The sequence below is a fragment of the Mustela putorius genome, unplaced genomic scaffold (assembly GCF_011764305.1).
Source record: "Mustela putorius furo isolate JIRA1106 unplaced genomic scaffold, ASM1176430v1.1 tig00003863_pilon_pilon_pilon, whole genome shotgun sequence".
In the NCBI taxonomy this organism is placed as follows: domain Eukaryota; kingdom Metazoa; phylum Chordata; class Mammalia; order Carnivora; family Mustelidae; genus Mustela; species Mustela putorius.
In genome coordinates, this window is record NW_025422015.1 from 30,436,574 (window position 1) to 30,580,752 (window position 144,179).

The window sequence follows — 144,179 nt, forward strand, 5'->3', positions numbered from 1 at the left end:
TGTAAATACTTATAACAGCATGCATATAGTACAAGTTTTGGATTATAACTGTTATTATTATTATTATTATTATTGATGGTGTTGATGATAATAAGAGTCATGTAGCAACGAGGCAATTATTTTTCCTATCCTGGAAATAAATGTGCCTTCAATTGAACATAAAACCAATGAACTAACTCGGCAAATGGATAAACGGTCAACTAAAATATTCTTGTTGACTTTTACTTTTTAAATGGAATATCATTCAAGAATGTCAGCTCTCTTAAATTGAAACTCATGTTTTAAAAGTAAATCTATATTATAAAAATATCAGAGTCAATGGAAAAAAATTGCTTCTGATAATTCAAACACTGCCTAGATAGATTATTAAAAAGAAAATAAATCCGGTAATAACTTAAAACCACAATTCATGTCAAAAATAAGATTTTTAAAGTGCATTTATTCTAGAGTACTCCATTACCTTGCCTTGGGCAGGACTAAACCTTGCTGCAGAGAAACGATATGCACAATCTCTTTTAAATCTCAGGCTATTTTGCACTCCATATATTTCTCCCCAGGACATAATCAATAATGTAATAAATAAGTCAGGATTCTTACTCTTAAACATTCTGACCCAAGTTGCAACTGTTTCAGTGTGTAGTTTTCAAGATAAAATGTAAACACCAATACAGAATAAAACTCCTATTTGGAAATGAAGTACTAATTTAAACATAAATATATACAGAATCAATAACCTATTTTTAGAAGAGATAGTCAGCTGTTCTGCTTCCTCAGACAAAACATTGGCTATATTTATATAAAAGCAACCATAGTTATTGGCTGGCATAAATGATGCCCACACAGATCTCTCAAGCATTACAAAGCCTGCTGTTTATGACGCCGACATGCTGGCTTTACATACAGACGGAAGGTCAAGCTGTGAAAGTCAAAAGAATTTATGACATTGTTCCACTACTAGAGCCTACAGAAGAGGGTATTACTGAAGAAGCACTAAAGAGCTCTTAAAGAATCAAAAATGAATCCATTTGCAGCTAGCTGTTGGCTGCAGACATTTATGGAAGAGGGAGTAAATGCACTAGAAAAATCTTATTTTTACTTGTAAGTAAATACCAAATTATACGTCCTCTGGGAGTTTGGGGAACAACAAATGACAAATTTTTTAAAATGACAAATAAGATGTGCCTGTAATGATGGAATTATTTGCAAGCACACTACAGGTGAGATGTTTTATTTTTTATTCACTTACAAGATATTCACATTCAAGCTTTATCCTTTCAGTTTAAGATTTTATTTATTTATTTGTCACAAAGAGAGAGAGAGAGCACAAGTAGGCAGAGTGGCAGGCAGAAGCAGAGAGAGAAGCCGGCTCCCTACTGAGGAAGGAGCCCAATGCAGAACTCCATCCTAGGATCCTGGGATCATAATCTGAGCCAAAGGCAGCGACCTAACCAACTGAGCCACCCAGGCATCCCTATCCTTTCAGTTTAATTTGTTTTTCTATTTCTTTCCTCAGTGACTGAAAACATTTCATGGATTTTGTTGTTAAAAGCAATCATATTTTCTGTAAGACTTGCTTCCTTCCCTGCATCTTTTTAATTCCAATTCTCCATGTCAGGACTGATACCATCTGGAAAAGAGGATGAATTGAATGCCATGAACCTTTAAATTTGCATGATATTTCTAAAAACTAAGAGGAAAAGTTTTTAAATTCTTCAAGATTTCAAGGTCTTTCTTCCTTTCTTTCTTTCTTCCTTCCTTTCTTTTTTTTTTTTTTTTTTTGGCAAGGTATTCCTGAACTAAAATTCATAGCATATCATATTTCTGGCTTTCTAAATCTTACAATTTGTAGCAACTTTTATTTCTGGCTTTCTAAATTAAATTCTAACCCAAGCCATCAATTCAAGTTTTGTTTCCAGGATAGTCACTTATCTATGCACTCATGTACAAAAGAGGTCAAATGTTTTCAATCTCATTCATTAGACAAGGAAATTTGAGATATTTCATTATAATATACCACCCTTATTTCTGTAACTGAGGAAGAGCAAAGTCAAAAACAAAATTTTGCTTTGTGAGCTAGAGGTCAGTTTAATATTGTTTTCCATTAAAAATCTTCTATTTACTGGAATTTGGAGGCGGGGATAAGAGATAAGAAGGAAACTCAAAGAGATTTTCTTGATAGTATCATAGATTGCTTTTCTCTAGATTTGCTAATGTTCTAAGATTTAGTAATTATTATTCATTTAGGACCATAAACATGCTTGCTTGTCTTCTTTCATAGAAAATAATAATCCATCTGGGAAAAATAAATATGATTACCAGATTATGATATCTTGGATTATTTTCAAGAAAATAATTTTGAAAAGTCTCAGAAAATTTGAGTCTCCTAAAGAAATACTTTCACAGCAGAATCAAAAACAGGTGAGATATGCCCGGGTGACTCAGTCAATGAAGCATCTGCCTTCAGCTCAGGTCATGAGCCATGGGGTCCTGGGATCGAATCCTGCATCAGGCTTCTTGCTCAGCCAGGAGTCTGTTTCTCCCTCTGTCTGCCACTCCCTCTGCTTTGGTATCTCTCTCTCTCTGACAAATAAATAAATAAAATCTCTAAAAAAAAAAAAATTAAAAAAAAAAAAAAAGGTGAGAAGGGACCTTAAGTAACTACTCACTGTCATCCAAATCCTTCTTCATTTATTTCCTCCTGCTATGAAATTTACCCTTAAGCTCATTGATTTATATTTAATATTTAACTAATTTTAATTAATTAATTAATTAATATTTACTGAATGTAGGCTATGTACAAAGACATGCCCAGTACCTTCAAAGCATATAAAATAATCTATGGCCTTATGGAATTTACACTATATGGGACATTCAAGGAGGGATGATTCACAGAAAGAAAACCAAAGGGAACTATCAAATTCATTTCACACCGGCAAAATTACATTCATTTAAAAATACATCCTATGTAAAAGGCATGTTCTCATTTTACAAATATAGCAAATTGTAGGGGTATCATGTGATTAAATTTTGAGTATAGTGTTTGAGGCATGATAAAGACCACATATATTTAAATGTGGTAGCAGTAAGGTGACCTTAAGGATACAAACCAGATTAGTCATTAAAATTTTCATGTAACTACTCTACAAATGTGTTATTTATTTTTCAATAATATTAAAATATTTTCTTAAAAGATTAGGTTATTTTCCACAGACAACAATCACAAAAAATTAAGGAAAATAAAAATTTATTAATCAAAAAATGACAAACTCTACAGTTATTGCCAAAATCAGAGCGCCTGTCCTAGTCCAAATAGCTCCTCTGAAGAAGGGCACATCCTAATTTCTAGAATCTGTGAATATATCACCTTATAAGGCAACGGGGACTTTGCAGGATAATTAAGATAAAGATATGGAGGTGGGAAATTAGCCTGGATTATCCAGCTGGGCTCAATGTAATTGAAAGGGTCCTTATAAAATAAAGAGGTAGGGCGCCTGGGTGGCTCAGTGGTTAAGCCGCTGCCTTCGGCTCAGGTCATGATCTCAGGGTCCTGGGATCGAGTCCCTCATCGGGCTCTCTGCTCAGCAGGGAGCCTGCTTCCCCCTCTCTCTCTCTGCCTGCCTCTCAGTCTACTTGTGGTCTCTCTCTGTCAAATAAATAAAAATAAAATCTTTAAAAAAAAAATAAATAAAAAAAATAAAAAATAAATAAAAAAAAAATAAAATAAAGAGGTAGGTAGAAAAATAAGAAAGAGATATGACAACACAAGCAGAGATCAACGTGATAAGCAGCTATAGGCCAAAGAATGTCAGTAGCCTCTAAAGCTAGAAAAAGCAAGGAAATGGATTCTCCCCAGAACGTCCAGAAAGAATGCACCTTAATTTTAGCTCAAAGAGACCTATTTTGGACTTTTGACCCACAAAACCAGAAGATAATAAATTCATGTTGTTTTAGGCCACTGGTTTGTGCTAATCTGCTATAGCAGCAACAGAAAAATAATTGTAGCACCTTTAGAGCATTTGCTCTGTGCAACTACACATTTAATGTATTTAATCATCCTAAGAGCCCTATAAAGTAGATACTGGAGTTACATCAACAAGGTGGTGTCATAGGTCAATTTCCTCAAAAGAATAATAACTATTCAAAAACAAGATACCGATGAGACAATCCTAGAACAGGAAAGTGAGACTCAAGCACCCCTTGCACCACAGAGACCAAGACAGACCGCTTTACAAGGGTAAGGGAAGCAGTTACATGTTGACCACACTGCCCCTACACTAGGCCAGTGCAGCACCACAAGAAAATGAAAAGTCTCTTTTGAGCTTCCAGTTCTTCCAGTGGGAAAAGAGAACACACAGGGGATAACCAGCTTTTCCCCAACGTTGTGTGTTGCTTTGTGGGAGCTTGTACTCTGATCTTGCCCCAGGGGGATTGCAGGGTAATTTGCCAGACTCAATCACTGTGAATTTGAATGACAGAGCAGGGAGGATGGGCCTGTAACAACCAGCATAGGGATGTTGGCAGACTGAGTTCTTACCTGCAGTGCACAAGTACTAATTCAAAAGGTAGTTTTGCTCATCTATAGAACCTAGTCGGGTATACACTCGGATCAGGGAACTCAGTACAGTGCATATATGCCTGGTTTGGATCCTCAAACATCTCTCTCTCTCTGTCAAATAAATAAGTAGAATGAGTAAAAATCTTAAAAAGGAAAAAAAAGCACACAGATTGAAAGTTGGGGATAGAAGGTCATTCCAAGCAAATGGTAACAACAACAAAACAGGGTTAGCTATACTTATATCAGAAAAATAGACTTTAAACTAAAATATGGTATAAAGAGACAAAGAAGGTCATTATATTATGATAAAGGGGTCAATAATAAGACATAACAATGGTAAAAATGTATGTTCCCAGTATTGGAGCACCTAAATATGTAAAGCAAAACTAACAGATCTAAAAGGAAAAATGAATGGTAATACAATAATAGTTGAGGATTTCAATAACCAACTCTCAACAGTAGATAGGTCATCCAGACAGAGAATTAATAAGGAAATAGATCAGAAAACACTATAGATCAAATGGAGCTAACAGACATATACAGAACATTCTATCCAATGACAACAGAATACATATTTTTTTCAAGAGCACATGGAACATTTTCTAGGAAAGACCATATGTTGGGCCACAAAACAGTCAAATTCAAGAAGACCGGAATCATACCAAGAATCCTATTTGACCACAATGGCATGAAACAAGAAATTAACAGCAAGAAAAAAACCAGATAATTCATAAATATAGATATTATGAATAACTAATGGATCAAAGAAGAAATTAAAGGGTTATAAAAAAAGGTGGAGACAAATAAAAATTGAAAACTAATATTTCATAACTTATGGGATGCAGCAAAAGCAGTTCTAGGAGGGAAGTTCATAGAAATAAGTGCCTACAACAGAAGTAAAAAAGGTCGGAAATAAGGCACTTAACTCTATGCTTTAAGGAGCTAGAAAAAGAACAATCTGAGTCCCAAGTTAGCAAAAGAAAGGAAATAATAAATATTAGAATGAAAATAAATTAAATAAAGAACAGAAAAACAACAGAAAAGATTAAACAAACTAAGGGTTATTTCTTTAAAGAGATAAACAAAATTGACAAACCCTTAGCTAGACTAACCGAGGGGGAAGAAAAGAAGGCACCTAAATCAGTAAACCTATAAATGAAAAAGAAGACATTACAACTGATATCACAGAAATACAAAGGATCATTAGAGGCTACTGTGAACAACTATATACCAATAAACTAGAAGTCTAAAAGAAATGGAAGGGTGCCTGGGTGGCTCAGTCAGTTAAGCATCTGACTCTTGATTTCTATTTAGGTCTTGATCTCAGGGTCAGGAGACTGAGCCCCAGCATGGGCTCCATGCTGGGCAAGGAACCTGCTTAATATTTACTCCCCCTCTCTTTACCTCTGCCCTACCCCACTCTCTCACCTCTCTCTAAAAAAGAAGGATGGATGGATGGATGGATGGATGGATGGAAGAAAGGAAGGAAGGAAGGAAGTCTAGCTTCCTTCCTTTAGTTCCTGCAATTTCTTGCATTAATAGAAAAGAGAAAAAAAATGGAAAAATGCTTAGAAACACATATTACTTACCAAGACTGAATCAGGAAGAAATAGAAAATCGGAATAGACCAATTGTATCATTTAATAAGAAATTAACACCAATCTTTTTCAAACTCTCCAAAACAACTGAAGAGAAACAACTCTCCAAAACAACCTCATTTTATGAGGTCAGCATTATAACGATTCTAAAACCAGAAAAGGATACTACTAGAAAATTATAGGCCAAGATACCTGAGAGATATAGATTCAAAAATTCTCAAAAAAAAAAAATTGCTAGCAAACTGAATACAGTAGCACACTGAAAAGATCATTTACCATGATCAGGTGGAATTTAACTCTGGGACACAAGGATGGTTCACCATATAAAAATCTATCAATGTGATATATCAATGTGATAGAATGAAAGAAAGAGCAAAAGAAAGAATTGATAGAAAGAAAAGAATGATATAATTATCACAATTGGTACCAAAAAAGCATTTGACAAAATTTAACATCCATTCATGATTAAAAAAGAAATAAAGAAAGAAAGAAAAAAAGAAAGAAAGAAAGAAAGAAGAAAGAGCTCTTCACAAATCAGAAATAGAAGGAACATATCTCAATAATGACTATATATGACAAGCCCATAGCTAAACTCATACTCAATAGTGAAAGGTTGAAAACTTCTAAGATCAGAAATAAGACAAAGGTGACCAATCTCACCACTCCTCTCAACATAGTATTAGAAGTCCTGGCTAGAACAATCAGGCATGGAAAAGAAAATGTATCAAAATTGAAAAGGAGAAGTAAAATTATCTCTATTTGCAGATGACATGATTTTACATATGGAAAACCTGAAGGCTCAACCAAAAACCTGTTAGATCTAATCAATGAATTAAGTAATGTTACAAGATACAAAATCAGCATACAAAATTCAGTAGAAGTTCTAAATTCTGACAACAAATTTTATGAAAAAGAAGTTAAGAAATGAATCCCACTTACATCAAAAACAATAAAATACTTAGAAATAAATTTACCCAGGGAAGTAAAAGATACCACTCTGAAAACTACAAGGGACATGCAAGAAATTGAAGAAGACACAAATAAATGGAAAGTTATCCCATGTTCATTAATATTGTTAAAATGTCAATTCTACCAAAAGCCATCTATAGATTCAATGTAGTAACTATTAAGATTCCAATGGCATTTAGAATTACAATTTACAGAATTAGAAAAGAACACTCTTTCAATTTCTATGGAACCACAAAAGATCCTGAATAGCCAAAGAAATCCTGAGAAAGAACAAAACAGAAGGCATCACACTTCCTAATTTCAAGCTATCCTATAAAGCTATAGAAATTAGGGGTGCCTGGGTGGCTCAGTGGGTTAAGCCTCTGCCTTTGGCTCAGGTCATGATCCCAGGGTCCTGGGATGGAGGCCACTTCAGGCTCTCCACTCAGTGGGTAGCCTGCTATCCCCTCCCCCACCTGCCTTTCTGCCTACTTGTGATTACTCTCTCTCTCTGTCAAATAAATAAATAAAATCTTAAAAAAAAAAGCTATAGAAATTAGAACATTATAGTTACATTGTAAAAACAGACAAATATGTCAGTGGAACAGAACTGAGAACTCAGAAATAAAACCCAAGTATATGTGGTCAACTAATATTTGACAAGGAAGCCAAGAATATTCGGAGAAAAGACAGTCTCTTCAATAAACTGTGCCAGGATAACTGGATATTCCATGTAAAACAATGAAACTGGATCTCATCTTACACCACTCACAAAAATTAACTTTAAATGGATTAAAGACTTAAATGTAAAACCTAAAACCATGAAACTACTAGAAGAAAACATAGGAATAAAACTTCTTGACATAGGTCTTGGTAATAATATTTTCCAAAACACAAGCAACAAAGCAAAAAAATTAACTACATCAAACTAAAAAGCTTTATACACCAAAATAAAACCATCAACAAAGTGTAAAGGCAGCCTATAGAATGGGAAAAAATATTTGCAAACCATATATCCAAAATATATAAACAACTCATATAACTAAGTAACAAACAAAAAAACAACAAAAAATAATCCAGTTAAAACATGGGCAAAAAACTGAGCAAACATTTATTCAAATAAGACATATGAAAGGCTAGCAGATACATTAAAAATTATCAATATCACTAATCATAAAGAAAATGCAAGCTAAAACCACAATGTGATATTACCTCATGCCTAGTAAATGGCCTGATATCATCAAAAGAACAAGGGATAACAAATGCTGGTGTGGAGGTGAAGAAACGGGAACCCTTGTCCAATGTTGCTGGGATTGAAAATTGGTACTATGTAAATAGCCACTATGTAAATAGCATGGAGGATCCTCAAAAAATTTAAAAAATGGGGATGCCTGGGTGGCTCAGTTGGTTAAGCATCTGCCTTCGGCTCAGGTCATGATCTCAGGGTCTTGAGATCAAGTTCCGCATCAGGGAGCCCAATTCTCCCTCTGCCTGCTGCTCCTTCTGCTTGTCCTCTCTCTCTCTCTATCTCTCTCTCTTTCCCTTTCTGTGTGTGTGTCAAATAAATAAATAAAATCTTTAAAAAAGAATTTAAAAAACAGAACTATGATCCAGCAATTCTACTTCTGGGAACATAGCAAAAGGAAATGAAAACACGAACTCAAAAGATATCTATATGCCCATGTTGGTTACAGCATTATTTACAATCACCAGGACATGGGAATAAACCAAGTGTCTACTGGTGGTGAATGGATAAGGAAGTTATGGTGTATGTACACGCACGCACGCACGCACACACACACACACACAGAGGCATATTACTGAGCCATAAAAAAATGAGAAAACCCTACCATTTGTAACAACATGTATGGACCTTGAAGGCATTATGCTAAAAGACATAAATCAGGCAAAGAAAAGACAAATACTATACATTTTTACTTATTATACATTCTTACTTACATAGAACCTAAACAAAGCAAAACAAAAAACCCACTGCCCCAAACTCATATGAGTTTCTATGAGATCAGACTTGCAGTTACCAGAGGCAAAGGGTTGGGGATGAAGAACTGAAAGAAGTTGGTCAAAAGGTATGGACTTCCAGTTATAAAATAAATCAGTAATAGGGATATAATGTACAACACGATGACTGTAGCTAACACCATGGTATAATATACAGGAAAGTTGTTAAGAGAGTAAGTCCAAGGAGTTCTCATCAAAAGGAGAATTTTTTCTTTCTTTTGTTTCTTTCTTTTCTTTATATTGTACCTATATGAGATGATGAGTATTAGCTGAATCTATTAAGGTAACCTTTTCACAATACGTGTAAAACAAACCATCACGCTGTAGGCCTTAAACGTGTATAGTGACATATGTCAATTATTTCTCAATAAAACTAGAAAAAAGTAAGTATTATAATTATCCCAGTTTCCCAGAGGAGAGAACTAAGACAAACTGTTTAAGGAATTTGCCAAAGATGCTGAACTCTTAATCATCACTAGATTTCCTCCTGACTAAGCAAGATGATACATACACATGGATACCAAAGTACTAGCAATTGTACTATCGAAGTGTTCTACCAAAGTGTTCATAGTTTCCTTAAATTTTGTTTTATACTTTGATGGGAATTTTCTAAGTTTACAATATAACAGATTTGAATGAGTACTTGAATTTCATGATAAATGTAGTGACGTTTGTTTATTCTTGATGACTGTAAACCATTTCCAACATTTTCCATTTGTTTCACTTCTGGAAATTTGGTGAGCTCTCTGCCACTGTTTCTGTCTCCCTCTCAGTCTTGTACCAAGACTACCAACCCACACCATACATAAAAGATATTTGAACAACTTGAGGATAAGCAGTTTATTTAACCAAGGCTGCTTGAGGGATAGTAGAGCTGTCATTCTTTAAAAATAACAAGAAATTGTTGAAGCAGTTTAATAAAGGTATGGATTTTATGTCCCAGTTTAAGCTTTAACTCATTTCTTCATTGCAAACTTTTTCTAGAAATGAAAGAAAAATATTCTTTAGCATATATATAGGTATTCCTGTTTAGATTCCAGGTATATGTAATCAAACATAATATGAAACACCCACAGATATACCTTCTATTCAGCCATATGAAAATAGAGAAAGTATCTGTCAACATATTAGAAATTGTCTTTTATAAATATTTATCAGACTACGTAATTTTGATTATCCCTAACAATAAGAATGTATATAACTTATTTTATTATATCTTTTGTTTGGTTAAACAATAAAATGTGCTTCTTCATATTTACTCTTTATAGTAAATGGTCTAATAGTACTACCTTCTCTTCAAAACAAAAAAGAAAAAAATATTATATGATGCTCTTTTTCATGGGTCTGTCTTTATTTCCAAAATGTTTATAGAGTAATTAAAAAACCAAGTTCAATGTAGTTTTGCTTTTGCAAAAATGAGAAAGACATATGTTAGTTTTATATTGCTAAATGTCAGAGATATATTTCTCAAGGAGTTAAAAGTGAATACTAAACCCTTAAACTTGACATTAAGGTATCTGGTGTTACTATATATAAGAAAGCAACTGATTTCTGTACATTGATTTTGTATCCTGCCACATTACTGAATTGCTGTATGAGTTCTAGTAGTTTAGGGGTGGAGTTTTTTAGGTTTTCCACATAAAGTATCATGTCATCTGTGAAGAGAGAGAGTTTGACTTCTTTGCCAATCTGAATACCTTTTATTTCTTTTTGTTGTCTGATTGCTGTTGCTAGGACTTCTAGTACTATGTTGAACAACGTAGTGACAGTGGACATCCTTGTCGTGTTCCTGATCTCAAAACGAAGGCTGTCAGCTTTTCCCCATTGAGTAAGATACTCACCATGGGTTTTTCATAGATAGATTTTATGAAGTTGAGGAATGTTCCCTCTATCCCTATACTTTGAGTCGTTTTAATCAGGAACAGATGCTGTATCTTGTCAAATGCTTTTTCTGCATCAGTTGAGAGGACCATGTGGTTCTTCTCTATTCTCTTATTGATTTGTTCTATCACATTGATTGATCAGTGAATGTTGAACCACTTTTGCATCCCATGGATTAACCCCACCTGGTCATGGTGATAATCTTTTTAATGTACTGTTGGATCCTATCAGCTAGGATCTTGTTGAGAATCTTGGCATCTGTATTCAGCAAGGATATTGGTCTGAAATTCTTTTGGTTGGGTCTTTGCCTGGTTTGGGGAATCAGGGTAATGCTGGCTTCATAAAAAGAGTCTGGAAGTTTTCCTTACGTTTCCATCTTTTGAAACAGCTTTAGGAGAATAGGTATTATTTCTTCTTTGAATGTTTGATAGAATTCTCCAGGGAATCTGTCAGTTCCTGGGCTCTTGTTTTTTGGGATGCATTTGATGACTACTTCAATCTCATGACTAGATATTGGTCTGTTCAGGTTGTCAATTTCTTCCTGATTCAGTTGTGGAAGTTTATAGGTTTCCAGGAATGCTTCCATTTCATCCAGATTGCTTAACTTATTTGGTATATAACTGTTGATAATAACTTCTGATGATTATTTCTATCTCCTTGGTGTTAGTCATGATCTCTCCCTTTTCATTCATAATTTTATTAATTTGGGTCCTCTCTCTTCTTTTGGATTAGTTTGGCCAATGGTTTATTGATCTTATTGATTCTTTCAAAAAACCAACTTCTGGTTTTATTGATGTGTTCTACTTTATCCCTAGTTTCTATCTCATTGATATCTGCTCTAATCTTGATTATTTCCCTTCTTGTGTGTGGGATTGGCTTAATTTGTTGTTGATTCTCCAGTTCTTTAAGGTGTGTATTCTGGATTTTTCAATTTTTTTGAGGGAGGCTTGGATGGCTATGTATTTCCCTCTTAGGACCACCTTTGCCGTAACCAAAACCCATAGGTTTTGGACCAAAGTGTCTTCATTCTCATTGGTTTCCATAAATTGCTTAAGTTCTTCTTTGATTTTCTGGTTAATCCAAACATTCCTAAGCTGGGTGGTCTTTAGCTTCCAAGTGTTTGAATTCCTTCCAAACTTTTTCTTGTGATTAAGTTCCAGTTTCAAAACATTGTAGTCTGAGAATATGCAGGAAGTAATCTCAATCTTTTTGTATCAGTTTAGCCCTGATTTGTGACCCAGTATGTGGTCTATTCTAGAGAAAGTTCCATGTGAACTTGAGAAGAATGAGTATTCTGTTGTTTTAGGGTGGAATGTTCTGTGTATGTCTATGAGGTCCATCTGGTCCAATGTGTCATTCAATGTTCTTGTTTCTTTATTGATTTTCTGCTTGGATGATCTGTCTGTTACTGAGAGTGACGTTTTAAGATCCCCTACTACTAATGTATTCATAGCAGTATGATTCTTCATCTTTATTAACAGTTGTCTTATGTAGTTGGCTGCTCCCATATTGGGGGCATAAATATTTACAATTGTCAGATCTTCTTGGTGGATAGACCCTTTAAGAGTGGTGTAGTGTCCTACTTTATCTCTGACTACTAACAATGAAAAAATAGAAATGGAAATTAGAGAATTGATTCCATTTACTATAGCACCAAGAACCATAAGATACCTAAGAATAAACCTAACTAAAGAGGTAAAGGATCTGTACTCGAAGAACTACAGAACACTCATGAAAGAAATTGAAGAAGGCACAAAAAGATGGAAGAGCACTCCATGCTCATGGATCAGAAAAATAAACACTGTCAATATGTCTATACTGCCTAGTGTCATCTATACTTCCAATGCTATCCCAATCAAAATTCCACTGGCATTGTTCAAAGAGCAGGAACAAACTATCCTAAAATGTGCCTGGAATCAAAAGAGACCCCAAATTGCTAAGGGAATGTTGAAAAAGAAAACCAAAACTGGGGGCATCACGTTGCCTGATTTCAAGCTTTACTACAAAGCTGTGATCACCCAAGACAACATGGTTCTGGCACAAAAACAGACACATAGACCAGGGGAACAGAGTAGAGAGCCCAGATATGGACCCTCAACTCTATGGTCAAATAATCTTTGACAAAGCAGGAAAAAATATACAGAGGGAAAAAGATAGTCTCTTCAATAAATGGTGCTGGGAAAATTGGACAGCTATGTGTAGAAGAATGAAACTTGACCGTTCTCTTATATCATGCATAAAGATAAACTTGAAATGGATAAAAGACCTCAATGTGAGACAGTAATCTATCAAAATCCTAGAGGAGAACATAGACAGTAACCTCTTCAACATCGACCACAGCAACTTCTTTCAAGATATGTCTCCAAAGGCGAAGGAAACAAAAGTGAAAATGAACTTTTGGGACTTCATCAAGATCAAAAGCTTCCGCACAGCAAAGGAAACAGTCAGCAAAATAAGGAGGGAGAAGATATTTGCAAATGACACTGCAGACAAAGGGCTGATATCCAAGATCTATAAAGAACTCCTCAAACTCAACACACACCAAACAGATAATCACGCCAAAAAATGGGCAGAAGACATAAACAGATACTTCTCCATAAAACAATTGGCTAACAGACACATGAAAAAAGTGTTCATCATCTTTAGCCATCAGAGAGATTCAAATCAAAACCACATTGAGATACCACCTTACACCAGTTAGAATGGCCAAAATTAACAAGAAAGTACACAACAAGTGTTGGAGAGGATGTGGAGAAAGGGGAAAACTTTTACACTGTTGGTGGGAATGCAAGTTGGTGCAGCCACTTTGGAAAACAGTGTGGAGATTCCTCAAAAAATTAAAAATAGAGCTACCCTATGACCCTGCAATTGCACTACTGGGTATTTAACCCAAAGATACAGATGTAGTGAAAAGAAGGACCATCTTTACCACAATGTTCATAGCAGCAATGGCCACAGTCTCCAAACTGTGGAAAGAACCAAGATAACCTTCAACAGACAAATTGATAAGGAAGATATGGCCCAGATATACAACGGAGTATTATGCCTCCATCAGAAAGGATGAATACCTAACTTTTGTATCAACATGGATGGGACTGGAAGAGATAATACTGAGTGGAATACATCAAGCAGAGAGAGTCAATTATCATATGGTTTCACTTACTTGTGGAGCATAAGGAATAAGAAGACATTGGGAGTTGGAGAAGAGAAGTGAGTTGGGGGAAATCAGAGGGGGGGAAGAACTATGAGAGACTGTGGTCTCTGAGAAACAAACTGAGGTTTTTGGAGGGGGATGGTGGGGGGGTGAGTCTGGTGGTGGGTATTATGGAGGGCACGTATTGCATGGAGCACTGGGTGTGGTGCATAAACAATGAATTTTGGAGCAATGAAAAAAAATTAAATTAAAAAATATATATATATATGATGTTAGATTACATGAAAGTATTACTTTTTATATTACTAAAAGGCTAACTTTTCCAGTTATATATTACAAAAAGAATAATACCATGTTTCTCTTACACTGCAGAATGAGAACTGTCAGCTACAATCCAATTGCAATAATTATTACTGATGAGGATACAAAAAACAGAAATAGCACTACTTACTGACAGATTGTAGGTGGATTGTGGGTTACCAGAAGCAATAAAAATTACATTTCCAGTTGAATAGCAAACTTGCTATGGAAATCTCTGAGAAATGAATAGGTTCACTCACTGTAATCTTAATCACACAAACCGATGTTGCTGCAGCTGAGTTGCTATTTTTTTAAAGTTATATCTACACATGTTATTATTTATAAATGTTTTAAAAACTAAATTCTAAATTAATGCATTCTTTTATGCTCAGGAATGTTATGATACTGGTCACATATTTTGAGAGTTGTCTCTCTAAATAATCTATTTATTCATTCAACTAGCTTGATTGTTTATCACAGGCCTTACGCTTTTTTTTAACCTGAGAATACAAAAATGCCTAAGACAGTCACTATTCTCAAGAATCCTAGTATGGTTGGGAGATAAAAGCACAACGAATAACAACAAGAGATGCCAGTAACAATATAATAAATGTAGGCATGCAAAACTGCTCAGGCCTCATCGAGAGTAGATAAATCATCATACTTAATGTTTGAGATTAGCCAAAAAAAAGGAGAAGCTGTCAGGAGATTTCTTGCAGGAGCTGCAACTGAGTATTAGCTGATGAATTGGTATCAGCTATAAAAAAGCATTTATGAGAAATGGTGCTGGTAGAAATACATACAGAAGCAAAGACAGGAAGATTAAAAAGTCCATGGCATGTTGGGTAAACTCCAAGCAATGTGGAGTGACTTAAGCATAAAATAAAATGCAAGTCACAAGAGTAGATTTCCAGTTTCAAGGTGGAAGTGAGATGTGGCATTTTGCTTAGTCTATTTCTGGAAGTCATCCAAATTGAATGAGGAGAAAGAAAAACAAAAATATGATCTCATTTTCAAAGTAAAATCAAGGGTAGCTAAATTCCCAGTGAAATTGAAGAAAAGGATGACAAAAATTACTGGAGAAGAGAAGGGGATACATTCAAGAGGAAGCAAAGGGAGGATGCCTTGGCTATAGATCCCCGAAAGAACCAGCAAAATCCACTTATCAATGGAAAAGGGCACACTTTGACGTGAAAAAATACATTCTTTATTTGCAATAATGAAAACCAATTGTAGACAATGGTTCTAATGTTTCTCTGGACCTAGTTTGGGTATGAAAAGCAGAGGCAGGGTTATCTGAGGATCATGAAAATAAGCTCAGAAGAAAAACAAAAGAGAAACTTTTGGGGGGTGGTAGGGGATAAAAACAATTTGCCCTAAGGAGAAATAAAATATAAATAACACCCCTCATAATCTCCCCCATCAAAAAAAAAAAAAAAAAAAAAAAAACAGGTCAAAAAATTTCAGATAGGGTGGAAAGTGGTGCTGGCCATTTCTCCATATAAATTTCCTTTAATTACTAAGTCCAGGACCAAATTCACCATTTAAGATGAGAAATTTAAATATTATAAGCACAGGAATGATGAAAAGAGGAAGAAGAAAAACAAATAGCAGATGATGCTCATAAACCAGAGGAACCATAACCTTAAAGAAGCAAACTGACTTCTATGAAGCAATAGATCAAAGCAAAGACTAAAAGAACTCAGTGAAGAAATGAGGAAATAACAGGAAGAGAGAAATGTTAATAGCAGATGTGAGGCACTAAGTGGTAGAAGGTGAACAACATAAGACAAATAAAGAGTTTAAAATGGTTAGGGAGAAGAGTTTGTATGGGAGGCAGGTAAGAGAGCCAACATTAAACAGTTGGTTCTTATAGAAGAAAAATAAAATAATGGAAATAAGCAAATAACTTACATTTATAATTCAAGATAACTTTCTTGAGAAAAAAAAAAATCTGTACTTTCCTTTAATGGTTTCCCCATACTCCAGAGAAACCGGATTCGGAATGTTCAATACCAAGATATATCCTAATGAAGTTACTGGACTTGGAATTAATAAAATAACACTTTGGAGATGAAGGTTAAAAAAATTAGATTGCATATAAAAGGGAAAAAAATTAGACTGAGCTCAGACTTCTCCTCAGAAACATTTAATTTAAATAAAAAAGACAATTGATATACATCTAAAAAAAAAAAAAACTTACAAAAAGAGAAGGTGATCCAGTAATTTTATTTCTAGGCTAACTACTATACAAATACAAAGGCAAAAACAATCTAAAACAAGGAATAACTAAAGGAATCTTGTTTTCATCAGTCCTTTCTTGGAGAATCCACAGAGAAGAACTTCACTAATCAAAAGATGATTTAAGAAACTACAGCAAAATACTGGAAGTGAACACTGACTATATTTTACTATAGAACAAATATTAAAATAAACATAGAACTGAGGTGGTCAGAAGAGAACTTAAATGTTATAGGCCCTCATGCCTTAGAAATAACAAAATAACAAAAACTGAGGCAAGAGGATGAGGGAAGAAATGTAAGAATGCTGATTGCTTCAGTTAAAACAGCAAATGATATCATTTAAAGCAAATAAAAAGAAAGTAGGAATACTCATATAAACATCAGAGAAAGTGAACAGTAAGGTATGACACAGCAGAATGAAGAAGGATTCAGTGTAATAAAAGTTATAATTGAACAAGTTCATACAACCATAAACTTGAACATATCAAAGAAACGACTAACCACCAAGTAAATACTATGAGAAATTATAAGAAAAAAGTGATTTAAAAACTTAATAACAGTGGGAGATTCAGCAGACCCCACTTACAACTGGATTTATCTAGCAAATAAAAAATAAAGACAAAGGAACTAAATAATAGATGTAATAACCCTAATTTAATAGACTTGTGGATCTTTAAATTCCTTTAATAGACAATGTACTTTTTCCTTTTTATGTCAGTGTGATGTTTAGAAAAACTAATCAGATGCTTGGTCACACACTGAAAAACTAAACCAATAACATAAGTCAATAACATTAGAAAAGTTGTAAGCCAGTAACATTTAGAAAAGTCTTTTCTATTTGGAAATTGAGAAATATCATTACTGCTGATAACATTCATATCAAAAAGGGAATTTTAAAGGAAATCATAACCTTTATATAATGCAATGAAAGGGAGAACTTTTCATACTATAAGAAATGGAAAATATTATTCAGGGGAAAAATCTATTGCTTTAACTGTCTTCACTATTAAAATAGAATTATGAGTAATAAAAGACATATGCATTCATACTGAGAAATGTAAAATATTTGTAGAAAGAATAAATAATTGAAAAATGAAGAAATGGAGAGGAGACTGGAGACATAGGCAGATAAGCTACATGGCACCTTCAACTTTATTCTTTAGACCAGGAATAAAAATGCACATGACTTCAGAATAATATATATGCTTGAAGAAAATTCAACACCTAAGACATTGTGAACCACTGAGGGGAAATTAAATATCTTTACCTCACCCGAAGATATTTAATTATTTTTTTCTAGTCATTTTGCAATTGTTTAAGTATTAGATCCATCCCAACACCATTGTCTCCATTGCTCTTGACTATAGAGTAGAGCTGCCAGGTCTAACTGTTCAGGACAGGTACCATACAGGGGGGTTCCTCATCTAAGTAAGCATGATTTACAGCATACAAATTTTTATTAATAGGAACACATTTAATTGTAGTATAAATATTACTGACTCTAGTGATGAGTAATTTGTACAATTATTTTCCACTATATTCTAATGAAGTATCTTATCTATTAACTCTGTTAAAACTAATTTCAAATTGATGAAAATAAATGTCTATCTTAACAGGGTTGATACATATTATGCTACTTGAATTTATGCAAGAGAAATATGCCAGTAGTTGAACATCCTTGGTGTGACTGCTCTTAAAATATTATATTATATTTAGCACTAATTCCAAATACTTTTACAGCTTTCAGAATTTTTATATTCTGTATATATTTTTATTTATGCAAATATACAAATATATTTATGCAATATTATTTGCCAGTGGAGGCTTCTCAAAATTAAAAATTATTAACGACTAGTTGAGGTGTACAATGTCACAGGAAAGACTTTCAGATCTAGCAATCATTTCTATAGAAAATGAGATTGAAGCACACAAGATTTGGCTTTCAAAAGAATTTTATTTCCCGGACCCCTAGGTAGCTCAGTTGGTTAAGCATCTGCGTTTGGCTCAGGTTATGATCCAAGAGTCCTGGGATTGAGTCCCACATTGAACTCCCTGTCAGAGGGAAGCCTGCTTCTCCCTGCTTCTGCGCTCGCTTGCTCTTTCTCTCACTCTCTCAAATAAATAAATAAAATCTATTTTTTAAAAAAGAATTTTATTTCCTAGAAAAGAAGATGGGTAGTTATTTTATAGAAAATTAGTGTTCTGGGGCACCTATGTGGCTCAGTCAGTTAAGCATCCAACTCTTGATTTCAACTTGTAAGGACCTATTTTATATTTTTATTTTGGCCAGAGGCTTCCATTGAGGTTAAACAATAACTTTATTGTTTAACCCTTAAACTGTCCCTGCTCCCCTTCCCCCAGGGGACTTAAAAACAAGTCCCAGAAAACCAGCTCCAGGTGTGAAGGCCAAGAAAAACAAGGCTGTACCCACCTCGAGTCTAGCCCTGACTTAAGTACAGCCATCTTGGCAAAGCAAAAGCCGGCACCTTGCACTGTAAGAGTGGGTTAGCATAAGAATGGCCATCCTGAAGGCCGGGAAGCCATTTTACTGAGCGTCCCTAACCAGCCGCCAGGCGCACATAACTTGAGATAAGAGAAAGTAGCTAAAACCTAAGAAACAACTTAATCATATACCACCAGGGTGGTTAGGCGGTGGCGCCACAGGGACCGGATATTAAAGAAAAACAAATAGTTAACTTGCAGAGATCACAATCCTGCAAGACAGGAGTCTCCCTTGGTTTGCAAATGTCCTGGTGATTTACAACAAAAAGGCCATCTCTTCAATGGCCCAATTTCCAGAGACAAATGGCTCAGTTCCTCAAGGCCTAAGGTCGCGCTCCCCACCGTAATACTGAAGGAGGCTGAGGCAGAAGGAAATGTAAATAAAGTTAAATTTCTTCTAAACCTAAATCTCACTTAATTGCCAGGATGATGCCAGGGTGATGCTGTGGTGGCAAAAAGTTAAACAAAGTTAAACTGTCAAAGTGGGGCGCAAGATATGTATGTAGCCATGAAAAAGTGCCTTGAAAATGCTATATAAAATCCTTGGCTTTGAGTGTTCAGGGTCCCTGTTGAAACCCGCTGCGCCGGGCGGATACTTGGACCCTAGCTAGCTGGAAATAAACCTCGCTGTGTGATTTGCATTATTGAGAGTGTTTTCTGTCTAATTGAGGGGTGGTCGACTCCGTACCCTAACAATCTCAGGTCATGATCTCAGGGTCCTAGGATCAAGCCCTGCACTGGGCTCATGCTCAGCACAATCTGTGTGAGATTCTCTTTCTCCCTCCCTCCCCGCTGCTCTCTCTAAATAATAAATAAATATATGAAAAAATCCTTTTTTTAAAAGAAATTTAGTATCCTACTGATTTAAGTTCCTAATTATTGTGAATAAAAATTTACATTTTCTATTTACTTATGAAAACGGTATTTTAATTCTAATTTTTATTATTGAGAAGTTATATACTGAATTTTAAAACATTTGCTTGAGAATGAAGCAGCTTCTAGACTGGAGGTGGCTTGGTAATTGAACTTCAGTTTTGTTCAGGTTGGATCCAAGACTGCGTTCTTCAGGGCTTTATGGTGGGAATACTGATGAGTAAATCTATCATGGTATCTCAACTCCTTTTCTCGAGAATTGTTTAAAGCAGATACATATAACACAGTTCTGATCTTGAGACTGAAGAAGAATCTGATAACAGGTGGTCAGGGCTTTTGGAAAATACTTTCCTTCCTTGAGGAAAAGAGATGTTTGGTAAGGTGTAAGGAGGGTACAAAGAATTTCTCTCTTTTTCAAAATTATCAGGCTTAAGTGCGTAATTTAGCCAATCCTAGAACTGTTCTGCCTCCAGGATAGATTCTAAATGGCTCCATTCTCACCTCCTCCTGAAATGGGGTTTTTAGTAAGATTTTAAAAAGAAAAAATTCTCTTAACAAAACAATGTATGGCAATTGTACTTTGATAAATTGTGTGAAAATTTAAAAACAGCAACAAGAGGGGCGCCTGGGTGGCTCAGTGGGTTGATCCTCTGCCTTGGGCTCAGGTCATGATCTCAGGGTCCTGGGATCGAGTCCCACATCAGGCTCTCTGCTCGGCGGGGGGCCTGCTTCCTCCTCTCTGCCTGTGTCTCTGCCTACTTCTGATCTCTGTCTGTCAAATAAATAAATAAAATCTTTAAAAAAAAAAAAACAGCAACAAGAAAAAACCTCGTTTAGATGAAGACCGGAGGCCAGCAGGGGGAGCTCTTACATGTAGCACCAGTTACCAATTGCACACCCAACAGAAGAAAGGGACCTTACAAGTCCCTATCAGAGAAAGGAAGATTTCTTCTTGGCCTGGCAACAGCCTAGCCAATGAAAAGCCTCTATACTTCAACCTCCCAATTTACTCCAATTGACTTTAGCCTTATAATAGTCCCTCCCAGCTACCTCTTTACAGAACACTCCTCTCCTTTGTTTCCCATACCTGCTTATGATTTTGCTGCAGCTTACTTGTCCTGGATGGCAGTTCTCGGCTATTCCTGAATAAACCCTTCTTTGGCTGACAAAATAACTGGCAGTTTTATTTTCAAGGTTAACAGTTAATACAAATTAAGGAAAAGGCCTGTTTTGTCTTGTAGTTACTTACTTAGCAGGACCTGAAGCCTATGCATACCATATTCTCCCTTCAGTTTTATTGCGGAGAAAATTAGATGGAAACATTTGACTTAGAGCCAGACACAGGGTTTCAAACATTAAGAAACTATGGGGGTGGGGGGAGATACTAAAGAAAAAGAAAACAGAAGAAAAGTCCCTGTTATCTAGGAGTAGCTAATATTTATTGAGTACCTACTGAAGCCTAACACCCTTCTGTGCACTTTGCTTGTTTCATTTAATCCACACAGCAACATTGTGAAGAAGGTACTGTTACTCTCCCATCTTAAAGTTGACGAATCTGAAGCAAAAAAAATGAAATTTGCCCAAGATTACACAGCTAATTTGAGGTGGGGATAGCATTTAAGCACAGGCATCCTTACTTCAGATTTAAGCATGTCTCTAAACACTTCCTCAACTGACATTTAATCCAAGGTTGTGTCTATATGGAGATTCAATGGGAAAAGTCCATCTTCTGGACTCTGTTTGCATGAGAGAACTCCTTTTTTAAAGCACAATTTTCATGTATTACTATATTAGCCAACTCTTTTGTTTTTCTCTCTTACTGAAGACTAACATTTGGTATTGCTGAACTATGGTGCAGTGTCTAACCATGCCTGAATCAAAGTATTAGCCTAAATTATAAGAACTTAACATTTACTCTTCCTACAGTCTCTCAGATTTGATTTTATGCAAAAATAAATTAGATGAAACCAATTCAATGTCTGAAGTAAATTAGCAGGCTCAAAGCCACTTTACTCTGAAATATCTATGATTTATACAAAGAAAATTGTGTTTATTTATTTAGTTTGTACTGGGTTCTTTGGATAATTGCTAATAGATAATTGCTTCGTTCCCCCCACTTAGATATACATTGTACAATGTGGGGTCTATCAAACTCTTGTAATGTGGCGGGTCTGAACTGAGATGTGCTATAAATGTATAATATAAACTAGATTTAGAAAACTTAACAAGAGGCATTCCTGGGTGGCTCAGTCTGTTAAGTGGCTGCCTTCTGCTCAGGTCATGATCCCAGGACCCTGGGATCCAGTACTGCATTGGGCATTGGGCTCCCTGCTTAGGGGGACTCTGTTTCCTCTCCCTCTGCCCCTGCCCCTACCCCTGCTCTGCTCTCTTGTTCATTCTCTCTCAAATAAATAAAATCTTAAAAAAAAAAAAAGGAAAACATGAAAAATAATGTAAAACATCTCATTAGTAATTTTTATATTAATGTCATGTTGAAATTATATTGGGTTAAATTAGATGTATCATTAAAATTTTATTAAAATTAATTTAATCTGTTCCTTTTTCTTTTTAATGTGGCTACTAGAAAATTTTGAATTATAAAAGTGGCTCATATTATATTTCTACTGGAAAGTGATGATTTAAACATTGCCCTAATAACGTATTTAGTAAGAATTCAAAAATCTGATAAATGCATAAATAGAAATAGTTGGCTCCTTTCTACAGCCTAATAACATTTTTTTGGTGAATTAATGCTTGATTTTAATAGTTCTTCAAAATATGATAACATTAAATTTTATCAGCTCCTATGTGAGGACAATAAATCCTTAACATTATTTTAGCTAATTGCCCTTGAGAAGCAAAATGTTTTATAAATGCCATTAGCATTTCTTCAAGTATTCATTCTAAATGATTATAAAATAGCATTTAAACCCTAGAAACATTTGAATTCTCTATCACTTCATTATTTACATTGTGAATATTTGCCTTTTTCCCTAAATTTATATATGTTCTACCTGAAATAAATATTATACTTTTGTCCTCATCTACGTATAGACATATCTGGTTGTCATGGGAATTACTGGCTTACATTGGGCTGGGGGAGGGAAAAAAAACCTGTGTGGAAATAAAATTGTTCATAGGCTATCTTAATATTAAGGTAATAAATTAGGAGGGTGTTTTACCTTTATTATGTCTTGATTTTTAATTAAAAAATCAAAATATGTCTTCACTAACAAAAGCATGTCTTTAATCAGGATACAGCCTCTTGCAATTCTAAGTTTATACTGACCCCTATAGGTTATTTTGTCCTAATCTACTCCTAGTTTATTCTTATTGAACATATGTTAAAATATTTAAACATGTTTACATTTAGAATTTAATTATTTTAGGATTAAAGTCATAACACATTTTTCATAGATCCTTTCTCTCCTTGTATTGTACAATATAAACTATGCATAAATTTTATTCATCCTTTAAGACAATTTATTTTGAGGGAAACTAGCTTGTATTTATGGTCTACAATAGGCTTACACTGTGCTTTAATTTTAAGACCACGTGATTATTATTTAATCCCCTCAACTCTTTAAGGTTGATATATTACTAACAAAAATTCTGAGATTCTGAGAAGTCAAGTACCTTACTAACACTATTTTTACAATGTATATTGAAAGCAGAATTTAAAACTCAGAAGAACTTGAAAGGAGAAAGGAGAAAGAAAAGAACTTGAAAGGAGAAAGACTATTGAAAGGAGGGGTGTGTAAATGACATTAACCACAGTGAGAAGTTAAAAACTAAGTCAATAGCTTCTCCCCACTTGGTAATTTTTCCAGTGGTAAATTTTTTGGATTCATATTAAGGACTCCTGTAACTCTACAACATTTCTCTTTGGATATCTACCTCAATCCTCTATCTTTTTAAAAATGACTTAAGTAGAGCCATTTTAAAAGGGAGCCAGAACAGCCATTTCAGGACAACTGGTTTTCACAACCTGTTTCTTGAACCTTGAACTCGGCCAAACGGTCAACATTCAAGAAGTCAACAAGCAGGAGAAAATCCCTTTTGAAACGACTAATAAAAGTGAACTTTTGCCTAGGGATCACTTCACCTGACCAATCAATGAGTGCAAATCCAGCCCTACCTGTCAGCACCAATGAACTCTTCTTTAAAACTATTTACCCAATCTTCCTCCTTTTTTTCTTCATGAAAATCCTGTCAACCTCCTGAAATCTGGACACTATTTGGGATTCTACATAAATCTTTGTACCTTAATTGCAATTCTTTGATTCCAATTAAATGCTCTGCTTCTCGAACTGGCTTCTTGTTTTCAGGCTGACATCTTCAACTCTAAGGGCAATTTAAGTTACTTTAAATTTTGCATCTCATTACTCTTGGTTTTTAAGCTTGCATTTTCACGTGCTGAGGGATAGCATTTCTGAGACTTCAAGTTCAACATGCCCAAACTAAACCCATTGTCGTTTACCGAATTCCATTACTTCCTTTTTACTACTTATTTAATGGTCACAGTTCTAGAGTCCTAGGTGTTACTTCACCTTCACCCATCTAATTTTTGTAATCTTTATAAAACTGTCATTATTAATGACAAAGACTATTTCTATTTTATTTCTGTGCACCAAACTGTTCTCCCAGATTATCTTTTTATATCACTATAAAAAGAATTAGAACTTTGTGTACTCACTAGAGATGATCACTACCACTTAATTTGCAAGGATTCCAAATGTCCCCTGAACAGCTCATGACGTTCAATAACATCAATGCCATATTTAAGTCTTTATAATCAGTATGTCTTTTCACTTAATTAAAATTTTTGAACGGGCAAACTTCCTGTAACACCTTAATTGGACGAGAAATTAAAATGCGTGTCAACAACAAAAAGTGATACAAAGAACTGTTAGTACCCAAACGAATGGAAATACCCCAGTAGAACTTGTCCTAGGCAGTGGCCTGCAGGAATATCTGAGAATGTAAGTGGGGCAAAAAGACGCTAAAGTGTAAAAACGAGAAATAAGTGGACGAACGTATGAGCACCGAGAAGGCAATCCTTCAAAAGCGGTTAGAGGACAAAATCATCAAGCACCACCTCAGCCTCTACTGAACCCAAACTCAAATAAACATTACGCAAAGGCGAGTTTTTCTCACACCGTTTCCTTAATGTAGCAAACTACGACCACTGCATTAGCCAAAAACTTCCGCCAGCGGTGTTAAAAGAACCCTGCTCCGAAAGCAGCCCCAAATTCCAAGAATGCGCACGCACAATCTGATCACGACGCCCTCCTCCACCCCACCCAACTCAGGCCTGAAAGGAAGTGACGCAAAGCTGAGGGGCGGGGTGAGCTATGCGCCGGAAGTGGCTCGCAAATAGTAAATAAGGCCCGAAAGGGTGGAGAAGTACTGTCTCCATCTTGTTGCCTGTGGGTGCTCCTGCGACGTTGCGGAGATGGGGAACGTCTTGGGACTGTGCTCCATGGCTAGCTGGGTAAGGAGGTTTTTTGTGACATTCATGGTGCTAAGCGTAAGAGGCGAAGGCGACAGGAACCCGAGCCGGGTTGGATGGGTTGCAGAGGTAACGTGGTACCCCACCCAACAGGGAGTGCCTTCCGTCCCCATTTTCTCCCTGTATCCCGTGGTCACGCCGATTCAGCTTTAGGACCCCGAGTCTTGGGTAGAGCTGTCAGCAGTGGCCGTGAGGAGCAGTGAGATGGAAAGTTAAACCCCGATGGGAGAAGCAAAGACGAGACAGCTGTAGTTTCCCACCCCTAACTGTCTTTCGTGAGTAGCTTTCATGAAAGCTACTCCCCATTCTTCTAGGTGCCTTTTTGTTGCTCTTTTTCCTGTGGCTGCGTAGGCCGTCTGTACGTAGGTTTTAGGCCCATTCCGTGGAGTACCCTGTCTTTTCTCGTCCTGTTCCCAGCGACCTCAGACTGCAGCACTGTCATCCCTGGAGGCATGTCGGCCTCTTTGTTCTGTCGGGCGGACTCTGCAGTTAAACGCCCGCTATTTGGGACAGCTTGGTGGTAATATTTACTAGTACTGTTTAGTCTTAGCTCTGTGGCTGGGTCCTCGACCTTCATGCTAGGAAGAAATTACTGTATTTCTCAAGTAATAAATGTATGTATCTGTAAAAGCTGGTCAGTTCAGTGGTGTTACAAATCTTGTATCTTGACGTAAAGCATACTTCTGTAATCTGAAATTTCATGTTTAATTCGGTGTAGGTTGCATTTTAATTAGATAGCATCATTAGAGTGATACTATTTTTCATTATAGTGGTACAGTTTCTTTATTCAGGTGGTGCAAATAAACTTCAGTTTAAGATAATCATTCCATTCCCCCCCCCCGCACAGACTGCATATTAACATTAGAGTTACTAAAGTTATTTTTAATTTTGGGCGAGGTATTTGCGTTAAAATCATATTTCATTAATCCATGATTTCTAAATTCCACTTCTAACGCTTGTCGGATTTCCCAAATGATTCCCATTATATACACGAGTCCGAATTTTACATAAATTTTACATAAATCACTATTTTTTCATAAAGTTTTGATATTGCTTGAACTGTAAGTGTTGCATTTTAATAAAATAATACCTGGAGGTTGTTAATTCAACTGAGATCATTCTCTTGATTATATTTCTTGTAGTTGGGCATGGAAAACAGGTATTTTTAATCTCAGTAATAAACTGGAATATCTACTTGAGTCTGTTTAATACAAAAGAGGCATAGGGTAATAAATGTATTACAGAATAATAAATTTTAAAACACTACTTTTATTTTTTGGGGGTAGGAAGAATGTGTGATTTGTAAAGTCAGATTTTGGCCATTTATCAAGTAGGCATGTTCTTTGTGTATAGTAAAGACTTAAAAGGAGGGATTCATGTTTCCAGTTTTGTTCTCCTCTCCAGAACCATGATGAACACCTTTTTTTCCCCTTAAAAAACAATTATGGTTGGGGGAGGGGTGTGAAGGATTTTTTTTTTAATATATATTTTTTATGTTTATGTGTTTTAAATCAGAAAATCACTTTAGTGAACAATATGGAAAATTATATTCCTATTAAAATTTCTACAACTATTTCTTCACCTTTATTGACTAGGAAACTGATAAAATTGACACTGCATTTTAGTCACTGTTAATAAGTCACTATCTCTGGCAGGTAGGCTGGGTGGCCAAGGTTGATCTTAAGTATGCTAGATTATGGTGGCCAGCCTAGGAATTGACTCTGTAGTATGTAATTCTATGTAGTATATGATACTACCTCCTTTCATTCTTGGTGCTTTTGTCTCTGTTCATGAACTGTTCAGTTTTAGTGTAGTTTGTTAGCAACTGGAGGGGATTTTGTCTTGCATTAAGTCCGATTTTTCAACAGTCTTAATAGTCAATATGCTTATTTACTTAAAGGTTTTGACAAATTCAAAACTTAATCAAATTTTCAAAAGTACTCAAGTCATTAAATTAGAACAGTTAAACTGTATCTAAACAAGGCTTACTTTTTACTCAGATTTTTTGAGGCTTAATCTATTTTTTGTATGTTTTTTTTCTGATTTATTTATAAAACAGCTGTAGAAAATTTCTGAGCTATAAAAAAAGCACATAAAAGAAAAAATACATGTTCTACTATTGTGTATTGATTGGAGCTTTAATTTTTATTTTGAGCTTCTTTGGTAAGTGTCCTAGAATTAGATTGATCATAAATCTTGGTTCATGTGGCTGTCTTTTGGATCGGTGATTACATTAACCACTTAAATATCTGGATCTTTCACCTAATCCTGGAACTACATTACCAGCAATTTATGCCTACTTCAGTGCCTTTCTCCACCCCAATATCAACAATGATACTAAGGACTAGAATTGATTTTTTGAATGATTGGACTTCATTTTTTTTGTCCAAGTTACTTAGTATACTTAAGAAGAAAGAGCTAGTGATTACTGCCTACATATTTTGTGTCAGCTTTTGCTAGGTTTTTATTTTTTAGTACGATGACTTGTTTTTGCAGAAATGATTCATAGTCACTGAATAGTCAAGCAAAGCAGAGTACACAAAGTTAAAGTGTCACCAAAAAAAAAATGCCACTACCAATAATATTCCTTCTCTCTGTGTATATGTACATAGATGGGTCATGGCATGCTAAACATGTATTTTTAAACAAAGCATTAAATCTAATTCTTCTGGAATTGAATTTGGGCTGTGTGGTTCCCTTAACTTTCCACATAAATTTTTAAAGCAACTGATTTATTTCTACCAGCCTCCTGCTGGGATTGTGATTGGAATTTGGTTGTCTATAGGCAAGTTTGGAAAGAATTGACATCTTAAAATACTGAGTTTTCAATTCATGAGCCCAGAGTATCTTGCCGTTTATTTAAGTCTTTGTTTCATCATTGTTTTCTAATATTCATCATTTGGGATCTAGTATATATTTCATTAGATTTATACTTTAGTATTTCTTTTTGTTTAATTTCAGTTTTCAGTTGGTATGTTGGATTATAATTCATGTGTGTATAATGACCTTGTATCTTGGGACCTTGTTAAACTTCCTTGTACTTCTAGTAGCATTTTTAAGTTTTTTTGGATTTCCATGTAAACAGTTATTTGTGAATGGAAGAGTTTTAGTTTTCCCTTTCCTGTGTATATTCCTTTTTTTTTTTTAAAAGCTTTTTTTTTTTTTTTAAAGCTTTTTACTTATTTAGGGGCGCCTGGGTGGCTCAGTGGGTTAAGCCGCTGCCTTCGGCTCGGGTCATGATCTCAGGGTCCTGGGATCGAGCCCCGCATCGGGCTCTCTGCTCAGCAGGGAGCCTGCTTCCTCCTCTCTCTCTCTCTGCCTACTTGTGATCTCTCTCTGTCAAATAAATAAATAAAATCTTAAAAAAAAAAAAAAAAAGCTTTTTACTTATTTATCAGAGAGAGAGATGGGGAGAGAGCGAGCACAGGCAGACAGAATGGCAGGCAGAGGCAGAGGGAGAAGCAGGCTCCCTGTCGAGCAAGGAGCCCGATGTGGGACTCGATCCCAGGACGCTGGGATCATGACCTGAGCCGAAGGCAGCTGCTTAACCAACTGAGCCACCCAGGCGTCCCTGTATATTCCTTTTTTTTTTTTTTAATTGTCTTCTTTTATGGACTTGACCCTCTAGTGTGAAGTTAAATATCTGTGATGAGAGCAGATACCCTTGCCTCGTTTTGACTCTTAGGGGAAATAGACTTTCACCATGATGGCAGCTATAGATTTCTTGTAAATACACTTTATCAAGTTGAGGATATGGTGTTTTCTTTGCAGAAAGTTTTGTTCGATCTGTCATGTGTGGCTATTGAATTTTGTCAAGTGATTTTCCTCCATCAGTTGAGATGACCATAAATGGTTTTTCCTTATTATGTGAATATGATGAATTGCATTGGTTGATTTTCAGAAATTCAGTCAGCCTTAATTTTTCTCACTAAACCCTACCTGGTTACAATGTATTATCCTTTCTTTATTTTATTTATTTATTTATTTATTTATTTATTGAATTTTATTTAGCAGGGAGAGAGAGAGTGAGAGAGCAAGCATACAGGCAGGGGGAGCTGCAGGCAGAGGGAGAAGCAGGCTCCCTGCTGAGCAAGGACACCCCCCCCCCCCCGCCTGCCTTGGGGGGGCTCCATCCCCAGGACCCTAGAACAATGATCTGAGCCAGAAGCAGATGCTTAACCAACTGAGTCACCCAGGCATCCCATATAGCCTTTATTTTTTAAAGGTTTCTCTAGAGGCACCTGGGCTCAGTTTTGTGTCTGACTCTTAATTCCTGTTCAGGTCATGATCTCAGTGTCGTAAGATTGAACCCTGTGTTGGTCTCTGCAGTGAGCATGGAGTCTGCTTAAGATTCTCTCTCGCCCTTTCCCCCGTCCCTCCCCCCACCCACTTTTACACTCATGCTGTCCTTCTCACTTTAAAAAAAGGGGGGGTTCTTTAGAGCAGTCTTAGGTTCATAGAATAATTGAGAGAAAGATAACAAAGATTTCCCATATATCCCCTGAACTTACATCCCCCATCAGAGTGATACATTTATTAAAATTAATGAACCTATGAACCTACAGTGACACATAATCACCCAAAGTCTGTAGTTACAGTATGGTTCCCTCTTGGTGTTGGACACTCTGGGAGTTTGGGCAAATGTATAATGACATGTAGCCACCATTATAATAGTATACAGAATATTTTTACTACCCTTAAAATCCTCTATGCCTTGCCTATTCATTCCTGTACCTACTCCAGTCACTGATCTTACTGTCTCCACAGTTTTGCCTTTTCCAGAATTTCATACAGTCGAAGTCATACAAGTTGTAGTCTTTTCATATTGCCTTCTTTTAGTTAGTAATACCCATCTAAGGTTTCTTCATGTCTTTTTATGGCTTGAGAGCTCCTTTGTTTTCAGCACTGCATAATGTACAATTTTTTAGAGATACCATAGTTTATTAGTTCATTCACCTACGAAAGGACATTTTGATTGCTTCCAAGTTTGGGCATTTAGGAATAAAGCTACTATAAATATCCATTTATAGGCTTTTGTATGTACATGAGTTTTAATATGCATTTCCCATATGCATATGAAATATGTAGAAGTCCTTTTATATGCTTATTAGCCATCTATAATTTGGTGAGGTGTCCAGTGACCCTTTTTCTTTTTTTCTTTTTTTTTTTATTAACCTGTAATAATGTATTATTTGTTTCAGGGGTACAGGTCTGTGAATCATACGTCTTACACCATTCATAGCACTCACCATAGCGCATATCCTCTCCAATGTCCATAACCCAGCCAACCTATCTGCCCGCCCCCACGCCCACCAACCCCAGCAGCCCTCAGTTTGTTTCCTGAGATTAAGAGTCTTTTATGGTTTAGCTCCCTTCCCAGTTCCATCTTGTTTCATTTTTCCCTCCTTTCCCCCACAACCCCTGCCCTGCCTCTAAAATTCCTCATCAGAGAGATCATATGATCTCTTCTTTTTGATCATATGATCAATTCTTTTTCTCTGATTGACTTATTTCGCTTAGCCTAATATCCTCTAGTTCCATCCACATCATTGCAAATGGCAAGATTTTGTGTTTTTTTGATGAGCTGCGTAATATTCCATTGTATACCATACACACACACACACACACACACACACAAACACCACTTTTTCGTCATCCATTCATCTGTTGATGGACATCTAGGTTCTTTTCATAGTTTGGCTATTGTGGACATTGCTGCTATAAATATTCAGGTGCACATACTCCTTGTTTGTATCTTTAGGATAAATACTCAGTAGTGTGATTGCTAGGTCATAGGGTACTTCTGTTTTCAACTTTCTGAGGAAGCTCCATACTGTTTTCCAGAGTGGCTGAACCAGCTTGCATTCCCATCAACAGTGTAGGAGGGTTCCCCTTTCTCTGCATCCTTTCCAACATCTGTTGTTTCCTGACTGGTTAATTTTAGCCATTCTGACTGGTGTGAGGTGGTATCGATTTGTATTTCCCTGGTGCCAAGTGATGTTGAGCAGTTTTTCCTGTGTCTGATGGCCATTTGGATGTCTTTGCAGAAATGTCTATTCATGTCTCTTGCCCATTTCTTAATTGGATTATTTGTTCTTTGGGTATTGAGTTTGATTAGTTCTTTATAGGGGGTATCCAAAACCAGCCCTTTATTTGATAACTCATTTGCAAATATCTGTGGAAAAGCTTTTGATCTTGATGAAGTCCCAGTAGTTCATTTTTGCCCTTGCTTCCCTTGCCTTTAGCGATGTTTCTAGGAAGAAGTTGGTTGGTGTGGCTGAGATTGAAGGGGTAGCTGCCTGTGTTCTCCTCAAGGGTTTTGATGGATTCTTGTCTCACATTGAGGTCTTTCATCTATTTTGAGTCTATTTTTGTGTGTGGTGTAAGGAAATGGTTTCAATCCTCTGCATGTAGCTGTCCAATTTTCCCAACACCATTTGTTGAAGAGACTGTCTTTTTTCCATTGGACATTCTTTCTTGCTTTGTTGAAGATTAGTTGAACATTGAGTTGAGGGTCTATTTTTGGGCTCTCTATTCTGTTCCGTTGGTCTGTGTGTCTGTTTTTGTGCACTACTATACTGTCTTGATGATTACAACTTTGTAAAAGAGCTTGAAGTTTGGACTTGTGATGCCACCAACTTTGACTTTCCTTTTCAACATTCCTCTGGCTATTTAGGGTCCATATATATTTTAGGATTATTTGATTTGTTCCATGTCTTTTAAAAAAGTTGCTGGTGTTTTGATAGGGATTGCATTAAATGTGTAGATTGCTTTAGGTAGCATAGACATTTTCACAATATTTGTTCGTCTAATCCATGAGCATGGAACATTTTTCCGTTCTTTGTGTCTTGCTCAGTTTATTTCACGAGTACTTCGTAGTTTTCTGAGTACAGATTCTTTGCCTCTTTGGTAAGTTTATTCCTAGATACCTTAAGGTTTTGGGTACAGTTGTAAATGGGAGTGACTCCTTAATTTCTCTTTTTTCTGTTCTTGCTGTTGGGGTATAGAAATAAAACTGATTTCTGTGCATTGATTTTATATCTTGACACATTACTGAATTCTTGGATGAATTCTAGCAGTTTTGGAGTGGATTCTTTTGGGTTTTCCACATAAAGTATATCATTTGCAAAGAGTGAGCGTTTGACTCCTTTTTTGCCGATTTGGATGCCTTTAATTTCTTTCTGTTGTCTGATTGCTGAGGCTAGGACTTGTACTGTGTTGAATAGCAGTGGTGATCGTGGACATCCCTGATGTGTTCCTGACCTTAGGGGAAGAGCTGTTTTTCCCCATAGTGAATGATAATTTGCTGCGGGTTTTTCAGAGATGGCTTTGATAATATTGAGGTATGTACCGTCTATGCTTACATTGTGAAGTTTTGATCAAGAAAGGATGCTATATATTGTCACATGCTTTCTCAGCATCTATTGAGAGTATCATATGGTTCTTGTTCTTTATTAATATATTGTATCACATTGATTGATTTATGGATGTTGAACCAAACTTGCAGCCCAGGAATAAAGCCCACTTGGTTGTGGTGAATAATCCTTTTAATGTACTGTTGGAGCCTGTTGGCTAGTATTTTGGTGAGAATTTTCACATCCGTGTTATTCAAGGATATTGGTCTGTAATTCTCCCTTTTGATTGGGTCTTTGGTTTTGGGACCAAGATAATGCTGGCCTCAAAATGAGTTTGGAAGTTTCCTTCCTTTTCTGTTTTTTGGAACAGTTTCAAGAGAATACATGTTAATTCTTTAAATGTTTGGTAGAATTCCCCTGGCAAGCCGTCTGGCTCTGGGCTCTTGTTGGGAGATTTTTTATGGCACCTTCAGTCTCCTCACTGGTTATGGGTCTGTTCAGGTTTTCTGTTTCTTCCTGGTTCAGTTTTAGTAGTTTTTATGTCTCTAGGAATGGAACCATTTCTTCCAGATTGTCAAATTTGCTGGCGTATAGTTGCTCATAATATGTTCTTATAATTGTATTTTTTTTTTGGTGTTGGTTGTGATCTTTTCTCTCTCATTCATGATTTTATTAATTTGGATACTTTCTCTATTTTTTTTTTTTTTGATAAATCTGGCAAAGAGTTTATCAGTCTTACTAATTCTTCAAGGAGCCAGTTTTGTTCTACTGCTCTACTGTTCTTTTGGTTTCTGGTTCATTGATTTTTGCTCTTAATATTTCTCTTCTGCTGGGTTCTTTTCAGCTCCTTTAGGTATAGGGTTAGATAGTGTACTTGATACTGTTCTTGTTTCTTGAGAAAGGCTTGTATTGCTATATACTTTCCTCTTTTTTTTTTTTTTAAGATTTTATTTATTTGACAGAGATCACAAGTAGGCAGAGATGCAGGTAGAGAGAGAGGATGAAGCAGGCTCCCCACTGAGCAGAGAGCCTGATACGGGGCTCCATCCCAAGACCCTGGAATCATGACCTGAGCCGAAGGCAGAGGCTTAACCCACTGAGCCACCCAGGCTCCCCTATATACTTTCCTCTTAAGACCACCTTTGCTATTTCCCAAAGATTCTAAACTGTTATGTTTTCATTTTCATTTGTTTCTCAGAAGTTTTTAAAATTTTCTTTAATTTCCTGGTTAACCCATTCATTCTTTAGTAGGATGCTCTTTAGCCTCCATGTATTTGAGTTCTTTCCAACTTTTCTCTTTTGATTGAGTTCTAGCTTCAGAGCATTGTGGTCTGAAAATATGCAGGGATGATCCCAATCTTTTGGTACCGGTTGAGACCTGATTTGTGACCCAGGGTGTGATTTGTTCTGGAGAATGTTCCATGTGCACTAGAGAAGAATGCATATTCTGTTGCTTTGGGATAAAAGGTTCTAAATATATCTGTGAGGTCCATCTGGTCCAGTGTGTCATTTAAAACCTTTATTTCTTTGTTGATCTTTTGCTTTAGATGCTCTGTCCATTTCAGTAAGGGGGGTGTTAAAGTCCCATACTATTACAGTATTATTGTCAATGTGTTTCTTTGATTTTGTTATTAATTGGCTTATGTAGTTGCCTGCTCCCATGTTAGGGGCATAGATATTTAAAATTGTTATTTCTTCTTGTTGGATAGACCCTTTAAGTATGATAAAGTGTCCTTCTTCATCCCTTATTAATAGCCTTTGGCTTAAAATCTAATTATATGTTATAAGGATTGTCGCCCCAGCTTTCTTTTGATGTCCCTTAGCATGGTAAATTGTTTTCCACCTCCTCACTTTAAATCTGGAGCTGTCTTTGGGTCTAAAATGAGTTTCTTATACACAGCGTAGTGATGGGTCTTGTTTTTTTATCCATTCTTATAACCTGTGTCTTTTGATTGGGGGCATTTATTCTATTCACATTTAGGGTAACTATTGAGTGCTCGCTTCGGCAGCACATATACTAAAATAGGGTAACACTTTGAGATGAATGAAAAATGAAAGAATGAAGATCTGAATCGAGTGCCATTCTTTTGCTTGTAAGGTGACTATTACTGTATATTGTGTCTGTTCCTTTCTCATCTCTTTAAGGTCCTCTCTTAGAAGACTCCTTTCAGTATTTCCTGTAGGGCTGGTTTGGTATTTGCAAATTCTCTTAATTTTTGTTTGCCCTGGAAGCGTTTTATCTCCTTCTATTTTCAATGAGAGCCTGACTATATACAGTATTTGTGGCTTGCATTTTCAGGCTCAGCTGGCTCCTTAATAATTGTCATTCTGAACTCTAGTTCTGACATATTACAAATGTTTGTATTGATTAGGTCCCTAGCCATTGGTACTGCCTTTTGTTCTTTTCTTTTTGGTGAGTTTTTCTGCCTTGTCATTTTATCAGATAAGAATAGATGAATAGGAACAAAATACCAAAAGAGTAGCAACAACCTCAGAAAAATATACATTAACGAATCAGAAGAGACCTGAAACCAGGGGGAGAAGATGGGGAAAAAAAAGGAGGGGGATATACATACACACACACACACATATATATACACATATACAAATACATGTACATATACATATACATACACTAATTAGACTGGTGAAGAGAACAGAGCCACACGCTTGATTTTGGGTGTATTTTGGTCTGTTAGAAGAGACTACCTCCCAAAATTTTAAAGAAAGAAAACATCTATATACAAAAATAAGGGTAAACAATGTGGAGGGATAAAAATGACTGTAAAGATGAAATTTTTAAAGATTTTATTTATTTATTTGTCAGAGAGAGAGGGAGAGAGAGCGAGTACAGGCGGACAGAATGGCAGGCAGAGGCAGAGGGAGAAGCAGGCTCCCTGCCGAGCAAGGAGCCCGATGCGGGACTTGATCCCAGGATGCTGGGATCATGACCTGAGCCGAAGGCAGCTGCTTAACCAACTGAGCCACCCAGGCGTCCCTAAAGATGAAATTTTTAAAAGATTCTAAACAAGGAATTGATAAGTTGGTTGGGGGAAAAAAAAAAGGGAAAAAATGTGATCAGGCTGGAGATTAGAACATAGCCATGTACCAGATTTAGGGTATATTTTGATTAGAAGAAATTGTATCCCAAAATTTTAAAGAAAAATCTATATGTAAACAAAAAATAAGGTTAAATACAGTGAAGGGGTAAAATATGATTATAACAAAGAAAAGTAAAAAAAGATTTTTAAAAAGATATTGGTAAGATAAAATAGTTAAAAAGCCTTAAAAAAGTAAAGAGGAAAATTTTGAAAAATAGAATATGAAAAAGAATTTTAAAAATTTAACTTTGAAAGACTAAAGAAAGGATCATGGGATAGAAGCTGTGAACTCTTATTTGTTGCTTTTCCTAGCTCTGGAGTTCTGCAGTTCTCCTAGATCAGTGAACTTGGTTTTGGCTGGATGTTTTGGGGGATCTTCTGGGGGATGGGCCTGTTGCAGGGATTCTCAAATATCTTTGCCTGAGGCAAAATTGCACCGCCCTTGTCAGGGACCAGCTAAGTAATGTGCTTAGGCGAGCTTTTGATAGCTTTTGTTCCCTGAACACTTTCTGTACAGCTTTGGAGGAGGAGAATGAAAATGGCAACCTCCAATCTGTGGCCCTGGAGGAGGCAAGAGCTCGGGGCCCCACTCCTCAGTGCACTTCCAGTGAAAAACAATCACTCCCATCTCCCTGGTCTCCGGCTGTGCTCTGTGCACTCCTGGCCTGTGACCGAGCATTTTTATCTCTGGTGCACAGCACCATTTAGAGTCTCCAAACCCAGCAGATTCCTGCAGCGCTACTGCACTGCCTCTCCCGGAGGAAGAAGGAGAGAGTCTCCCCAGATCCGCCTCTTGTGTGGTCTCTGCTCAAAGAGTAGTGGTCCGACTGTGCCTCAGATCACAGTTTAAAATAACCCTGAGTTGAGAACCCCCTTCTTAGCTCCATCTCTGCAGCCAGCTTCCCTGCTTCAATACCTGGGAGCTCTGCCACACTCAGGCATCCCTGGTCTGTGACCCCATGGTTCCTGAGACCACACTGTCCCCATGAGGGTTCCACCCAGCCCACCCCCCAGGTAGCCTGTGGAGCAACATCACTCAGTGGAGCAGTCCTCTAAAAGTTCTGATTTTGTGCTCCCGTGCTTCACTGCTTGCAGGGAGCTGGCCCTTCCTGCTGTGTTATATCTTTGTGTGGCTTCAGATTCACTTCTCCCCAAGTCCTACCTTCCAGAAAGTGGTTGATTTTCTGTTCCTAGAATTGCTGTTCTCGTCTAGCTCTAGCTGTTGGGCTGGTAGGTGTTCAGAATGGTTTGATAACTATCTAGCTGAACTCCTTGGAACTGATGATATTTCTGTCTCTTACTTCTCCTCCATCTTGCTCCCTCCTCTGTTTGATTTTTTTTTTTTTTTAAGGTAGAAGCGCAGATTGTTCCATTGAAATCTTCATTTTGTCTAATGTAGTTATTTATTTAGTACTGTAAGTTTCACAAATGTAATGTGTTATTTTCATTTGTTGTAACTTCTTTTAGGTATTTTTTTTCCCCCTGTGGGTTAAATAGAAGTGTGTTACTTAGTTTCCATATATTTTTTCTGTTACTGATTTCTAACTTAATTCCATTGTTGGTCAAGAATACATGGTGGTGGTTTGATTTAAGACATTTTGCATCTTTATTGAAATTTGAGATTTGTTTTATGGCCAAAATGTGGTCTGTTTTGGTGCATTCTGGAAAACAATTTGTGCCCTACTTTGGTTGTATTGAGTATTCCCTAAATGTCAGGCACAATTAATTGGTAATGTACAAATTTTCTTTATCCTTACTGATTTTTGTTTGGCTTCTTAATGAGTGAGTATAAATGTGAATTTGTTATTCTTTTCAGTTTTATTGTTTTTCCCTAGCGTATTTTGAAGTTCTCTTATTAAATGTAGAAATATGTAGGATTAGTGGTCTCCTCCATGAATATACCCATGTATGTCTCCTTTTCATTATGAAGTGTCCCTCCTTAACGTTGGTAGGTTCTTTGCTCTGAAATCAATTTAGTCTGGTACTACTATAGCATGGTATTTATTTTTTCTTTCTTTCACTCTTAACCTATATGCATTTTTATATTTAAGTAAGATTCTTATAGAAGAGAGAATTGGATCTCAAGATTTTACCTAACATAGTCTCTGCCTTTTTGTTGGGAGTCTTTATGCCATTTACATTTAGTGTGATTATGTTTGGGCTTTAATCAACCATTTTTCTATTTTGTGTTTGTGTATTTGTTTTCTGTAGGTTTTTGTTTTGTTTTGTTTTGTTTTTTGCCTTACTTTACGTTAATTAGCCATTTTTAGTATTGTTTTATTTCCATCGCTTTACTAGTATACTTCTTTGCCTTGAGTTTCTCAGAAGTCACTCTAGGGTGTATATTATTCATTTTTAACTTTCTACAATCTGTTTTCATTCATTCATTCATTCATTCAGTCATGCCACTTACAATTTAATAATCGTGCAGTAGTATAAAGTTGAATGTCCTGAATGTCTCCTCTTGCATGCTATTTGCAGTCATCATATTATTTTTCTTCCACCTTTGTTATAACTACCCACAGTATTTTTGCTTTAGTTTTAATCGTTTTAATAGTTTTAAACACAACTAATGAATCATTGAACACTACATCAGAAACTAAGGATAGGTACTGTAAGTGGCTAACTGAACATAATAAAAGGATAATTATCCTTTAAAGGATTTCCTTGTATTTTGTCATTTGCATTGTTCTTAATTCCTTTTATATAGATCTGCTGTCTGGTCTGATCTTTCTTCTGCTTGAAGGATTTCCTTCAACATTTCTGGTAGTTCAGGTCTGCTAGTTTTGGATTCTTTTGTCCTTTGTCTGAAAGTGGTTTTATATTACATTCATTTTTGAAAGACTTTCCCTGAGCCTAAAATTTTATTGTTTGTGGGGATTTTATTTATTTATTTATTTAAAAAAGATTTTATTTATTTCTTTGACAGAGAGAGATCACAAGTAGGCAGAGAGGCAGGCAGAGAGAGAGAGAGAGAGAGAGAGAGGAGGAAGGCTCCCTGCCAAGCAGAGAGCCCGATGCGGGACTCGATCCCAGGACCTTGAGATCATGACCTGAGCTGAAGGCAGAGGCTTAACCCACTGAGCCACTCAGGCGCCCTGTTTGTGGTTTTTTTTAATGTTAGCCATTGTTTAATTAAATTTGACCCATTCCTTTGTTTTTATATATATAAAAACCTTAATTTTTTTGCCTGCTTTTTAAATATGTCTCTATTTAAGGTTGTTTTTAAGCTGTTTGTGGTATAAGTTGTTATGGTTTTCCTCATGCTTATTTTTCTAGAATTTCATTGAGCTTGGATCTGGGAATTTATAATCTTGATTAAATTGGGGAATATTTTGACAATTATTTCCTCAGTAGCACTCTTCTGGTCATCTCCCCTTTTGAGAACTCCAGTTTCACTTATATTAGGCAGCTTGAAGTTGTCAACGTTGCTCTTTTCATTTTTATCCTAGCATTTTTGTCTCACTTGTTTTGCTGTGTTTTGGGGTTCACTGATCTTTTTTTGCAGTATATTAGTATTTTTTGGTTTATTTTATTTTTCATTTCTACAGGTTCTGTGTAGATCTTTTATATTATCTTCTATGGCTCTCCTTAACATATTGATGGGGTTTTTAAAATCTTTCATATTCCTTGAGAGTATAAAGTACAGTTAAAATAGTAATGTTATGCCATTGTCTATAATTCAGTCATCTGTGTTTAATCAGATTTATTTTGACTGATTGATTTTTCTTATTAAAAGTTGTGTTTTCCTAGGGCGCCTGGGTGGCTCAGGGGGTTAAAGCCTCTGCCTTCGGCTCAGGTCATGATCCCAGGGTCCTGGGATCAGGCCCCACATCAGGCTCTCTGCTCAGCCGGGAGCCTGCTTTCCCCTTCTCTGTCTGCCTGCCTCTCTGCCTGCCTGCCTCTCTGCCTACTTGTGATCTCTCTTTGTCAAATAAGTAAATAAAACCTTTAAAAAAAAGTTGTATTTTCCTACTTTCTTGCATAACTGTCAAATTTTTATTAGATGTCAGGTATTGTAAATTTTATTTTCATGGAGTTGGATGTACTTGTATTTTAAAAAGAAAATATTGGAGGCTTTGTTCTTGGGCATAGGTGAGTTACTTAAAGAAAATTTGATGTTTTTGATGTTTCCTTTATGCTTTGTTAAGCGAGACTGGAGTAGCCTTTAATCTTATGCCTTACTTTTATTCTGAGTAATAGCCTATAACTCATTGCCTCTTGGATTACAAGGTTTTTACACTGGCTGGTGGGAATACCATCTCTTCCCCTCCTTGGGTATTTTATTCAGATGGTTGCAGTGAGAAGTGCTTTGCTGAAGATTCAAGTTAAAGCCTCTGCAGATTTCCAGAGCTCACTTTGTAGCTTTCTTTTCTCCAGGATTCTGCCCTGTAAACTCTAGCTGCCTTTACTTTTCTGAGTGACCTATTCTGTTCCAGCTCCCAGTTGTCTCCTTAATTCAGGTGGATTGCTGGCCCCTGCTTAGATTCTCCTCCCTGTTCTGGAAGCTTTCCCCAAGCAGAAAGATGGATCAGTTCAGTCATGGAGTTCACATTGTTTCCTTTCTCAGAAATTACTGTCGTGTATTGCCTATTATTAATTGTCTGAAAAACCATTTTTTTGTTTAACTTTTTCCATTGATTAAGGCAGTATAGTATGTCTGGTCACTATTAACTCCCATCATGACCTAAGTTTATAGTAATTATCTCAACCTTTTTTCTGTTTGTAATTTTATTTTCAGCTGTGTCTGTTTTGTTCCTTGATAGTATTCTTTGTTAGACTTTCTTTTTTCATTATCTTATTTTATTCTTTTCCCATTCCAGTTTTGAACTCTTACATTTGCTTTTTGTTATTTTTCTGTAGTTTAGGTAAAACGCTTGTACAGAATTTCCTTTTACTAAGTTTTGTTTTGTTTCAGGCAGGATTCTTCGAATGTTTCTCCCTCATCCTTTTTTCCACTTCCCTGAGGGTTGTGCTTATTTATTTATTTCTTTTGCTAGAGTATGTGTGCATAGTTGCTATGACTTTTATTTCTTTCTTTCTTAAGCTTGCTATAAACAGCTTTGTCTCTGCATTATATGGGTTGCTGTAGTGTGTAGGACTGCTGCCATACTCCCTTCCCTTGGTTTCTGAGACTTTTCCCCCCAGAGCTGCAGCTCTAAGTTTGGAATATACTAGTCTGTCCAACTTTCTGAAGTCTGGTAGTATGGGGAGCTCAACCAGGGTTATGGTGAATCCTTGTGAGAACACTTAATGCTTAACCTTTCTGAAATATTGGCAGATTCACTAATCAGTGTTCATCTCTCCTGGTGAGGGAATTACCCGGTTTCCCTGGTATATTCCAGTAGTTTACTGTGGAGTTCCAGGGGAGAAAGTTAGCTAGCCTCAGTTTTCACTGTTTTCACTACTACCATCTCAGAAGAGGAAAAGATAAGGATACCAATTCCCTTTTTTTTCTCTTCTGGGGTATTTGAGAATTCTCAGAATTTTGTGAATTCACCAGTATGATACCTGGGGGCTAGAGGACAGGAGCCAGAGATGGGCTTGTTATTATCCCAGGGTTGTTTGTTTTTGCTGAACTTTGCTGCGGTTTTTTTTTTTTCCCATTGTTTTAGCTGATTTGATTTATTTTAATTGATTTAGTGGTCAAACACTTTTATTTTTGACTTTGGCCCATCTTTACACAGAAAGTACATAGAAAGTTGTGGATAATTACATGTGAACCGAATACATTTTGTTCCTTGGTAATTACTTTAACATCAGTCTTTTTTTTTTTTTTTTTTTTTGAGTAGGTGAAACAAATTCTCAGTGTATCATTTTAAAACATACTAATTTTTAATACTCTTTTCCCCAGATACCATGTTTATGTGGCAGTGCCCCATGTTTGCTGTGTCGATGCTGTCCTAGTGGAAACAACTCTACTGTAACTAGATTGATCTATGCACTTTTCCTTCTTGTTGGAGTGTGTGTAGCTTGTGTAATGCTGATACCAGGAATGGAAGAACAACTCAATAAGGTTAGTTTTGTTTTTGTTTTTGTTTTGTTTTGTTTTAATTGATTAACTGAACCTGTAATGAGTATGCTTAAAACCAGTTGTTGGGTTTTGGAAATTGTAATGTACAAAGTAAGATAACTTATAATTCCAGTTTTAGTAATCCTAATAGTCTTTTAGGAAAGAAAGGCAATGTAAGACTAATATAAGCTTAACTTCTGTGATGGTTGTACAGAAAATGTGCTGTGGTAATAAGGAGAAATAAGTAATTCTAACCAGTTAAATATCAGAACTCTGGGTCTCATGGAAAAGGCAACATTCTAAGAATGAGAACTTTTATATGCAGAGATTGAAAATAGGAAGCAAAGTGAGGATAAAGAGCTTGTTGAGCAGAATATGTATGCTTTAGGAAGACTGGTCTAATAATTAGAAGTCAGGTAGTTAAATGTGGAGGCTCTTTTAGTCGTGTAATCAAGAATTGTATAGGGGGCCAGCAGTAGCTTTTCTGAATGTAGAATTAACTGAATCTGGATTTGAAAACTGGCAGTGATAGTCATACATAATACCCAGATTCTGATTCTGGACAACTAGCAGGAAACTTGGTGGGGAATGGGGGTGATGTGTTTTATTTTAAAAAAAAAAATTTATTTTCAGGGAGTCAGGTTATAAAAGGAAATGAGGAAAATACTCATTTAGTTTATAAAACGTTGACTTAGAAATATTGCACCACATAGGTGTTCAAGAAAGTGTGTGTGTGTATCTAACAGGAATTAGTATGTAACAAAAAAGTGTGTAACAAAAAAGAAATCCTAGCTGGAGGTGTTTTGGGAATGGAAATGAAAGTTGAAACCATGGCAGCATATGCTGAAGAAGACCATTCAAAGTGAGCAGACTGTAACTTTTACAAAAGCTGTTATTGAAAGGGGTTGGTAGAGAAAAGGGAGCTTTAGAAGGAACAATGAAAAGGGGTGAAACAGGTGAATGCCCTGTTGTGCAGACCTTAGGAAGAAAGTATTTGACAGCCAGTATATCATTAGTGTTTTGAGAAAGTGATTTCTTTAGAGTGCTGGGATTAGAAGTGGAAGGAGACCCAAATAGCTGTGAGGAACTGCTGATTCGAGGAGTTTTGTAACAAAGATGATGGTCTCAGAGGGCAGCTGAGTTAAGGATGAGATTTAGTCATTTATATTTTGATATGAGCTTTAATCTGTATGGGGGAGAGAGGGAGGAGGTGATCAAGAGAAGTTACAAAAGTTGGCTTTCCACCAAGACAAGACGAATGATAACAGAAAATTTGGGGTTGAGAAGGATAGTATGGCAGTTGACCTCCGTTTTAAAGCACAGTATCTGCTTGATGTTGGCTTTAGGATAAGGAAAGATGGTGAAAGTTTGGAAAATGAGATTATTACGATTTTAAAAGAGCTAGCATTGTACATAGTAAATGTGGATGACCAGCTAATGTCATCCTTGGCTATAAGCAAAAGACATAAGGTTTTGTCATGGATCCAGTTGACTGTGGTTTTAAATAGTTTAGATGGTAGATGTTAATTCTCATCACCAAATGTTTCTGCTTCTCTGCTTTCTGAAGGTCATCAATGATTTGCATTTCCTAGAGTGCCATGTCTTTAATACTTATTCATCAGTGAGTTGTGAGTTGAAGAAATACTTATCAGCTTCTACTTACTGATAGAAGATTTCCTTTTTTCAATTTGTCACAACATGTACATCATTTGAAATGGTGGCTTCTCCAACAGCCTGGACTCCTGAAGTGACTATCAGAACCAGTTATGTACATGCACAAGAGCAAGAACTATATATTTGCTGTTTTAAGCCACTGATACTTGGGGATTGTTACTGAACTAGCTTAACCTGACTGATCTTAACCTGACTAATTAGTGATGGGAATTTGCCAGGTAGTGTCCTGCTACCACACAAGGGAGTGGGATAATTAAGGATGTCTAGTTGTGTACGTGTTGCAAGTGAGTATGGGTAAGTATATACTGCCCTAGGGCTTACACTGGGTTGGAAAGGTGAGATTTAAGTGAGACCAGGAAAGGGTTTATAGACTGTGCAGGAGCTAGCAAAAGGAAGTAGTGCCTGTCCATTAGCTTAAACACAATTATAAGTTCTTGGTTTTAAAGGCACAAATTAACAGTCATATTTGGCATATCCATTTGCTTTAACATTTTCTAGAGGAAATTTGTTCTCATATGTAGTAGTAGTGTATGTGGTTCTGAGGATTGCTCCCATTTATTTCATTTAAGGTCCTTTTGTTTTGTTTTTTGTATGTGTGTGTTCAGATTCCAGTGTGACTTTCAGTAATGGCCATCCAGTTTTTTTCAGATTTCTAAGTTAAAATAAATCAGTGGCAGCTATTTTTTAATCCAGATCAATTCATTATCAAAAATAACACCTGTAGAATAAGAGAACAAAACTCAAAATGTATTTAGGTCACATTGGCTTCAAGAAGCTATCGTTGTTTTCCTTGGTATTTAGAAGCTGACTTAACTTTATAATTCCTTGAACTTTTATTGATTGTATTTCTTTCTTATACAGATATTTGAGATATCACAGGAGAATGCAAGTTTTAGGACATTTGGACTAAGTCTGCAAGTCAAAATAAACATCCAGTTTTGGATCAGTTTATAGTTTATCATGGGTTCAAAAAAGTGAAAAGAAAGTTAATTATCTAGCTGATGAAAATGTTCCAGACTTACCTTGCTTACATATTCAGCAGAAACTGTAAAGCATATTTCTGTTTTCTAAACCTGAAAACTATCTGATTACCTAGAACTTGTCTTTATTTGAAAAAATTCGACATCATAAACTCTTTGTTTTTTCTAGATTCCTGGATTTTGTGAAAATGAAAAAGGCATTGTTCCTTGTAATATTTTGGTTGGCTATAAAGCTGTGTACCGTTTGTGCTTTGGCTTGGCTATGTTCTATCTTCTCCTCTCTCTCCTAATGATCAAAGTGAAGAGTAGCAGTGATCCAAGAGCTGCAGTGCATAATGGGTATGTCTTTGAATAATACAAAAGTCTAGGTGGTGTTTTCTCAGTTATTTTAGTTTGTCTACAGAAACTATAAAATAAGTTATGCAATTTTCAGATTTGTTATTCATGAATGACCAGGTAAAAATATCTTTTTGTCTTTACTGAGAATATCAGATTTTAGAAATATAAATATTAAATAGTAACCTTGGGTCATTTATTGGTATAATCTCTGATGCATGATGTTTTATAGTTCATGATAAAAAGAGGATTTACTGGGGCACCTGGGTGCGGCAGTCAGTGAGCACCCGACTCTGGGTTTTGGCTCAGGTCATGATCTGAAGGTCATGAGATTTAGCCCGCCTCGGGCTCCACACTCAGTGTAGAGTCTACTGGCAATTCTCCCTCTCTCACTGTCCATCCTGCTTGTGCATTCTTTCCCTCTAAATAAATTTTAAAAGGTGGCAGGGAACTGCCATATCTGTTGCTAATAACAGGGAATTCATTCTTCCTTTTCCTTGTAGTTCTTGGTAGATCAGTGTTACTACTACATGAAACTGAACTTGGTTACTTAGAACTACAGTGCGACCAAAATGAAAAATTTTAATCCTCAGCAGGGTGATTTTCTAAATGGTTGGTTGTAGTAGACAATCTAGAAAAAAACTTTAGGGTCCTTTTTACTAATCTTCCTTAATGAAGAGCATCACTTCCGGTACTTAATTTGAATGTTTTGAATTTTATCTGTTCTTTTCTTCCCATAAATTAAAAAAAATTTTTTTTTGAATATTTGCTGTTGCTTATTTATTATTAAGACAGGAAGAATGAGCAAGTGAGAAATACAAATGGTAGTGAAAAATACATTGTGCCAGGTTGAATTTATTTTGTTTATTTTGTTCTTGTAGTCACTGGTATTTGTTTATTTGCACTTTTACAACTATAATTATTAAATGTGTTTTTAAACACTTTTCAGCGTGCATCACAGAACGGCTATTACAGCTATTCACTGAGATAACACTCTACTCAAAGTAGCATGCTTGTAGCACACTTAACCATTTTCCTTACATGTGTTTTCATTTTAATTGAGATATAATTAACATATAACATTGTAGATTTAGCACCTACAAAATGTTGATTTCATAGATTTGTATATTGCAGTGTTATTACCATTGTAGGGTTAGCTAACACCTCAGTCATGTCACTTAGTGATTACTTATTTCTTGGGGTAAGAACAGTTAGCAGCTTTGAGGTCTGTAATACAGTTTTGCTGCTTACAGTCACTAAGCTGTGCATTAGATCTCCAGGATTTATGTACTTATTGCAAGTTTGTTCCCCTTAATGACCTGTCCCAGTTTCGCCCCCCACATACCCCATACTCTGGTAACCATTCTACTCTCAATAGAGAATTCTTTTCTCAATGAACAAGCTTGGCTTTTCTAGGTTCCACCTATGAGTGATATCATGTGGTATTTGTTTTTCTTCAGCTTATCTCAGCACAATGTCTACAGTTAATATATGTCCTTGCAAATGGGAGGGTTTGCTTCTTCTTTGTGGCTGTATAACATTCCATTGTGTATCTGTCTATACCACAGTTTCTTTATTCATTGACAGACACTTGGGTTGTTTTCATATCTTGCCTATTGTGAATAATGCTGCCATAAACATGGGAGAGCAGGTATCTTTCTGGTATCTTGTTTGTACTTCCTTTGGATATGTGACTAGAAGTGGAATTGCTAGATCATATGGTAGTTTATATTAATTTTTTTTGAGGAAACTTTATACTGTTTTTCATCGTGGCTGACCTAGTTTATATTCCCACCAGCAGTGCGCAAGGGTTTCCTTTTCACCACATCCTTGTCAACACTTGTTACTTCTTGTCTTCTTAATGATAGCCATTTCAGTTTAACAAGTGTGAGATGATATTTCATAATGGCTTTGATTTACATTTCCCAGATGATTAGTGATACTAAGCACCTTTTTAAATACCTTTTGGCCATTTGTATGTCTTTGGAAAAATAGCTGAGTTCCTCTGCCCATCTTTTAATGGATTTTCTTTTTCTTGATTTAATCTTGATAGGTTGTATGTTTTTAAGAGTTTATCCGTGTCTTCTAGTTATGCAATTTGTTGACGTAAAATTCTTCAAGCAGTTTCTTATGAATGTATTTCCATAAAATCGGTTGTAATGTCTCCTGTTTTTGATTTTGAGTACTCGTTTTCTTAGTCTAGCTAAAGGTTTGTCACTTTTATCTTTTTGAAATACCAGCTCTGGTTTCATTGATCTTTTTTATTTTTTTTCTGTTCTGTATCACGTTTATTTCCACTCTGATCTTTGTTATTTCCCTGCTTCTGCTAACTTTGGCCTCGCTTTTTCTAGTCCTTGAGGTATATAGTTAAGGTTATTAGAGATCTGTTTTCTTTATATATGCATTTTTCACTATATACTTCCTCTCAGAACTTTTTTTTTTAATGCAGGTTTTATTTTCTTTATTTTTTTATCTTTTTACTAATTATTTTTATTGACCTATGTGTATTATTTGCCCCAGGGGTACAGGTATGTGAATTGTCCGGTTTACACATTTCACAGCACTCACCATATCCCATACCCTTCCTAATGTCCATAACCCAGCCACCCTCTCCATAACCCCCCTCCCCCCAGCAACCCTCAGTTTGTTTTATGAGATTAAGAGTCTGTTATGGTTTGTCTCCCTCCTGATCCCATCTTGTTTCATTTTCCCCCCAGAACCCCATCCTGTGTCTCAAATTATTATTATTATTATATATATATAATATATTATATATATATAATATATATTAAGATGATGTATATATACACATGTTTTTTATCAATTCATCTGTTGATGGACATCTAGGTTCTTTCCATAGTTTGGCTATTGTGAACACTGCTGCTCTAAATATTCAGGTGCAGTGCCCCTTCGGATCACAACATTTGCATCTTTAGGGTAAATACCCAGTGGTGCGATTGCTGGGTCATAGGGTAGCTCTATTTTCAACTTGTTGAGGAACCTTCATGCTGTCTTCCGGAGTGGCTGCACCAGCTTGCATTCCCACCAACAGTGTAGGATCGTTTCCCTTTCTCCGCATCCTCTCCAGTATCTATCATTTCCTGACTTGTTAATTTTAGCCATTTTGACTGGTGTGAGGTGGCATCTCATTGTGGTTTTGATTAGTATTTCCCTGGTGTCGGGTGATATTGAGCACTTTTTCATGTGTCTGTTGGCCATCTGGATGCCTTCTTTGCAGAAATGTCTGTTCACGTCCTCTACCCCTTTCTTGATTGGATTACTTGTTCTTTGGGTGTGGAGTTTGAAAAGCTCCTTATAGGTTTTGGATACTAGCCCTTATCTGATAAGTCATTTGCGAATATCTTCACCCATTCAGAACTGCTTTTGCAGTGTCCTGTATGTTTTATTTATTATGTTGTTTCTATTTTCATTTGTTTAGAGATAATTTCTCTTTTGATTTCTTCTTTGATCTCTTGATTTTGCAGGAGTGTGTTGTTTAGTTTCCATGTGCTTGGAAATTTTCCAGGTTTCCGTTCTAGTTTCATTCTGTTGTCATTGGGGAAAAAAAAAAAAGTTGGTATGATTTCAGTCTTTTTAAATTTAAAAAGACTTTCTGGGGTTCTATCATGTGATCTCTTCATGCTGGAGAATGCTCCGTATGCACTTGAGAAGCATGTGTATTCTGTTGCTGTTGGATGGATTGTTCTTTAAATGTGTTCATTCCATTTGGCCTAAACATATTGTTCAAATCCAGCATTTCCTTGTTGATTTTCTGTCTGGAGGATTTATCCATTGCTGAAAGTTTGGGGTATTGAGGTCTCTTACTGTTACTGTTACCCATTTCTCCCTTAAATTTTGTTAGTGTTTGCTTAATATACTCAAGTGTTCAAATGTTGGGTATATATATATTTATGATTGTATCTTCATGGAGAATTGAGTTGGCCCTTTTACTATTATTTAACAGCCTTCTTTGTCTTATTACCTTTTATTTATTTATTTCTTTAAAGATTTTATTTATTTGTCAGAGCACAAGCAGGGAGAGCGGCAGGCAGAGCAGGTGGAGGGAGAAGCAGGCTCCTGGCTGAGCAGGGAGCCCACCCGATGTGGGGCTTGATCCCAGGAATACTCGAGCCAAAGGTAGACAGACGCTTAACTGACTTGAGCCACCCAAGCATCCCTCCTGTTACCTTTTTTGTCTTAAAGTTTTCTTGTTTGATATAGGTATGCTAGCCCTACTTCTTTTGCTCTCCAATTGCATGGAATATCCTTTACTATCCCTTCACTTTGAGCCTGGGAGACTTCTTAAATCTGAAGTGAGTTTTCTATGCAGCATATAGTTGGGTCTTGGTTTTTTATCCATCTAACCACACCATGCCTTTTGATTGGTAAATTTAGTCATATACACATTTAGGGTAATAATTATTGATAATAATTATTGGTATGTAAGGCCTTAGTAATGTTACCTTACTTATTGCTTTTTGATTGTTTTGTATTTCCGTTGTTTCTTTTTCCTCCATTTCTGCTTGCTTTTGTAAATTGGTGTTCTTTGCTTCTTGTTTGCCTTTATCTTTTGTGAACCTACTGTAGGCTTTCCCTTTCTGGTTACTGTGGGGCTTATCTAAAACATCTTTTAGATAAAACAGGCCATTTTAAGCTGTTAGCATAGCAGCTTAACTCCAATTGTATACAAAAGCTCTATCCAATTAATCCTCCCCTTTTAGAGTTTTGATGTCAGTTTAATAATTTTTATATTATGTATTAACATAGTGTAGTTTTTTAATAGTTCTTACTAGCCTTTATAGTTAGATATTAACATTTCATATTATAGAATTAGTTTCCTAAATCTTACTGTTTATCTTCACCAGTCTGTTATATATGTTCATACACTTTCATATCACTAATTAGCATTTTTTCACTTAAGCTTGGACTGTCACCAATCTTTTTTTTTTTTTTTTTTTTTCCCAAGAACTCAGCACTCACCTTTTATTTATCTGGGAAAGTATTTCTCTTTCATATCTGAAGGATGACTGGTAGAAGGAATATTCTTGGCTGGCAGTTTTTTCTTTCAAAACTTAGAATGTGTCCTTGCCCTCCTTCCTGGCCTGGAGAATTTCTGCTGAGAAGTCGGCTGCTAGCTTAGTGGGAGATCATTTGTAGATTAAGATCCTTTTTTCTCTGGCTGCTTTTAGGATTCTTTTTCTTCCATCTTTTGACAGTTTGTGTTTTAGAGAGGGTCTTTTGCATTGAGATAATAGCAGTAATAAATTTATTAGATTTGTGAACTCAGGTGTATAATACTTCCCAAGCTTGGGAAATTTTCCATTACTTCTTTAAATAAACTTTCCCCCCTTCTTTCTTTCCTCTCCTCTGGAACACTAATTATTCTAATATTTAAATACCATAGATCAAATGGCTGGCTTCACTCTTTTTCATTCTTTTTTCCTCTGTTCACTCTTATGGGGGTATTTCAAAATTTGTGTTCTTTGGGTCGCTGATTCTGTTGGACATTGGATGTACCCTGCTGCAAGTGCTCTCTTGCATTTTTCATTTCTTTCATCATATTCTTCGGCTCCAGATGTTGGTTCTTTTTTTTACGGTTTCTGGCTTTGCTAAAGTTCTCGTTTTGTTCATGTATTTTTTTTTCCTGATTTTGTCTTTTTGTGTTTTCTGGTAGCTCATAGAGTTTCCTTAAAGCAGCTGCTATTCTTTATTCACTAGATTACAAGATACTGTGCCTTTGAGCTCAGTTGTTGGATTATTATCTTCTGTTGATGGGAGTGTTTTCTTGTTCCCTATAGTTTTGTGTTGTTGCTTGAGGTAGCAGATAACTCAAGTCTCTACTGTTTGTTTGCCTTCAGATGCGGTGTACTCTTGATCCCAAGAGTTCTCTGTGACCTTGTATTTATACACTGGCTGCATACTTCTTGCTCCCTTTTGTGGAAGAAGTCTTAAGCTTTTATGACTTCTCGGGTTCTTAAAAAAACTCACCTCACTGGCTACTGGAAGTCTTTTTTTGTTTGTTTTCCAGAAGGTGGCACTATGGCTGAAGTTTCTGGTTTCTCCCTTCCCTCCCTTCTCATTTCTGGATTGGCTCTTTCTGCCACACTTGGGAGCACACACAGAGAGCTGGCTGCAGAGTGGGTTTAGTACTCCAGGTGTTTAGAGTCCCACACAGCCAGCAGAAATATCCTTGGCTGAGGATCTCCCAGAGACTTGTGAACATATTTCCTGCTTAAATCCTGAATGTAATTGGCAGAAACTGTGTTCCTTTAATGCTTTTTGATGTTCTTTGCTGCTGCTTTCCCCATTTCCTGTTCCCCCTTAGTCATGGAGGTCCTGCCTCCATAATCTGGGTGCTTCTGGAGAGAAATGGGTTTCTTTAGAATTGTCCCACAGGGTTGGAGTAGCTGTCACTCAACAGTTCTCCTTTTGCCCCAGGGGAGTGGTTGCTGCCAGGTAGTGTCCATACTCTCTTGCCATCGTGTAGGGGTGGTACTGATAAAGTTTCTCTTCCCCTCTCTGTTGCACTGAAACTCATCTCCCTGACACACATACAGGCCATGCAGGAATCTTCCCTCAGGAGAGCTAGACTTTTATAAATTGTCTCTCATTCATGGGTATTTGCATACATCAGCAGTCTAGGTTTTCCCCAACTGGGAAAAGGTAGGAGGGGTTAGGGGTGTTTATTAGTTCTGCAGCCCATACCAGAGTCTGTCTGCCTATTACCAAATACACAGGTGCTGGAGATGATTTTCCTCTTAAATGTTTCTTGATCTCATATTCTGCTGCACAGAGACCCTTCTGTTAATGGTTGGAAGCCTAATTAGTTGTTAAGAACAGGGGAACCAAAAAATAGGCTCTTTGCCATCAAGATGCTGATGTCCTAAAAGCTAGTGTTTTTTTTTATTACCAGAGTTTTGGATGGAGCATTTATCATGTGTTTATAAAACCTGTTCATTTGTATAGTGCACCTTATTCTTTCACATATTATTTTTAATTTCTTATTCATGTAAAGTTAACATACAGTGTTAACGTTAGTTTCAGGTATACAATATAATAATTCAACAGTTCTATATATTTCTCAGCATTCATCAGGATAAGTGTACTCTTAATCCCTTTATCTATTTCACCCACCTTCCCTCTGGCATCCACTCGTTTGTTCTCTGTATATAAAGTCTGGGTTTTTTGGGTCTTTTTTATTTTGTTCATTTGTTTTCTTCCTTAAATTTCACTTACCCATTCATTATTTAAAGTAAACCTGTGAATATAGAATATTCTCATTTTCTCATAGTGAATTAATTATCTTTCTTTTTTAAAACAGTCCTAAACAGTCACATAAACTTTTTTTCACATGCTCTTAAAAGATTTCATATATGAAACTATTTATTGAGTGAATCTGTATTAGTAAACTATATTTCTATTTCTTTCAGATTTTGGTTCTTTAAATTTGCTGCAGCAATTGCGATTATTATTGGGGCTTTCTTCATTCCCGAAGGAACTTTTACAACTGGTAGTACATCTTTTCATAATTGTGTGATGTTTATATTTTATAAAGAAACTGAGATAACTGCTTCTTGGAACTGTAACACTACTTGTTTTGTTTTGTTTTGTTTTTTCCTCTTGTTGGCAAAATCAAGACATTTGTATAAAATATTTCCTTTTGTGTATTGTGATTACAAAGGTGAAATAATAAAAAGTGAACCAGCCAGTGATTTGTATTTTTTTTTTTTCTTTCAGTGTGGTTTTATGTAGGCATGGCAGGTGCCTTTTGCTTCATCCTCATACAGCTAGTCTTACTTATTGATTTTGCCCATTCATGGAATGAATCATGGGTTGAAAAAATGGAAGAAGGGAACTCAAGATGTTGGTATGCAGGTAAGCTTTTTCTTGGAGCATCTTCAAGACAGGTGAACTTGGAAGGTGAGAGCATATATGTAGACTAGGGAAATAAAGATTTTTATGATGTTTTTGTGAAGTGGTGTTTACTTCAAAAGTTTATAAGTGCCATCTTACCACATTGTGTGAACAGCTTTACTTGTTGAAATAGTTTTTAGGTAATCGATAAGAACATACCTAAGAGCCAGAAAATAATCCAGACATTGAACCTTGAATGGCTAAAATAGATGTTGCAAAGGCTGTGTTCTATGACTGACAGTATGTAGTTTTTACAGCATAATTTCCTATTTTACAGCAGGTTAAAAATACTAAAGGGACGAGGACTGCTAGAAATAAACAGTGGCATAATTCATAAACATCAGCATGCAGAAAAAATATAAAAAGCAACTCTAGAACATTTCTTTTTATATAAGTGGAAAGATGCCTTTTTGTGTCAGTAACACGTAATTGGGTTCTTAAAGTACTGTGACTGTTTTATTTGTAATGATGAGCTTGAGTCCAGTGGTTATACTGCAGAACAGGGATCAGAATTCATTTGCTTGCCCCAGGTGATGAAAAGGAGGGAAGAGACTCAGGTTAAAGTGCATAGGCAATCCTTGTGCAAACAGAACTGTGATGACTGTATTTTATTTAAGGTGCATAGCTGCCGCTCAGTTTCATACAGTAGTTGCCTTGTGGAAATGTGGGCTCAGTATTGCTTGAATTTTTTCTGATTCCTTTCAAAAGCAGCCATAAATATAAATTTTTATGTGAAATGATAAGAGTTTCCACTAAATATTTTAAATCAGATTGAAAGCTATATTCATTCTTATCTGCTAGCCTGATACTTCTCTCACAGCTAGTTTGTCTTATTTGATCTCAGTGGTTAAAATAGAGTTTAGTATCCAAAGAAATAAGCTTCAGTCATTTGGAAAATTCACTTTTATAGAACACGTCATTCTTTAATGCAAATCTAATGCAAGAGTTTGTTTTGTTTCCTGTTGTATCCCCAGTGCTTAGAACTTTGCAGGCATTCAGTAAATATTTGTTGGGTGGATCCCGGCAGGCATATCTGCATAAACACCTGTATATTAAGGATGCATTAGCACAAAAACACACTGTGTGTTTTAATTTACATACAAGAAACTTGGGTTGTCTTATTAAATAATAATGACTTATTGTTATGTATAAATTTTTTTTTAAGAGATAATTAGTTAAGGGGTGCCTGAGTGGCTCATTCAGTTATGCATTAGACTTGATCTCATCTCAGGTCTTGATCTCGGGGTTGTGAGTTCAAGTCCTGCATTGGGATCCACATTAGGCATGAAGACTACTTAAAAAATTTTTTTTTTAATAAAAAATAATTAGTTAATACAGGAAAGCGTTTTATGGACTTAACATTAAGTAATTTTCTATTTTTCTGTATTTTGAAAATTAAGGCCACTGTGTGTGAAAGTGTTTGTAATGGAGCTATTACTGTTAATGAAATTTTTTATGTTACCTTACTGTCCTTAAAAATACTATAGTGAGCTATGTGTAAGGAGTGTAAAATCACTGTGATAAAGTTCAGAAATACTCTTCTCTGCTCTTATAGCCTGCATAATGCAGACCGTGTTAGTTGCTTAAAATACGTTTTGAATGATTGTTTTTAAAATGAGCCCTATGCCTAACTCCTAATATTCGTGATACATTCTAATTGTCCAATTATATTTCTTTCACAGCATTGTTATCAGCTACAGCTCTGAATTATCTGCTGTCTTTAGTTGCTATCGTCCTATTCTTTGTTTATTATACTCATCCAGCCAGTTGTTCAGAAAATAAAGCATTCATCAGTGTCAACATGCTCCTCTGCCTTGGTGCTTCTGTAATGTCTATTCTGCCAAAAATCCAAGTATGATCTTTATATCATTAGTTTTTAATGAAGCTTCCATTTTTCTAAGTTTCCCCTAAATCTTGAATGATGTCAGAATATTTGTCTTAATTTTTCTTTGTAGGAATCACAACCAAGATCTGGTTTGTTACAGTCTTCAGTAATCACAGTCTACACAATGTATTTGACATGGTCTGCTATGACCAATGAACCGGGTATGTTTTGTTTGCTTGGGTTTCTTTCTTTTTTTTTTAAAGATTTTATATATTTATTTGCTAGAAATTACAGGTAGGCAGAGAGGCAGACACAGGGGTGTGGCGGGGTAGTAGGCTCTCTGCTGAGCAGAGAGCCCAATGCGTAACTTGATCCCAGGACCCTAGGATCATGACCTGAGCTGAAGGCAGAGGCTTTGACCCACTGAGCCACAGAGGCGCCCCAAGAGAAGTGTCTTTTTTTTTTTTTTAAAGATTGTATTTATTTGACAGAGAGGGAGAGTGAGTGTGAGTAGGCAGAGCGTCAGGCAGAGGGAGAGGGAGAAATAGGCTCTCCACCGAGCAGGAAGCCCGACGTGGGGCTTGATCCCAGGAACGTGGGGTCATGACCTGAGTCAAACAGCCACTTAACCGACTGTGCCACCCAGGCGCCCCTTATTTCTTTTTAATGAATTCTGCAACTTTTTTTTTTCATAGATGATTATTTTGTGAAAGTAAGCTATTTAAAAAATAAGCCTCTGGGGTGCCTAGGTGGCTTAGTGGGTTAAGCATCTGACTCTTGATTTTTGGCCCAGGTCCTTGATCTCATGCATCCTGAGATGGATCTCTGGGTCACTCAGGAGAGTGTCTTCTTGAGTCTTTTCTCTCCCTCAGACCCCCCTGCCACCCAACGCTCTCTTGCTCTTTCTCTCATTCTAAAATAAGTAAATAAATCTTTAAAAAAGAAAAATAAGCCTCTAGAAGAAAACAGTATGGAAATAATAGCATTTTCATATTTGATGTACTGCTATGTATTTTTTTCACTTTGCTTCTTTTAGTAACAAATTATAATCATATGAAAATTATAACAAATATACCTAATTTGAACAGTCATATTTATGGTAGTGTGTGTGTGTATATATATATATAGAGAGAGAGAGAGAGAGAGAGAGGGTGTGTGTGTGTGTGTATTAGAAAAGCTATTAAAATGCTCCTTGATTCATTGCTAAGCAGTATAGTTTTGCTTTTAACTAATTAAGATACTGTTTTTGTCTGTGAGTACCTTGCAAGTGAATATAATTAGGCTTTCTAATGAATCTCTTTATAGGCCAGTTATATTGCATTCCATGAGATTAAGAAGCCAATATAAATCATTTGGGGTGAAGCAGATGAGCAAGAAATTAGTTACTGATTTTGAAAAGGAAGAAGTGGTGCCTTTTACTTAAAATTACAAAATGTTATCTGAATCTGATTTCAAGTTTATAAACTCAGTAGATGCTTTATCAATAGTGGGATGAAGGCTGTTTTTTTTTTTTAATTAAAGATTTTATTTATTTATTTGACAGAGATCACAAGTAGGCAGAGAGGCAAGCAGAGAGAGAGGAGGAAGCAGGCTCCCTGCTGGACAGGGAGCAGGTCCTCGATCCCAGGACCCTGGGATCACGACCCAAACCGAAGGCAGAGGCTTTAACCCACTGAGTCACCCAGGTGTCCTGATGAAGGCTGTTTTTAGTATTACAGAAAAGAATTATTTTTGTTCAGGTATTAAGTCGTTAGAAATTTTTTTTATTAATTTGCTTTAGAGCTTACTCTTATCTGAATGGCTCTAAGAATCAATTTTGTCTTATTTTTCCCCCTAATTAATGATTGTTTTCATCATAAGATGATAGTTGATATACCTGACTTTGTGGAAGAGAGAAACATTTTGGATACTTTAGTGAATACAGACTTTTTCTTACAAAAGTTAACAGTATGGATTAGGTCATTATGACTTATTTGGACATTTCCACAAAACACTTGTTAAAATTCTAATTAACTAGTAATTTTATGTGTAAGCTCCCTTGTCTACATAGCAATGTACTTTGACCAAAGTTTATAAATTTCATAAAGTCAGTATTGTTCTCCTACAATATATAGTAGGAAAAGCCACTGAATCTTCATTTAGAACACCTGAATTTTATTCCTAACTGTACCAGGGTTTTATTATACTTATGAGAGCTCATCTCAATTTCACCTTTTTCTTGATCAGTTTAGAGCTTAATATCATCTCCGTTCTGGACATTTTTCTGGGCACTTCTATAAAGTTAGCACTGTAATATTTAAAAGGTATCATTATCAATAAATACAAGTTTTTCAGATTACGTTTTTCTTGTATTTGTGCCTTCTTCCAGGAAAATTTTTTGAATATGCAAGGGCATAAAATTAAAAATAAAAAAGAAAATAAAAACACTTTTAACTAGGTCCCCCAAAATAAATTACTTCTTATACTGTCTGGCATTTTAATTTGACCTTAATTTACATTACAGAAACAAACTGCAATCCAAGTCTACTAAGCATAATTGGGTACAATACAACAAACACTGTCCCAAAGGAGGGGCAGTCTGTCCAGTGGTGGCATGCTCAAGGAATTATAGGACTGATCCTCTTTTTATTATGTGTGTTTTATTCAAGGTAAGAAAAACTGTGGATTTTTAACAAGAAATCTAGCCATTCATTTAAAAATCAGTTTTTTAAATACCCCTTTTCCTTCTTTCCTGTCTTTTATGCAGCATCCGTACTTCAAACAACAGTCAGGTTAATAAATTGACTCTAACAAGTGATGAATCAACATTAATAGAAGATGGTGGAGCCAGAAGTGATGGATCACTGGAGGATGGAGACGATGTCCACCGAGCCGTAGATAATGAAAGGGATGGAGTTACTTACAGTTATTCCTTCTTTCATTTCATGCTTTTCTTGGCTTCACTTTATATCATGATGACCCTTACCAACTGGTACAGGTAAGTACATTTCATGAAAACTTTGCATGTGGAAATTTCAATGTTTTTCATCATTGTATTGTATGTAAAACGGGTATGAAGTACTTTTGATCCTCCAATGTATTTCAAAATTTACATATAAATGAATGAGATCAGTATAAGAAGTGCAGACTTTACTTCCTTGCTTTGGCATTAATATTGAAATACTTCCAAATCTTGAAGAGATTAAAATCAGAAGCTTCATGAAATTACACATTTTTTACAGAAATTACCATGTTAATAACAGATTATTCTTCATTTTAAGAGCAGACTTTACTGACATTTACTATTGAAAAATAAGCATTTTTTTAAAAAGTCCTACACTGCAGCATATTAAGTGATAAGAATCCATGTAGTAGTGTTCAGTAATTCACAGCTTTGGCTGTCAGATAACAAACATTAAGACCTTAGATTGGGGCACCCTGCTGGCTCCATTAGAGGAGCATGTGACTCTTGATCTCTGGGTTATGAGTTCGAGCCCCATGATGGGTGTAAAGATTACTTAGAAATAAAATCTTTAAAAAAAAAGAAACCGTTAGATAAAAAATATTTTTGGTATGTTTCATTTGTACAAAAACCAGCTAAATTTGGAATGTATTTCCTTCTGAATCTCTTAAATCTGAAAAGGCTGAAGGTGAGAGAGTGGTTCCAATATACGCTTGGAATAGATGACACTTTTTTTATACAGGATAGGATTGATATGTTAGTTAGTTAGTTATCAGGGAAAGAGAGAGCACAAGCCAAGGGGCAGGCTTGGCTTCCCTCTGAGCAAGGAGCCTGATGTGGGACTCGATCCCAGAACTCCAGGCTCATGACTGGAGCAGAAGGCAGATGCTTAACTGACTGAGCCATCCAGGTGGCCCTAGAATTGATAAATCTTTTATAACAATATCTTACTTATTAACCAGGCATCACAGTCCATTTCCCTGTTGTCTTATGACTGCTAAGCCAGAAGTACAGGATTCCCCCTACTTTTTACAGTTTGCATTATGCTACTTCATTTTTATTAAAGGCTTATGCTAGTACCTGCTTTTGCTGACTGAAAGAAACACAAAGAGAAATTTTGCTTTTAAGAAAAAAGCCATTTACTTTACTCATACAGGTTTTTTGTAAAAGCAAAGTGGCCTAACAAACGTACAGAAAGTGGGGACCTATATATAAAGAACCCGAGTATTAGTAAAAGAGCTACTTCAGAAGGCCAATGTCCTTTACTCCTTTAAAAGAAATTCTTAAGTTTTACCTTCACATTAGTTGCTAAAGTAGTATGACAAGCAGAGCAACAGATTAGCTCAACAATTGTGTATCTGTTACCACAAACTATACAAAGAATACCTCGAAGTAAAGTTAAGTAGCGTGATGGCTGAATCTCTCTTTCCCTTTTATTTTTTTCTTAAATTTTAGGTATGAGCCTTCTCGTGAGATGAAGAGTCAGTGGACAGCAGTATGGGTGAAAATCTCTTCTAGTTGGATTGGCATTGTGTTGTATGTTTGGACACTAGTGGCACCACTTGTTCTTACAAATCGTGATTTTGATTGAACAGGACTTCTGGCATGAAAGTCCCACTTTGGTCATTGCTTGTTTGAGATTAACAGTATTCCAAACTTTTGTAAAGTTGTGTATGTGTGTGCTTCCCATGTAACTTCTCCAGTGTTCTGGCATGAACTAGATTTTATTGCTTGTCATTTTATCATTGTATTTTTGCCATGCACATTGATAAGTGTGTTAGAATGAATTACAAAGGGAGAGAGATAGGAGTCTGGTGGTGAAAAGTGGACGTTGTTAGGTTTATCCTTAGTTTCTGTGCCTGTGAAATTAAGAGTAAAAACAAAACTGCTTCTTGACAGTATGATTTTTAAATTGTGCTAGTCCCTAAGCTGTTTTAGAAAGTATAAAAGGAAATGTATGGCTGCCTTTTGAAATATTTGATGCCTTGCTCTACAAGAGACTGCAAAGAAGGTGGCTATTGTAAAATTGTATAAATAAGTGACTTAAATGCTGGTTGTTTGAAAAATCTTTTCAGGTTTTTCCCCTGATGTGAAGATAAGGAACTTAAACAGGTAGGGAGTGTTTGATGGACAATAGTGTAAATTATGATGGAGATTAAGAGACAGAGGCTTCACAGAAAGATTGGGGATAGTGGGTTACTAATTTGAATACCCAGTTAGGTTGTAATCTTCCCTGGGTAGGGATGGCCTTTCATATCAACATACCAACTTTGTTTTAGTCATTATAACATAAGCAAAAGTATAGGTTCAATGGAGATGTTAGGTACTCTGAAGGATTTATACAAAGCTTTTGAAAAAGGTAATCGTGGGTTAGAAGGTGTACTTTGAAAGTTCATTAAAATCGAAGGTAGTAAACTTTTGACAGGACATTACTGTAGTATAGACTAAGCCTCAGGAGATAAATTAGATAAAATCTAGTCCAAGCCTTCGTTTTAGAAATGAAGAAAACTGAAGCTCAGATAACTGATCAGTGACCAGGCTAGGAAATCCCAAGTTTCCCAAAAACAGCTGGCATTTCTTTGGCATTGAAAAACAACTTCTATTCAAAATACATGCGTAATAGATTACACACCTCATTAGTGGTGGTGAATTTGTTATGTGATTTGCTGGTGTCCAGCTTGCCTTCTACCCATAAACCGAGGCCAGGAGAATGATGGAATGCTATAGAATATAAACTGCTTATAGTATACTATACCATAGGTTCAGAAGATGTTTAAAATGCTTTTGTATTTGCTGCCATTTAATTGAAATATATAGTTTATTATAGTCTTTCAACCTGAAAATCAAGCAGTATGACAGTTAACTTAGAAACTTAGTTACTTGTGTATGTTTAACTAGTGTCATAATCTTAAAATCTATATTTGCTTCTTTTAAGGTATTTATTAATGTAAATGAAAGATAACAATTCAACTTAATTCCCCAACTTTATTCTGTGTGTTGATATTGTGTTCCATCATTTTGAATGGCTGTGTTCTATCTCTAAATAAATGAATTCAGAGAAAGTGTGTGGTGTACTAATTCTTTAGCAACTCAAATTTAGGTCACTATATATACTCAGACCTACTTTTTCTCTTCTGTATAAAGGAACCCGAAACAGGGTTTACTGTCCATTGCATTTGCTGAAAACCTGTATTATTTTAAAGGTGATAGTTACACCGTTTTGGTCGTCTGTAAATAACCCATGAAATTGGATCTCAGGTAATTCAAGTCATGTTCTCCTAAAGAACCTTTAATAGATGGGCCAGTTTAGTTTGGAGAATAATTTTAACCTGTGTCCAAAGGCATTTTTTCCTAAGTTGTAAATGGATGCTTTCTGACACAAGAGGATATAAAAAAGTTCCTTAACAACAACAAACAGAAATGAAGTACTCTATTCCGTATGTTACTAAGGCTTGGTATATTTTATTCAGTAATTCATTTAAAATGGCATGATTTCTCCAATATTATAAGCAAGATAGTATCTATGAAGCCTTGGGCATTTTACTCAGAAAAATCTTAATGTTCACACAAAACCTATACAGGAATGTTTATTGCTTTATTTGCAGTAGCCCAAACTGGAAACAAACCAAAAAAGTCTTTCAACTGTGTTTAAATGAAATGTTTAAACACACAGTCCTACATCTATACCTTGAACCTACTAAACAATAAATAGAGGAATAAACTCTTGGTACACAAAACAACTTGACTGGATCTCCAAGGAAGTACGCTACTGTATTAAAAAGCCAATCCCAAAAGATTACATAGAGTATCATTTCATTTGTAATATTTTTTTTTAAGATTTTATTTATTTATTTGACAGATCACAAGTAGGCAGAGAGGCAGGCAGAGAGAGGTGGGGGGAAGCAGACTCCGCATTAAGCAGAGAGCCTGATGCGGGGCTCGATCCCAGGACTCTGGGATCATGACCTGAGCCAAAAGCAGAGGTTTTAACCCACTGAGCCACCCAGGCGCCCCTATACTACTCAGTGGTTCTTTGGAACCCGTAATTAGAAGAATCCTTGAGGGCAGGCTAAATGATTAGTTCTACAAGAAACTGCCATCTTCTGACATGTTCACACCATTGATAAATGAACCGTTCGGTTTCTTTGCATCCTTGCCCGCATTTGGTATCACTAATTTTAGCCATTCTGATAGAAATATTGTGTTATCTCATTGTAGTTTTAATTTGCCTTTCCCAAATTGCTAATGGTGTTGAGTATCTCTTCATATGCTTATTTGCCATCTGTAGGTCCTCAGTAAAATGTCTATTCATGCCTTTTGGCAATTTTGTAATTGGATGGTTTATTGTTACAATTTGTTGAATTTTGAGTTAAAATATTCTAGATATACATCCTGTATCAGATAGTACGTAGTTTACAAATATTTTCTCCTAGTCTGTATCTTTGTTCTTCCATCTGAACAGGGTCTTTTGCAGAGCAAAAGTGCTTAGTTTTGATTAGCTTCAATTTACCAATTTTTAAAAGACCTAACATGTTTTTCAACTTGTCACTACTTGGCCAGCCCAGAACACTTTTAGTACTGCCGTGTAACAGCTCTAAAAGCATCCCCATTTACTGGCAGATTCTCCATTCTTACACCCTTGATTTTCTATGTTCTAAGATGTAAGATAAAGAGAGCTTTTTGTTTCTTTTTTTTTTTTAAGTGTATTAGGGTTCTCCAGAGAAAAAAATAGTAAGATACTTTGATAAATGGTAAAAACGGCACTTCACCCCTGTGGTCTTTCTACCCCAAACCCATTAACTCCTATAATCATGGGAAAACAGTAAACCCAAATGAAGGTCACTCCACAAAATACCATGCCAGTACTCCTTGTAACTGTAATGGTCTGATTTATTTGTATTATAGTTAGTCTGTTTGATACCAATTCCATGAAATTTTCTGATTTGCTTTATGGCCTAATATGCAACCAATTCTCAAAAAATATTTCATGTGTGCTTGAAATGAACATTAGGCTCTAATTCTTAAATGTAACATGTTCATCACAACAAATATCATTTCATCATCTTCCCAGTCTGCAGACTATTGTCATTTTTAAGCCTCATCACTTGAGTATACCATCCCTATGAAAAACAAGGTGACACACTCAAAGAACATTCAGCTCTGTTCTACGTGATTTCTGATGCCGATACTTACAACCACCCCCCTTAAATGAAAGAAAGTTATAATGAGGATGAAGATAGGGGACACTCTTGAAATTAATGGTCTTCATACTGTGGTACTTGTTTTCCAGACAGTACAGAGACTTCCTCTGGTAAGCAAGAGGTATTAGAGATCAGTGTCCAGATCTTCAATTTCCTTATTACTCCTTCCTGAACTTGGATCTGCCTGAAAAGATGCCTTAAGAACATCAGGGCATCATCCCTCTCTTAACAATCACTTTCCACATTTAACAAAGATGTATCTCTTAGGCATTCTGAATCTAAGGCATTACTAAGGCACTGGATAAACTCTCAAACACCCAATAAAGACAAAATTTTAAATACTGGTGAGAAAGAATGACACTGGGGGCAGAATACTTTTGCAATTAAGGTAGTTTCTGGGTTTTTTTGCTGTTGATGAAATTGAAAGATGATCTAATTAAGTCACCAGTGGGTAACTAATTAAAAAATACAATAGTTCTAGCATATAGTTATGAAGGAGTTAAAAGGACTGATAGTGCTATACCAAATTCCTTCCATCATACACTTTTTTGTATTACAAAGTTTTTAAGAGTTGTACACTTACAAAAACAAAAAGGAATGAAACTGATGATGCTTACACTGATAATCTTCAGCTTCAGATACAAAAAAATTGGGGAAGTACTCCTTCCCCCCAATCAAGACCTGTTCAGGCCACTAAAAATGTTGTTTCTCATACAATTTTACTGTTTAATGTTTGCCAAAATTTGAGTATTAGTGAACACTAAGATCAATCCCCCCACCCCAAAAAAAACCCGAAGGCAGAACATAATAGTTTGTTCTCCACTCACCTGAAGTCTACAATAGGTGTCCAAGATTGATGGGTGCCTCTCTTCTAAGCAGTGATTCAGGAAGCCAAATTTCTTCCTTCTTGAATGTATACTCTGAAGCCATATACTCCTCTGCATCAGGCTAGTGGAGGAGTAAAAGAGCAAGGAGGATTGCAGAGGGGAGGTTTTCACAAACCAGACCTGGAAGTTCTGTACATCACTTCTGATTTATTTATCAGAATTCAGTTACACAGCCACCCTGTTTATGAAGTAGAAATAATCTAACTCCATGATAGAGAAAATGGTTTGGATAATCATACTGTTTTGATGAACTGTGTATAACTGGACACAAATTTCTTTATAATGCTTAGAATCTTAAGGTAATAGGAAACAATTTCAAATTTAGTTGCAGAGAAGTAGGACACTATCTTCAGTGTAGGACTTTCACACATAATAAAAGTAGGATAAAATTCTTTGGGAGAAGTGGAATGGATGATGATGGTTATCAAATCAGTACGGTATTTAGATTCCTTTAGATACATTTTAAAAAGCATGTAACTTTTTAAACTAAGTTATATTTTTAAGTGGTAGTATTATCAGTACCCTAAATTCCTTCCAACTAAAGGTGAAAAATTTTAATTTCAACTCAAAAAAGTACTGGAACATATTTTTCAAGATTTTTAGAATATTTCTAAAGCTCCAAAATGTCCCCAAGAGAAGAAACTTAATCATATTCCACACTGAAGAAGAGAAGGGAAAAAGAAAATTCTCTTAAGTTCTGTCTCTCAGGCTCTAAATTCTTGTTCTCACTTTAACAACCTCTAAGCCAGTGACCTCTACAGCTTATGCAGAAACTAACTTCTGGGGACTTGAATTAGTTCACCAGGATGCCATTGTCAGAGCCAAATGTTTAAAGATCTGCTAAGGAAGGGTTTCCTATCTCTCTGTGGTAGGCTTTATTTTGAATTTTTACATTATAGTAATAGAAATTCCAGGATATTGACAGAATATGGCCACAAGGAGGCCATATTTGTGATTCTTCATTAAATAGCCCTATAAAATATTCAGATATAAACTGCTCTGCTTCCAGGCTCTGCCTGAAGGTAGAATTCAACTTGATAAACGTAGTGCCCGCCTTGTATTAAGCTCTATAAGCCTGTTCCAAAGGGAGAAAGTGTTACTGTTCCATCTCTAGGGACAAAAATTACAGGCCTTGGGGCTCCTGGGTGTCTCAGTGGGTTAAAGCCTCTGCCTTCAGCTCAGGCCATGATCCCAGGGTCCTGGGATCCAGCCCCGTATCGGGCTCTCTGCTGAGCACGAAGCCTGCTTCCCTCTCTCTCTGCCTATCTCTCTGCCTACTTGTGATCTCTTGTCAAATAAATAAATAGAATCTTTAAAAAAAAAAAAAAATTACTGGCCTTTGGGTGGCATCCAGTGATCATGTTCTTACCTCATCTGGAACAATGAGAGGCATACTTCTCTTAGTTCTTTATTAGAAATATCGGCAGCAAGCCAGTATAATTTTTAACACAGAAGAACTTTAAAACACATTAAGTTTAGAGACCTTATATTCCTTCGTTGTTGTAATACACAGTCTAACTCTTGAGATGAGGCACAAAGATCTTGGTGTGAATCAAAAATGGACAACAGACAGTTTACAATTTAAATCTACTTCCTATAAAAAGGAAAAAATTTTACATGTGGGTGTCACCTCTAAAGAAGACACGTAACAGACATTAGTACGCAACATTCATTATATTTATTTTACTAAATAGTATGGTTCGAAAAAACACAAACAAATCAGAAAACTTTTACTTAAAACTAGTCCAACGAGATGGATGGGGTTGATGCCATCCCATCCCCCTTCTTTTTATATATATGGAGCTGGAGCCATTTCTGACAGCAAGCACTCATGTTTACTTTGCCTTTCCTTTGAACATGAATGAACTTCTCTGAACAAGAGAGACAAATGAAGTTTTACAAGATACAGGCACTTTATGTTCCCAGTTTTAAAAATAAGCCAAGTGAAAAATATTTAATAAAAGTAACTGGAACAGACAAAGGTTTAAGAGTTCTACCATTAGTTCTAGTGACTTACACTCAATGCAAACAGACAGCATCAAACAAGTAAAACAAACAAAAGTTTAACTGGGGTTAATGGGCATATACGTAAAAAAAGAAATCCAAGTTACTACAACTGGAGAAAAATGGCCATTTGAATCCAACTTAAAGATATGCCAACAATGTGCATTAAATCTTGTGTACCTATGTAGCTGAGTAACATCTGAAAGCTTTGCCAGAGTGTGTAAGTGAGAAAAGCAAAAGGTGCTTTTGATTCCACAGTATCTGATTAAACAAAACAAAGCAATTTACAAAAAAAAGTACCAAATGATACTTTAAAATAAATAGTTCATCATTTTGATGAATATATACATGTAGAGTCCACTTCCTGGGGATTTAGCTATCTAAAAGTGGCATATCACTATCCAGAGGTGCAGGAGCAAGTTCACATAAATAAAACAGTGTGGCTTCACTAGCTTCGGCTTCAGTCAATGGCTCCAGGCGAACAAGCTTACTCTGGGTTGGCTCTGGATCTAGGCTGCTATCCAGAAGCTCATCAACTTCTATGGGTTTATCTACTGAGGACATAACTTCTGATGATGCTGTACTCCCCTGTTCAACAGTAGAAGCAGGGTTCCCATCGAGGAATGCAAGAAGTGGAAAGGCAGTGTACTGGATAAGCTGCTTATCTATAATAAAGATTAGAAAAATGCTCTTTTATCACCAGCTTATACAGAGTTCAAGCTGAAGGTGGAAAAAATGGAAACAGCTGTGCATATATGCAATCACTACCCTTATACACCCAAATAAGAAATATGATATTTCGTGTCAGTAAATTTTAAAATGTACTAGTCAAAAAAGTCTTTCATTCAACAATTGAGAGTTCTTTCAGTTCTCCTACAGTTAAATTAAAAAAAAAAATGACTTAAAGAATTAGTACCTCACCAATTTAATTTTTTCCATAAGCTGAAACCTTGATACATTATGCATAGAACTGAGAACAGTACATTCTGTGTTCAACTGCTAAGTATGGCAAAGACTTTCCTTGGCTCACATTAGTTTCTATGTATGACTCTTAATTTTAAAAGTCTGTAAAAATTAATACCACATTTATACCTACCTGTTTTGGGTTTAGATTTTCTTCCCTCTTCTGAAACTGGCTGAACTACATTGTTCTTGGTAGTTTCTAATCCTTTATTCTCAGACTAAAAGAGAAAAAATAATATAAAAAATACTTGTTTCACATTTTATATATTCCTAAAAATAGCAAAAACATTTTAAAAAGCTGGTACGTTATGTGAATATTGGTGTATTATCTGAAATACAGGGGAAAAGGGAACACCGGGAAAGAAGAACTAGAGAGAGAAAGAGATCTGAATAGGTAAGACTGGTTAAGACCAGTTAAGAAAATTATTGCTGTCATCAAGTGGATGAAACAAAGAACCTGAACTAGGATGACAGTTAAGTATGAAAAGAGGGGACATTTCAAAAGAACAGACAGAATTTGTCAGAGGTAAAAGATGGGAACGAATCAAAGATGGCTGGTTTCAAACTAAGAGATAATTCTTTAGGACAATTAACTCAAACAGTTTTGATTAAAAATGTGTATCACTCATTTCACTCACAAACAGAATATTTAGCGTAAGTGAACATATTTAGAGTAGCTCAGGATGACATGGTGATATCCTTAAAACTATTATTTCTGTATTTGGAAGCCTCAAAGTTGAGGTGAAGTTTCTTCATTCTCCTTCTGAGATTCTTTCAGTTCTTTTCTGTCACTTAAATTGCTTCTTTCAACCACTGTCTTCTCTCCTCACATCTGACTGTAAAGGGGACTAAACCTTTAATGTTGTTTAGTTCTTCGGTGCTCTTTTCAATGATGTTCAAACTGAGGGGCTGAGGTTCACAATTTTTCCTAAATAGCTGTTAAGTCCCAGACACCTGCATGCTCACTAAGTATACAGGGTATAGAAAATATACTAATTCCTAAAATTGCCGATAATCATCATAAAATGATGCAGTACAAGTTTCCAGATTCAAAAATAATGACCTCAAGATATAATAAATTAAAACTTCCCAAAAATGTACATAAATATGTTTCGGATTTAGCAATTGCAATAAACAAACATTAAGGAAAGAATACCATCATTATCTTTTACTTTTTAAAATAGGTAGTTTCCAAGGATGCCAGTTATTCTAAAACATGTGAGAATCAGGATGACAAAAGGAATTCATCTCCCATGCAAATTCTTATTTGTTAGTAATGGCCACTTAGATGGCTCTACTGAAGCGTATAAGTGTCCTGATAATATTAGAAAAAGAGTGTTGTGATCTATGTTAATACAATACTCGTCATGAGCAAGGGAATGACAGCTGATGTGCCAGTTATTTGAAAACATTAATCTAGATTTTAGAACTATAATGAAAAGTCATTCTCTAATTTCTCTATAGCACTTTAGAACAATATGCAATTTGCTGTTTAACTGCTATTCCTGAGAACTGTAATTAAGATATTGGTTTTGCGATAAATAGGATAATCCAAGAATAAAGAATGACTCAATGTATAGCAATAAACAAACAGTTCAGCACATTGACTAAATAAATGCATGATATGGGTTCATTCACCTTAAGACCTAACATTTAATAATACCGTATTTACTAAAACCCAGGGTGTTGAGGTAATCCGCAGAAACTTAAAATATAAATCCAGGCAAGATTCAGCATGCTGCCTGTTTTGGTAAATAAAATTTTATGGAAGCACAGCCACACTCATTCTTTTATGTATTGTCTATGGCTGCTGTCACACTACAATTAGTGTTAAGTAGTTGTGACAGAGAACATATGGCCTACAAAAAAAAGTATCTACCAACTGGCCTTTTTATAAAAAGTATGCTAACCCCTGATAAAAATTATCCAAATATTCAATGTATAATCAACTTTTTAGTTCAAAAATTCACAAATTCTTTCAACTCTAAGTTACACAGCCTGTAACTTTGAGTATGTACAAGAACTGGTCATGACATTAGAAAAATTCTGCATTCTTACTCTAATTACTTATATCTAAGTGTTCATTTTTAGACAACAAAGAACAAAAAACAAGTAAAACTTTAAGTTCACTAATCTAGAACCTGTACAAATATCAGAGGACTTGATTTACACCTTTGCATTCGATAAAAAAATGGGACTGAATAGTATGGTATAAATGCAAGACAAATGGAGTATACACCTAATCTATTTTAAAAACATTTAAAAATCTGCCTATTGTATAAGCAATATACAAACTAACAGAATGACTCTGATCATTTGCTCTTAACAACTGCAAATTGTCCTTATTACTCATTAAAAACCAGTTCTAAAGAATTTCAACATTTGCTAATCCCAAATGGACTAACAAAATAACAAAACCATTACTTTAAAAAAAAGAAAAAAAACCTGTCCAAAATCCGTACTTCATTGTTTCAACCTGCTGTACCTACAGTTAGTAAAAACTTAGTTCAAATCCCTGAGCTTTTACTGCATGCTAATAAAATGAAGGAACTATTTAAGAATATGGGTACCAGTGGATTTTCAATAAAAAATGCTGAGACACTGTTCATAGAAAGAATATGAATGTAAACTGAAGCACATAAAACATGAAAAAATATTTTAATAATTTGTTTCAGTGATATACCTGATCATGCCAAGTTTAAGTCAGTTGATTTCCCAGCATTTGAGGGCTCATTTCATACTGTTAATCACATAGGAACCTCCAGAATTGGGCAATGACTCACCCCATAACCAAAAGCTTTTTTTTCAGCTAGAATTTTACTGTCTTGATCACACATATAAGGTAAAATACAAAATGTTTTTTGTAACTGGGAGTGATACTGCTCTCTACTTACTAGGGCTTTTTTTCAGATTCTTACAGCTATGGGTCCTGAGCAACATGAATTAAAACTTACTTTTGTATTATTGATGTAATCTGTGGGATTCATCTGCACAGAACTAGTGAAAAGCTGAAAGACCAAACAAGAAAGATGATAAGTTTAAAAAATATTAAAAAAGAATTAACTGCGTGTTCAAAATTTTTATACAGCCATGTTGGGTAAAGAGATGTAGCTCCTGCACTAGGAAGTTTTCATACAGTATAACAGTTTGAAAGAGGAAAGCAGAAAGAAAAACACAAAAGCAGAGCAAGCTAGCCCATGCATCAGATGTTTTAAGAATTTCTCCATAAAACAATGGGGTAAATCACTTAAGACAAATAGTGGTTTGCCCAACTTCTCATTTCCTTATTTTCTCTCTAAATGCCTTTGGTTTTAAGTGGCATCCGGGGCTGAGTTCCTTGCCCTGACAGTAAGCCTTCACTGACTACCTGCTAAATACGTGAGAAATTTACAGAACCTGCTCTGTGATGATGGCTCCTAAATTACACCTCAAACGAAGCCCTCTGACCAAATGGTATACCTTCTTGCTGCTTTTTTTCACCTCACCTAGCAACAGAAGACGTAAATGCTAAGACCACTGCTTACTGCATGCCTCTCAGTCCAGCCAGTTTACAGACATAACTTTTAAGTCATAAACTTCAGTTGTTCATTCCACAAGGATTTACTGAGCATCTAAAAAATAACTGACATCAACTGACATCATGAAGAATACAAGATGAAGACACTATTCCTGCTCTCTAGGAGCTTACAATCTGAAAGACAAGAACAAAATCAAATAGCAACATACAATCAGATACAATCCAATATTATAATACTAATGGATGGTGGAGATTAAAAGTACTGAGAGAAAGGAGAAAATCATGCATGTCTCTGTGTGTGTGTGTGTACACACACATGCACACAGGCACGTGCAAGATGAAACAAAGTCTTGATGAAGCTATCCAACACGTATCAGGCCCTGAAGAATGGTTAGGACTTGTAGAAAGTGGAGAGAAAAATAAATCATAACATTAACAATAATAAAGAAGGAATGGTTGGGAGTGAGGGTGGGTAAATTCTAGCAGTAGATAAGATGACCAGTCTAAATAACATAAAACTTTCTGAGTTGAATAGTAGGTTGTATGTGTAAAGTTCAAGAAGTAAAGCAAGGTCCGTCAGAGCATAAGGCCACATTCTTCAGCAGTAAGAGCCTTGGAAAAGGCCCGAGCAAGGAACTATAGTGATTAAAGCATTTTAAGAGAATGAACACACCAAATGGTTCACATGACAGAACGAAATGCAGATAGATCCCTCCTCCACAGTCTCTAGAGATTGATTCCTCTTCCTTAAAGTTCCATTTTCAAAAAAAAAAGTTCCACTTTCATGATAGCCTTAAAAATATCCCTAGTTCTTTCCTTCCTTTCATACTACCTACTGATCCATGTAAAGGAAGAGAATCAGATCCTTAAGAGTAGATACTTTACATGACCACCAATCTCTGCCAAGTTCAGCTTGTCACTGCCTCTGAGACCTGACCAGATTTTGTCCCTACTGAAAGTGGCATCTATAGAGTATAAGCTCCTCACTCTTTCTTTGCCCCACTCAATGCCACCCACCAAATCAGGGACACTTTCGTGTATTCCCAGCAGATGCTGAGTGTGAAGCAGAAAACAGTAGATTGTACATGAGGAGCTGACATAGTTGGTTGAATCCTACAGCCAAGCCTCTCCTGCTGACTCACAGTCACTAAGAACTGAACTCTGCATAGAACCCATGAACTCAGCACACCTATTCATGTCCTTACCATCTTTGCCATCTCAGAGAACAAGGCAACCAATGGGTAATTTTTACAGTCAGCATAATTCAAGGATGAAATAATGAAGATCTTAGATGAGAGAGGCATCAGAAAGTAGGGATTATCTGTGAGTGCTATTTTTGAAAATACACAGGACCTGAACAATGAGATAAAGATAAGGAAACCAAAATGACTCAGTGATTACTATTCTGGGTGAGTAAAGAGAAGTCTGATATCACTACAGAAAATAAAAGAAAGCTGAGAAACACAGCTCATTTAGAGAACAAAGAGAAGTTTGGCACTAAACACAAAAATCTAAGGCAAGATCTTAACTGATGATGGCATCAAAATTCAAGCAAAGTTTGCTTTAAAAAAAGATTAAGAGCTAGAGATATAAATTTGAGAGTAATCCTATAAGCCAAATACCTTCATAAAGGAAGGACAGAAAAAGAAAAGACCTAGAACAAATAAAGACAAAATAATGGGTACCTTGGGGATTACGCACAGGTAGAGAACAATAAGAAAAAGAAAGAGTAAACAAAGTAGAGTAAACAAAGAATAGTTAGGAAGACAGATAAACGAAGTCCAGTGACTCTAAAATCAAGAGAAGTCTCAGTGTCAAAAATAACCAGTATTAATATGAACAGCACTAATTATTTCTAATGCCCAAAAGAGCCCTTCAAGTTAGGCATCAGCCACAATTAACAAATGGGGAAACTGGGCAAAAGAGGTGAACTTTTCCAAGGTTAAATAGCTTGCCAGTAAGTGACATGAGCCAAATGAAACCCACCTACTAGCCCAATGGCCTGAATTAAAAACAAACAAACAAACAAACCTGGAGCCTACTCAGTATGGATAAACCAAGGCAGCACAGGCTTCAAGTGAATAAGCAAGATAATGCAGGGTTTCAAATAGAGTAAAAAAGAAGTAACAAATAAAGCCACTCATTTCTAATGTTTTGTAGTTAAAGAATTAGAGAGGCAAAACGGTAAATGAGCAGAGCCACACATCAAAATGTTTAAGAAGGAGATCTGTACCCACTGAAGCAAGATGGGAAAAATCAAGGACAGAGATAGAAAAACAGAGAGGCACAGGGCAGGTGTACAAATAAGCTTTAAAGAGAAAGCAAGCACTTCCTCTAAGAAAAGAAAAATGACATTTCCCAACTTATGAGAGAACAAGAACATTGTGATTATCCTCTGTGAGAACAGGGACGAGTTGGCGAGATGAAGTCTTGAAGACAGACAAGTATGATAAACATTCCAAGGTTAAATTAAAATAACCTAGAAGACTGCAAGGCTTTGTAGAAGGTCAGAATTACGGAATTTTGTTTCCTTCTTATAACCTAAGGGACAGATATTCTAAAAGGTCCCTGTATTCAGGATGGGGACAAAGACTGACAGAATCAAGAAGGGCTGACAAATTACTATTAACAAAGTAGGTCATTAATATGGATGCTGAATTCCCTTAAGATGATAACATAGGCCAGAAAGGAAATCTTCAAAGAAAGTGAAATTTATCCTGTGACATAATGATGATTTGGAAAGAACAATCAAATCATGGATATTGACAAAGACTAAGAAGCAGATTGCTAAGGTGGCAAATTAATAAGACTGAAGAGTAAGAAAGGACTAATTCCCTCTATCCTCACTGAGAAGTTCTTAAAAGGGCAAGACTACAGAATATTTTGATGTGACAGACTGTACTTTAAGGCAGAAATGCAAAAAAAAAAAAAAAAAAGGAGCAACAAACCTTTTCAGGATACAGAAACAGATTTACAACAGAAAATGGAAATCAGGGACAGAACAATATTCATCTAGATGGGACCATTCATCTGGATGGGACCAAGCCATAAGGGAGAGAGGAGTGGTAGGAGCAAGAGAGAAGACAGCAAGAAAGGTAGTTAGTGCCAGAAATGGTAGATAAGGATTCACAGTCCAGACAACATTGAAGTGATACTCATGTAGGTGGTGGTGGGGACTGGAACAAGATAACCTTAGGACTCAGGACATAAGCATTTTAAAAATATAGCAAATATATTAAAATATAATTCATGTGAGTGGAAAACATTAATACCCAAAGTATTAAAAAGTGTCTCCATGCAGTTTCCTAAGTAACTCTCTTACTAAATTTCCACCCATTTCTATTCAGTGACAATCTATTCTAGAGCAGAACAAATACGGCAACAAGTCCAGAGAAGAAGTAGAAGTACTGTTGAACAGAACTGGTATGTTGTTACAGGAGGATTAACTGAGCTGCTATTCAGAAAGGGGTAGTGATCACCCTCCTTCACTGTCCTGAACCCATCTGCTCATTGTTTCTGATAAACAAAATCATTCATTTAAAAAAAAGAAAATGCAAAAACAGTGAAAATACAAAAAAGGTGTACTGATTTATAAATAATATATGTGAATACACAAACTGCCAGTACAGCAAAGATTATTCAAAGTACCTACATCAACCAGGAGATCTGGATCTATGCTAAACTGTCTTCCTGACAGCATGGCTTGGAAGTCCTCTAAGCTGCAATCAATGCTGTCAAGATAATCCAACAGCTCAACCCTAAGGAAAAAAGATTTAAAAAAAATATCAAATATTAGGTTTCCTTGCATTTAAAACCACATTATAAAATTCTTAATCTTAAGAGATCCTATTCAGTACTTGAGATTCCTGAAAATGTAGTTAACTGAGAACTCACAGCCTTTACACACAAAACTTTATTATTTACAGAAAAGATTCTGCAACAATAGTCTGAATGTATCTTTTTTCCTCTACACTATAAATTATAAAATGTTTATTACTTATTAATGCTAATTTCTGCTTTTCTTATGCTATTAAGTACCTTAATAGAAATTGTGTTATTCCATAGTCCTAATAAAAACATAAATATGCATACACACACAATTTATGAACATTCAAAACAAGTATCTCATTAAAGAAATCTAAGGAATTGCCAAGAAAATCTCAAGACTCTCTCCGCATGATTAAATCCTTCTCAAAAAACATATGCAAAACTCAAAAAACAAAGAAAGATTACATGGATTCACAATCTGAAAGGAAGATCACTTGAAGAGAATAGAACATGTGAAGTAAACAAAGAAAGCAAATAAATTCAGATAACATCTATATGAACACTCACTTTCCCAGAAGATTGATGTTATCATTTAAAATGGAATCCATCATGGTGACAGGATCTTCTGTGGTCAGACTAGATGAGCCATTTAGCTGGACAGCACTAGACATGAGAGGACTGGTGCCATCACTGCCTGAACTTAGTGATTCTCTGGCTGGTTCATTCTGATCTCCACTCTGAATGACAGGTGCATACTCATCTTCATTGTCATCCTCAACAATGACAATATCAGGGTATTGGCTACAGCTAGATCAGCAATATGAGAAAGAACCAATTACATTTTCAAATGCATTCAATAAATTCATTCTGTCCATTCATTCCCATGGAAATTTTCTCCCCAAAGTTGGGGAGAAGCATAATCACAAATATTGATTCATCATATGATGTGAGATGACAAAGGATCAATTAAAGATGTTTAACTCCAAAATTTAAAAAAAATCCGAATTCTCATTACTTTTTGTTGGAAGTCTTTTTGCTGAGGGGAGAACATCTGGTTAAATAATTTGGCTGCTTCAGCTTAATAATCCAAATAGGAGTTTGGTAGTAGTTTATCAGAGTAAAGTTGTTTTGAATTAAGCTCTTTGATAACAAAAGTAACCAATATTTTCACAAATTTTACTTTGTAATTTCCTTACTTGGAAGGATCAGCTATAACATCCTCATTAGTTTCTGGAATAACTGGGATATTTTCTTCATCTGCATTATCATCAGTTACATCATAAATAATGATGTCATCTGAAATCCGCTCCCTTGCCTTTAAACCTTCAGTCCTACTGTGTGGAACCTAAAAAAATCAGGGAGAAAATAACAAACCTGTAATTATATTGACTACCGAACAATATACCATTTAAAAAGTGCTAACTGGGCACCCATTATTTACTAAATATTAAGTAATCAATTTAGCTATGTTCTCTGCCCTAATGGGACTTACACACTAATTGGTATTTGCACCAATTTGCAAAGGTAGGAGGTGTGTTACTTCATTCTATTTAACTATTTCTTTTACTGTAAGGAATCATGAAGGTGGCATGCCTCAGAATAAGTCTATGGAAAGATCTTCACATTTTAAAGTATTTTTATATCCAAACGGTTTTAAAAAAAAAAGTCTTAAAACTTCACCAGGAATTTCAAGCATAACTAGATGGCCACTGTGCTGATGAGGATTATTTTAACTCAAGCTACTCTATTTGACATATGTCTTATTCTTTCTTATTAAAATGCTTTAATAGGAAAAAAATTTTTTCAACTACTCCACAGTTAAATGTCAGCCTGAATTTTTAGCAATATTTTTTTTTTATTCAGCTACAGATCTATTCAGATCATAGGTACCTAAAAAAAAACCCATTCAATTCTCTAAAGCAAATTAAAGTCTCATTATTATAATGAATAAATCTATAAATCTCAACAGTAGATAAATCTGAGGTAAAAGATGTAAAAGACTTAAAAATAAATAATTCCAGTTAGATTAAGAAATCTTCATCCATTTACACTGAGTCTTCAATCCTAAAAAAATAATAGGTATGCTTACTTTGAAACAGTGGTAAGACGTGATGCTAACTCTGATTTGCTTAAGAAAAAAAATCTTGGTACTTCAGTAACAAATCTGAAGCAGTATTTAGAATTCTAAGATTTGAATGTAACCATGACAATCATCTATTAAAAGAAGTCTATACTCTGGACTGAACTGATTTGCCAGTGGGTTTAAGTTTGACAAATTATCCAGACAGCCCATGACAAAAATAAATGTAAACAAAAATGTTTTGCAATTGATAAAAAATCTAGTCTATGTAATTTATAATAAAAGTTGGAAACAACCTAAAATAACTAATAGATAAATGCATAATTACATTATCATAATATTCAACTGCTATCAGGTAGTAGTTGAGATGAACTAAATCTGTTTAATAAATCTCAAAAGCCAAAGTGAAAAAAGTCAAAATGTAAAATGATATGTGCAAAATAATATCATTCATATGAAGTTTAAATACATACAAAGTAATAGCAAATATTGTTCATGAATTCACGCATATAAAAAGGACCATGGGGATGATAAATACTAATTCAAGATTTATCTAGGAGAAACTGAAGAGGAGGCAAAAAACAAATCAGGGAACAGGTTTGTTCCCATATCATCATATAATAAATGGTATTTATAATGCTTTATTTCTTAAAATAATCTAAACCAAATAATAAAAAATGTCATGATTTGATAAAGCTGGAGGATGAGCACTTAGATTATTATTCACTGAACTTTGCAAATGTGAGTGCATGAAATACTGTTGTAATAAAATCTGGTTTGAGAATAAATATAAAACAGAATTTAAACAAAAAATTACTTTATGATGGTGATTATCGGCTGGTTCTTTGACTATATGCTGAAACAGATTCTTCTTTTGGGCTCCATTAGTGTTTAGAAGTAGAGGCCTGAAAATCAGCATATATACATTAAATTCAGTGAAGCAAACATACAAGAAATTTAAACTGATTGTAATATTTTACCCTCACATGAACATAAACACTTCAATAATAAAAGATTTCAGGTGGTGACACAAAATAAACTCTTAAAAATGGTCACATCTTAGGGAGAGAAACTAGAGGATGACTATGTCTAGGGCTTTGATTTCGTCATTCTTTTGTACTATTTTTGTTAAATACAATAAATAAATTATTCTCTCTGAATATATATCATTGCTGACCAAACCACATCACTCTTTATGAACTACAGTTAGTTACATAGTACAAAGTAAATAGATGATATCATAAGAATTAGTTTGTGGAAGCAGAGTTAAGGCCACAGCATAAAGTGTAACCATAACGAATCTTTGCTAAAATTTTAGTCTTACACGATAAATTTTTTCTCCTTCCAACTATTCTTTTGTCCACTACGCTTCTTAAGCTTTAATTATGACAATGGCAATTACTAAATTTTTCATTATCACAAGCCAATCAATATACAGGTTTTCAAATTCCTTACCAATGAGATCAAGTAGAAAATTTTTTATTTTTTTCAACAGACAACCTTTTAAGAGTTTCCCTCACTGAAGCCTACTAATGATACATTAAATTGCTAATGTGAATAAAAATGGATTTCTTATTAACTATGTATGTGTCTGTAAGGTGACCATTTAGGCTATCCTTGTCTCTGAAAAACATTAGCAGGCTGACCGCAGAAAAAAGTAACACTACTCATGAAATGCTGAGAGTATAATTTAACAAGCACTGTTCATCTGGGACAACAGACATATACTCAGGAAATGTAGGCCATTCATGGTTAAACACTAAAATGTTCAGTTTTTCATGAATAGGTCAAATGAACGGTTTTACAACAAAAACTTACCTTTTACGTTTTAAACTCACAAGTTGGTTATTCTGAACCAACGTAACAATAAACTGGACAATCTAAAAGAAAAATATAAATAAAAAATTTCCATCATAGACTCAATTCCTAAGTACATATTATAGGTCTTAGAAAATTAGATCAAATACTACATATTTGCTATTCTAAGTCATATAATTTCTTATATTTTAACATATTTGAAATCTCAGGTGCATCCTACAATTGATATCTAAAGAAATACCAGTTTCCAGGCAGAAGAATAACCTGTTATAAAATTAAAGTTGCAGATACCTAGGATACCAAGATGACTAAGACCTTCATCTATCCATCCATCCATCCATCCATCCACCCACCCATCCATTTATCTACCTAATACTCAGCCCAGTTATTTGCTTTGATGCTAAGAACCATGCATGCCTGGATACAGATCCTAAGTTTTTACTTAAAATTTTTTCAAGAAGATTATGCTGGGGGGGAAAAAAGTGACAAGCAACATTTTTCTTAAACTAAGTAATACAATTTGGGGCAAAAGAGACTGCTGGCTTTCAAAAGAGAGCATAAAATTTTCAAGGTAGAAAAAGCTTATTGGCTAATTCTAAAAAATTATGGCTTAATAAAAAATATTGTCATGGGATGCATCTGCGTGGCTCAGTTGGTTAAGCATCTGCCTTCAGCTCAGGTCTGGACCCCAGGGTCCTGGGGTGGAGTCCCACATCAAGCTCCTTGCTCAGCGGGGAGCCTGTTTTTCCCTCTACCTGCCAATTCCCCTGCTTGTGCTCTCTCCCCCTCTGACAAATAAATAAAATGTTTAAAAAATATGTAGTGTCATGAAGTATTTAATTATATACAAATAGAGATAAACCCCAAAATACAGTTAACTAGAGGTTATCCAAAAATAAATTCACAATATTGAAGCTGGAATACATAGAGTTTTTTCAAATAAACAATGAGCAGATTTTGGTTTGGATGGTTTTGCTCTTAAACATCCAAGATACCCATACTGCCAATCAGGAGAAGCTAGTTTAATTTTCAGAGCTAGATTAAATTTAAAAGGAAAAAACTACTAAGCAGATCAAGACATGCAAACAATCTTTCATGTTATGGCAATGTAGACCATGGACCTGCAGTATTAGCCCAAGAACCTATTAGACACACATTAGACATTCTCAACCCCACTCTAGAAAACTGCTGAAGCTGAAATTCTGAGGACAGGGTCCAGCAATGTATGTTTAGCAAGTACTCCAGGTGATACTGATGTGAATGTGAGAATCACTGGCTTAAGGTATTAAATTTATTGTCATCTTCTTAAAGAAAAAGGTGAGGATCATATGGTGAACTATGAAAAGCAGTGTATCACTGAGAGGCTATAAATAAAGGCCAAAAGTGTCTGAAGGACTATTTAGACTCTTTGCATAAAAGTTAAACAGCATTACAGTCTTGAAAAGGAAATTAGCCACTAAATTGTTTATTCAAAAGAAAATGTTGACTGATGGCTGATGAAAAGAAAATTTAAGCCTAAAAGTATCTCTGAAATAATTTGGCTTCAATTACTTTTGTTAATTTCTAAGTATTATAGAAAAATTCTAACATTAGTGGTTGAATGTATAAGAATATGCAGCATTGACTAAATTTCTCCTGACATTTGTTTTACATATTAGTTCTCTTACGACAATTCTGCATCAAGCTGTACAAAGCTTGCTCCCTGAAAGAGAAGAAAAGGCATCTAACCTTTATAGCATCTGACTTCTGGACCTGACAAGTTCTTTAACAGGTACTATTATACTACCCTGTAACAAGTATCCGTAACAGGTAACTCTATTCCATTTAATCCAAGGCCAAGGAGTATATAGCAGATGTATGAAGCAATTCCAGGAACAGAGAGAAGATTATCAGCTATCACTATGCATTATGAGAACTCCCTAGCTCCACAAAACCACATATATTCAAATTCAAATTTGACAGATAGAATGTTAGATTTCATGAAAAACTGAAATGTTATGTAAGTATTTCGCCAACTTTCTCTGCTCTTAGGAAAAAAAAAATAGCATTATAAGCCAGTATTTAACTATAAAACGTTGTTTTCTGGTAAAGATTAAAAGATTTTTAAAAAATAAAGTACAGGTTTAATACTGTATACACCTATTGTTTTAAATGAGGTATTCTTAACAGGGCTGTAGGCTGGATTCAGCTCTGGAAGTTCTGAAAATATATGCACTTGGACTAAATACTTAGAAGTGAATTCTATATTTAACCTTCACCTGCATACTGATTTGGAAAAAAACAAAAATAAACGAAAAAAACCCCAGTATTCTAACTACAGGCCAAAGGCTGCAACCATTCATCTATGTTCTAAGCTTGCTCCACTAGACCCAGATCTTTCCTGTCAGTCATAACCCTATTTTTAGCTAAAGGCATCTCAGCACAAACCAGCTGAAGTACTCCCACCCTTCCTCCCCCCAACAAAAACCTGTTGCTTAAATTTAAGAGTCTAGTTTACTCATGAGCAAAAAATAGCTCCCTTAATTACTTTTATGTTTCAAGTCTTATTAACATATGAAAGCTGATATGAAAAGACTAAATCAAAAGGACACAATGCAACTGAGAGATTGTCAGCTCCCCCAGTTATTTTCAGCTCAGATACTAAAATCCAGAATTTATTTTACAACAGATTACTTTAACTGCTTTTCCACAGAGACTAATAAGGGCATAAAATGATGACTAATTTTTTAGAACTCATAATTTGATCAACTGATTTGAAAATTTTATTCATCTGTCTTCAAAGACCATATTTATCCCCTTTCAAGTAGAATAACAGTAAAAACAATAACAACAAACCCACACAGTAAGGCTGCCATTCATACTAAAAAATGTAAAGAAACTGGTAGTATATTATGTTCCTAAAAATGAAGTATCTTTAAAGTTGTTCTATAAGGCCAAAGGTCACTTGCTAAAAACTAGTGAGACTTAATCTGAGAGTATGGAATAACCATATTTAGCTAATGAGAAATGTTTCTTATTAAAAAGAAAATTTAACAGTTGACCTAATTTGTTTGATTTCATAGTTTCACTACTATATGTGAACCCAATATGTAAGAACTAAGACCAAGGGTGCCTGGGAGGCTCAGTGAGTTAGGCCTCCGCCTTCAGCTCAGGTCATGATCTCAAGGTCCTGGAATGGAGTCCTGCCTGCATTGAGTGCTCTGCTCAGTGGGGAGACTGCTTCCCCTCCTCTCACTGCCTGCCTCTCTGCCTACTTGTGATCTCTGTCAAATAAATAAATAAAATCTTAAAAAAAAAAAAAAAAAAGAACTAAGACCAATCACTAACTATTCAATAGAGACTTTATGGTTATGGCCATGGAGGAGAACAGCTTACCTTTCGAATAACTTGTTGCTGTTGTGCATGTTTTGCTCGTAATTCTGACACCTCCTTCCAAAGGGACTCATTCTCACTATGTTATTATTAAAAAATAAAACAAAATTTAGTCAGAAAGCCAGATCTCAATATCTTTAATTAAAAAAAAAAAAAAAAAAACAGTGAACTTTGCTATATATATCTTCATGAAACTGGAAAAACTTTGATTACATAAAATGGCAACTACCTTGCTACAACTCCAGAATCATCCCTTCATAACTAGAGTACTTTCTACTCATGGCAATATAAACACAAAAATTTAAGACTCATGCCTATATCCACATAGTAGCAGGAAATTTACCTCCCTTACAATGTGGTTCATTACTTCTTGTTTAAAATAAACTAACCTTTCAATTTTGGTTACCAAGTGAATTGAGGACTTGTGCTTGGAAAAGAATCTTAAAGGAAGTGACAAGAATCTTAAAGGAAGCATAAGCACTACTTATGCTCTAGGGATTATGCTAAGCATTTTATATGTACTTCTTGTTTAAACTTCTATAAAGTCAGCCAAGAAAGGAATTATTAACTTCATTTTATAGAGGAGGACAATGAGACCCAAGAATTACGAGGACTTGCCTAAGATCCCAGAAATTATTCGTAGTTAAGTGTTGAGGTCAATCTAAAAGTCAATCAGGCCCTAAAACTGTCTATCTTAGGATCTGTTTCAAACATGAAAACACCAAAAAAAATTTTTCGAAGCATGTCTAAACATAAGACAAACCAGTAACTTGCCTGGTAGTAACAGTTTATTTTCCTTCACTAACTTTTATTGAAATTGCAGTTACTAAATGTCAGCAGCAATAACACTGAGAAGGCATGAAAGACAATCCATCTATTAAATACTTTAATTTTTGCTCTTATCAATTTCTATAATATCCATCTTCCTCAAGCTAAACTCTTACAAAACGAACTTCTGTATCTTACCTATAGAAGATACGAAAAATGAAACTTTAATACACTTACTGAGTAACTAGGGTATTTCCTCTGACTCAGATATTTAAAGATACTATCATCTGCCTACTAAACATAAGTTGAATGGTTACCTCTAAAACTTAGAGGATGAATCTGGGATCACATTCCTTAAGGGCCAAACCTGAGATTCAAGGAATTGGGTCAAAGGGCATCTCAGGAGACACAAGATATGTACAATAAACTGGCATAAGATATTGAATAAAATATTCAAAATTGGACAGCTTAAAATTAAGCCTTATTCAAAAAGGGAATGAAGTTCAAGGTTACTCTTTTAATGAATACACTTAAGACAGCTAAAATAAAGATAGCTAAGCTTTTAAGACAGCTTTCCCACGTTTGGAATAGGAGACAGAATACATAGAATAACTATTCTCAAGACCTCGGCCGCATTAGGATAAGAGAAAATGCCAACTACTTACTAAGATGAAGTACACATGTACTCTATATATAAGTTGTTACTGTGGCAAGTAATGGTGCCAAGGATTGCAATAAAACAAAAGCACGTTTCTGTAGATAAAAGTTTTGAATAATACTTCACTGTGTCTAGGTAAGATAAATACCAAGTAGGGCAAGTTTCTTTTCCCCCGTTTTTGTGTCCTATTTTTTCCTAAGAGATAGGCCAACATAGAAAAGTTTTATGAAACCACCATAAAGAAGATGTAAGTCATATATGCAGTGTTTTTTACAGCTTCTGTGCCCTCATGTGTGTGAACATCATATGAAAGCTAACCTAAGTAGAATTTATTTCTCTCCTACATTGATTTAAAGATCTACTGTTTCATCAGTGAGGTTCGTGCATCAAATTGTTTTAATTGCCCAGATTTATATATTCTTTTAGAATATATATTATATATTCTAATATTGAATTTTAAAGAAAATTCAATATTGAGGTATCATGGGCTACAAATCAAAACTAAAGGGAATAAATACTTACAGAAAAATGACCTTTTATCCTGGCTTCAACAATGTGAACTAAGTACTTAGTATATGTGCTGCCAAAAGCGAGCACTGAACTAAGTACTTAAAGCACTAACTTCCAATCCCCAACACACACATACCAACCTCTATATTAAGATTTGGAAATAATATTTTACCTTTTTAATTCAGAAAGCCTGGACTCAATAGTTTCTTGTTTTATTTGAACCTTCTGAGCACTACTTATAATTTTTGTTAAATCTTCCTGACGAATCTTATTTTCTTCTGGTTTTGAAGAAGAAACCTTTTGAAAGCAAATTTAAGGAAATAAAATATTAAACATCATGTTTGTAATTCAAAGTTTCCCTATTGTAAGTGTATTTTGTAGCCCATTTAAGAACTTAGATTTAGTTCCAAAAAGCCCAAAACAGGATTCTATAAAGGGAATAAACTTCATAGCTCAAAGACAGAGGGTGAAATATATATATATATATTTTTTAATGTGGAGAAGTTTCCACCAGCAGGAAAAATTTAGGCACTTTTTTTCATTCCCTTTCACCAAACTCACTGTAATTTCCCCAAGCCTCTTTATTATCACATTCCACATTTAATAAATTTATGCAGCAACAGCTGCACACTAGGCCATTTTCTTTCATGGTCCATTACTCTTTTATTCCCCTCTTTTGTGGATTTAGTAAAAATATTTTATTTCAGCAAAAGACACCATTGATCTAAAAATGTATTATTAAGTGCTTACTATATGCAAGGAACTTGTTCTCAGCATTGGATATTCAGCAGTGAACTACAGAAAAAGCCCTCCAGGGAGTCGACATTCTAAAAGCTTATATTTTTTAAGCTAAATTAGAAGGAGTGAGCCATCCCAATATGGATATTCCTCACCCTCAGTCAGAATGTAAACATTTTCCTTCCCTCTAGAACATATTTGAAGACAGAGCTTTCAGAACAGCTAACCGCAGAGAAAAAATATAAAACAGAAGGAAATAATTAAAGCTTTATTAGTCTGAGTCATCCCAACAAGGAATACCTGTGTATTTCTGTACAGTCTTAATTTTAACAGGTGAAACACTGTGCTGACCAAGTATGCTATATGGTAATGCCTCAAATAAATCACATTAAAAATAGCTCACCTTCCTTTTAATGTTCTCCAACAAGTCATCCTGGCCTTGTTTGAAGTAAGGATGCTGAAATTCAACAGGACCATCTCGTTCCTGCTTTACAATTCCAGAGTCAATATGCACAACCTTACGGAAACCATCTGAAAAACATTAAAAATTTAGGCAACTACGCTAGAAGTAAAAAATTTCCCTTTCCTTTATCAACCTAATGGGAAAAAATGGTTTAATCAGTGGCTGATGACGTACTCCAAATAAACTACAGCCCATACTCACACATATTCAGTTGCCTCACAAAGCTTGCCATATTATTGTGCTTGAAATATTTGGGAAGAATTTCTTTTGCAAATCTTTGTTCATCCAAAACCAGAAAACTCTGGCCATTCTGAAAAAGAAAGAAAAAGTTAATTTGCTGAAGTCCTCCCAGGTGATCCAATATGAACCCCAAAACTGGGCAGTCCTTTCATGATACTATTAACAGCAACAAGAAACAACCTGTAATTAACTGCCAAACTATAATGAAGCTTTTTGATGTCAACCTCAAAAGTTTAGGAGTATGTCTAAAACCAAAGCTGCATCATACACTAAGGTGAAGTATTAGAATTTTCATTAAATCAGAAGAAAAGAAATACTGTAAGTATGCAACATAACTATTTAACACTGTTTTAAAGCCAATGCAATTAGACAAAATCAGACAAAATTATAAGAGGAAGTCGTATTTTATCATTAATTGCAACAGACCTATCTTTGCACAATCAACTGAAAAACTATTTTAAAAATTCAGTAAACTATCAGATTAATAATATTTAAGGTCACTTGTCTTCTTCCATACAAAAAAATAATTTGAAACTTACTACAATACAGTATCAAAACAGCATGTTACTGGCATAAACACAGAGAGACAGATCAGTAGAACAGAAAAAGAACCACCAAATACACTCTTACTTATAAGGTCCAAAGATTTCTGACCAGAGTACTAATACCATTCTAAGGAGAAAAAATTTTCAACAAACAGTCCTGGGAAAGCTGGATACTGATGTGCAAAAGAACAAAATTTATCTTACACCATATACAAAAATTAACTCAAAATGGATCAAGGGCCTCAACGTAAATGCTAGAACTATAAAAATAGTAGAAGAGGCGGCACCTGGGTGGTTCAGTTGGTTAAGTCTGCCTTCGGATCAGGTCATGATCTCAGGGTCCTGGGATCCAGTCCAGATCAGGCTCCCTGCTCAGTGGGGAGTCTGCTTTTTCCTCTCCCTCTGTCCCCACCACCCCCCACCAGCTCGTGTTCTCTTTCCCTCTCAAATAAATAAAACCTTTGAAAAAAAAACAAAAGAAAAGAAAACTTAAGCGGGAAAGCTTCATGACACTGGATTTGGTAATGATTTCTTGGTTTGGTTAACGTGATTTCTTGGTTAACATCAAAAGCACATGCAACAAAAGCAAAAACAGACCAATGAAGCTATCTCAAATGTAAAAACCTTTATGCAAAGAACACTATCAACAGAGTGAAAAGGAAACCCACAAAATCAAATAAAATATACGCCAACTGTTTATCTGATAAGGGGTTAATATCCATAATAAAGAACTTCTACAATTCCAACAACAAAAAAGAAACAACCCAGTAAGAGATAGGCAAAGGACGAGAGCAAATATTTTTCCAAAGAACATATACAAATGGCTAACAAAATGTAAGCAAAGATGCCTAACATTACTAATCAGGGACATGATAACAAAAACCACAAACACCACTTCATACCCATTAGGATGGCAATTATTTTTAAAAACACCAAATAAACTGAAAATAAGTGTTGGAGGAGATGGAGAAATTAGAACTGTTCTCATTGTTGGTGGAAATGTAAAATAGTGCAGCTGCTATGGAAAACAGTATGGTAGTTCCTCCAAAAACTGAACACAGAATTACTATATAATCCTGCAATTCTTTATCTGTGTATATTCACAGAGAACTGGTCAGGTACTCAGAAAGGTATCTGTATACCTGCATTCATAATAGCATTACTGCAACAGTCAAAAAACGGAAGCAACCCAAATGTCCACTGACAGATGAACGGATAAACAAAATTTGGAATATACACACAATGAGTACTCAGCCTTAAAAAGGAAGGAAATTCTGTAAACTAGCTACGAAAGGACAAATGCTGTATTATTCTACTTATACGAGATATCTGGAATAGTCTAATTCATAGAGACAGAAACAGAATGGTTATTAGGGACAAGGAAAAAGGAAGACTTGGAAACTATTATCTAGTGAGCATAAGGTTTCAGTATGCAAAGTTGAAAACCATTCTGGAGATGGTAGCAATGGCTGCTTAATAATGTATATCTACCCAATGCCACTGAACCATGTAGCTAAAACTGGGTAAAATAGTTAATTTTATGTTAGGTGCATTTTACAGTAACAATTTAAAACCAAAGTAGAATAAAAGATTTCAATAATAGAAAAATTTTACATAGCTAAAGATAAATATACAGAACATTTAAGAGAATATTAAACTATAGTTTTCTCTATACAGTACTGTAGCGCTGTCAATTCTAATTAACCAATACATTTGCAATAAATTCTCAAAAATATTTTTTGAGAGTATGTGAGGAGATGCTAACACAACCAAATATTAGGTACTAGAATTCACTTGTAAAATAATTATGTAACAATAGGCAAGAAAACACACACAAAAAAAACAATGAAAAGAGGGGTGTTAACCTATCCTAAAAAAGTGACAGAATTTTAGTGTTTGTAAGAGTTTGGCACTAAAGAATAGATAGTAAAAAAATAAATAAATGGAGATATTAGAGAGAACAGAAGCAGAAACAAATCTACTTGAGAATTTAACAGATAATAAGTACCAGTAACATTCAAATTGGGGAAAAATCAGGAGAAAAAAAATTCATTCATGAACTCTGCATTTGGAAACCAAAAAGCAAAAGCTCAATGCCAACTCACTGCTCAATCATTCTTTATAACTGTGCTCTTGGAAGTTATAATGCAAACCTAGAAGTCATAATGTAAAAATTTATATTTTATTCATGGAAACTGCTAGCTGCCTACCCTATTTCCAAACTCTTCTACTTTATTTTTGTTATTTTAAAACTAAAATTGTATATTTTTAAGCTGTACAACATGATTTAATATATTTACATACATAAAGGACAACTACAGTGAAGCTAATTAATGTACCTTCTCCATCAAGCTAAAAAGCTTCTGCAGAGTAAAGAAAACAACAAAATAAAAAGAAAACCCAACAGAATAAGAGTATTTGCAAGCAATATATCTGATAAGGGGTTAATAATCTAAGTATGTAAGGAACACATACAACTCAAAAGCCAAAAAAAGGACACCAATTAAAAAAGAAAATGAAGCGACATTTTTCTAAGGATAAAGAAATGGCCAAGAAGTGTATGAAAAGGCATTCAATATCACTACTCATCAGGGAAATGCAAATCAAAGCCACAGTGAGGTACTACCACTTCATATCTGTTAGTTTGGCAATTATTAAAAAAATTAAAAATAACAAGTGTTGGTGAGGACGTGGGGAAAAGGGAAATTTCATATACTGTTTGTGGTAGCATAAATCAGTATAGCCATTATGGAAAACAGCATGAAGTTTCCTCAAAAAAACAAAAAATAGAACTACCACATGATCCAGCCACTCCTTTCCTGGGTATACACTCAAAGGGAATGAAATCAGTATCTCACAGAGTTATCTGTGCTCCCATATTCATTGCAGCATTATTCACAATAGCCAAGATATGAAAACAACCCAAGTGTCCCTCAATGGAAGAAAGGCTAAAGAAACTGTGATACACACACACACACACACACACTGGAACATCATTTAGCCGCCTTAAAATCAAAGAAATCCATTTGCAAAAACTTTCTTACTAACAGAACCACAATTCTGTTTGATGCTGCAACTACATTTCTCAGTCCCCCTAACAAACAGAGGCAGCTGAATGCATACCTGGCAATTAAGATATAAATAGAATGGACTGAGTAGGGCTACCAGAAAAGCTTCTAAAAGGGGAAAGATCCAAAGTGTCAAACCCCTATATCCCATATCCCTGCTTGGAACTTGAAGATAATGACTAAAGAAAGCTTCAACAACCACTGAGGTGGAGAAACTAAGTTTGGCTGAAAAGACCAGAAGGTAACCTCAGACTTAAAAAGAAAATATATCTCTATTCTGTTTAAACCACTGTTTGGATTTTTTTTTTTTTAAGATTTTATTTATTTATTTAACAGAGAAAAGAGAGAATAAGCAGGGGAGGTGGCAGGCAGAGGGAGAAGCAGACTCCCTGCTGAGCAGGGAGCCCCCGAGGCCATGTGTGACTTGATCCCAGGGTCCCCTGATCATAACCTGAGAGGAAGACAGATGATTCACGAAACTGATCCATCTGGGTCCCCCTATTGTTTGGAATTCTATTATTTGTGTCTGAAACTAAAACTAAGTCATAATAGAGTTATTGTGAAAATTCAATTAAGTCAATTAACATAAACATGTTTTAAATATTTATGACAGGTAACTGTATAATTAAAAATTTCTGACAAAACAGTAAGATGAAAAACCCAATGTAAGATTTAGAAGGGGCCCAATCTCATTATAACTGAATGTACAGAAAAATAAATAAATAAATAAATAAAATAATGATTTTCACTTATTAGACTGGCAAAATTTAAAAAGTTTGATGATAATCAGAGTTGGTTATTAGGCGATAGCTCTTTAAAATGCATGTTTTTTCCTATCTTAAAAAACTTCCTTTTACCTTACTTTCCTCTCAATCTACCCACCCCATTTGTCTTTTCCTTCACGGCAAAATTTAACAAACAATTTCAAAGCCTCCTTCCCTAATGTAGTACCATCTACATATTCTTGCTAAAAATTGGTTTTGTTTTCCCTTACTCTACTCAGACCGTTTTTCTCTAAAATCTCAAATTCAATGCCTTCCTTTCAGTCCTGATTTTTCCACACCTCTCTGTGGCATTTCATTTGGCACAACTGACAATCCTCTCCTTAAATACTCTACTCTTTTGGCTATGAAACTATATACTACTGGGTCTCCTATCTCATATTTTCTTTCAGTTGTATTCACCTATTAAGAGGTAGTGTTTTTCAGATTTCTATCCTTGATCATGATACCCTATACACTCTCTCCTTAGGCAATCTCATCCACTCCAGTGTATCTAACTACTGACTTTATTAAGTATGATGATTTATTAACTATAATCACATCTATTATCTCTGCCCCAACCATCTCAAATTTCACTCTTAAATTTTTGATCTGTTAACATTTTTTACATAATGCTCTTTAATTCACTATGTTCTCAACCTATTATCTATTTCAAATCCATCTTCCTACTCACCAAAGTCAACTTTTTTTCTGTAACCTCCCTCCTGGCATGCCCCCTCCCCTCTAGGATATCAACAGGGAAAAGATAAATTAAATTCTTAATTTGGGGGCACCTGGGTGGCTCAGTGGGTTAAAGCCTGTGCCTTCAGCTCAGGTCATGATTCCAAGGTCCTGGAATCAAGCCCTGCATCGGGCTCTCTGCTCAGCAGAGTCTGCTTCCCTTCCTCTCTCTCTGCCTACTTGTGATCTAAAATCTTTTAAAAAAAATTCTTAATTTTAATGGCTAATAACTTAAGGGGGAAATATGAAAAAACATTCCCTTTAAAAATAAGAAAAAGGGATCTCATGATCACTACTTCTCAGGTCTTAGCCACTGGGAAAAACACACACACACACACACACACACACACAACCAAACAAACAAAAAACCCAAAACTGTTTTTTAGGATATAAAGTTCTGAAAGAACAAAACTATCATTCACAAATGTATGGAAGTACACTTTAAGACCCCAAATCAGTAAAATGATTGGCTCACCAATTTATTATCAACATATGAATGTTATTCATATTTTTAACTACCAGCAACACCTAGAAATGTAATTTTAACTAATGAACACCACTTAAAACATCTTAGGATATCTAGGAAGAAAATCAAACAAACATGTTCAAGACATAATTACCAAAAAATATAAAACTTTATTAAACAAAATTAACTTAAAAATATGCCTTGTTTGTGGGCATATTCAAAATCATAAAGACATCCATTTTCCCTAATCTGATTTATAGTTTCAATGCAATCCCAATTAAAATCCCAGTAAGTTTTTTTTAATGGAACTTGATTTTAAAACATACAGAAGAGCAAAGACCAACAACAGTCAAGGTATTCCTGAAGGATAAGCTGCCCTCCCATAAATAACACACTATAAAGCTACAGTGATAAGAGACACGTGATAAGAGAAAAAACAACAACAAACAAAAACACAAAAAAACAAAAACCTGTTCAATGAGATGGAATAGAGAACCTAGAAGCAAAAATCACAGTATCTACCTGTAATTCTGCTGTATGTCAGAGGGAGCAATACACATCACCATGGAAAGGAGGAAACATTCAATGAAGGAGCTAGGACAATTGAAAATTTATATGGAAAACAATGAAAATGGATTTCTCGCACCACACACAAAAATCAATCCCAGATGAATTAAATGCTTACACATAAAATGCAAACTATTAAACTTCCAGAAAAAAAAAAAGAAGAAAAATAGAAAAGTATTTTTCTCTCCCTGGAGAGGAGGTAAGAAAAAACATCCTGAAGAAACAAAAAGCATGAACAAAAAAGAAATTAAAAACCTATACTCATCAAAAGGAAAAGATAAGCCTCAAACTGGGAGAAGACATATGCAATACACAGACCCACAGAATGAACATACAGAATACACAAGGAATTCCTACAAATATTAAAAGACAAGCCACCCAATAGAAAAAATGGTGAAATACTTCACAGAAAAGGAAACACATAAGAAAAGGTATTTGAACACATTACTAATCGGAAATATAAATTAACACCTCATTGAGGTAATACTTTACATCTACTAGATTGGTAAAGAATTAAGAAGAATGAGATTACCAAGTTTTGAAGATGTGGATTAATGGAAAATCTCATGCTTGGCTAACGGAAGTATAAGATTATTCAATCTCTTTGGAAAATAATTTGAACTATCATCAGGCTGAACAGTTCATACTCTATTTCCAGCAATTCCAATCTTAATATAAGTATATACATCTTAAATTCCTGCTTATATACACCAGGAGTATATAAGAATATACATAACAGCAGTTGACACAGTTGATCACCTTCTAGTTTTTGAACCATTTTTTTCCATTAACTTCTACGACCTCACTCCTGTTTTTTTTTCTGTTGCACTGTTCCTTCTCACTCTACCTAGGTTTTCTTATTCTCATTTGCCCTCTAAAAATCAGAATGACATGTCTTTCAGCTTCTTCTATCTTCATTTGTCTCCCTAGATGATCCCATCCAGTCCCATGGCTTTACCACTCATAAGCTCCAAACTCCACCCTGAATGCCACTGTCTCATATCCAAACATCCTGTTCAACATTTCCACTTGGATGTCTTGGGAGTGTAGAAGTCATTCAGGCTGTTCAAAAATATTCCTGTTTTCCTTCCTATCACTGAACTTCCTCACCTCCTCTGAAATTAAGCATGGTCATTTGACCAAGTGTGGTTGATGAAATCTAAGCTAAACAAAACAATTTTCAAGTAACACTAGTGTCCACTGTAATCTCAAAGTTAATATGGCCAAACGATATCCACCTGCATTTCTCTGAATTCTCCCCCATCTGAGCAAATGGGGTCCTCATTTATCTTGTTGTTCAGGCCAAATCTCAGTCATTCTTAATTCTTCTCTGTCTTTCCTGCAACTCCATACAATTTATTAGTAAGTTCTGCTTTACCTTTGAAGTAAATATCAATCCAACAACTTCTCATCATCTCCACTGCAAATATGCTAGTCTCAGCCACACTACTTTCACTAACAGAGTGGAAAGCTGTGGTAATCTACAAACTAGTTCCCTAGATTTCCAGTGTCCTTACCATAGCCCTAAGCCCCTATACCACCTGCTCCTGCCTACTCTGACCTCAATCTTACATTTTCCAGATACACTAACCACATGGGCCTTCTCCAATTACACGAACATGCCATGTTCAAGACTTTACATTTGCCATTCCCCTTTGCCTGGCCTATCTTTTCAAACTGTTCAGATCTCTGCTCAAACATCTCCTCAGAGCTTTCCTCATCAGTCTACCTAAAATACCCACAAACCCCATTTATGTTATGTGCTAGTTTATCAATTTATTGCTCCAAATTCATTCCTCATTGTCTGCTTTGCAAATATAGAGGTGGGTCCCTTAAATATCTTTTTCTAGATGGCATGGTGATAAGCTTTGTCAACAGAAGACACTAGAGAGACACTACAAAAGAAGGGGGTTCTCCTTCCTATTTCCTGGTTCTTTAACAATGGCAGGTTCCTACAGTGCAAGCAGGTTCTCCAGCACCTAGCTCTTGCAGTACAGAAGGTCAGCACCACAAGGCCAACATTCTCTCTCTCTCCCTGGAGATTTCAAATCAGAGTATATCTGGAAAGACAGGTCCCCATGAACAGCTGTTAAGGGTGCTTTAGAACAAGGGCTGGTACATATCTTTTCGTAAGGCATTAGATAGTAAATATTTCAGGTTTGTAGATCATAACATCATAATACTGCCATTGTAGCAGCAAAGCAGTTATAAATATATGAATAGATTGTGCACGGTTATGTTCCAATTAAACTTTGTTTACAAAACAGATGACTGGCCCATGGACCATGGTTTGCCAACCCTGCCTTAGAAGGCATATCTTGGGGGCACCTGGGTGGCTCAGTGGGTTGAAACCTCTGCCTTCAGCTCAGGTCACGATCCCAGGACTCTGGGATCATGATTGAGCCCTGTATCAGGCTCTCTGTCAATGGGGAGCCTGCTTCCCCCTCTCTCTGTCCCTGCCTGCCTCTCTGCCTACTTGTGATCTCTGTCAAATAAATAAAATCTTAAAAGAATTAAAAAAAAAAAAAAGGTATATCTTGAAGGATGAACTTCCCGTAAGCTCCATCAGTGTGGCACCAGTGCCTTGCCATTCATTGAGATGTGGTCATACTCTTTTCATAACTGCCAATCCTATATTCTTTAGAGTTTTTACTCCAATCCCCCTGATACCGTAATTCTACTAAACTTTCCCTCTTTATATTTAAAAGCAGCTTTCTTCTTTTATACTACGTGACACTGGTCTCCTAATTGCACCCGGACCTCTCTCTTTACCCTGCTTTATTTCCTTTATGGTATTTACCACGAACTGAATTACATTATCTGTGTTTATGTGTTTTTTGTTTGCTTACATTTTAGTATCAGTGTCCTCCATTAGAATATAAGCTCTATGAAGCCACTTTGTTCACTACTGAATGAATCCCTAGTACCTAGGACACTATCTAGTCACAACATATTCATGATAAATATTTGTAAGTGATCAAATAAATGAATTTTTGGTGACAGTGGACCAAAATATCTTTTTAGAAGTTCAATTCTTGGATTATATCAAATGAAATGATGACTGCCCCTTGCTTGTATCTGCATGTGCTCTCCTTCTCATACAATTCTTATTCACCCATATTCTGTGTCTCTGCTTATGGTATTCCTTCAGTCTCTACTCTAAAATTAGAAGATGACCTCTCAGTGCAAAAATTCCACCTTACTGCCATTTAAACCTGTGAGGCTCAAACAATACAATACAAAACTCTCCCAACACATTCCACAAGGGGCAGAAAGCCATTACTGAGTGAGGCAGGAGAGATGGGTAGCTTCTTTTTAGGTTTTACCCATAAAGGCTGGCAAGCTTCCAAATAATAATTGTTACTGCTTGAACTGGTAGTCAGTTAAAAACATCCAAAATATTCTTACTAATCATCTTTCAGTCCCATTACTTTAAAATTCTTCAGAATATTAATTTGTAAATTTTTTTAAAACAATGCATAACTTATAAATGTTCACCAACCATTCCTTCTGAGTCTCTCATTCTCTCTTATGCATACAAATAAAAAATACTCATCAATCAGTCTTTCAACTTTTCGGTAGACTCATTTAAGGTGGATTTTACTCCCATTCTGCCACTTAGTGGTTTTGTTTTTACTTGAGAATAGTGTAATAATTAAATGGCTACTGGGAAGTTCAAAATGATACCCAAATATCAAGTTCTGGATGCTCCAATTTATCCAAAATAGCTAGAAAGCACTAGTCCAATACTGGTTTTGCTCCATTTCCTTCCTAGTTCCTGACTTGTCTTGCAGATTTGAGAGGGATGGAGAAATAACACATGTCAAAGGGCATAAAAAGGTGGACCAGATAGGTATGACATCTTTTTTTTTTTTTTTTTTAAAGTAGGTTCCAGGCCCATCATGGAGCCCAATGTGCAACTTGAACTCACAACCTTAAGATGAAGACCTGAACTGAGATCAAGAGTTGGATACTTAACCAACTGAGCCACCCAGGCACCAAGGGTATGAGGTCTTTAGTGGAAATTATTTCTTGGTCTTCTCAAACAATCTGAAGAACAGAGACAAAGGTAGTAACACTAAAAAACAATGACTTCCAGTTCCTTCCTGCCTTTGTAACTACTTCACTTCAAAATACACTATCAAATTTCAGTAACAGTAAAGGCTGTTCCTCACTATCAATGGCAAGAGCTTCCAACTTCCCCAACCTCTTGTCCCTGAATATCAAGTTTCTGCAGTTGCTTCCAAGTTAAACTGGTGCCTTCTGTTTAGGACTTGGTTACACTTAAAACAGCTTTAGGTTGTCCAACAGCACTATCTCTGTCCCTGATTCTGGCAACAGACAGCCTACCAGAGCCAAAATAGCTATATAGAAGTTTGGAGTTATAGGAAATGTAAAAACAAAAAACAAAGAAAAAAGAAACTTTTTAGGGGAAAATATGGAAAAAATTAAAATATGTACAGATGTTTTAAAGACACTCAGGATCTAAAGGTATTTCCATTGTTTGAATCAATAACATATTTAGTATAATTTTGATTGCCTGGATTTTTATAATTCATCATGAGAATGGGGGTATTTCACTTTTCATTTTTGTCATACTACAAGTTTCAAGGAAAACTAGTTGTATCAATAAGTCTTCAGGAATACTAAGCCAAGCTTTTCAAACTGCAGTTGGTTTTTCTCCCCCCTCACCTTATACTCCAGCTAGAGGAGTAAATTATTTTTCACAAGTGAAGAAAAAAAAATTGCATTTAAGATTGCCTGGTTTCCAAAACATCTGCTGCTTCTGAAAGGTCTTAATAGGATTTTCACTCAGATAGTATAAATGCTAAATTACCTCAACAGAAATTCAGCAAAATATGTTTGAAGGAAACCAGAAACAACCATAAATAGCAACTTTTAAAAGATGAGCGTAACTTATTTTGTTTTTTCCATTTAACGTCATTGTTTATTTAGTTTTACCTTTTATTTCATTGTTAACAATGCTTTTGGAAAAATCTGTGGGTAAGTAAGAGAGACAGACTTTCTAAGCAACCAAGCTAAGCCCTAGACAACCTTAATCCAGAATGGTTCACTGACTTGCAAAAGGATAACATTTTGATATAACACTAAATATTGTACCAACCTGCATTAAGTGAAGTGCTGTCGATGGAAGACTAATCTGGGAGGTCAGAAATCTATGTTAGGTCCCACCTCCAATAATGGCTAACTTTGTAATTATGGATAAGAAATCTAATCTAAGCCTCAAATCCTCATCTATACAATGATGAGGCTAAAGTAGATTACCCCTAAGAGTCTTTTCAGTCATAATTCTATCTTTATCATTCTCACCATTTCCATTACACAATCTAAGGATTTCATTGATACATCAAATATGTATTAAATACTTATTGTGTCCTCGGCACAAACACAGTCTCTGCCCTCACTGAATTTATACTTCAACTGTCCCATTATATATAGAAAATGAGTAAAACATAAGTTTAGACTTAATAATGGGATAAATAAGAGTTATTTTTAAATGGCCATACAAGCCAAAAAGGTATGATAAAATCAGCTTGGGTGGAAGAGAGACTCTCAGTCCAGTCTCTAATATGAATACAAGGCTGAGTAACAGCAGACTGTGCTGATCCATCCCTGTCAACTTTTAATCCTTCTGACTGATGAAAAGCATGACACATCTGTTTATTTTTAAGTGTATGCTGGCGGCTGGCTTTATTATTTTCACCTTTCTTTGTACGACTGTACAGGATTCATCGAATGCTTAATACACACCATCCAGCTGATGATACTGACCTTCAAGAAAATTAAGTCCTAGAAGGGGTATAAAAAAATGAACAAATGACAGTAATATGAGAAAGAATACAGTGTTACAGAGGTCAAAAACTTCATGTACTCAATACAGTGCTCCCTTTTAAGCTAAAAGTAAGTAGATAAAAGTAAGTAAAACGGAGAGCTTCTACAATAGGAAGGGAATCGAAAAGGGAGAAAAACAGAAGGCAACATTTACTCAGCACTTAACAGGTGCCAGGCACTCTGAGGGTAGTTTTCACTTACTATTCTCCAGCCCTCTAAACAAGAAAATATCCCCAACAGGTGATCACCTAAAATAAGAAAAATCCACCCCCCTTTACAAAATTATTCCAAAAGCCTGAGAGTGCATTTGAACGCAAATGCATTGTTTATGTAATAATCATTCTGCTCAGAATCTTGGTATTTGGAACTTGTAGAGTCTTGGATCACCCAGGCAACCCCATTCATCTTAAGGACGATGAAACTTCGGCCAGTCAAGATAAGGAGCTTGACTAAGGTCATCCCTGTTTAGTGGCAGAGTTGCGATCAAACCAACAATCAAGGCATCATATACCACTTTCCCAGCAACTGTTCAGTGAAATTTAGTGATTCATTTTAGCTTCTAAATTACTGAACACCTATGTGTAAGAGCACTTTTATTAAAATAATCATAAAAATCCGTTTCTACAAACGGCTCAAAATTCGCAAAGAATGATGTACCATTTTCTACATAAAATCTCGAAACCTACTGACAACGAGTAGCCTGCGTTTACTGCGTTTGAACATTTTTCTATATCCCTGACTGCTCTCAAAACGATTCAGGTGCAAAGCGAAGTGTATTTTTTAGTGAGAACCAGGTCGCTGAGGTAAAGATTTCTCAAACCACTGCGCCCAGGGCTCTCCGTGTCCTCAGCGATTCGTAGCCCGCGAGCCGGGAGGGAGGACGGAGAATGAGTGTGCAATAACGTGGCTCCCGCGCCCTCGGCTCGCTGGCCGCCTTCGTGCTGCCGGGCCGGTTCCGAACGCGGACGGGGCCGGACCGTTACGGGGCCTCCCGGGCCGCTGCGCCCGGCGCGGGCTGCCCCTCCCCCCACCGCGGCCTGAGCCAGCAGCGCTGGCCCGGACCCCCGCGGCTCCCCGCGCGAACAATACAAGGGTCCCTAGCGAGACTGAGCGCCGGGGCCCGCGCTACCCCGCCACCCCGCGCCTCGCAGAAGGCATCGAGTCGCAGGCCGCGACAGACAACCCCACAGGAGGGAGAGAGGAGGCGGTTAGTCAGGGGGTTCGGAGGCCGCTGTGCCCTCACCCGTACCTGGCTCCAGGTGATGAACTCGTTGGTGTGGGTTTCCTCCACAAGCGTCCACAGCTTGCTGAGGAAAGCCGGCACGTTCGAACTCTGCTTCATTGTTAACGAGACGCAGGGATTCCAAATTCTACACCCGAACACGGCGGCAGCAGTAGCGGCGGCGGTAGTGGCGACGGCGGCGGCGGCAGCTGCTGCTCCGGGAGAACGCCCACAACGCAGGCGCAGCAGCTCTCGGGCCCCGCCCCCCAAGCCTCGCCAGGCGCGCAGCGAGGCGGGGTGGACTGGCGGCCGCACATGACGGACAAGTCTCGGCGTTTGGCCCGTGCGCACTGGTCTCGCGCTGGTCCCGTTTCCGACCAATCCCAGATGCGGACCGCACAACAAAGAAAAGCGATAGGATGCTGCCGACAAGAGGGGGTGGGAACAAAGGGGGCGCTGCCTTCTCATTCGCCTTTTATACAGGAGCCGTCACTGTAGCGGACCTTAGGCTTAGTGGACTGTGTTTGGTTGCTTCACGTGTAAACGGCTTTGGGTTTCCGAGCCGTGGGTGGGAGGCTACAGAAAGTCCTCAGGGGTATTTCAGACATCAGTTTGGCGGGCAAGTGTGGATTGCACCAGTCAGGAGGAAGTATAATAATTCACGTGGGGGTTAGGGGGAGGGGAGGGACGCAGCTTTCAAACGTGACGTGCTAGGCCTCAACTTGAAACTCTTAAAAATAGTAAACCTTGCCCTTAAATTTTCATTAGGAGAAAATGGTTACATTAAAATACGTTTATCAAAAAGAGGAATTTAAATATTAACTCACTCTTAATCAGTATGTACTCCAGTGAACCAGGAACGTTAATAGGCATGTAACGCGCTGTTTTTTAATTCAACAGACACTGAATAACAACTATAAGCCTGGCATGAAAAGAAAAAAAAGTTTCACTGGCACTCTTGTAATAAAACAATTATTCCTGCACATACTTAACCAGTCTATTCTTGTTTCCCAGAGATTGTCTGATATAGTGGGGGGGGGGGGGTCAGTGTATCTGAATTTAAACCCAGCTTCAAGGACACATAAGTGAATATTAAATTACACTGATTCTGTGTAGTTTAGAGTAATCTCTTATTCTGTCAATGCCAGACTTAGCTATCTCCTCATTGGAGATATGACTATCCCTCTTTTTACCCATGTAAGATGTGGCGATGTGAAATATCGTACAAAATTAAACTTTATTTTTTGCAAAAGTCAGCATGTGAATACAAGAATTTACAAAGAAGTTAGAGATAACATTTTATACTAATTCCCCCACAGGATTGGTTTATTTCCTGGGTGCATGTAAAATAATACATTAAAAAAAATTAAATACAGGCAATTTCCAGTGAGCAAATGTTTATTGAATAGTGACTTCGTGTTCAGCCCTCATCTGCTTGCTGAAGCAAAATCAGGTGTATGGCAGGATATGGCAGGATATATCCAATATATCTGGATTAAAGAATTAATATTTGCAAGCACTTATATATGCCCAGGGCTTTATTATCTCTCCTAATTCTCCCAACAACCCAATAAAGCTGATCTTGTGATCCCATTTTTACAGTGAAGATTCTGAGGCCCAAAAGTGAATTAATTTACCTGTACTGCAGCTAGTAAATCAGAGAGAGAATTTGCCCCCAAGGTTTATTAAGCTCAAAACCCTGTGCTCTGGGGCGCCTGGGTGGCTCAGTGGGTTGAGGCCTCTGCCTTTGGCTCAGGTCATGATCTCAGGGTCCGGGAATCAAGCCCCACATCGGGCTCTCTGCTCATCGGGGAGCCTGCTTCCTCCTCTCTCTCTCTGCCTGTCTTTCCACCTACTTGTGATCTCTGTCAAATAAATAAAATATTAAAAAAAATAAAATAAAAACCTCTGTGCTCTTTCCTTTGCATGATGATGGCACCACCTCAGTGCTTAAGATGTTCATATTCTAACTTGAGAAACGAGATAAACACAATGATCAGCAATTATCATTTTTTTTAGAAAAAGCTAAATTGACAACATTAAAAATACTAGGAAAGTTTAGAAAGGGTTAAGTAAATTAAGGTAGTAAGGGAAGACATCATGGAGGATAGTGACCTTAAGTTGGGTCTTGAAATACAGTTGCATTGGGATAGCTGAAAGGAAGACAACAATGAACAAAAATGGGAGGCTAATGAGCATGATCTGTCTACGGAGAGTGACAGTTCAGAAGGTAAGATTGAAAGTATCTGAGGGGAATATATGGCCTACTTTCATGGCCTTGTACTATTTGCATCTGAAAAAAATGTGTATAGATACAAACAAACTGCTTTTTGGGCATTGGACCTGTGTAGCTGTAGGCTTGTGGGTTTGTAGGGCCCTGTACTTCAAATGTTTGGTTTAATGCTCTTCTGTCACTGTCCTGAAATTCTTCATTTTTTAACAAGGCAGCCTACATTTTAATTCTGTATTGAGCATTACAACTTCTGTAGCTGCTCTGCTCTTAATATATTGCATCTTACAGACAAGTGGTTCTCAAACTTAAATATGCAGCCAAGTCACTTGGAGGGAGGATACTTTGTTTACAACAAATAACAAGTATCATATAGATAATATTTATCCACTAATGAGGCCAGCTAACGGGATAAGTTATTAATCAGGAAACCTGGTGACGTGACCAGGAAATAGATGGTGTATCTAAAATCACATGGCTTTTGAATTAAAAACATGTTGTTGTTGTTGTTGTTTTTTTTTAAGATTTTGTTCATTTATTTGAGAGAGAGCACACACAAGCAGAAGAGAGGAGGAGAGGAAGAAGCAGACTCCCCACTGAGCAGGGAGCCTGATGCAGTACTTGATCCCAAGACCTTGGGATTATGACCCAAGCTAAAGGCAGATGCTTAACTGACTGAGCCACCCAGCAGCCCAGAACTGAAACTATGTTCTTCCGTACTCTGGAACATATTGGTTTTGTTTTGTTTTGTTTTGTTTTTCATTTATACCAGTGTGCCTCAAACTTTAGCCTATGTCAGAGTTGCCTGGAGGGCGTCTGGAAAAACAGATTGCTGCTTTTCCTCCCACTCTACTCAGTAGGTCTGGGGTTCAGGCTAAGAATATGTATTTCTCACAAGTACCCAGGTGATACGGATATTGCTGACCCTGAGAACCACTATTCTAGAAAGAAAAATTAGTAAACTGACCTTCCTTTAAAAACATGTACGGGGCGCCTGGGTGGCTCAGTGGGTTAAGCCTCTGCCTTCGGCTCTGGTCATGATCTCAGGGTTCTGGGATAGAGCCCCGCATTGGGCTCTCTGCTCAGCAGGGAGCCTGCTTCCTCCTCTCTCTCTGCCTGCCTCTCTGCCTGCTTGTGATCTCTGCCTGTCAAATAAATAAATAAAATCTTTAAAAAAAATTTAAAAAAAATGTACAGATTTGTTATTCACCCTCCACCTTTTAACAAAATCCAGATGTTCCAGAAATAATTTAAACTACTGTGTTTTCTTTTTCATGAACTTAATCCTTAATATTTATTGTAATTAAAACTTAAAGTACTAACTAGAGACATTTTGAGGGGAAGAGAAAATTATTATTGACCCATTTGTACTTGTATTGTGCTCAGTTATAAAACTGACAAGGGAGGAAAACCAATCAAGCTAATTCACAATTATTTGCTGCTTACAAATCCCATTAATATAGGAAAAACAGATTTGACCCAGTGTCCACAATTTTGAAATTTTTACAATATTAGAGGATAATAATGTCACTTTCTTAAAGTGAATTGCCTCCTATTGACTCAAAATTTTAAAAGTTAAAATATTTCCATGGTTCATTTCCAGCCTGGGTTTAAGATTTAAAAGACATAACACAATAAAAAAAAAGATTAAAAAATAGAAAATATGAGTGACCTAGGCTTTTACTTAGGAAACAGAAAAGCAATATTGTGGAACACTTTGACGCTTCAAAGCCTCTGATTCAGACTGTACAAATTCTCTCTAATCAAATATGCAAAACTAGTTGGAATCAGCAGTACAAGCAGAACACATGCTTTTAAAGATTATTGTCAAGAATAGCCTGATTGAAACCAAAGGTGAACTGCATAGAGGTTTTCATCTATATTCTATCTGGACAAAGTGTTGAGTTTCTTCAATTTTGGAATGACCCAGGGTCCTTAGACAAATTACTGAACACCTCCAAGTCCTAGATGCTTATATATAAAATGTGAGTGAAAATACCTGTTATACACAGAGTGGTCTTGAGGATCAGATAAATTACATCTCCCTTCAGCCCACCTCATAATATTGAGATTAGATCAAAGAAGAAACTTCTTTTTTTGAAGGCTACAACTTGAGTGTAGAGACCCTGGCTGAATAAGCCTTTTAAGTAGAACATGCGTTAGTGCCACTTGTTCTGGACTGGGGGTAGGACTGCTCTACAAGAAACTTCCACCGTATTGCCATATTTGCTAAATCTGACCCATCACCCAACAAAGGTGATAAGTCCAGGTTTGCACAGGACTTTCCACTTTAGCACTGAAAGTCCTATATCTCAGGTACTCCCTCAGCCCCAGAGAAACCAGGATGTTTGGTCACACTAACTCTAGCTGCTTCCAGTTATTGATGTTGGACAGGAAGCAGGGACCCATTAAGCTAAGCCAAATAACTAATATAGCAGCCAGTGCAGATGAGAGATCTAAAATTTAAATGAAGTTCTTACTTGGCCTTTCTGGAAGCAGGGTGGAGGTACTCTTTCACAGGTATCCCAACAGCTAGGTGATGAATAGAAGAACTCCATATATTCTGCAAATCAATATCACAATGGAGGCCCAGACCCATGAAGAGGGACATTGACATGAAAGAAAACTTAAGGCCAGAAAACTTAAAAAGACTAGAAGCAATAGAAAATGTAGTAGATTAGCAACATGGTCTGTGATTGAAGAAGCCTTCCATTATTTCTAAGAATAGCATCATGCTAGGGCTCCAGTTTCCATTCCCCTGGAACTGGTCTTGTTCCAAGTAGAAGTAGTGGTTAAGGTAGGTGTTTGGACTTCATCTTTCTAAACAACAGGGTTTCAATGATCATTGCATTCAAATCATTGGATGGTGGAGATCTGAGCCCCTTCAACAATTAAGTGAGCTGGGTTACATGGCTTGAGTCTGAAATCTACTCATACCTTGAAAACAAAATTAAATTGAAGTAATTGGCTTCAGTTAGGAGGTAACCACTGTCATGTATGTGTGTCATGATCTGAGAGGTGTGTAGGGGGAGGTGGCAATGACTGGAACACATCTAACCTCTTTAAAGTTTAGCTCAGTAATATGAGCAGCATCCAGGGACCAGCTGGAAAGGGAGAAGTCCTTTCCAGTGTTTTATGCTCAAAGTGTGGTTAGAATAGATAGAACTGAATGACTTATGACCTTCCAGAGAAAAATCTGGCTTTGTTTGAATCAAGGACTTGCGAGAACACATGAAAGAACTGTTAATTAATGGCAGGGCTCTTATTTATAAAGATCTTACGAGAATTACTACATTTGCTATAATTTACTTTAAAATACTGATCTATAGTGTGATAATTCACTGTAATCTAACCCTGAGGTAGTTAGTTATCATTCGAAATACACTAATTAGGAATGCATACTCCAAGTGTGGTTAGTTAGCACTTGAAAGACCAATCAAAGTCCTACTCCCTGAAGGCTTTGTCTTAATTTTATTTTATTTTTCTCATCAACACCACACATTTTGTTAATTCAGCTAATGGATGTGGACATGATTTTTCCTTGGTGAACTGCATTCAGGATATGTGTATTGGCTAGGCTTTCTCTACTGTTGACTAACCTAGGGTTCAGGATATCTTGAGCCAGAGCCTATGCCCTTCTGTAGGTACCCTAATCTTTGATTATCATAGGTCCTGTCCTGTATTCAGAAGGCTTTCCCGGCCAGTCCCAGAGACTTGGGTAGCCTGGGTCAAGGTAAAAATGGAGGCCCACACACATATATTAGAACACTTAAAGATCACGTATCAACAGAACCATTGAATAAAATATGTTCTTTCTACCTTGATAAATGTCTTCATAATAATAAATTTGAAAGATATGTATAAAGCTATAGTTTTATAACACACTAAGTTGGTGAATATCCAAAAAGACCAAATTTAATTATCATTGTTTGGCATTCTATTGGTTGGGAAGTGGTGTCTTCGATGACCAATAAAATAAATACATATGTAATTCATAAATTATCATATATTTATTCTATAAAATTGTGTTTTCTTGCCTTTATTTCAGCAAAATCATTAGTTAGGTTGCTATCAAGACTTTCACATGATCAGTGTTCTATTAACAGTAATGATCAAAGTATTAAAAATGCAATCATCTTCAGTGAACAATTATACTTAAAATCCAAATTTGAATATATTTCATAAAATATTTAAAATAAGTTGCAAAAAATGACAAATTAAAGTTACATCAATATGTTTAAGTTATAAATTATTTAGAATTATGTAATAACATTTAAAATTAAATATAAATTAAAATTAATACATTTTAAATTTTAAATGGTTCCACCTTTTGGCTATTGTGAGTATCACTCCAGTGAACATTACAGCACATACATAATTTTATGCATTTTGCTTTTCTTGCTTGACAAGGCATGCTGGAAATTCTTCCAAGTCAACTGACATAGCTATAATTTACTTCTTTTAATGATTCCATGGTATTCCATGGTGTGTGTGAAGCACAATATATTCAGCCATTTTGCTACTTACTGATGGGCATCCTCTTTGTTTCGAGGCCTTCATTTATTTATTTATTTCACTCTGAAAGATGCTGCCAAAAAAAAAAAAAAAAATTCTTAGACATGTCTTTAAATACTCATGCTTTTATTTTCCAGATTCGTGAAATCAGATTTTCCTGTAGAATTTGCATGGTAAATCTACACTTTTCTATTATTGTACTGGTGTATAAAAAGAACGTCCTGCTGATTAAAAAGCCCCGTGTTTGAGCTAACAGAATGCTATTGTGTATGCATCCAGCATTCTGATGCTTCCTAGCAACAAGAAATATCAACATCATGTTTCTATGGCAGTAGAAGACGTTTAAGCTTGATAGAGAAGGATCTAATATTTGGTGCGACCGGGAGTTTTGACTATTAGGTGGAAATTAAAGGAGTACCTTTATTCTTTGCTGTTTGCACAATAAATTGATGCAAAGCCAGAAAACTATACATTTTATTAACACATGACTTTGCAGGCACTGGTGGCTGAAGATATGCGGCTTCTGAGCCAGCTTCATTCTAGTTTACTTTGCAATGGATTAAACTCCTCATTGTCAGCAATGATCTACCGTAGTCTTTGTCAGCTATGTGAAAAGGGTAAAGGAAAGGAACTAGTGTTATGAAGATATTTACTGAAACAGAGACCTAGAGAGGTTTGATCACATTTTCATACATTCACAATAGGTATGATACATATTCAGCTGTTTGATCTGGAACTTTGTTTACTTTAAAGCTATGTCCTTCCTCAATTTTACTTAGGATTTACCCTTCGAGGACCCTGAAGGAATTCCAACCAAACACAGTACCCCAAGTCTCCTAGCTGGTGTGCCTGGAGTGAGGACTTGGCTTTCCCTGTCAATAATAATGGTCTTCTCTTCTGACTCTCTGTACTCTTCTGGATCCTATATCTGGGATTCAGTTATACTTTCCTGATTTGCACTCCCATTCTAGGGCCCTGCCTGGAATGCCCACCCTCTAGGCTGGGCTGTTGCTTTCTTAGTCCTCTGTCAAAGTAAGACTCTATGATACTAAGTAAAGAAAGTGCAATCAAGTTCTGCATTTCTTATGATTACTGCTTTGATACTTTTTTAAAAACATAAATATCTGCAATAAACAAAACAAGCACAACCAAAAACATGATTGGTTCTCCTGTTTTGCCTAGTGCTTAGTTACATCATTGGGTGCTCTGGTCCCGAGTCTTGCTTCAACCAGATAGCTCCTTTAGATCTTGAAGCTAGGTGTTATGGTCTGGATTGTGTCTCCTGCCCTCTCCCACCTCAGGCCACGCAATTTATATGTTGAAATCTTAACTCCCAGTACTTCAGAATGGCACTGTTTGGAGATTGGGTCCTGGAAGAAGTAATTTATGAAGTCACACGGATGGTCCCTAATCCAGTACACAGACACAAGGGATTAGGACACAGACAACACACAGACAGAGAAGCAAGCATTTGAGGACACAGTGAGTGAGAAGGTGGCCAGGTGCAACTCAAGGAGAGAGGTCTCAGAAGAAACCAAACCCCAAAACCTCGCTCTTATACTTCTAGCCTCCAGAACAATGAGAAAATAAATTTCTGTTGTTTAAGATACTCAGTCTGTGACATCTTCTTATAGAAGCCTTAGCAAACTAATACCTAGGTGAGCATTGCAGCAGCCCAACTATTCCTTGGCTTCCCTTTTCTGGGCATCCATGCAGGCCTAAGTAGGGAAACAATTCACCACACCCATTGAATACTGTGATAGGATCTGCTGGCCAGCCCCTCCCATCTGGGCCGCAGCCAGGTTCCCTCTCCTACTCTGATTTTACCTATTCCCTCCTCCTCCCTTGCACACTGGCATTGTTGGGAGTCCTGCAACTGAGACTGCTAATGTGCTCTCTGCCTGAGGTTTGTGACCTTCAGGTGCACCAAAAACTCAGGTCATTCAAAAAATCCAACCATTCTGCTTATTAAAGCAACGCTAATCCAAATATTTACTAACCTAGTTGATTCATGACTGGATACAATGATGAATATATTTTAAAGGATATTAGTATTTTATTTTAATATCAAAACTTTATGATGATATAAGAAGGCATTATTCTAAGGCTAGGTGAAAAGATAATTATTTCTCTCTGTTAGAATTATGGTTTAGTCCATGATATTTATCATGAACTAGAAAAGGTTTAAGGAATATACAATTTTTAATATCTAAGAAGAAAAAAATTAACCATCAATATTTTAAAAGTAGTCAAATCATTTTTCCCCTTTGCTAGCCTACTTTAAGTTTTTATATGGCTTTATGCTATTTATTTTTAACTGCAAATATACATCAAAACATGTCACTACTCTGCTCAAAATTCTGCAGTCTTTCTATTTCCCTTTAAGCAAAAGCCAACAAGTTCAGGGCATCTGGGTGGCTTGATTGGTTAAGCATCTGACACTTGATTTTGGTTTAGGTCATGACCTTAGGGACCTGGGATCTAGCAGGGAGCCTGCTTATCTCCCTCTCCCTCTACCCTTTTCCCTGCTCTCTCTCTCTCTTTCTCTCAAATAAATAAATTAAAAAAAAAAAAAAGCCAACAAGTTCATCTTTTCCTACCCTCATTTCTTCCCAGATGTACTGGACTCCTTAACTCTTCAAACACATCACGAACACATTGCTTTAGGGTCTTTGTACAAAGCTTCTTTGCCTGGAATGCATTTTCCTCAGTATCTCAGAGCTAACTCCCTGCTCTCAAGTGTTTGCTCGACTGCCATCTTTTCTATGAAGACCATCCTGACCAGCCTTTTAAAAATTGCAACAATTTCTTACCACCACCCTTTCATGCATCCCTAATCCCTTTTATTAGGGCAAGGATCTTTTTTTCCTATCTTCCTTACTTGCAAAGGCAAGGATCTTTGCTTTCTCACTGATGTATCTCAAGATCCTAGAGGAATGCCTGGCACATTATAGATACTCAATAAATATTTTTTGAAAAATGAATAAATGAATGCACGAGAAGAGCAAATTTTCCATAACACTCTATCAACTAAGTTAATAACCAGAGCTGGCTAAAGGACTTGACCCAAAGGCAAACTCTATTTAATAATGCATTAATCCTACTCCAAGCTATTAAAGAAATGGCTTACTCATGGGGTCAAGAAAAAATATAAGCTGATCCTTAAAAACATGAAATAAAAATTAGAGTACCTTATTGTTATTATGAATTTTGCTCCCTTGATAAGTATGTGCCCAATGTTTTCCAGACCATCTGTAAGATGAAAGTATTTGTTTCATCGTTGAAGAATTTCAATATTAATATGTTTTGAGATTTTGCAATAAAATTGTATGATTCAAACCTTTTAAATCAATTAAATTTCAGGGTGCTTGGGTGGTTCAGTCAGTTAAGTGTCTGCCTTCAGCTCAGGTCAGCATCCCGGGATCCTGGGATCGAGTCCTGCATCGGGCTCCCTGCTTGGTGAGCTTGCTTCTTCCTCTCCCTCTGGCTGCCGCTCCCCTGCTGTACTCTCTCTCTCTGTCAAATAAATAAATAAAATCTTAAAAAAAAGAAATCAATTAAATTTCAACATGTGACAGTTCTTGTTAGCTTTCCTTGGATAATTCTAGAACTATGCATTTTGATTTTTTATTCTCACTTATTTATATCTCCATAATCTTTTATCTATTAATATACCTGTTTTGCTGAAAAATAACCTTTTTTTCCCTCCAATTATCTTAGTAGAGCACATATAGTTCACTCTTGAACAATGTGGGGGTTGGGGCACTGAGCCCCCCACCCCCCGAGTTGTCAAAAATCTATGTATAACTTTTGACTTCATAGAAGCTTAACTACTACTAGGCTACTGTTGACTGAAAGCCTTACCAATAATGGAAACAGTCGATTAATACATATTTTGTATGTTATATGTATTATATACTGTACTCTTGCAATAAAGTAAGCTAGAGAAAAGAAAACATTATTAAGAAAATCAAAGGGACAGAAAATATATGTACAGCACTATACTGCTTTGAAAAAAATTTGCTTGTAAATGGGGCTGTGTAGTTCAAATCCGCGTTAAGTAAGGGTCAACAATACTTGGAGTTTTTAGACACAGATTTGGACCCTAGCTCTGTCGTTATTATTGACAGTGTGACCATGGATTTCTTTGAGCCTCATTACAAGGTCTCATAAAGTTGTTGTGAGAATTTAGTTAACTAATGAATTAGTTGTGTATAAATTGCTATGTAATAGTAAATGTCTAAGAAATGTCCCCTGATACTGTCAAATAACCCCCAAAGAGTAAAATACTGTTTTTTTTTAAAGCAGTTTTAAGATATTGCCCAAACATATTTACAATTTTCAATTTTCACTAACAAATGAGCAGTCTTATATTTCATACTAGTTACTTATTAACTTGTAAGATATGGCATGCATCGATTCATTTAGCTAATGTTTCTTTGAGTCTTATTAGGTGTCCTCAATCATATTAGTTCCACAAATCAAACAAGTATACAATGCTTTGTGGTACCTGCCAAAGGAACTTATGATCACACAAAATGAAAATACACAAAGTAATTACAGAGTAATTAAATATTAACTAGGTAACACGAACAAGGACAACAATGAAATAAAAGATCAGAGAGGTTTGGGGAGATTAGAAAAAGCTTCATGGAAGGAGTATATGGCATTTGAGTTGTCCTCAATTAACTCTTAAAATACCAACAAGAGAAAACACTTTTACACTGCTTAATATGTTCCAGGAACGGTTGTAAGTACTTTACATATATTAACTCATTCAATTGTCGCCAAACCCTGATGAATTAAGTACTCTTTTTACCTATTTTACAATAGAAAAAAAAAGATTAAAAAGAATGAGAATTGGTAATTGCAATATTCAGTCCTTCCCATTGAGATTACAGAAAGGTGGTAGAGGTTTACCAAAAGGCAGAGCCTGTTATGAATATTGCAGAAGGATCACCTTTATTGTCTGACAAATAACGAACAAAATTCTCAGCTCTTCTTCCACAATCATTCCCTTTCACCTCATATTATTGTTCGCTATACTCACTGATACTCCTCCATTCCTCAAGAGTCCTCATAGAGATTGCCTCCTTATAAAGAGTTTTCATGTTATCTTATATCCCCAGAGAAAAATATATTTTTCTGATGGTACTGATATTATACTGCTTTTATGTTTATTTGTGTCTGTTACTATGTTATGGACAACAGAAGATAGGAATTTTGTTTTGTTCATTTTTATCTTCCTTATTCATTCTTTCTTGCTACCCCCGCCCCCAACCCTGGTGCCTAGTAAGTGTCTTATACAGTGTAAGCATCTATCAAGCATTTATAAAATAACTAATTGAGTGAATAAAGTCACAGATATTGTTATCCCCATGACACCGAAGTGGAAAAGAGATAGCTTTGTAATAAATGTGAAAAAAGAGAAATTTTCTTGAGACGATGGCTAAGATTATAGACGAAGGGAATTTTATTGATGGAAAAAAGACCAGATGAAGGAAAAAAAATATTAGAAATGAAAGAGCAACAAAAACAGAAGTATAAAATGTGATAGAACAAGAGATAAATAAACAAAATGTGATTAGAACAAGAAATAAAGTAAAACTAGGCAAGAATAATTGGGAGACATTTGAGGAGAAGGAGTTGTGGAAATGAAAGAAAAATGAGTAAGTAAAATTCAAAGGAAAGGAAATATATGAAGAAAATAAGTGAGAAAAACATGAGACAATAGAAAAGAGATAGTGAAAAGGAATTTAAACATGCTTCATTTGTGGGAGTAAGTCTGTAACAGGGCCACCCTAAAAGCTCTTCTTTGGAGAAGTCAAGGGATTTGTTTTGGTTTACCTCCCAAACCCATGTGGAAAATCTTCAGGTAAGGAGCCTTGGATCCTTATAGAGGTGCTGAAATATTTGAAAATGATGCTTCCAGAGTATTTAAAAAATAAACTGACAATAAGACGTTTCCCACATTGTATTTGTCTCAGAAATAATATTTGGCAATAGTGGGGACCATTAAGGACAGTTGGCCTTTTTAAAAAATACCACTTCTAAGAATAAAGAAACCTCTCAGTTATTTCCGTGTATATGCTTTGCACATTCTCATGGAGCCGAGTTTTGCATATGCACGCTCCTGAGAAGTTCAAGCAGGGTTAGGCCCTGGCGAAATGCTTTCGGACCGTAACCCTCTGGCCTGCCCCTTCCGCTCCCTCTGCTGTTCACGCTGCGTTACTGCTGCGACCTGCAGATGTGTGCACTATGCTGAGCTAAAAACAAAACCACAAAAAGACCTCACTTAAAAAACATACAGAAAACCCCAAAAACCTACCAAAGAAATTTGAATCTCATCATAAGAAGCCCCCAAATGGTGTTTAATATGATTAATTTCCTAATTTCCACTCTCCCCGCGCTAGAATTGCTTATTCTTAGCAAAACTACATCACAGAGTATACTTCAGAGTTGTATTTCTGAGGATCAGATTTTTTTCCCCCCCTCGGTTAACATAAGTTTTCCTTTCTTTTTCTTTTCTTTTCTTTTTCTTTTTTATTCTTTCTTTTCTTTTTTCTTTCCTTTCCTTTTTTTAAAAAATAAAAATGAAGTACAGTTAACATTATTATCAGTTTTCTTTAAATTAATGATAAGAAATGATTTTATTGGCAGGTATGATTTTTTTCAAAAAATGTCTAGATGATGTTAAAGACATGATTTCTCTGAGTTATTTCAATGATTCATTTAGGACAGTAGAATTTTGGAATACTCTTATAGTATGGTTCACATTTATTTAAAAGTTTTTAAAAATTATTTTCTTAAATTTAAAATGTATGGTCATTTCTGAGATCTTAGGAAATCATTTCAACATTATACTTATAATATTGAGTAAATTGCATTTATGACATGTATTACAATAATGAATATGTTACAGAAATCAACAAATTTTAATTTCTGAAATATCTATTTTCATGGTCACCAAGCCACTGAAAATTAAATACCTCCAATGGGGATAAGCAAGCACTGTGGGGTCACTAGCATTCTAAAGCTGAGGCAGGGCAACTAGAACAAAAGGAGAGAAGACAATAAAAGAGAAAAAGAGGTGGGGGAGGGGTGGGAATGAAAGGGAAGAAGAAAAAGAAAAGAACAATCGCGTACCCTAGCAAAGAGGAGTAGAGCACCCAAACACTCTTGCCCCCCAAATCACGGAAGAATGAGAATTTGGTAGTAGCACTCAAATTAATCCTTTAATTCAATTTGACCTTACCTAGGTTTTTACTAGTTCATAGCAAAGCTTAAAAATTCATTGTATAAGTTTAAATTTGGCATCTCTAAGCTTTGGAAGTAACCTTATTTAATGGTAAACGTGATTTTTAAAGTTATTTGAACAAGGGACTTTTGTTTTCAAAGTAGTATCCTTGTCAAAAAAAGTAAAATAAAGGATAAAGAGTGAAAATTAAGAGCCCTGTAGTTCCCTTCCTCATCTCCACCAGAACTAGTCATCAAAAGCATCAAATACATATCTGTTCATTTGTATGTGGCACTCACAAGGTATTATAAGGGATTTACATATATTAGCTCACATAATCCTCACGATAAATACCATGAAATACTATTATTATTCTCATTTTACAGATGAGGAAATAGGCACTGCGGGGTTAAGTAACTCAGCTCTCACACAGCTAGTAAATCTCTAAGATATCTCCAAAGTGTGCTTTATTCCTAAATGTTTCAGTATACATTTACAGTATACAATCAGCATACAGTATTATTTATTGACTTCTTGCAATGATAGCTGAGGAGTTAGCTTATTTTTACCAAATTTGAAAACTTCCCCATCTCCAAATATATTTCTATCAAAAATTTGATCTTCTATGCTATAGTTTTAGTCTAGTTGCGGTAGTATAATTTTTTTTACTACCTTTATTGCTGGCTTCTCAAACTACAGAGAGTAGCTTTTGTCTCCATTCTATAAAACACAGGCCCTTTTCCTTCTTTCAATTCTCCTATTTTCCTTTCTACCTGTCCCCTTCTGTCACTGTACTTTCGCTTTTATTGAAGTGCACACCCCTTCCATTCTACTCTGTAACCATAATACTTTCATATATTGTCCATAAGTTGATTCTACAATACAAAATTCAGTAGACACTGAAAATGTTATTGTTATTGTGTAAATACTAATCTCTGGAGGTCAAATTGAGCACTATATTTATATTTCTTTTAAGTTGTTTCTTGTGGAATTTCTAATTGGTGCCTTTTTTTCCTTGCATTATTTGTCATTATTACAATTAAATTTTGTTCAGACTTCTTGTTATATGGTCTATGATACTGTGGACCCCTTTTGCTTGGAGCTCTCCTCCTTCTTGTATTACTTGCTGTTCTGGTCATCCTGGAACTCACATTCACTGCTCCTCTGAGTAGGATTCACTGTGTGCTAGCATTTTTTTCTTTCTTGGCATTTTCTTCCTTTTTGTTGGAGTATATATCCTAAAGGAATTTCCTCAGATACCTCCATAGTAGCTAAACTTTCTGATGGCTTACATGTCCGAAGAAAATTTTTTTTCTGCCCTCACATTTGATGAATGGTTTTTCTGTACGGATTTTTTATAATATATAAGGGAAAATCAATTATATAATATATATGGGAAAATCATTTTCCCTTAGAATTCTGAAAGCATTCTTCCATTGTTTTCTATCATCTAGCACTGTGATAATTCCGATGATAGTCTATGTTTTATTCCCTTTTAAGGAACTTTTTAAAAATTTCCGCAATGGAAAATTTAACTATATTTTTTTATGTGTTGTTTTGAGGTTTTACAATGATATGGTGCTGTGTATGTCTTTGTTTTACTTATTGAGCCAGACACTGCGTGGGTTCTTTCAACCTGACTTTCACTGAAGTACTTCAGCTGTCGGAGATTTCTTCTATAATGGCGATTATTATTTATTACTATTATCCCCTCTTTTCTGTAATCTCTGTTCCCTCTAATGTCAGACATCTTAGAGTAATCATCTATGTCTCATTTTCTCTGATATTTTCTACTTCTTATCTTATTCAGTTATTCTATAAAATGTTTAACTTTCGTATTTTAATTTGAAACATTTTAATTTAACACATTTGATTTCTGGTTTTTAATTTTTAATGCCACCCTGTTCTTGTTCTTGTTTTTTTTTTTTTAAGGAAATTTATTGGCTCATTTATTTCACAATTCCAGTAGAATATCCTGGCATTCAGGCATGGTTGGATCTATGGACTCAGTCAGTAAGCTTTGGCCACTATCTCTTTCTTCATCCATAAGAATTTATTTTCTTTGGCTTTATGTTTTTGTTCAGACATTCCTTATGTGATGAGCAAGATGGTCTCTGAAGCTACATATGCATCACCTACCATTTTGCAATCCTGGATAAAGGTGATACCAATAGTAGTAGCAGTAATAATAGCTGGTATTCAGCTATATTTACTGAAAATTTACTTTATGCCAAGACATTTTTAAGTTGTTTAACATCCATTCCTACTCAAAAGAATGTTATGAAGAGGTGTATTATTTTTCATATTTTATAGATGAGGGAAGAAAAACTATTTTTTGCTAAGTCTATTAGAAAATTTGGGAAATCTCTATTCGACCTGGATTTCCTAAATTCCTGACACAAATTTATATCTAAGGCAGATTTCATATAACAGGTCCAGCCCACTTTAAATTTTACCCTTGTGACCAGGGAAAATGTGCAATATTCTCAAAAGAGGAAAATGTGCTAAAACTACCAATCCTTTACAGGTTAACAACTGAACCGCATCATGATCCACATCTAAATCCTTTTTTTAAAATTAAAAAAAAAATTTTTTTAATAAACATATTATATATTATTAGCCCCAGGAGTACAGGTCTGTGAATCACCAGGTTTACACACTTCACAGCACTCATTTAAAAAAAAATTTTTTTTTTATAATCTTGGTTTGTTTTTTAAAATTTATTTACTTATTTTAGAGAGAGAGCGGGTGGGGAGGGGTTGGTTCAGAGGAGCGGCAGAGGGAAAGAAGCTCAAGCAGACTCCCTGCTGAGTGAGGAGTTAGATGATGCAGGGTTCCATCCTACGACCCGGAGGTCATGACCCTGCGCCAAAATCAGGAGCTGGGACGCTCAACCCACTGAGCCACCCAGGTGACCCCTTTTATTATATGGTGTCTTCTTGAATATCTCTCTTGAATATCTCTGAAGATATAATAAGAAGTATTTTTTTTAAAGATCCTTCTATTGATGAGTTACCTATGTTTTTCCTGGGGTCATTTTTGTTTATTTTGATCTTTCTCATTCATATTGTAGGTTTCTTCCCCTCAGATTTTCGATGGTCCTTGCCTGTCCATTTATTTTTCAGAGGTAACAGAAAAGCTGAGTGAGTGACTGCCCAAGGCAGTGAATGTGCTGGCAAGCTTTGTTTTAAGGTGTGTGGGTGGGGAACTGAACATTATCATTGGGACTCTTAAATGTCAGAGTTCCAACTCCCACACAAGCTGCCCTACTTCTTCCAAGCAGTGTTTTCAATTATTATAGAGAAGATAATGACTGCTTTTACCCCTCCCTTCCTCCGTTCTTCCATCCATCACCCCCCATTATTTCTTTCTCTTTTCCTTTCTTTCCGTGATGAGGGAAAATGCTAGGTGACAGACCTTTTGAGAAAGATATTTGGTGACAGAGGTGGGTGTGGATGGAGAAAACACGTTTTGTCTGAACGCTTTCAATGAATCTCGACATTTTTAGCCTGTGCCTCACTTCTGCTCTCCACTGTAGGTGGCACTTCAATGTTCTCAGTCCTCTGGATTCCACTGGGAAGATTAACTTCCTGTATAGCCCTTTCTGTGTATATACCTTATAGCAATTTCCTTTACTTTATCAGTCATTGGTTCATTATCTCCTTTCAGCCTTCCCCAAATTTGTTGAAATCATTTGAAGGTTGTCCTGCTTTCATTTTCTTCTTCATAGTTGTTTATACCACTTCTGTATACCTCTACTATTATTTCCACTGAGTCTTGAGAAAGAGAGGAGATAAACAGTTACGTTGTCTTTCATCTGATTTTGTTTTCCTTGTAATGATAGAAAGGTCCATTGACATTCATGACTTCATTTGCTCATCCAATAAATATTTATTAAGTACTTATTAATTCTATGCCATGTACTGAAAATAGAATGAAAAGCAAGACCACAGAGTGTTTCTATGCTCATGGGGATACCAAAGGGGGCAGGTAAGAGAGGGCATCTGGCCTAATTTCAGGAGGTAGTTTCCTTGAGAAAGTGAGTTTGAATTGAGAAACAAGGGATAACTGAGAATGAGGTAGATTACAACAGAGTGGGAGGAAGAATGTTCTTGGCAAAAAGCATCTGTACTTACAAAGTTCCAAGAGAATGGTGCCTAGAAGAACTGAGAAAATTCAGGTGGTTACAGCATGGAAGACCAAGGGAAGAGTTGGGTGACATGAGAGGGGTAAGCCGGTACTGGCCAGATGAGGCTGGGGAAACGGGGCCTTCTTAGGTAGCTTCAGAGCTGAAACCTCCATCCCTAGGAGCACTGGGAAGCCACTGAAGGTTTTAAGAGGGTTTGTGGGGGTGGAAACAATGTGAAAACAAAACAAAACAAAACAAAAACAACAGTCTGGCTGTTGGGTGTTGAACTGAGTATAGGGACATGTGATGAAGGGAGTGTAGTCATGAAGGGAGAGGAGTTTGGAAACTATGATAATTGTCCGAACCAGAACCAGAAGTGTTGACTGTTTGAAGTAGAACTTCAGGAGTGGAGGTGGACAGGAGTAAACAGACTTAAGAGTCATTTAGAAGCTAAATCAGTGATCTGGACAATGGATTAGATTTGCAATGAGACGGAGAGGCTGTTTTCAAGGATAACTTCCAAGTTTCATGGTGCCATAGCCCATACCAAGGAGAACTGCAGAAGAAGCAAGTTTTGGGGCAAAGATTAATGATGGTTCTGAACAATGCTGAGTTGAAATGCCCCTGAGAGGTGCAACTAGAGATTCCGAGTTGGCTTAAAAAAAAAAAAATTAAAAGATTTTATTTATTTATTTGTCAGAGAGAGAGAGAGAGAGAACACAAGCAGGGGCAGTGATAGGCAGAGGGAGAAGCAGGCTCACTGCTGAGCAAAGAGCCTGATGTGGGACTCAATACCAGGACGCCTGGATTATGACCTGGGCTGAAGGCAGACACTTAACCAACTGAGCCACCCAAGCGTCCTTCCCTGAATTGGCTTTTGAATATATTGATATGAGAGCTTTATTACAGGTATTAACTTGGAGTCGGTGGCATTTATCTAAGACTTTATTATAGAATGAGACTAATTAGGAAGAAAGATTGTAATGTGAAAAGAAATGAAGGCACAGAATTTTAGTTCTGATTAACTGCTTTCAATATAGGATAGTAAGAGTAAGAAGCTTCTTCCTACTTAAAAAGATGTGTTTGTAAGTCATAGTAATAATTATTATTAGAAAATAAGTGGAATTGTCTTCTATAAAGACAGAGTTACATATTAAAATATTTACTCATAGGAGGTAGGGTAACTATTAATTTAGCTCACTTAACCACAGTGATGCTATAAGACCTAGAAAGATATTTGCCAAACATTTTTGGTAATGAAGTTCAGTTCTTTAACCTTCTCTTTTGGTAATAAAACATTTAGGTTTGAAAGTTTTCCTAACCTACCTTTCAGTTTTCCTGTCAGTAATACAGATTTTGCTTTTTTATGGAGAACTAAGGAGAGAGGTTTTTACTTGTTTAAGCTATCTGTTCGTCACACAGTGTTACATTTAACTTAAAAAAAAATAGAGTTGGTTTAATGTTAAAGAAGATCTAGCTTTAGGCTCTCTAATTTACCAAGAGAAATTGGAGTTTATATTACATTCATGAAAAAAAATTTTAAGTAATTTCAACTATAAATATCCATGTTAGATTCCAACTGACATCTGACTTCATCATTGAAAATCATTGACTACTGAAAATAACCTCAGGCAGGTGAAAATAGTTTCCATTTTATAATTCATGGTGAGACTGTTCAATCAGTAAGTGGTTCAGGATAAATTTTACAAATTTCCTCTAGGTGGTGTACAAGGCACAGTTATGTTGAAAAAATCAGTAGACAATACATAAAGCCTTTCTATATTTAATTCTGCATTGGAATAAAACCAAATCTCTTTTATCTGTGCATTATAATCTAATAATTGAGATGATATTGTTCCATATTTTTGAGATATTGGCATGTATATAATATTGTTTGAAGTATAATAAACTCAGGTGTGATTTTTTTCTTGGTATTGGAATAAAATTATTTTTTAGATCTTAATTATGAAAACTTTGACATATCATATCTATTTCTTTCAGTTATTTCGAGTGAAGGATAAATATCCAACTATCAAAACCATCATCAACTATACAACTAGCAATGCAGAAAGAAACAAAGGTCTACATCCAAGTATTTAAGATTAGCTCTTGGAGGTATTGCTGCCATGCCTTCATTTACATTAAACAATTCCCGTTTCTTCCGTAACATCGATGAAAGGAATAGGAGGTCTGATTGCAGCAGCATATACATTTTGGATTAGCTTTCCCCTATGCTTGTTGCATAGGACAGACTTCACCACAAGAGGGCAGGGCAGGCTTTTTGTGGGAAATGGTTGACAGCAATGGATTGAGGAACACTGGACTGGTACAGTTGGTATTAGACATTCATATGAGTTTTAATGGTCTTTAAAACTTAGATTGCTTTTTAAAAATAAATACACATGTTTAAAAAACCCTGAAGTCTTCCTTAATTAAAACTGAATAATTATTTAAGGTTGTATTTTTTTCTTCTAAATCACTAATCAACTCAGAAGTTTAAGACTAAGGTATTTAATTAAAGTCCACGTTTCTCAAAATATTATCTTTTTTCTTACAAGGGAAGTCTTTTACATTTTTCTTAAAGATTTATTTATTTATTTTAGGGGCAGGAGGCACAAAGCGGGGAAAAGAGACTTTAAAAAAAAATTTCAGCACATATTTTTTTTTCAGTAAAGTCATTTATTACATGTAGCAATCCAGTGTTCATAATTATAATTATAAAATATTATAAAAAAGAAACAATACTATCCAATTTGAGGAAAAAAGTCTTAAGCAGACTCAATGCTGAGTGTGGACCCTGACCCGGGGCTGAGTGGGGTCAATATCACGACCCAGAGATCATGAGCTGAGCCGAAATCAGGAGTGAGTTATTCAGCCAACTGCCCTACCCAGGTACCCTGCCTTTTACATTTTTTTGATAGAAATAGCCCTCCAAACACTGAAGTACTTTTTGTTGTTAAGGAATTAGGGTGCCTATTTTCCCAAAGGTGTTTATTAACACTTTTTAAAATTTTGTCTTTGCTTAGCTGCTGGATTAAAAATTGTATTTCACTGTTTAAATTAACATACCTTTAATTGTGAATAAAGATAAACCCATTTTAAAAATACTATTAGTTGCTTGTATTTCACTTAGAAAAAAGAAATGTGAACATATATTCAGGAAACAGTGAGCAAACTATTTGGAGCTGAGTCTTTGGGGATTAGAGATGTAGGCAAAAGAATGTGGAATTTAGTCTAAAGACTGATGAATCACTGAAGAGTCTGTGAAAAGTCAGTATGTAGTGTGTCAAAATTGGGAAACTAGAAGTGGTAATTCACTTAAGGTATTACTGTGTACTTCAAAGTCCAAAATGACGAGGTTCTATGCTAGGCATGAGAGTAGTCCTGGAAAGATTGACCAGAGGGACATTTTCAAGGAGAATCAACAGGAGATACTCCCGGCACAGATTTTGCAAGAGAGTAAACTCCAGATTGATGTTGTGATCTAGTGAGTGTGTGTGTGTGTGCGTGTGTGTGTGTGAGTGTGTGTAAAATGATATACTTTATAGAATAAAGAAAATTTGGATGCTAAGGACTGGGTGGAGGTATTTCATTTTAGACATTGTAAGTGAAAAAAAAAAACCAAATATTACTTGTAGTGATGACAATGCAGCAGGACCACAGACATGCTTTTACGTACGGTGATGCTATAAGTACTTTAAGTTACTGGTATTTTGCACTATATCTAAAATAATTGCAATTTTGGAGACGGTGATGGGAAGAAAAGGGTAAGATATGGTTGTCATGGATTAAAAAAGATATGAGAAAGTTAAGAATTTCCAAGTCAGGCAGGCCTAGGTTTCAGTTCTGACTTCACATCTTTTGAGTTTTGTGATCTCAGGCAGTGTTTAACTCCTAAGCTTTAGTTGTCTTCACTCTAAAACAGAAACACAGTTGACCCTTGAACAACAGGGGTTTGAACTGCACAGGTCCACTTACACGTGGATTTTAAAAAACGTTTTGTTGTTGTTGTCATTTTGCTGTGAAAAGCTTTATTTCCATTTGGCCCAGGGCCTGAAAGAGGGCTCCAGGGTCATTAAAAATCTGCCCAGGGGTGGAAGGGAGAGGCTCAGGCGGAAGCCCTAACACCAGGAGAACGCCAGAGGCACCCCTCAAGGCCCGCTGGGCTCTGGGGGCTCCTAATTCCTGCTTGACCTTGAGCCTTTCCAGAGACGGGCCAGGCCAGCCTGCAGAGGAGAGTGGGGTGGCTGCCTCGCCTCCTCCCTGAAGCGGCTCGTCAGGGAGCCAGAGGTGGGGTCTGGCTGCCTGGGCGGAACCCAGGGCCTGCAGATTCCCTGCGCCTGGGCAGGTTCTCATCCAGGACCGTGGCTACCGCGGGGTGTCCTGGTTTTTTTTTTTTTTAATAAAGATATTTATTTATTTATTTGGCAGAGAGAGATCACAAGTAGGCAGAGAGGCAGGCAGAGAGAGAGGAGGAAGCAGGCTCCCTGATGAGCAGAGAGCCCCATGTGGGACTCAATCCCAGGACCCCGGGATCATGACCAAGCCGAAGGTAGAGGCCTAACCCACTGCGCCACCCAGGCGCCCCTGTCCTTGTCTTCAGGCGGCGTGCACAGGCCAGGGAAGAGGGCGCGGTTCCTAGCTGGTTTTGCTTTTGGAGAGCTAGGAGGCCTCCCACTTCTCCTCAGTCGATGCCAGAGGACATGGCCGGAGACCTCCAGAGCCACTTCGTCACCAAACAGGCCCAGAGAGAGGCAGGTGTAGGAGCCCCCCAGGTGCGTGTTGTTGCTGGAATAATTCCAGTGAATCTGGGGCTCATGATCAATGGCAGTGAGGAGCTAAGTGCACAAAATCAAAACAAAACAAAGAAAACAAAACACCAGTGTTGGCTGGTCCTGGAGGCAGGGGATGCTGCGACCATGGCTCTGAAGACTGCGACTGGAAAAGAGGTTGGAGGGTGGTCCAAGGCTGCCGGAAGGGGTCGCCTCGGGTTTGGTCATCCAGACACTGTTAAAGCAAGAGATCTCTGGGCCCGCAGTCTGCGCTGCCTATATGTGGATTTTTTATGATACTGTAAATGAATTTTCTTTACGATTTTCTTAGGAACATTTTCTTTTCTCTAGCTTAATTTAAGAATAACAGTATATAATACATATAACATATAAAACGTGTTAATCGATGCTTTATGATATCAGTAAGGCTTCCCATCAACAGGAGCCTATTAGCAAATACTTAGGGAGTCAAAAGTTATGCATGGATTTTTGTCTGCATGTGGTGGCAGCCCTTAACTACTGTATTGTTCAAAGGTCAACTATAATAGTAGTGATTGATGCATCAAGTGAAATAGTCTGTGTAAGAGTGCTCTGCCTCTAACCTCTTCGATATCAGCCACACTAACTTAAGATATGTCTCCAAAGGCAAAGGAAAAAAAAAGCGAAAATGAACTTTTGGGACTTCACTAAGATCAAAAGCTTCTGCACAGCAAAGGAAACAGTCAACAAAACAAAGAGGCAACCCACGGAATGGGAGAAGATATTTGCAAATGACAGTACAGACAAAAGGTTGATATCCAGGATCTATAAAGAACTTCTCAAACTCAACACACACAAAACAGATCATCATATCAAAATATGGGCAGAAGATATGAACAGACACTTCTCCAATGAAGACATACAAATGGCTATCAGACACATGAAAAAATGTTCATCATCACTAGCGATCAGGGAGATTCAAATTAAAACCACATTGAGACACCACCTTACACCAGTTAGAATGGCCAAAATTAGCAAGACAGGAAACAACGTATGTTGGAGAAAATGTGGAGAAAGGGGAACCCTCTTAACACTGTTGGTGGGAATGCAAGTTGGTGCAGCCACTTTGGAGAACAGTGTGGAGATTCCTTAAGAAATTAAAAATAGAGCTTCCCTATGGCCCTGCAATTGCACTACATTTACCCCAAAGATACAGATGTAGTGAAAAGAAGGGCCATCTGTACCCCAATGTTTATAGCAGCAGTGGCCACGGTCACCAAACTGTAGAAAGAACCAAGATGCCCTTCAATGGACGAATGGATAAGGAAGATGTGGTCCATATACACTATGGAGTATTATGCCTCCATCAGAAAGGACGAATACCCAACTTTTGTAGCAACATGGATGGGACTGGAAGAGATTATGCTGAGTGAAATAAGTCAAGCAGAGAGAGTCAATTATCATATGGTTTCACTTATTTGTGGAGCATAACAAATAGCATGGAGGACATAGGGAGATGGCTAGGAGAAGGGAGTTGAGGGAAATTGGAAGGGGAGGTGAACCATGAGAGACTATTGACTCTGAAAAACAACCTGAGGGTTTTGAAGGGGCGGGGGAGTGGGAGGTTGGGGAAACCAGGTGGTGGGTATTGCATGGAGCACTGGGTGTGGTGCAAAAACAATGAATTCTGTTATGCTGAAAAGAAATAAAAAAAAAAAAAGCATTAAAAAAAAAGAGTGCTCTGCCTCAGTCCTTGCATGTAGTAAACACTCAATATTTTAATTAGTATGCTTATTATTTTAATTACAATTGCACAAGATTGTGTAAATGTTCTTAGCCCTACCCCCTCTAATTTCCCCTGAAGAGGATTTTGGTTGTGCTCACTTAGCTTCCTTGCCTTTACCAACTTTCAAAGGAATTCAGAGATTTCCAGAAAGGATATTACATTTTCGTAATGTCCAGTAAGGACAGTAGGTACGGATATGGAAAAGAAAAAGTCAGTGGGCTGATCCATGGGGAGAAAAGTCATGGACATTCCAGATGATGTCTCTCAGGAAGTCAGTCTGTGGCGAAGGTTTGGGAACATCAGGTGCAAAGGAAAATGGAAAGAGAAGAACCAAGAGTGAGAAGAGGCAGTAAAAAAAATCTTGGGTTCAGAAACCAGGGGTTTGGGGACTGAGAGTTTCTGGAAATCTGGTGGGAGCAGGGGAATTGAGAAGAAAAGGATTCTACTGTATTGTTGTGGACATGCATTTAGATCTTCCTTTCATGTTCTTTGATGGATTAAAGTAAAATGTTCACGCCAGAAACTTACCTTCTGTTGTACGCTGTGTCCCACTGATGTTACTGGTAGTGCTGCCAGGCAGGAGGCAGTAAGGTGATTGGCAGAAAACTTCTTCTTCCATGCCCTTTCATATGTGTACTATTAACTAAGAACATACTTCTTGGCACATAGTATGTAGTAAGTAAGTGCTTATAAAGCTGAAAGAGTAGTGACATCAGGCTAAGCTCTGCTTTCTCTCTCTCTCTCTTTTTTTTTTAACAGCAATGCCATCATTGTTCAGATTCTTCCCCTACTCCCCAAGATAACATTTTTGGTGTCATCTGTGAAATTTTCTTCCTTTTACTAACCTGGTACCAATCTATCATCCAATTCCATCTATGCTTATTCAGTAAAATTTTCTTTACTCCAGCTGTGATAATGCTGTTCCAGGGGTCACACTCAAATATCTACTAGGGTTAGGAGAGTAACAGAGCTGTCTGGTGTGAGGCAATAGGGTGTTAGTTGGGCTTTGAGAGCCAGATAAGGGTTTGGAGAAGAGCAGTACATAACATCAATCTGCTTCTTTCCTTTGTATTCTAATTCAGTTGAGACAGACAAAGAAATCTAGCAGAGGAGGATCTAAATGCTCATTTTACTATGGCCAGAATTGTTAGGACACTGGGGTATGTGGCAAAGATACTGAACTCCATCTATAGTGAATCCCATAAATAGACTTTCCCACTCACAGGCCTGTCTGGATTCTGGCAGGCCTCTTCCCCTGGGGCAGAGTTGTAACATTTCAGTTGTGTTAAGGATAGAGGATAATGTGTACTTTGTGCAGGCAAATTGTTCCCATAAAGGAAGAGGGGTGGGAAAGGATCTCAGCTCTGCTTAAGTTCAGCTCTGCTTTTCTGGTTCCTTTTCCCAAATTCATCAAAGAATACATGGAGTTTCTTGTTACCTCCATTTGCCGAATTCCATGGAGTTATTGTTTTTTTTTTGCTGTTAACTCTTGGGTTTAACTATGAAGCCTTCGGTGGTTAGTCAGGAGTGTGGCTCTCCTTTCTAGGGGACCAGAGAAACTTTTGAGATGGCTTCCCTTTTCATGAGGCCACTCACTACCAATTGCTGTGCCTCTTCTAGTTATCTAGTTAGTTCAGAGCCTAGAAGGCTCTGAAATAAATTGGACCAGTTCACTAATTAAAGTAGTATTTTGTAACCAAGGCTCACCATAATGTTCAAAATCCCTAGTCAGGTTTTCAGTAAGACTGAATACAAACACAAGACACTTTGGTAATAAACTGCCATCGGCACAAAGATGTCCCAAACTTGAGTATAAATGTCTTCTAATTATAATATTTCAGGGAGATTCCAAAGACTTGAAGTCTCAAATTATATTGCTAAAATTTAATTAAAATCAAAGGACTTTAAGTCTTCCCAAATTTCAAATTCTCTCTGTCTGGTGCCTGGGGAAAGTCAGGTTCTTTTAGCTTGTGTGGTCAGTTTTTCACTAAAATGCAGTTAGTTCCTTCAGTTGTATTACTTAACTCTTTCATACTATTGCTTTTTAAAAAAGTGTCCAAGGATTTAATAGAAAAAAAGATGATCTGAACACCCACCTAATTTAGAAAACAGGCCAAGTCTAATCTCACAGAACAGAAATCCCAATGAAAGTGTGTTCTGAGGACCCCGTATTTAGTGTTGCTAAAGTCCCAGTAGTATTTAGAGAAAGAAGTTCGGTGGAGGTATTTTTCTCAGTTCAGACTTGCTGTGATTCCCATCTATGAGTATAGTTCTTTCAGATCTATGATTAGGGATCTTGAAAGCCTGAGCTCTCTTCTAGCCAGAGTTAATTTTGGCACTCTCCCATGAACAGAATTGGGGAAGGGAAGCTATCCATGTACTCTGTATTTATTTCCTCTAAGCTTAGAAATTATGGTGGTGGCAACTTTGGCCCATGGGTCTCTTCTGAGATGTTTTTCTTTTCCTTTTGCTTATTTATACCCTTTCAATTTCCAATTCACTTTTTCTATTTGAATCTTGTGCTTCAGACAGTCGAGAGCTTAATGAGTGTGGACGCTGTCTAGAGACATAGTCATGCAGGATCTTGTGACAGGCCTTTTTAGCCTGTACCTGTTCTTTCCTTTTCCTATGAAGTGCCTAATACCAGGAGTTGCTGTAGGAAGTTATTCCTTCGTGCTAACCTGAGGGTTCCTCTGATAGATTTCTGAACTAAAGTTCCTTTTGGTAATTCTGAAAATTGTGTCCTTAGGGGACTGCTGGTTAAGGCATTGTTCTTGGTTTTTCAATGTTCCAGGTCTTAAGTAAAATTATTTTCTCCCACATATTCTTCTGTAGCTGTAGGATATTTGTCTCTAGTTTCACTTTTCTCTACGCTTCTGTTAAATCTTCAGGGAAGCTCAACTGAATTTTTAATCAGCTTCTAAATTGTTTCATTTCCTTCTCTTAGCACCTTTTGCTTGCTCTAAATGTTTTTTTCCCCCTTTAACTTATTCTTTGTAATACTACCCTGTTCCTCCAGATTATGTGTTGATGCTGATAGGGGGATAATGGGATTCTGGGACTATCAAAACCTCTGCTTGTCAAATATATCTTGTCCATTTTATACATTTTGAGTTGGATAATCCCACCTGGGAGGTGTTCTCCCATCTGGCCAACATGTAACTGAGACTCCATCTGCTTTTGTTCTGTCTGGCTCCACTGTGCTGTGCCCCATCTTTTCAAAAATCCCCGTCTTTGGTTTGCCATCCCTTAGAGTCCTAATTTCACCCCCATTTCAGGCACATACTTTCAGGGCACACTGTCGCCCTGAAACTCACTTAATAATTCTTAATGTATTTTTATGCTGATCCTGACTTTCTCCCCTCAAATCTATGCAGGTTTTTATTTTAACAACTTAGTCTTGGCTTTCCTAAGCCTGAGGGGTTGTTTCCCAACAACTTTGACAATGGACTCTATATTTGTAGCTTGAGAAGCCACCTGTTGATAGTTTCCAGGATCCTGGTCCACCTCGGGGGATAATTTTTTTTTTTTTTTTTTGAGATTTTACCTCTGTCTTCCTCTCTCAGATGTTGTTGGTCCCTAGTAGCCATTAGATCTCGGTCTCTACTTCTCCTTCTTAATTTTTTCCTAATACAATCCTGGATACTCAGTGCATTTTTTTCCCCCTATTTGTATTTCTACTGTGGCCTTCAGAATCTTGTTTTCTCCATTATATTTGTCTATCCTTATTTTCTGTATTTCGATTCTCGCTGGTCAAGATGTCTCTCTTCCTCTAGTTTAGATAGTCTCTTCTTTTACTTGTGTTCAATTTTCCACCAGAAAAGTGAGTTTGAAGAGGCCAATTTGAGTCAGATTTTAGAGTTCCTTGAATATAAATCCTATTCTATAGATTCATGTGACTGTAGATTAGAATTACCTGGGGAACTTTAAAAAATCCAATATTAAGACCCTGTGGGCTTTCGGCGGTCTCCTCTGCCAGTGGGCTCAGTGGCCTAGTGTTCCTATCCCTGCTACATGTGATCACAGTCTGAGGCCTGCAGGGGATTGCCAGCGAGATTTCCACCGATCCACAAGTGACAATGCGGCAGCCATCCCCTCCAGGGGTTCACTCATTCTTCCCTCCTCCCACAGGACTGTTACTAGCACAGCCTGGGTTCCACTTCCTTTGACAGCTGCTGTGGAAGTGTGGAGTACCCTGGGGAAGTCATCCCTCAACACCCCATCTTCACGAGGCCGACTGGGGTCACCGGTGGGCAAACTTCTTTTTGGGAGAAGTCCACTCTCCTGTTTGTGGCTATAGTGTTGGAGTCCCCAGAATGCTTGAAATCTTCCCAGGCCGCCAGTGGCACTGTCAAGTCACCTGTGAGTTGGCTCTGGAAGCCATGAGAAAGCAGCCTGGTGGTCTGCCTGGCAAAGCCAACACCAGGCCCTAATCCCGAGTGGCCACACTACCTGGCTTCAGGAGGTGCTAGGCTTGCCTGAACTCCTCCCCTCCACCCCCTGCCCTCCCCATAGACCTGGCAGGCTGTGGCAAGCAGAAACAGCTGGGCTCTTTCATATGGAAACAGCAAAACACCAAACAGGAACTTGAGAGAAGTCCAGGTTTTGCCATCCAAGCCACACACAAAGCTTCCTATCACCCTGTAACTGCATGTTTTGTATGGAGTGGAAAATAAACTCCAAGCAGCCAGTAAAACAAAACAAAACAAAACGAAACAACACAACAACAACAAACAATGTTCAGGGCTCACTGTCAGGGATTCCGAATTAATTGATATAAGGGAGACCGGACATGAGTGTTTTAAAATTCTAATTCTCAAGAACTGTGAAGGGCTTGAAATTTTACTCTGATAGCTAAAAAGTTAGTTTCAAGGATGCTGGTATAAAACATGAGAGTCTTTTGTCAGAGATGAAGGACAGTTTGTGACTGGTAGAAAATCAGAAGCCAGAATATCAGATTTTTTTTTTTTTTCCTGGTTCCTTGAGTCCTAATTCCCATAGAGTGATAAAAAAGACATCTGTTACACACAGTAGGTTTCATTATAAGAGAGGATCCCTGAGTTTAGGGGACCAGAATATTGTAGACTGGAAAGTAGCATGACTCTTTTTTGCTCCAGAGGGAGAGACATTGTATCTATTTTCCTTATATTCCATTGTATCTATTTTTCCTTATATTCTCGAAAATAACAATCTAAAACAAAGGGCAGTCAGTGCTTTGTTTCACACAATGAACAAAATGTGATAGGCCTGTGGGAAACTGACTCCCAAAAGAGTTGAGACTGTTTCTGTAAACAAAGGGGAAATCCTAAAGTTGTTTTAAGTAGGTAAATAAAGGCAGTGTTTTAAGAAATATAGAGATTTTTACCAGGAAAGAATTAAAGCAGAGTAACAGCTTAGAAGCTATTATACGAATTCAGGCAAAAGCTGAAAAAGGCTTTTGGCTAGGTGGTCGTAGAAGACAGGGATTGAAATTTTAAAGAAAAATTGATGAGCATGGGTTATTGACTATATACAAGGGGAGAAAGATTGTGACAGTGGAAAACAGTTTTCTTTGTGGAAAAGTTAATTTTTATTTCTTTGTTCAGGTTATCAGTTTCTCTTCAAGTGAGATTTGGTAGTTTCTAAGGAATTTATCCATTTCATCTAACTTTTTCAATTTATAAGCATAAATTTGTTCATTAGCCAGACATATATAAAAATAATTGTCCATTGGTTTTAAACCAGTGAAAATATAAAAGATTCTTCTTCCCACTAATAATAGTCTTTTTTTTCTCTTTCTTATTTCCTTTTTTTCTCTATCTCTTTCCTTCTTTCTTGTCTTCCTATATCTCTGGAGGAGTACCATGGCATTGGGAGAAGTGCCTTCAACTTTGGGATTGTTTCGACTTCCCTTCGTTATTTATTGAACGCCTACTGAGTGCTTGGCACTGTTTTGGAGCTGAGGGTACATTAGTGAATTATATGGTCTGCCCTGATTAATATAATATTCAAGTGAATGAAGATATTATTGATCTCTGAACTCTAGCTTCATCATTTCTAAAATGGAACTTTCCTAAAATCAGGGTGTTGTTACTTAATGAGGTAATGAATGTTAAGTTCCTGGTGCATAACGTAGTTAAGAAATGTTACCTATTATTATTACCATTATATTCTGTAACTAAGCTTTTGCATTTTTTTTTTTTTTTTAATTTGCTGAATTCCAGGTAGAGTGGCCAGCAGTCTGAAGTTCCTTGGTAACATACAAACATACAGTTGTTTGCTGCTCATTAGTTGCTTATTTTTTTTTTTAAAGATTTTATTTACTCATTATTCATTTGACAGAGAGAGAGGACACAAGTGGAGGGGAGGGTCAGAGGCAGACTCCCCACTGAGCAGGAAGCCCACCCTAGGACCTGGAGATCATGATCTGAGCTGAAGATGCTTAACCATTTGAACCACCCAGTTGACCCTCATTAGTTGCTTTCTTGAACTTCCCAAGCAGGAGACTCAAAATCACCTGTTGAAAATTGATTAGCTTTTCTAGAAGTTCTTTGAGGATGACATTGTTCTACTGAATGTATGAAAAACACATTTCCCTCTGTTTACCTCACTGCACCCATGGTCTTTTTGCCTCATTTGTCACCTAGGTGACTGACAATGTTTCTGGTGTCTGTATGTAATGTAATTGGTAGAGTAGCCAGAAACCAGGTACAAGCTGTAAAATTTGTTTTAAGCCAGAGAATGTTACATGTGGTTTCTATCCCGTGGTACATCCAAACCAAAGGGTGTTGTGAACTTGAGGAGAAGGCACAGGAAGAGGTTAGCATGTTGCAGATTTTTCTTTATCCATCTATATTAATTTCAATTCATAATAGCAGTATTAATGCCAAACAAAATAATTTCTGTTGATTTATGCAGTTCTTGTGAATCATTTTGCTTTCGGAGCCTTACAACAGCTACTTGAGGTATGATCTATGATAACCACTCAGAAATGTGCTGCCTAGCAGGCTGCCATGCTTAAATAATCTAGTTTTGTTATTTCACTCAGCAGTAATGTGGCTTTGAGGGAGATTAATCCACTGCCAAACACGCTTTTCTAAAGTAACGCAAAGTTCGGAGTCTTAAAGGAGTAGACATTTCCCTTTAAGAGGCTTCTGATTATTGAATGTTATGTGGATTATCGCTGTCCCTGTATGATAAAGAAGCAACCAACATTTGTATTCTCTTATGATAATCAGAAGTAATTTTATTTATTTATTTATTAATAAAAGATTTTATTTATTTATTTGACAGACAGAGATCACAAGTAGGTAGAGAAGGAGGCAGAGAGAGAGGAAGGGAAGCAGCCTCCCTGCTGAGCAGAGAGCCCTATGTGGAGCTTGATCCCAGAACCCTGGGATCATGACCTGAGCCGAAGGCAGAGGCTTTAACCCACTGAAGTAATTTTCAATTCAAAGTATGTTCAAAGACTTTTTCTAAAATTGTCACGCATGACTGGTTTTTAGTGACCAAATATATGACTATATTTGGACCTAATACATATAGATAGCTTCTGAGTTTTCAGTGGGACCACAAAGATTATTCAAACTAGATAGTTCACTTGATGACAAATTGATTTCAATAAGGTCAATATTACTTCTCTCTATGTACTAGTTAATGTTACATAGAAACACATACTGTTCCTTGGCCACAGGCTTTATTCAGGTCTCTGGAACAGCTGTTCCTTATATACTCATCAAAAATTGAAGATTGGTGTAAATACATTTATTAATGGGAATCAACTTGAAGTTGATTCTTGTGATAGTTCTTTGGAATTTCATCTGTGAAATCATCTTATCACTAAACTATTGCTTGTAGTAGGGAAATGTAGAAAATAAGAGAGTAAGTAAATACATATTCAGTGAAGCACTGAATAGTTTGGGGAGTTTTCTACATTACTTAGAAGAGTTTGTTTGTTGTATGTACATCAGTGGTATTTAATAAATGTTTTCACAAGATAGCCTGTTAAAATTATTATGGAAGTATTTTCTCTCTAGCTATCAGTAAGTGCAATTAAATGAGCTTATAAAGTCTTTTTAGTAAATGTAGTACATCACTGGAGAATTCACGTATTTGGTTGATCATGTGAGTTATTAGCAGTAGCACTAATAACATAAGTGCTATGGGGAGAGAATGGGTTTTGGAGTAAGAAAAATTTGGGTTTGAATTCTTATTTCCCATTTGCCCACTGTCTGAGCCATGATAGTCTTTTACTAATAGAAAGTCAATAATACATACTTCTTGAGATTGCTGTAAATATTGTATTTAATGCCCTCAGCAACAAAATGGGAACATAGTAGTTATTCAATAAATTGGGTTACTTTGCCTCCTGAGATTTTCAGAAGTATAGCAAGGGGGATTGACCTATACCTAGGCTTTTTGCTATTACCATGAATGTTTGTGAGATTACAATTGTAAGAAATAAAATCTTCTATGCTTCTCTAATTTACTGATGGTGAAAACATCTAACAGAGACATAGTAATTTCTAGTGTTGGTTGTAAATGTGAAGTATCTTACTTTCATTAGCTCAGAGGTCTGTATCTCTTTTCCTCAAAGCAAAGTGAACAACTCTTCATTTTGTTAATTTTATTAAAAACCTTGTTATTTTTATCTCTATTTATTTTATTTAAAGATGTGTACACAAAAGGATTTTAAACAAAAAGAGTACCTACTCAGTGTAACTGAGAAACCAAGCAAGCTTTATATTTTTTGATATATTTCTGTTGAGGGCTTGAGAGGTTAGATATTTAATTTTTTATTCTTCCTGTCTCATTATTTATGTCTAGTCTTCTTTGGGATTGCTATAGAAAATAGCAAGGGAGAGGACAAGAATACATTGACCTGGATTCTGAATCCTCATTCTCTCCTACAAAACATTTTTTTAACCATCTTTTGATTTATTTCCATGTCAAGCACCCAATAAGTTCTTTGCACAAAAACCATGCTAGCTTTGAAGTGCTTAAATTAGTGTTTTGGTTTTTAGTGGGAAAGGACAAAATTCATGTGGGTTGTTGCTGGAACAAGATGTGCATTTGAGACTTGGGAATTCCACGGTGATTTTTATCTTTTTTTTTTTTTTTTGTAACAACTATCGGAGTTGGGATATTGTATTTGTGCTGTCTGTTTAATTTATCTTTAAAAGGAATTGAAATTTGTACACAAAATGAGTTTTCAGCTTGTTAGAGCATCAATGTTGGTGACTTAAAATATAGAATTTTTCTTTTGAAATAGTAATAAATCAGTGCTTTACAATCTAATTAGTTCTGTGCTCCTGGGAAATCTTAAAGTTCCAACTTCTTATAAGAACAGCAGAAAATTTCTCCTTGATAGTAGGATTTCCCCAAGAACATTACTAAGGTGACAATGTTTTTGAGCTATATCTATTTTTTTCATTTTGATAGTTACTTAGCACAATTTAGATTCCTTATATCCTTCAAACTGGTGATATGTTATTTCTCTGTTGTTTGAATTTAATTTTTAATTTTTTTTTTTTAGTGAATTGCTTCAGTAGCTATTATATTTCACCCTAGGAGTATCTCTGTTTTTCAGGTGAAAATGAATTATCTGTATCTTGTAAATGAAGCTCAGTAAGAGGATAAGAAGAAGGCATGGATGATAGGATGATACATATGTATGCTAAAGATCAGGCTACAACTATTGTTAAATTTGATCTCAGCACGGGGACCACAGCTAAGGAATAAAGAAACTTGTGATAAATGAAACCTTGAGCTACAAGATGTGACATTTGGCTTCTTGTCTTAAATCTGCCATCAATTTCCTATATGATTCTGCATACTTAACCTCTCTGAGTTCAGTTTCCCTATCTGCAAAATTACTGTGTGTTTTGCAAGATTCCCCCCACCCCTGCACTCTTTAACATTATGATCTGGGTTTAATACAAATATCATCAAATTACCTGGTGGAAATAAGCCCAGAAACATCCCTGGCTACAAAAAATTTAGTTTGGAACGCTGCTAGAAACAAGGATGGAAAGCAAGAGTCAAGGTGTACTTGCATGTGGAAATCAGATACCCTGATGGGACTCAGGAGGGAACATAGGACCAAGGATAAGGTAAGCCAGAGGTTTCAAAGTCCGAGAAGTCTGAACCTATGGGACTCACAAGAACAATTAATTGTAGGGCAAGTGAATAGAAGGATAGATTCAAGGCAGTAGCTACAAGAAAACTTCAATGGTTGAGGTCACACTTTGCCTCTCAATACCTTTTATACTCCCTGTTCAGGCAGTATTCAAATCCAATTATGTCTGGTTTAGGAACTGAAGAAAAGTGAAGTACACTAGGAATATATTGCTGATGTGAACTGAATCTAGGTAAATAAAAAGAATAATCCTTTTACGTATGTAGATCAAATCAGTTTTCTCTTTCATGTATGATTTTTAATTAAAAACACCCTCTTATATATGTCATTGAATTTAGGCATGATTTGGTATCTAAGGTCACATAGTGTGACTTTTCCTGTGGTGATCACTTAATTTTTAAAAAGTACTGTTTTTTGAATGACGTAAACGTTTTGAGCCTCTACATTGCTGAAACAAGGAATATAAACTAGAAATTTGACATCTCCACAAGAATGGAAGGATTCATTCTCATTGAGTTGTCTTTTCTCTGGATCTATAGGTATGCAAGATATAATAGGTCATATATATATCTTATATATATATAAGATATATATAACATCTAACTTTTTTCCCACCCCTGTTGCCATCCTGATCAGCAACCTACCCATGCCCCCCAAGCTGCCATTACCTTCTTTTTTTCTTTTTTTTTTAGACTTATTTATTTATTTATATGAGAGAGAGAGAGAGAGAGAGAGAGAAAGAGTAAGAGAGAGCCAAGGAGAGCAGTGGGGGGAGGGGCAGAGGGAGAGGGAAAAGCAGACTACCCCCGCCCCCAGCCTCCCACCTTGCGTTGAGCAGGGAGACTGAGGCTTGATCCTAGGACTCTGAGATTATGATCTGAGCCAAAGTCAGACACTTAACCGCAGACAATTAATCTGACTGAGTCACTCAGGTGTCCCTGCCACTGCCTTCTTAACTTATTCTCACTATATTCTAATTACTTGTAACTTCCATACATCTCTTTATTTTCTCATTCTGAGTTTTATGTTTTGAAAAGTTCTAATGATAAAATAAACTGCATTTATAAGTGGGCCTGGTACTTAGTTAATTTATCTGTATTTTATAAATCTAAGATATATAATATATAACTACAGTAAAAGTTTGATCCACATGTAATAATCAGCATAACCACATCAAGCAAATATGTTCTTCAAACATCCTGTACAGTCCACCATTCATGAACCAGGCATCTTGGGGCTATAGGCTACATACCTCTGTTCTAATCCATTTGAGTATTAGAGGAAAATACTAACTCCATTACGTGGTTAGTATATATGTGAAATATGTATATGTATATTTCATATATATATATATGGTCTAGGGAGACCACATAATACATTGTTCAAACTGGAGCATTTTGGAAAGTTAAAGGGAGTGGTATCAGTAAAGATAATTAAGCTTGGGCAGTGGTGTAAACTGGGAGTGTCCCAGGAAAAGTGGGAAGTAAGATCATTCTAGTCATGTTGCTCCTTCTATAAGCTCAGTGTCTTCCACCACCTATGAAAAGAAATAAATCTTTTCTAACTTGGCATTCAGGAACTTCATATTAACTCTTTATGTCTTTCTGGTGGGTGAATTCACTGATCCTGTCACATTCTTTGCTTAAACTTTTCTACCCTTGCACCTTTGCTCGTGTTACTCTCTTCCTGAAATGTCATCCCTACACCACTTCACCCATTTAATCCCTACACAACTTTGAAAGTAGAGTTTATCTCTCCAGTTTCGCACAAAGCTCCCCTACTTGAGTTATTGTGATGAACTACTCTTTTCTCTGAACTTGTAAGTACTGGTTGATCACTCGGTCCATACATGAAGGCTCGCACTGAAAAGATTTTTAGGTTTAATTATCTGATATCTTTCAAATGGATTTCAGATTGCCCAAAGCTATTTTTCCTATCTTCTACTTCCTTTTGGGACGTTAGGGTTTTCTTTTACCCCTTCTTCCCACTGTTATTGTCTAAACACTGGTTACCTCCAAGGAGCTCTGGAGATGATGTCAAAATGAAGGAAGGGATTCTAGAGGCCAGAGACTGAAGAAAGAATCTTCCTGTGAGATGAGAGATGTGGATGGTAGAGAGGTAGACAAAACTACAAACTTCATGCATGCACCAGAGCTAACAGAAGGGGTTGGAGTGGGGTGTCATGAAAGGTGGGTCATGGAAAAGAGAGAGAGGTTGGGAAGTTGGGAGGCAAGGCTAGACAATGAAATTGTCTAGCCTTGGAAATTTGGTGTTCAGGATGGTCCACAGTCCAGGAGCACTGGTATCAGCTGGAAGCTTATTAGGAATGTAGATCCATAGGCCCGACTCTAGACCTGCTGAGTCAGAAACTTCATATTAACACAATCCCTGGGAGATTCCTTTAAGAACCTCTGGCCTACAAGGTGCACTTTTCTTTGCACCTCGATTTTATCATGTGGCTATGTCCTGGTGCATGAGTGGATCTCTCTGAGTTGAATATTGAAGGGCGACACTCAGGATATCCAGTAATAAAGATGGGTAGAGTAAGTGCTGGTTTGAAATCTAATTTATTTTCCTATTGGTTTCTTAATGCGTTAAATGACAGTGTAGTTTGTACAGATTTCCACAAAGGTGGGGATGAAGGAGATTTGAGCTCAGTGTGTATTAGAATAATATTTTTCAGATAACAAACTGTGACTTAATAAGAATTGGGTGGAGGAGAATAATCGAAATAATCTAATTATAGAAGAACCAGAGTTTTCAAGTGTCTGTTCATGTCATTAGGATCTGTAAGATTTTTGACCTCAAATATCTTCTTGCCAGTTTTAAGTGCTTCAGGACAGGAAAACAGTTGGCCATCTGGTTTTACTAAACACTTTCTCACGTACAAGGACAAAATGTATTACTTGGAGCAGCTGAGCAGTGCACTGTTGGAAGAATTTAGGACACTTCTCTATACAAACTATTTCTCAAGGATGAAGAGTTTGGCTTGTATCAAAAATTAAAGGAATTTCTGTGGGGAGTACGTCTGATTCTTTCTTCCTATGTTTCAATTTTCTGTAAATGTTGATGAAACTAAGCATTTATTTAACCAGAGAAGGTATCTCACAGTATGAGCTACACATAGCCACTTGCCCACCCTTCTTTTAATGTAATAGAAACCTTTGCTATCTAAAATTTTGTTAAGAGAATTCTGTTATATATTTTTCTTATTATTTTCATTATTGGATTAGAAATGACACTTGGCTAGTTAGAATTCTGTTTAAGAAAAAAATAAAATCACATACTGAAAAAGACAATGATAAACCTTTGATAAAACATTAACTGTATTGTTCTGTAAGAAAAAAGGCAACAAAAAATAACATAAAATAACAAAATTCTGTATTCTAAACACTATTTTTACCATAGATATAATACCCTCAGAAACACAAAAACCTTTCAACATTACTAATTTTATACTTTTTTGCTAATTTTATACTAAGTATACTTTTTATTTATCCCCCCATGATTTGATCTAACTTGTCTCCAGCAAATGTTATTTTTTTCAGTGATCCTTGTACACAGGGTGCTTTGTCAAAGAGTGTTTGGATCACAGTTAATGCCAACACAAAAATACAAGATCAAAACTATGGATTTATATTCAGGTAGAATAGATTCAAACAGATGTCCGCTAGCATATATATTTGTTCAGCAAAAGGCAAATATTTAGTAGATTGTGTTTCTTGATTTTTTTGTATTTGGTCCATGTGTTTAATAATTTGCTCCTGAGGCAGCATCATATAGGCATTCATCAAAATGGGAACCACTGCAATATATTAACCAATTCCTCAATTTTATATATAATGGAACAGGAGGAGTAGGATATTTAAAGTGGGAATCAAGAGAACTGATGAAAGTGAAGATAAGAGATAATGAAATAAAGAGGCAAAAAAAGCGAAACGTTTACAAAACCAAACATGTTTGCACATAGTGCAGCCCAAAGCTTGTGTAGAGTGGGATTGTATGCATCCTTTCCTCTGGCACTTCCCCATCCCTACTGCTGGTACCCAGGGTGCCCATCTTAACTCCTTTCCAGTTTTCTTGTCATGTGTCAGGCTGTTCTCAAGGAGCCATGCAAATTAAGGGATGCACATTTCTTGAATAAGAGGGACCATTCTCACTTTGCCTATGGATCCTATGCCTCCTCGATAGGGTAGTGCACAGAAGGTAGGAGTATGGTCAACACTGTTGCATTATAGTCAGTTGTGCGGTTCTACATTAAATGTTGGTTACATTTCCCACATACTCCGGGTAAGACTGTACTTGTGTTGTGCACTTATAGTTTGAGAAGATTAGCAACAGTTGGGTTAATCACTGGAAGCCAGTATGTAGAAGCATCATAAGTAACGAAGCAAACAGCATTAGAGAACCTTGGCGAGAAGAAGATATGAGTTGTTTCAGTTCACATGGGCTCCAAAGAACTATGGCATTGTGATGATAACAGTCTCACAGTGAAAGATATCTGACAGTGAAGAACAGAAAGAGAAAGTTCCTAGACCTGAACAGGAAGAGATGGCATCTGGACATTATGAAGAATCTTCACAAGAACTGATTAGACAATAAACAATTAAGTACATCTTTTCTACCTGTTATTCTAAATCATTATCAGTAAGTTACTAATCTTCATAAGGACCATGAATTTTGTAATATATTTTAAGATCAAACATATTATATTGGTAATGACTCTGCAAAAATATTTTTCCCAGGGCCTTACACTGATAGAGTGGCCCCCACTTGCATAAGTACTTTCAACTGCAATTTCAGACTTTGCTGCTGAAGTTTTCATAAGTTCATTTTAACACTGAAGAGAGACTGATGAATAAAACAAAAATGAGAAAGGTCGACTTTGCTGAGCTTCCTTTACAGGACTTTTTAGCCAGAGTCAGGCTTTGGAGTTAGGGTTGGAACTTGAAGATGTAAGTGGAGTAGAACCTTCATTTTGCTCTTTTTGTGTGACCCTTGGCAAGTCTCTCACTGCAGCAGGTTTGTTAATTTATCTCTGGAATGGTCACAGGATCTCTTTTCATAAGATTGTATATAAAGATAGAATAGAATAATTTTGTAAAAAATTAGCATCATGTTTGGCACAGAGTAAGAATTCAATTCTGCTTAGGTTATTTTTGCATATTTTTATTAAACAGAGAGGCTAATGCAGCAAGATTGAATGCTTAAGATAGTGTATGATTTATCAATAGTCTATTTTTATTATTTCTTACCAGAAAGCTAGACATTTGATTTTATATTTTGCCTGAAAAAAAAAATTAAGCTTGGTCTTAATCTTCAATAAGTCCATATCTGGTATTATGTTTGTTTAATATTTTATGCAGACTCATCCTTGGGGTTGACTCATTACTATAATTTCCCAAAGAATCAACTTATTTTTTTAAAAGATTTTATTTATTTATTTGACAGAGAGAGATCACAAGTAGGCAGAGAGGCAGGCAGAGAGAGAGAGGAGGAAGCAGGCTCCCTGCTTAGCAGAGAGCCCAATGGTGGGGCTCAATCCCAGGACCCTGGGATCATGACCTGAGCCGAAGGCAGAGGCTTTAACCCACTGAGCCACCCAGGCACCCCAGAATCAGCTGATTTTTTAAAGAAGATTTTAAAAATTTATTTATTTGAGAGAGAGCGTGGCATGCACCAGCTAGGGGAGGAGTAGAGGGAGAGGGACAAGTAGACTCCCTGCTGAGGGGACCCCAAAGTGTGGGGTTCCACCCCAGGACCCTGAAATCATGACCTGAGTTGAAGTCAGACACTTAACCAAGTGATCCACCCAGGCGCCCCTCAACTGATATTCTTGAACGGCAGGTAGTGACTCAGATGTAGTGGGAAAGTAGAAAGAGGTTTTCTGTCTTCTGCTCTTCTAAAATGTTTCAGGCTTATTTGAATGATATCAACACTAAATGAATTCCACTCTCTCTTTCATTCAATTTGGGTTTCTTGTAATGGATACCTGCCTCATTTTTTTGAGGGACTGGAGGACTGACCAACATCTGGAAAGATGTTCCTTCTTATATTTTTGGAATTTCCCTGTAATTAGTCTTGGAGAAAAGCAGAGCCCATTTTGCATAAGGTAGAGGCTGAGAATGTTTGATGTTTGACTTCCTAGGGTTTCTTTCTTCTAGGATCCCAGCACATAACCTATATTTGATCAAGCAGACAAGTGTGTCCTCCTCCAGCTTTGAATAAGAAGTTATTTTTTAAAAAAGATTTTATTTATTTATTTATTTGAGAGAGAGAGGGAGAGAGAGGGAGAGCACAAGCAGGTGAAGGGGCTGAGGGAATGGGAGAAGCAGATTCCCCGCTAAGCAGGGAGCCTGAGTGGGGCTTAATTCTAGGACTCTGAGATCATGACCTGAGCCAAAGGCAGATGTTTAACCTACTGAGCCAGCCAGGTTCTCCAGAAGTTACTGATTCAAAAGAGTAGACGCTGGAGAAAATCCATTTTGGTGATGGATGGTGGCAGCAGTAGTGGCAGTAATACCCAATTTTTAGGGCCAACAAAGGCTTTTAATATCCAGTGTGAGAAGCAGTGGCAGAGAAGCCCATAGTATTCAGCAGTAAGTATTAGGAAGCAATGGTGATTTCTCTGGGTTGGTTTTGCAGAATGTCTTGACCATGGTTCCTTGCCCTCATTTGTACCTGTTTTTTAATTGACAGAAGTGTGAGTAACCTTTCCATTTTTCAACAAATTGTCTTTTTTCTAGAATCATGGTGAGTTTTTGTTTGAAATTATAAACCCTGATTGAAGAGTGTCCCATGCCCCTCTATTTATTCTACTTTGTTCTTATGCTGGAGCCCTTCCCTGATTTTTTTTTTTTCCCTTTAAGGCCTCCTTTGATACCTCTCTTACCCTGACCTCCCTTTGTCCTCTTCTCTGATCTCCCCTCCTAGTGGGAGATGGGAACAGACAGTGTGATAAGCTTTGCTGTCATACATTTTACCTTGAGCACTAGCCCTGCTGGCACTTGGATGTGACCATTTCTTGCATTTAGGTCATTGAATGATATGTGAAGCAGAAGCCACTATATCTGAGTAGACAAAGCCTATCCACAGGTTTTGTGATGTTTCATTTACATTCTGTGACAGTTTCATTACTTGCTATGGGGAGATTTTGCCATGCAAATGGCGTGCATCTATTTTTAGGTAATTTCCTTTGTTAAACTGTTTCATGGTGCAGCTTCAATTGTTTAGAGACATGCAGTCCTAGAATGCTTTAATTTTACTGACATTTCCCCCCTCCTTTGCCCAAAAATTTCTGGGAAATTAAATATTGTTAATGTAAGAGGCCTGAATCCTGATGCTTTCAATTTTAGTACTTGTACTGGTTTGTTTCAACCAAAATTCTAACTAATTTAGAATTATGGAAAAGTTACTATGCTGACATTTAAACTCATTTGGTGGTAACTGTGGTAAGGCTCTCTTTAAATACCATGAGGAAGAAAAGTAGCAATGAAAATCATTTTATGGGTTTTCAGTTATTTTTTTTTCTAAAGCCGTAATGGTGACACATTTTTTGAACACTGAAAAACAGAGCATAACCTTCAAAGTCAGACCCTAGGCAATTAGTTTAAGTAGTAAATCTTGTTATAAACCCAGCAAAATATTGCTTTCTTTTTATTTATTTAGTTACATTTTTTTTTAACAATTTGTTTTCTTTTTATATCCAGATGCAGAGTTAGTAATGTATACTCTATTGTCATATGCAGAAATCATGGACTTCTACATAAAGAGACCCAATGGAGCAGTTATACAACTCATAGTGTGAAAATGAAGTAGCAACTCAGGGAGAAATTCACTCAAATATTATCCTTTTTTTTTTTTTTTTTAAAGAGAAAGTCATTATATAGGCCATTAGAGTCGGCTCTTCAGTTAACTGGTGAAAAACCATGGTGAGAAGGGCATATTTGTTTTCTATTGCTGCTATAACAAATTACCACAAATTTGGGGGCTTAAAACGACACAAATTATTATCTTGCAGGTCTATGGGGTAGAAGTCTGGCACAAGTCATGGGGCTAAAATCAAGTTGTTATCTGGGGTATCTTCCTTTCTGGAGGCTCAAGGGCAAAATCTGTTTCCTTGCCTTTTTTTTGTTGTTGTTGTTTCTAAAGACTGTTCACATTCCTTAGATCCAGGCTCCATCCTCCGTCTTCAAAGCCAGCAATACAGTATCTCCATAATAAGTGACTCAGCAAGAGTCACATCTTTGAATCTGAGTTACGTTTCTATTTTTAAGAAATCTTGTGATTACGTTAGATCCACCTGGACAATCTCCCTATTTTAAGGTCAGCTGATGAACAAACTTACTCCATCTGCAAACTTAATTCCCCTTTGCCATATAATGTAATATTTCGAAAGCTCCAGAGATTAGGACACAGACATCTTCAGGGAGGAGTCATACAATTGTATGATGGTACATACAATTGTACGTACCATAGTGTGAGATGATGATACGTAATTATGAGCAAACAGGTGGAAATGCTAGAGCCACATAAGTGTAATTCCTTGGGGGAACGCTAGAAATACAGTGAAGATGTCTCAGGGTCCTGCTACATGAAGCTGCTCCCGGGGGCATCACCTGGAGTGTGGTAGAGAGCAGACTTGTGGGCTCTACCACAGACCTGCTGATCCCGGACTGGCAGTTTACCAAGATCCTCCTCTGAGATTCACATGCATGTTCATGTGGGAGAAGCAAGGTTCTAGGAGAGGGGCTCTGTTTCCTTCCTTCAACTAGAGCAGCAGCTGTATCTGCTTTAGTTATTAGACTAGAACTAAGTTTTCACTTGAAGAATTTGCAAGGGAACTGAAAGGACTTTCAAAGTCATTGCTGTTTGGGAGCCTGAGGACCCTGCTCTCAGTCACTGCTGCTATCACTCTAAGTCCATTATTGACCTCCTGCTTCCAGAAGTATCAGAATTTTGGAGGGAGAAGGGTGGGAGATGAAAAGTAACAGAAAATGTAGATTGTTTAATTTTCAGAAGATGAAAAGAAGGGTATTGAGAAGAATAGACCTCAAACGATGATCTCAGTCCCTAACAGAAGTGTCGAATGGGAGTGGTAAAAAAAACTGTGAGTACTTTGGAGAATTGTTACATCACAAAGCTTCAAAATGAGTTCCCTGAGCACATGGCATAAAAAATTCTATGTCCTTTGTAGCCGAGTGGCTAATATGGCAAACCAGGAGAATATGTGCACAACATATCTTAATTTTCATTTGTGAATCAATTGATCAATGTAAGATGAATGGTAGAAGTGACAAATTCCCAGTACCTGCGTGGTTCAGTCAGTTACACATCTGACTCTTGGTTTCAGCTCAGGTTGTGATCTCAAGGTCATGTGACTGAGCCCTGCATCCTCCATCTTCAAAGCCCTGATTTAGGCTCTGTGCTCAATGCAGAGCCTTCTTGTCCCTCTCCTCCTACTCCTCCTCCTGCGCTTTCTCTCTCATAAATAAATTTAAAAAAAAGTGATAAAATCTTATCTGGCTAAAAACATTGCATCTAAGGGGTGCTGCATGATGATTTACAGAGAGCAGAGAGGTAGAAGGCTCACTATAGGTATCTGTCCTTCACTGCGTAACTTATTTTTATAAAAGCCACTAGAGAGAGCTAAGTTTTTTGCTCATCTAATCTTTGCTTTAAAGGAATGACAAATAGAGTATACAGTTTTGATAACCAGAATTAAAACTATCATTCCTAAAGGAAATGCTGTGATTGAAGTCACTGAACATCAGTGTTAAAGGTCAGTTTCTCTATGCATCAGTAGACAGAGGTAGTGATCTGCTTGCAGAGACACAAATGCAGAAGAGCTGGGATTTAACTGATCGTATGCTTCCCATGAGCAAATAGTTGAATGCAGCCAAATGAGAGCAGGGGTTGCTTGATTTTTGAATCCCCAAGGCCTAGCCCAAACCAAGCACTTAGTAGGTACTTGGTAAATGTTTGCTGAATGCGTAACTATTGGATTATAGAAAAACTATCATCATGTTTGGTTGCAGTAATAGAAGGCTATAGAGTCTATAGTATAAGGTGATTCATTCCTAAAATATTACATTTGCTTCCGAATGACAAAATACTATGCAGGAGAAAAATGGGAAACTTGAAGAAAAAACAAAAACCATGTCCTTTGGGGAACATTATAGTGGAACAAAGAAGAAAAAGGGAAGATTTCAAATAGGCATTACTTTAAAATCCTTATGTAGACATGAGAACAGGCTTATGATTATAATAGGCTGGTAAAGAGTGAATGTAGGCAAGCTACAGAGCTGTAGATTGTAGTTTACTATAAGACTTTTCTAACCAGCGAGGCGGTCAGCCGATGGAATGGGCCTCCTTTGACAGTGAGGCATTTTCTGTCACTGGAGGCTAAAGGACCGTAAGTCAGGTAGACTGGATAACGAAGTCTTCACAGCATGGAAGGATTCCTTTCAAAGATTTTGATTCTCCAGCTCTTTAGGGCATGGGCTGCAGATTTTTGTTTTGAATCTACTGTTCTATTCAGGAAATATTTATTGATGTGGCATTTATTAGCTTTTTAGGAGTCACTGTCTCTTCAGTTTGCTTCTGTAAATTTGAATGAGCCAAAGTAGAGAAGATAAGGGGAGCAGGGTATAAAGAATTGGAAGGAACAGGACTTCAAGTCATTTAGGAGGTCCAGGAATTTCTAGTTAACTCCTAGCTGCTAAATTTCTATGCTGTCCTCTTATTAATTTCTCTCTTACAGTGAATAAATGAAAAACTTAGAGATGCTAATGAAGCAGAACCTCTCTGGGTTTCTTTTAATTGTTAGTAGTCAATAGATTTGTATGATTGGAAAACATGTTGTTCAGTCATATCTCTTACTCATATTCACTCATATTTCATTCACTGGTATCTCTTACTTTGAGGAATAAGAGACATATAAGACATATCCCCTAAAACATGATGACCCAAAACTTACCCTTGACATAGAAACGTAAATATTTTAAATTCATTCATATAAGAGTCCCTGTTGTTAGCCGTGTTCTGTTGTTATTCAAGGACCTGCTTTACTTTTGATGTGAGTTGGTGATGAAAACATTACCTCTGCAGCAGAATGATTTCCTGAAGGAGACATATGGATTCAGAGAGACTGGCAAGTATGTCTACCGTCATGACGTCGTGAGGGTCTGGTTGTGCTGAGACCCTCAAGGAGTGGAGCAATAGCGACAAAAATCTTTTGAAAGGAGATGAGAAATAATGAGGTCCAGTTTTTCTAGGTACATTGCATCTCTAATCACTTTCATATTAAGTCAAAGAGTAAAGGTTTTGTACCACAACCAGATAACAAGAATTCTGAAAGAATTCTTGGTGAAAAAATTGCTACAAAAATACATAGAAAAACTAAACAAAAACACTTGAATTTATGTTTGTCATAACTTCTCCTACTTGTCCCTGGTAAATTTGAGGACAAAGCCAGTGTT

The 144,179-nt window shown here is 36.4% G+C and overlaps 2 protein-coding genes across 5 annotated transcripts; one reads left to right on the top strand and one right to left on the bottom strand.

Annotated features, from left to right (window-relative positions):
• Nucleotides 1-25,412: 25,412 nt before the first annotated feature.
• SERINC1 (serine incorporator 1) lies at nucleotides 25,413-60,786 on the top strand. Its single transcript, XM_004740105.3, has 10 exons — nucleotides 25,413-25,567; nucleotides 41,896-42,057; nucleotides 44,878-45,047; nucleotides 52,475-52,554; nucleotides 52,782-52,919; nucleotides 54,641-54,810; nucleotides 54,914-55,004; nucleotides 57,287-57,431; nucleotides 57,530-57,760; nucleotides 59,180-60,786. The coding sequence occupies exons 1-10, from the start codon at nucleotides 25,529-25,531 to the stop codon at nucleotides 59,313-59,315; spliced, it is 1,362 nt and encodes a 453-aa protein (XP_004740162.1). The 5' UTR covers nucleotides 25,413-25,528; the 3' UTR covers nucleotides 59,316-60,786.
• Nucleotides 60,787-61,695: 909 nt separating this feature from the next.
• HSF2 (heat shock transcription factor 2) lies at nucleotides 61,696-98,188 on the bottom strand. 4 transcript variants are annotated; one of them, XM_004740104.3, is made up of 13 exons: nucleotides 97,962-98,187; nucleotides 84,673-84,781; nucleotides 84,412-84,539; nucleotides 83,443-83,567; nucleotides 81,338-81,413; nucleotides 77,963-78,024; nucleotides 76,962-77,049; nucleotides 75,261-75,409; nucleotides 74,632-74,871; nucleotides 73,949-74,054; nucleotides 69,734-69,787; nucleotides 66,913-66,997; nucleotides 61,697-63,873 (listed from the first exon to the last, which is right to left on the bottom strand). In XM_004740104.3, the coding sequence occupies exons 1-13, from the start codon at nucleotides 98,052-98,054 to the stop codon at nucleotides 63,869-63,871; spliced, it is 1,320 nt and encodes a 439-aa protein (XP_004740161.2). In that variant the 5' UTR covers nucleotides 98,055-98,187; the 3' UTR covers nucleotides 61,697-63,868. The 4 variants fall into 4 exon arrangements, with proteins under 4 accessions (XP_044922345.1, XP_004740161.2, XP_004740159.2 ...); XM_004740102.3 differs by lacking the exon at nucleotides 61,697-63,873 and adding an exon at nucleotides 65,472-66,481 and having other exon boundaries at nucleotides 97,962-98,186; XM_045066410.1 differs by lacking the exon at nucleotides 69,734-69,787 and having other exon boundaries at nucleotides 61,696-63,873; nucleotides 97,962-98,188.
• Nucleotides 98,189-144,179: the final 45,991 nt, after the last annotated feature.

What these genes read in the sequence shown, in the direction of transcription:
- SERINC1 (XM_004740105.3), top strand. Translation starts at nt 25,529, where the DNA reads ATGGGGAACGTCTTGGGACTGTGCTCCATGGCTAGCTGG. An exon ending in TGTGCTCCATGGCTAGCTGG is followed by an intron (nt 25,568 to 41,895) that starts GTAAGGAGGTTT and finishes TCTTTTCCCCAG; the next exon opens with ATACCATGTTTATGTGGCAG. An exon ending in CTATTCTGCCAAAAATCCAA is followed by an intron (nt 54,811 to 54,913) that starts GTATGATCTTTA and finishes TTTTCTTTGTAG; the next exon opens with GAATCACAACCAAGATCTGG.
- HSF2 (XM_004740102.3), bottom strand. Translation starts at nt 98,054, where the DNA reads ATGAAGCAGAGTTCGAACGTGCCGGCTTTCCTCAGCAAGCTGTGGACG. An exon ending in CCGATAATCACCATCATAAA is followed by an intron (nt 75,410 to 76,961) that starts GTAATTTTTTGT and finishes TGATTTTTTTAG; the next exon opens with GTTCCACACAGTAGGACTGA. An exon ending in GTTATAGCTGATCCTTCCAA is followed by an intron (nt 74,872 to 75,260) that starts GTAAGGAAATTA and finishes TTGCTGATCTAG; the next exon opens with CTGTAGCCAATACCCTGATA.